This window comes from Carcharodon carcharias, assembly GCF_017639515.1.
Source record: "Carcharodon carcharias isolate sCarCar2 chromosome 35 unlocalized genomic scaffold, sCarCar2.pri SUPER_35_unloc_5, whole genome shotgun sequence".
Classification (NCBI taxonomy): Eukaryota; Metazoa; Chordata; class Chondrichthyes; order Lamniformes; family Lamnidae; genus Carcharodon; species Carcharodon carcharias.
In genome coordinates this window covers 235,208-357,707 of record NW_024470721.1, presented here as the reverse complement: position 1 = coordinate 357,707, position 122,500 = coordinate 235,208, and the positions used below count along the sequence as shown (strand labels likewise).

Sequence of the window (122,500 nt, the reverse complement as noted above, 5' to 3'; positions counted from 1 at the left end):
AGAGAGAGAGAGACCGGATAGAGAGAGAGAGAGAGAGAGAGACCGGATAGAGAGGGAGAGAGAGAGAGAGACCGGGATAGAGAGAGAGAGAGACCGGATAGAGAGAGAGAGAGAGACCGGGATAGAGAGAGAGAGAGAGAGACCGGATAGAGAGAGAGAGAGAGAGACCGGGATAGAGAGAGAGAGAGAGAGACCGGGATAGAGAGAGAGAGAGAGAGACCGGGATAGAGAGAGAGAGAGAGAGACCGGGATAGAGAGAGAGAGAGAGAGACCGGATAGAGAGAGAGAGAGAGACCGGGATAGAGAGAGAGAGAGAGACCGGGATAGAGAGAGAGAGAGAGAGACCGGGATAAGAGAGAGAGAGAGACCGGATAGAGAGAGAGAGAGAGACCGGGATAGAGAGAGAGAGAGAGAGACCGGGATAGAGAGAGAGAGACCGGGATAGAGAGAGAGAGAGAGACCGGGATAGAGAGAGAGAGAGAGAGAGAGACCGGGATAGAGAGAGAGAGACCGGGATAGAGAGAGAGAGAGAGAGACCGGGATAGAGAGAGAGAGAGAGAGAGACCGGGATAGAGAGAGAGAGAGAGAGACCGGGATAGAGAGAGAGAGAGAGAGACGGGATAGAGAGAGAGAGAGAGACCGGGATAGAGAGAGAGAGAGAGAGACCGGGATAGAGAGAGAGAGAGAGAGGACCGGGATAGAGAGAGAGAGAGAGAGACCGGGATAGAGAGAGAGAGAGAGACCGGGATAGAGAGAGAGAGAGAGGACCGGGATAGAGAGAGAGAGAGAGACCGGGATAGAGAGAGAGAGAGAGAGACCGGTATAGAGAGAGAGAGAGAGACCGGGATAGAGAGAGAGAGAGAGACCGGGATAGAGAGAGAGAGAGAGACCGGGATAGAGAGAGAGAGAGACCGGGATAGAGAGAGAGAGAGAGAGAGACCGGGATAGAGAGAGAGAGAGAGAGACCGGGATAGAGAGAGAGAGAGAGAGACCGGGAGAGAGAGAGAGAGACCGGGAGAGAGAGAGAGAGAGAGAGACCGGGATAGAGAGAGAGAGAGAGAGAGACCGGGATAGAGAGAGAGAGAGACCGGGATAGAGAGAGAGAGAGAGAGAGACCGGGATAGAGAGAGAGAGAGACCGGGATAGAGAGAGAGAGAGACCGGATAGAGAGAGAGAGAGAGAGACCGGGATAGAGAGAGAGAGAGAGAGACCGGGATAGAGAGAGAGAGAGAGAGACCGGGATAGAGAGAGAGAGAGAGAGACCGGGATAGAGAGAGAGAGAGAGAGACCGGGATAGAGAGAGAGAGAGAGAGACCGGGATAGAGAGAGAGAGAGAGAGACCGGGATAGAGAGAGAGAGAGAGAGCGGGATAGAGAGAGAGAGAGAGAGCGGGATAGAGAGAGAGAGATAGAAAGCGGGATAGAGAGAGAGAGAGAGACCGGGATAGAGAGAGAGAGAGAGACCGGGATAGAGAGAGAGAGAGAGAGACCGGGATAGAGAGAGAGAGAGAGACCGGGATAGAGAGAGAGAGAGAGAGATAGACCGGGATAGAGAGAGAGAGACCGGGATAGAGAGAGAGAGAGAGAGACCGGGATAGAGAGAGAGAGAGAGAGCGGGATAGAGAGAGAGAGAGAGAGCGGGATAGAGAGAGAGAGATAGAAAGCGGGATAGAGAGAGAGAGAGAGACCGGGATAGAGAGAGAGAGAGAGAGACCGGGATAGAGAGAGAGAGAGAGAGACCGGGATAGAGAGAGAGAGAGAGACCGGGATAGAGAGAGAGAGAGAGACCGGGATAGAGAGAGAGAGAGAGACCGGGATAGAGAGAGAGAGAGAGACCGGGATAGAGAGAGAGAGAGAGACCGGGATAGAGAGAGAGAGAGAGAGATAGACCGGGATAGAGAGAGAGAGACCGGGATAGAGAGAGAGAGAGAGAGACCGGGATAGAGAGAGAGAGAGAGAGACCGGGATAGAGAGAGAGAGAGAGACCGGGATAGAGAGAGAGAGAGAGACCGGGATAGAGAGAGAGAGAGAGACCGGGATAGAGAGAGAGAGAGAGACCGGGATAGAGAGAGAGAGAGAGACCGGGATAGAGAGAGAGAGAGAGACCGGGATAGAGAGAGAGAGAGAGACCGGGATAGAGAGAGAGAGAGAGACCGGGATAGAGAGAGAGAGAGAGACCGGGATAGAGAGAGAGAGAGAGACCGGGATAGAGAGAGAGAGAGAGACCGGGATAGAGAGAGAGAGAGAGACCGGGATAGAGAGAGAGAGAGAGACCGGGATAGAGAGAGAGAGAGAGACCGGGATAGAGAGAGAGAGAGAGACCGGGATAGAGAGAGAGAGAGAGACCGGGATAGAGAGAGAGAGAGAGACCGGGATAGAGAGAGAGAGAGAGACCGGGATAGAGAGAGAGAGAGAGACCGGGATAGAGAGAGAGAGAGAGACCGGGATAGAGAGAGAGAGAGAGAGACCGGGATAGAGAGAGAGAGAGAGACCGGGATAGAGAGAGAGAGAGAGGACCGGGATAGAGAGAGAGAGAGAGACCGGGATAGAGAGAGAGAGAGAGACCGGGATAGAGAGAGAGAGAGAGAGAGACCGGGATAGAGAGAGAGAGAGAGAGACCGGGATAGAGAGAGAGAGAGAGAGACCGGGAGAGAGAGAGAGAGACCGGGAGAGAGAGAGAGAGAGAGAGAGACCGGGATAGAGAGAGAGAGACCGGGATAGAGAGAGAGAGAGAGAGACCGGGAGAGAGAGAGAGACCGGGATTGAGAGAGAGAGAGAGACCGGGATAGAGAGAGAGAGAGAGAGACCGGGATAGAGAGAGAGAGAGAGAGACCGGGATAGAGAGAGAGAGAGAGAGACCGGGATAGAGAGAGAGAGAGAGAGACCGGGAGAGAGAGAGAGAGACCGGGAGAGAGAGAGAGAGAGAGAGAGACCGGGATAGAGACCGGGATGGAGAGAGAGAGAGAGAGAGAGACCGGGATAGAGAGAGAGAGAGAGACCGGGATAGAGAGAGAGAGAGAGAGACCGGGATAGAGAGAGAGAGAGAGACCGGGATAGAGAGAGAGAGAGAGACCGGGATAGAGAAAGAGAGAGAGAGACCGGGATAGAGAGAGAGAGAGAGAGCGGGATAGAGAGAGAGAGAGAGAGAGCGGGATAGAGAGAGAGAGAGAGAGCGGGATAGAGAGAGAGAGAGAGAGCGGGATAGAGAGAGAGAGAGAGAGCGGGATAGAGAGAGAGAGAGAGACCGGGATAGAGAGAGAGAGAGAGAGACCGGGATAGAGAGAGAGAGAGTCCGGGATAGAGAGAGAGAGAGTCCGGGATAGAGAGAGAGAGGGACCGGGATAGAGAGAGAGAGACCGGGATAGAGAGAGAGAGACCGGGATAGAGAGAGAGAGACCGGGATAGAGAGAGAGAGACCGGGATAGAGAGAGAGAGACCGGGATAGAGAGAGAGAGACCGGGATAGAGAGAGAGAGACCGGGATAGAGAGAGAGAGACCGGGAGACCGGGATAGAGAGAGAGAGAGAGAGAGACCGGGATAGAGAGAGAGAGAGACCGGGATAGAGAGAGAGAGACCGGGATAGAGAGAGAGAGACCAGGATAGCGAGAGAGAGAGAGAGAGCGGGATAGAGAGAGAGAGATAGAAAGCGGGATAGAGAGAGAGAGAGAGAGAGAGACCGGGATAGAGAGAGAGAGAGAGACCGGGATAGAGAGAGAGAGAGAGACCGGGATAGAGAGAGAGAGAGAGACCGGGATAGAGGGAGAGAGAGAGAGAGAGACCGGGATAGAGAGAGAGAGACCGGGATAGAGAGAGAGAGACCGGGATAGAGAGAGAGAGACCGGGATAGAGAGAGAGAGAGAGAGAGACCAGGATAGAGAGAGAGAGAGAGACCGGGATAGAGAGAGAGATAGAGACCGGGATAGAGAGAGAGAGAGAGAGAGACCGGGATAGAGAGAGAGAGAGAGAGACCGGGATAGAGAGTGAGAGAGAGAGAGACCGGGATAGGGAGAAAGAGAGAGAGAGACCGGGATAGAGAGAGAGAGAGAGATAGACCGGGATAGAGAGAGAGAGAGAGAGACCGGGATAGAGAGAGAGAGAGACCGGGATAGAGAGAGAGAGAGAGAGACCGGGATAGAGAGAGAGAGAGAGAGACCGGGATAGAGAGAGAGAGAGAGAGACCGGGATAGAGAGAGAGAGAGACCGGGATAGAGAGAGAGAGAGACCGGGATAGAGAGAGAGAGACCGGGATAGAGAGAGAGAGAGAGACCGGGATAGAGAGCGAGATAGAGACCGGGATAGAGAGCGAGATAGAGACCGGGATAGAGAGAGAGAGAGAGAGACCGGGATAGAGAGAGAGAGAGAGAGACCGGGATAGAGAGAGAGAGAGAGAGACCGGGATAGAGAGAGAGAGAGAGACCGGGATAGAGAGAGAGAGAGAGAGAGACCGGGATAGAGAGAGAGAGAGAGAGAGACCGGGATAGAGAGAGAGAGAGAGAGACCGGGATAGAGAGAGAGAGAGAGAGACCGGGATAGAGAGAGAGAGAGAGAGAGACCGGGATAGAGAGAGAGAGAGAGAGAGAGAGACCGGGATAGAGAGAGAGAGAGAGAGAGACCGGGATAGAGAGAGAGAGAGAGAGAGACCGGGATAGAGAGAGAGAGAGAGAGCGACCGGGATAGAGAGAGAGAGAGAGCGACCGGGATAGAGAGAGAGAGTGAGAGACCGGGATAGAGAGAGAGAGACCGGGATAGAGAGAGAGAGACCGGGATAGAGAGAGATAGACCGGGATAGAGAGAGAGAGACCGGGATAGAGAGAGAGAGAGAGAGAAACCGGGATAGAGAGAGAGAGAGAGAGACCGGGATAGAGAGAGAGAGAGAGAGAGAGACCGGGATAGAGAGAGAGATAGAGAGACCGGGATAGAGAGAGAGAGAGACAGACCGGGATAGAGAGAGAGAGAGAGAGACCGGGATAGAGAGAGAGAGAGAGAGAGAGACCGGGATAGAGAGAGAGAGAGAGAGAGACCGGGATAGAGAGAGAGAGTGAGAGACCGGGATAGAGAGAAAGAGAGAGACCGGGACAGAGAGATAGAGAGAGAGAGACCGGAATAGAGAGAGAGAGAGAGAGACCGGAATAGAGAGAGAGAGAGAGACCGGAATAGAGAGAGAGACAGAGACCGGGATAGAGAGAGAGAGAGAGACCGGGATAGAGAGAGAGAGAGAGAGAGACCGGGATAGAGAGAGAGAGAGAGACCGGCATAGAGAGAGAGAGAGAGAGACCGGGATAGAGAGAGAGAGAGAGACCGGGATAGAGAGAGAGAGAGAGACCGGGATAGAGAGAGAGAGAGACAGACCGGGATAGAGAGAGAGAGAGAGAGACCGGGATAGAGAGAGAGAGAGAGAGAGAGAGACCGGGATAGAGAGAGAGAGAGACAGACCGGGATAGAGAGAGAGAGAGAGAGACCGGGATAGAGAGAGAGAGAGCGAGAGAGAGACCGGGATAGAGAGCGAGAGAGAGACCGGGATAGAGAGCGAGAGAGAGACCGGGATAGAGAGCGAGAGAGAGACCGGGATAGAGAGCGAGAGAGAGACCGGGATAGAGAGCGAGAGAGAGACCGGGATAGAGAGCGAGAGAGAGACCGGGATAGAGAGAGAGAGAGACCGGGATAGAGAGAGAGAGAGACCGGGATAGAGAGAGAGAGACCGGGATAGAGAGAGAGAGACCGGGATAGAGAGAGAGAGACCGGGATAGAGAGAGAGAGAGAGACCGGGATAGAGAGCGAGATAGAGACCGGGATAGAGAGCGAGATAGAGACCGGGATAGAGAGAGAGAGAGAGAGACCGGGATAGAGAGAGAGAGAGAGAGACCGGGATAGAGAGAGAGAGAGAGAGACCGGGATAGAGAGAGAGAGAGAGACCGGGATAGAGAGAGAGAGAGAGAGAGCCCGGGATAGAGAGAGAGAGAGAGAGAGACCGGGATAGAGAGAGAGAGAGAGAGACCGGGATAGAGAGAGAGAGAGAGAGACCGGGATAGAGAGAGAGAGAGAGAGAGACCGGGATAGAGAGAGAGAGAGAGAGAGACCGGGATAGAGAGAGAGAGAGAGAGAGAGACCGGGATAGAGAGAGAGAGAGAGAGAGACCGGGATAGAGAGAGAGAGAGAGAGACCGGGATAGAGAGAGAGAGAGAGAGAGACCGGGATAGAGAGAGAGAGAGAGAGCGACCGGGATAGAGAGAGAGAGAGAGAGACCGGGATAGAGAGAGAGAGACCGGGATAGAGAGAGATAGACCGGGATAGAGAGAGAGAGACCGGGATAGAGAGAGAGAGAGAGAGAAACCGGGATAGAGAGAGAGAGAGAGAGACCGGGATAGAGAGAGAGAGAGAGAGAGAGACCGGGATAGAGAGAGAGATAGAGAGACCGGGATAGAGAGAGAGAGAGAGACCGGGATAGAGAGAGAGAGAGAGACCGGGATAGAGAGAGAGAGAGAGAGACCGGGATAGAGAGAGAGAGAGAGAGACCGGGATAGAGAGAGAGAGAGAGAGACCGGGATAGAGAGAGAGAGAGAGAGACCGGGATAGAGAGAGAGAGAGAGACCGGGATAGAGAGAGAGAGAGAGAGAGACCGGGATAGAGAGAGAGAGAGAGAGAGACCGGGATAGAGAGAGAGAGAGAGAGACCGGGATAGAGAGAGAGAGAGTGAGACCGGGATAGAGAGAGAGAGAGAGAGACCGGGATAGAGAGAGAGAGAGAGAGACCGGGATAGAGAGAGAGAGAGAGAGAGAGAGAGGCCGGGATAGAGAGAGAGAGAGAGAGGCCGGGATAGAGAGAGAGAGAGAGAGACCGGGATAGAGAGAGAGAGAGAGACCGGGATAGAGAGAGAGAGAGTGAGACCGGGATAGAGAGAGAGAGAGAGACCGGGATAGAGAGAGAGAGAGAGAGAGACCGGGATAGAGAGAGAGAGAGAGAGAGACCGGGATAGAGAGAGAGAGAGAGAGAGACCGGGATAGAGAGAGAGAGAGAGAGACCGGGATAGAGAGAGAGAGAGAGAGACCGGGATAGAGAGAGAGAGAGAGAGACCGGGATAGAGAGAGAGAGAGAGAGAGTCGGGATAGAGAGAGAGAGAGAGAGAGACCGGGATAGAGAGAGAGAGAGAGAGACCGGGATAGAGAGAGAGAGAGAGAGACCGGGATAGAGAGAGAGAGAGAGAGACCGGGATAGAGAGAGAGAGAGACAGACCGGGATAGAGAGAGAGAGAGAGAGACCGGGATAGAGAGAGAGAGAGAGAGAGAGACCGGGATAGAGAGAGAGAGAGAGAGAGACCGGGATAGAGAGAGAGAGTGAGAGACCGGGATAGAGAGAAAGAGAGAGACCGGGATAGAGAGAGAGAGAGAGACCGGGACAGAGAGAGAGAGAGAGACCGGGATAGAGAGAGAGAGAGAGACCGGGATAGAGAGAGAGAGAGAGACCGGGATAGAGAGAGAGAGAGAGACCGGGATAGAGAGAGAGAGAGAGACCGGGATAGAGAGAGAGAGAGAGACCGGGATAGAGAGAGAGAGAGAGACCGGGATAGAGAGAGAGAGAGAGACCGGGATAGAGAGAGAGAGAGAGACCGGGATAGAGAGAGAGAGAGAGACCGGGATAGAGAGAGAGAGAGAGACCGGGATAGAGAGAGAGAGAGAGACCGGGATAGAGAGAGAGAGAGAGACCGAGAGAGAGCGAGAGACCGAGAGAGAGAGAGAGAGAGAGAGAGAGACCGGGATAGAGAGAGAGAGAGAGAGACCGGGATGGGGAGAGAGAGAGAGAGACCGGGATAGGGAGAGAGAGAGAGACCGGGATAGGGAGAGAGAGAGAGAGACCGGGATAGGGAGAGAGAGAGAGACCGGGACAGAGAGAGAGAGAGAGACCGGGACAGAGAGATAGAGAGAGAGAGACCGGAATAGAGAGAGAGAGAGAGAGACCGGAATAGAGAGAGAGAGAGAGACCGGAATAGAGAGAGAGACAGAGACCGGGATAGAGAGAGAGACAGAGACCGGGATAGAGAGAGAGAGAGAGAGAGACCGGGATAGAGAGAGAGAGAGAGACCGGCATAGAGAGAGAGAGAGAGACCGGGATAGAGAGAGAGAGAGAGACCGGGATAGAGAGAGAGAGAGAGACCGGGATAGAGAGAGAGAGAGAGACCGGGATAGAGAGAGAGAGAGACAGACCGGGATAGAGAGAGAGAGAGACAGACCGGGATAGAGAGAGAGAGAGAGAGACCGGGATAGAGAGAGAGAGAGAGAGAGAGAGAGACCGGGATAGAGAGAGAGAGAGACAGACCGGGATAGAGAGAGAGAGAGACAGACCGGGATAGAGAGAGAGAGAGAGAGACCGGGATAGAGAGAGAGAGAGCGAGAGAGAGACCGGGATAGAGAGCGAGAGAGAGACCGGGATAGAGAGCGAGAGAGAGACTGGGATAGAGAGCGAGAGAGAGACCGGGATAGAGAGCGAGAGAGAGACCGGGATAGAGAGCGAGAGAGAGACCGGGATAGAGAGCGAGAGAGAGACCGGTATAGAGAGAGAGAGAGAGACCGGGATAGAGAGAGAAAACCCCCTGCTCCGACTCTTTCTCACCCTGACCCCTCTGCTCTGACTCTCCCTCGCACTGAACCTGCTGTTCTGATTCTCTCTCACCCTGAACCCCCTGCTCCGACTCTCTCAAACTGAACCCCTGCTCCGACTCTCTCACCCTGACCCCCTCCTCCGACTCTTTCAACCTGAACCCCCTGCTCCGACACTCTCTCACCCTGAACCCCCTGCTCCGACTCTCTCACCCTGAACCCCCTGCTCCGACTCTCTCTCACCCTGAACCCCCTGCTCCGACTCTCTCTCACCCTGAACCCCCTGCTCCGACTCTCTCTCACCCTGAACCCCCTGCTCCGACTCTCTCTCACCCTGAACCCCTGCTCCGACTGTCTCACCTTGAACCCCCTGCTCCGACTCTCCCTGAACCCCCTGCTCCGACTCTCTCTCACCCTGAACCCCCTGCTCCGACACTCTCTCACCCTGAACCCCCTGCTGCGACTCTCTCTCACCCTGAACCCTCTGCTCCGACTCTCTCTCACCCTGAACCCCCTGCTCCGACTCTCTCACCCTGAACCCCCTGCTCCGACTCTCTCACCCTGAACCCCCTGCTCCGACTCTCTCTCACCCTGAACCCCCTGCTCCGACTGTCTCACCCTGAACCCCCTGCTCCGACTCTCTCACCCTGAACCCCCTGCTCCGACTCTCTCTCACCCTGAACCCCCTGCTCCGACTCTCTCACCCTGAACCCCCTGCTCCGACTCTCTCTCACCCTGAACCCCCTGCTCCGACTCTCTCTCACCCTGAACCCCCTGCTCCGACTCTCTCTCACCCTGAACCCCCTGCTCCGACTGTCTCACCCTGAACCCCCTGCTCCGACTCTCTCTCACCCTGAACCCCCTGCTCCGACTCTCTCTCACCCTGAACCCCCTGCTCCGACTGTCTCACCCTGAACCCCCTGCTCCGACACTCTCTCACCCTGAACCCCCCTGCTCCGACTCTCCCTGAACCCCCTGCTCCGACTCTCTCTCACCCTGAACCCCCTGCTCCGACTCTCCCTGAACCCCCTGCTCCGACTCTCTCTCACCCTGAACCCCCTGCTCCGACTCTCCCTGAACCCCCTGCTCCGACTCTCTCTCACCCTGAACCCCCTGCTCCGACTCTCTCTCACCCTGAACCCCCTGCTCCGACTCTCTCTCACCCTGAACCCCCTGCTCCGACTCTCTCTCACCTTGAACCCCCTGCTCCGACTCTCTCTCACCCTGAACCCCTGCTCCGACTCTCTCTCACCCTGAACCCTCTGCTCCGACTCTTCCTCACCCTGAACCCCCTGCTCCGACTCTCCCTCACCCTGAACCCCCTGCTCCGACTCTCTCTCACCCTGAACCCCCTGCTCCGACTCTCTCTCACCCTGAACCCTCTGCTCCGACTCTCTCTCACCCTGAACCCCCTGCTCCGACTCTCTCTCACCCTGAACCCCTGCTCCGACTCTCTCTCACCCTGAACCCCCTGCTCCGACTCTCTCTCACCCTGAACCCCCTGCTCCGACTCTCTCTCACCCTGAACCCCCTGCTCCGACTCTCTCTCACCCTGAACCCCCTGCTCCGACTCTCTCACCCTGAACCCCTCTGCTCCGACTCTCTCTCACCCTGAACCCCCTGCTCCGACTCTCTCTCCCTGAACCCCCTGCTCCGACTCTCTCCCACCCTGAACCCCCTGCTCCGACTGTCTCACCCTGAACCCCCTGCTCCGACTCTCTCTCACCCTGAGCCCCTGCTCCGACTCTCTCACCCTGAACCCCCTGCTCCGACTCTCCCTGAACCCCCTGCTCCGAATCTCTCTCACCCTGAACCCCTGCTCCGACTGTCTCACCCTGAACCCCCTGCTCCGACTCTCTCTCACCCTGAACCCCTGCTCCGACTCTCTCACCCTGAACCCCCTGCTCCGACTCTCTCACCCTGAACCCTCTGCTCCGACTCTCTCTCACCCTGAACCCTCTGCTCCGACTCTCTCTCACTCTGAACCCCCTGCTCCGACACTCTCTCACCCTGAACCCCCTGCTCCGACTCTCTCTCACCCTGAACCCCCTGCTCCGACTCTCTCTCACCCTGAACCCCCTGCTCCGACTCTCCCTGAACCCCCTGCTCCGACTCTCTCTCACCCTGAACCCCCTGCTCCGACTCTCCCTGAACCCCCTGCTCCGACTCTCTCTCACCCTGAACCCCCTGCTCCGACTCTCTCTCACCCTGAACCCCCCTGCTCCGATCTCTCCCTGAACCCCCTGCTCCGACTATCTCACCCTGAACCCCCTGCTCCGACACTCTCTCACCCTGAACCCCCTGCTCCGACTCTCTCTCACCCTGAACCCCCTGCTCCGACTCTCCCTGAACCCCCTGCTCCGACTCTCTCTCACCCTGAACCCTCTGCTCCGACTCTCTCTCACTCTGAACCCCCTGCTCCGACACTCTCTCACCCTGAACCCCTGCTCCGACTGTCTCACCCTGAACCCCCTGCTCCGACACTCTCTCACCATGAACCCCCTGCTCCGACTCTCTCTCACCCTGAACCCCCTGCTCCGACTCTCTCACCCTGAACCCCCTGCTCCGACTCTCTCTCACCCTGAACCCTCTGCTCCGACTCTCTCTCACCCTGAACCCTCTGCTCCGACTCTCTCTCACCCTGAACCCCCTGCTCCGACTGTCTCACCCTGAACCCCTGCTCCGACTCTCTCTCTCCCTGAACCCCTGCTCCGACTCTCTCTCACCCTGAACCCCCTGCTCCGACTCTCTCTCACCCTGAACCCCCTGCTCCGACTCTCCCTCACCCTGAACCCCCTGCTCCGACTCTCTCTCACCCTGAACCCCTGCTCCGACTCTCTCTCACCCTGAACCCCCTGCTCCGACTCTCCCTGAACCCCCTGCTCCGACTCTCTCTCACCCTGAACCCTCTGCTCCGACTCTCTCACCCTGAACCCCCTGCTCCGACTCTCTCTCACCCTGAACCCCCTGCTCCGACTCTCTCTCACCCTGAACCCCCTGCTCCGACTCTCTCTCACCCTGAACCCCCTGCTCCGACTCTCTCTCACCCTGAACCCTCTGCTCCGACTCTCTCTCACCCTGAACTCCCTGCTCCGACTCTCTCTCACCCTGAACCCCCTGCTCCGACTCTCTCTCACCCTGAACCCCTGCTCCGACTCTCTCTCACCCTGAACCCCTGCTCCGACTCTCCCTCACCCTGAACCCTGCTCCGACTGTCTCACCCTGAGCCCCCTGCTCCGACTCTCTCTCACCCTGAACCCCCTGCTCCGACTCTCTCTCACCCTGAACCCCTGCTCCGACTCTCTCTCACCCTGAACCCCCTGCTCCGACTCTCCCTCACCCTGAACCCCCTGCTCCGACTGTCTCACCCTGAACCCCCTGCTCCGACTCTCTCTCACCCTGAACCCCCTGCTCCGACTCTCTCTCACCCTGAACCCCCTGCTGCGACTCTCTCTCACCCTGAACCCCCTGCTCCGACACTCTCTCACCCTGAACCCCCTGCTCCGACTCTCTCTCACCCTGAACCCCCTGCTCCGACTCTCTCTCACCCACTGAACCCCTGCTCCGACTCTCACCCTGAACCCCCTGCTCCGACTCTCCTCTCCCTGAACCCCCCTGCTCCGACTCTCTCTCACCCTGAACCCCCTGCTCCGACTCTCCCTCACCCTGAACCCCTGCTCCGACTCTCTCACCCTGAACCCCCTGCTCCGACTCTCTCTCACCCTGAACCCCCTGCTCCGACTCTCTCTCACTCTGAACCCCCTGCTCCGACTCTCCCTGAACCCCCTGCTCCGACTCTCTCTCACCCTGAACCCCTGCTCCGACTGTCTCACCCTGAACCCCCTGCTCCGACTCTCTCTCACCCTGAATCCCCTGCTCCGACTCTCCCTGAACCCCCTGCTCCGACTCTCTCACCCTGAATCCCCTGCTCCGACTCTCTCTCACTCTGAACCCCCTGCTCCGACTCTCTCTCACCCTGAACCCCCTGCTCCGACTCTCTCTCACCCTGAACCCCCTGCTCCGACTCTCTCTCACCCTGAACCCCTTGCTCCGACTCTCTCTCACCCTGAACCCCCTGCTCCGACTCTCTCTCACCCTGAACCCCCTGCTCCGACTCTCTCTCTCCCTGAACCCCCTGCTCCGACTCTCTCTCACCCTGAACCCCCTGCTCCGACTCTCCCTCACCCTGAACCCCCTGCTCCGACACTCTCTCACCCTGAACCCCCTGCTCCGACTCTCTCTCACCCTGAACCCCCTGCTCCGACTGTCTCACCCTGAACCCCTGCTCCGACTCTCTCACCCTGAACCCCCTGCTCCGACTCTCTCTCACCCTGAACCCCCTGCTCCGACTCTCCCTGAACCCCCTGCTCCGACTCTCCCTGAACCCCCTGCTCCGACTCTCTCTCACTCTGAACCCCCTGCTCCGACTCTCTCACCCTGAACCCCCTGCTCCGACTCTCTCTCACCCTGAACCCCCTGCTCCGACTCTCTCTCACCCTGAACCCCTTGCTCCGACTCTCTCACCCTGAACCCCCTGCTCCGACTCTCCCTGAACCCCTGCTCCGACTCTCCCTGAACCCCCTGCTCCGACTCTCTCTCACCCTGAACCCCCTGCTCCGACTCTCTCTCACCCTGAACCCTCTGCTCCGACTCTCTCTCACCCTGAACCCCTGCTCCGACTCTCTCTCACCCTGAATCCCCTGCTCCGACTCTCTCACCCTGAACCCCCTGCTCCGACTCTCTCACCCTGAACCCCCTGCTCCGACTCTCTCTCACCCTGAACCCCCTGCTCCGACTCTCTCTCACTCTGAACCCCCTGCTCCGACTCTCTCTCACCCTGAACCCCCTGCTCCGACTCTCTCTCCCTGAACCCCTGCTCCGACTCTCTCTCACCCTGAACCCCCTGCTCCGACTCTCTCTCACCCTGAACCCCCTGCTCCGACTCTCTCTCACCCTGAACCCCCTGCTCCGACTCTCTCTCACCCTGAACCCCTGCTCCGACTGTCTCACCCTGAACCCCCTGCTCCGACTCTCTCTCACCCTGAACCCCTGCTCCGACTCTCTCTCACCCTGAACCCCCTGCTCCGACTCTCACTCACCCTGAAACCCCCTGCTTCCGACTCGCTCTTCACCCTGAACCCCTGCTCCGACTCTCTCTCACCCTGAAACCCCTGCTCCGACTCTCACCCTGAACCCCCTGCTCCGACTCTCCCTCACCCTGAACCCCCTGCTCCGACTGTCTCACCCTGAATCCCTGCTCCGACTCTCCCTCACCCTGAACCCTCTGCTCCGACTCTCTCTCACCCTGAACCCCTGCTCCGACTCTCCCTGAACCCCCTGCTCCGACTCTCTCTCACCCTGAACCCCCTGCTCCGACTCTCTCTCACCCTGAACCCCCTGCTCCGACTCTCTCTCACCCTGAACCCCCTGCTCCGACTCTCCCTGAACCCGCCTGCTCCGACTCTCTCTCACCCTGAACCCTCTGCTCCGACTCTCTCACCCTGAACCCCCTGCTCCGACTCTCTCTCACCCTGAACCCCCTGCTCCGACTCTCTCTCCCTGAACCCCTGCTCCGACTCTCTCACCCTGAACCCCCTGCTCCGACTCTCTCTCACCCTGAACCCCCTGCTCCGACTCTCTCTCACCCTGAACCCCCTGCTCCGACTCTCTCTCACCCTGAACCCCCTGCTCCGACTCTCTCTCACCCTGAACCCCTGCTCCGACTCTCTCTCACCTGAACCCCCTGCTCCGACTCTCCTCACCCTGAACCCCCTGCTCCGACTCTCTCTCACCTGAACCCCTGCTCCCGACTCTCTCACCCTGAACCCCCTGCTCCGACTCTCTCTCACCCTGAACCCCCTGCTCCGACTCTCACCCTGAACCCCCTGCTCCGACTCTCTCTCACCCTGAACCCCCCTGCTCCGACTCTCTCTCACCCTGAACCCCCTGCTCCGACTCTCTCTCACCCTGAACCCCCTGCTCCGACTCTCTCTCACGCTGAACCCCTGCTCCGACTCTCTCTCACCCTGAACCCCCTGCTCCGACTCTCTCACCCTGAACCCCCTGCTCCGACTCTCTCTCACCCTGAACCCCCTGCTCCGACTCTCTCTCACGCTGAACCCCTGCTCCGACTCTCCCTCACCCTGAACCCCCTGCTCCGACTCTCTCACCCTGAACCCCCTGCTCCGACTCTCTCTCACGCTGAACCCCTGCTCCGACTCTCCCTCACCCTGAACCCCCTGCTCCGACTCTCTCTCACCCTGAACCCCCTGCTCCGACTGTCTCACCCTGAACCCCCTGCTCCGACTCTCTCACCCTGAACCCCTGCTCCGACTGTCTCACCCTGAACCCCTGCTCCGACTGTCTCACCCTGAACCCCTGCTCCGACTCTCTCTCACCCTGAACCCCCTGCTCCGACTCTCCCTCACCCTGAACCCCTGCTCCGACTGTCTCACCCTGAGCCCCCTGCTCCGACTCTCTCTCACCCTGAACCCCCTGCTCCGACTGTCTCACCCTGAACCCCCTGCTCCGACTCTCTCTCACCCTGAACCCCCTGCTCCGACTCTCTCTCACCCTGAACCCCCTGCTGCGACTCTCTCTCACCCTGAACCCCCTGCTCCGACACTCTCTCACCCTGAACCCCCTGCTCCGACTCTCTCTCACCCTGAACCCCCTGCTCCGACTCTCTCTCCCTGAACCCCCTGCTCCGACTCTCTCTCACCCTGAACCCCCTGCTCCGACTCTCCCTCACCCTGAACCCCCTGCTCCGACTCTCTCTCACCCTGAACCCCCTGCTCCGACTCTCTCTCACCCTGAACCCCCTGCTCCGACTGTCTCACCCTGAACCCCTGCTCCGACTCTCTCACCCTGAACCCCCTGCTCCGACTCTCTCTCACCCTGAACCCCTGCTCCGACACTCTCTCACCCTGAACCCCCTGCTCCGACTCTCTCACCCTGAACCCCCTGCTCCGACACTCTCTCACCCTGAACCCCCTGCTCCGACTCTCTCTCACCCTGAACCCCCTGCTCCGACTCTCACCCTGAACCCCCTGCTCCGACTCTCTCTCACCCTGAACCCCCTGCTCCGACTCTCTCTCACCCTGAACCCCCTGCTCCGACTCTCTCTCACTCTGAACCCCCTGCTCCGACTCTCTCACCCTGAACCCCCTGCTCCGACTCTCTCTCACCCTGAACCCCCTGCTCCGACTCTCTCTCACCCTGAACCCCCTGCTCCGACTCTCTCTCACCCTGAACCCCCTGCTCCGACTCTCTCTCACCCTGAACCCCTGCTCCGACTCTCTCTCACCCTGAACCCCTGCTCCGACTCTCTCACCCTGAACCCCCTGCTCCGACTCTCTCTCACCCTGAACCCCCTGCTCCGACTCTCTCACCCTGAACCCCCTGCTCCGACTCTCTCACCCTGAACCCCCTGCTCCGACTCTCTCTCACCCTGAACCCCCTGCTCCGACTCTCTCTCACCTGAACCCCCTGCTCCGACTCTCTCTCACCCTGAACCCCTCTGCTCCGACTCTCTCACCCTGAACCCCCTGCTCCGACTCTCTCTCACCCTGAACCCCCTGCTCCGACTCTCTCTCCCTGAACCCCTGCTCCGACTCTCTCACCCTGAACCCCCTGCTCCGACTGTCTCACCCTGAACCCCCTGCTCCGACTCTCTCACCCTGAACCCCCTGCTCCGACTGTCTCACCCTGAACCCCCTGCTCCGACTCTCTCTCACCCTGAACCCCCTGCTCCGACTCTCTCTCACCCTGAACCCCTGCTCCGACTCTCTCTCCCTGAACCCCCTGCTCCGACTCTCTCTCACCCTGAACCCCTGCTCCGACACTCTCTCACCCTGAACCCCCTGCTCCGACCTCTCTCACCCTGAACCCCCTGCTCCGACTCTCTCTCACCCTGAACCCCTGCTCCGACTCTCTCTCACCCTGAACCCCCTGCTCCGACTCTCTCTCACCCTGAACCCCCTGCTCCGACTCTCTCTCACCCTGAACCCCCTGCTCCGACTCTCTCTCACCCTGAACCCCCTGCTCCGACTCTCTCTCACCCTGAACCCCCTGCTCCGACTCTCTCACCCTGAACCCCCAGTCTGCTCCGACCCCTCTCACCCTGAACCCCCTGCTCCGACTCTCTCTCACCCTGAACCCCTGCTCCGACTCTCTCCCCTGAACCCCTGCTCCGACTCTCTCTCACCCTGAACCCCTGCTCCGACTCTCTCTCACCCTGAACACCCTGCTCCGACTCTCTCACCCTGAACCCCCTGCTCCGACTCTCTCTCACCCTGAACCCCCTGCTCCGACTCTCTCTCACCCTGAACCCCCTGCTCCGACTCTCTCTCACCCTGAACCCTCTGCTCCGACTCTCTCTCACCCTGAACCCCTGCTCCGACTCTCTCTCACCCTGAACCCCCTGCTCCGACTCTCTCTCACCCTGAACCCTCTGCTCCGACTCTCTCTCACCCTGAACCCCCTGCTCCGACTCTCTCTCACCCTGAACCCCCTGCTCCGACTCTCTCTCACCCTGAACCCCCTGCTCCGACTCTCTCTCACCCTGAACCCCCTGCTCCGACTGTCTCACCCTGAACCCCCTGCTCCGACTCTCACCCTGAACCCCCTGCTCCGACTCTCTCTCACCCTGAACCCCCTGCTCCGACTCTCTCTCACCCTGAACCCCCTGCTCCGACTCTCTCACCCTGAACCCCTGCTCCGACTCTCTCTCACCCTGAACCCCTGCTCCGACTCTCTCTCACCCTGAACCCCCTGCTCCGACTCTCTCACCCTGAACCCCCTGCTCCGACTCTCTCTCACCCTGAACCCCTGCTCCGACTCTCTCACCCTGAACCCCCTGCTCCGACTCTCTCTCACCCTGAACCCCCTGCTCCGACTCTCTCACCCTGAACCCCCTGCTCCGACTCTCTCTCACCCTGAACCCCCTGCTCCGACTCTCTCACCCTGAACCCCCTGCTCCGACTCTCTCTCACCCTGAACCCCTGCTCCGACTGTCTCTCACCCTGAACCCCCTGCTCGACTCTCTCTCACCCTGAACCCCCTGCTCCGACTCTCTCACCCTGAACCCCCTGCTCCGACTCTCTCTCACCCTGACCCCCTGCTCCGACTCTCTCACCCTGAACCCCCTGCTCCGACTCTCTCTCACCTGAACCCCCTGCTCCGACTCTCTCTCACCCTGAACCCCCTGCTCCGACTCTCTCTCACCCTGAACCCCCTGCTCCGACTCTCTCTCACCCTGAACCCCCTGCTCCGACTCTCCTCACCCTGAACCCCTGCTCCGACTCTCTCTCACCCTGAACCCCTGCGCCGACTCTCTCTCCCTGAACCCCCTGCTCCGACTCTCTCTCACCTGAACCCCCAGCTCCGACTCTCCTCACCCTGAACCCCCTGCTCCGACTCTCTCTCACCCTGAACCCCTGCCTCCGACTCTCTCTCACCCTGAACCCCCTGCTCCGACTCTCTCACCCTGAACCCCCTGCTCCGACACTCTCACCCTGAACCCCTGCTCCGACTCTCTCTCACCCTGAACCCCCTGCTCCGACTCTCTCACCCTGAACCCCTGCCTCCGACTCTCTCTCACCCTGAACCCCTGCTCCGACTCTCTCACCCTGAACCCCCTGCTCCGACTCTCTCTCACCCTGAACCCCTGCTCCGACTCTCTCTCACCCTGAACCCCCTGCTCCGACTCTCTCTCACCCTGAACCCCCTGCTCCGACTCTCTCTCACCCTGAACCCCCTGCTCCGACTCTCTCACCCTGAACCCCTGCTCCGACTCTCTCTCACCCTGAACCCCCTGCTCCGACTCTCTCTCCCTGAACCCCTGCTCCGACTCTCTCTCACCCTGAACCCCCTGCTCCGACTCTCTCTCACCCTGAACCCCCTGCTCCGACTCTCTCTCACCCTGAACCCCCTGCTCCGACTCTCTCTCACCCTGAACCCCCTGCTCCGACTCTCTCTCACCCTGAACCCCTGCTCCGACTCTCTCTCACCCTGAACCCCCTGCTCCGACTCTCTCTCACCCTGAACCCCCTGCTCCGACTCTCTCTCACCCTGAACCCCTGCTCCGACTCTCTCTCACCCTGAACCCCCTGCTCCGACTCTCTCTCACCCTGAACCCCCTGCTCCGACTCTCTCACCCTGAACCCCCTGCTCCGACTCTCTCTCACCCTGAACCCCCTGCTCCGACTCTCTCTCCCTGAACCCCCTGCTTCCGACTCTCTCTCACCCTGAACCCCCTGCTCCGACTCCTCTCTCACTCCTGAACCCCCTGCTCCGACCTCTCTCACCCTGAACCCCCCTGCTCCGACTCTCTCCCTGAACCCCCCTGCTCCGACTCTCTCATCACCTGAACCCCCTGCTCCGACTCTCTCTCACCCTGAACCCCCTGCTCCGACTCTCTCTCACCCTGAACCCCCTGCTCCGACTCTCTCTCACCCTGAACCCCCTGCTCCGACTCTCTCACCCTGAACCCCCTGCTCCGACTCTCTCTCACCCTGAACCCCCTGCTCCGACTCTCTCTCACCCTGAACCCCCTGCTCCGACTCTCTCTCACCCTGAACCCCCTGCTCCGACTCTCTCTCACCCTGAACCCCCTGCTCCGACTCTCTCTCTCCCTGAACCCCTGCTCCGACTCTCACCCTGAACACCCTGCTCCGACTCTCTCACCCTGAACCCCCTGCTCCGACTCTCTCACCCTGAACCCCCTGCTCCGACTCTCTCACCCTGAACCCCCTGCTCCGACACTCTCTCACCCTGAACCCCTGCTCCGACTCTCTCTCACCCTGAACCCCCTGCTCCGACTCTCTCTCACCCTGAACCCCCTGCTCCGACTCTCTCTCACCCTGAACCCCCTGCTCCGACTCTCTCACCCTGAACCCCCTGCTCCGACTCTCTCTCACCCTGAACCCCCTGCTCCGACTCTCTCTCACCCTGAACCCTCCTGCTCCGACTCTCTCTCCCTGAACCCCCTGCTCCGACTCTCTCTCACCCTGAACCCCTGCTCCGACTCTCTCTCACCCTGAACCCCCTGCTCCGACTCTCTCTCACCCTGAACCCCCTGCTCCGACTTCTCTCACCCTGAACCCCCTGCTCCGACTCTCTCTCCACCCTGAACCCCCTGCTCCGACTCTCTCTCACCCTGAACCCCTGCTCCGACCTCTCTCACCCTGAACCCCCTGCTCCGACTCCTCTCACCCTGAACCCCCTGCTCCGACTCTCTCTCACCCTGAACCCCCTGCTCCGACTCTCTCTCACCCTGAACCCCCTGCTCCGACTCTCTCACCCTGACCCCCCTGCTCCGACTTCTCACCTGAACCCCCTGCTCCGACTCTCTCTCACCCTGAACCCCCTGCTCCGACTCTCTCACCTGAACCCCCTGCTCCGACTCTCTCCCCTGAACCCCCTGCTCCGACTCTCTCTCACCCTGAACCCCTGCTCCGACTCTCCTCTCCCTGAACCCCCTGCTCCGACACTCCCTTAACCCCCTGCTCCGACCTCTCTCACTCTGAACCCCCCTGCTCCGACTCTCTCTCACCCTGAACCCCCTGCTCCGACTCTCTCCACCCTGAACCCCTGCTCCGACTCCTCACCCTGAACCCCCTGCTCCGACTCTCTCACCCTGAACCCCTGCTCCGACTCTCTCTCACCCTAACCCCTGCTCCGACTCTCTCTCACCCTGAAACCCCCTGCTCCGACTCTCTTCTCACCCTGAACCCCTGCTCCGACTCTCTCTCACCCTGAACCCCCTGCTCCGACTCTCTCTCACCCTGAACCCCCTGCTCCGACTCTCTCTCACCCTGAACCCCCCTGACTCTCTCTCACCCTCTCTGCTCCGACTCTCCCTGAACCCCCTGCTCCGACTCTCTCTCACCCTGAACCCCCTGCTCCGACTCTCTCTCACCCTGAACCCCCTGCTCCGACTCTCTCTCACCCTGAACCCCCTGCTCCGACTCTCTCTCACCCTGAACCCCCTGCTCCGACTCTCTCTCACCCTGAACCCCTGCTCCGACTCTCTCTCACCCTGAACCCCCTGCCCGACTCTCTCACCCTGAACCCCCTGCTCCGACTCTCTCTCACCCTGAACCCCCTGCTCCGACTCTCTCTCACCCTGAACCCCCTGCTCCGACTCTCTCTCACCCTGAACCCCCTGCTCCCGACTCTCTCTCACCCTGAACCCCCTGCTCCGACTCTCTCTCACCCTGAACCCCCTGCTCGACTCTCTCCCTGAACCCCCTGCTTCCGACTGTCTCTCTCACCCTGAACCCCCTGCTCCGACTCATCTCACCCTGAACCCCCTGCTCCGACTCTCTCTCACCCTGAACCCCCTGCTCCGACTCTCTCTCACCCTGAACCCCTGCTCCGACTCTCTCTCACTCCTGAACCCCCGGCGCCGACTCTCATCTCACCTGAACCCCCCTGCTCCGACTCTTCTCACACTGAACCCCCTGCTCCGACTCTCTTCACTCCTGAACCCCCTGCTCCGACGCTCTCTCTCCTGAACCCCTGCTTCGGACTCCTCACTCACCCTGAACCCCCTCTTCCGACTCTCTCACCCTGAACACCCCTGCTCCGACTCTCCCTGACCCCCGGCTTCCGACTCTCTTCAACCTGACTCCCCTGCTACCGACCTCTCTCTCGACCTGAACCTCTGCTCCGACTGACTCTCACCCCTGAACCCCCTGCCCGACTCTCTCTCACCCGAACCCCCTGCTCCGACTCTCTCTCACTCTGAACCCCCTGCTCCGACTCTCTCACCCTGAACCCCCTGCTCCGACTGTCTCACCCTGAACCCCCTGCTCCGACTGTCTCTCACCCTGAACCCCCTGCTCCGACTCTCTCTCACCCTGAACCCCCTGCTCCGACTCTCTCTCACCCTGAAACCCCTGCTCCGACTCTCTCTCACCCTGAACCCCCTGCTCCGACTCTCCCTGAACCCCCTGCTCCGACTCTCTCTCACCCTGAACCCCCTGCTCCGACTCTCTCACCCTGAACCCCCTGCTCCGACTCTCTCTCACCCTGAACCCCCTGCTCCGACTCTCTCTCACCCTGAACCCCCTGCTCCGACTCTCTCTCACCCTGAACCCCCTGCTCCGACTCTCTCTCGCCCTGAACCCCCTGCTCCGACTCTCTCTCACCCTGAACCCCCTGCTCCGACTCTCTCACCCTGAACCCCCTGCTCCGACTCTCTCTCACCCTGAACCCCCTGCTCCGACTCTCTCTCACCCTGAACCCCCTGCTCCGACTCTCCCTCACCCTGAACCCCCTGCTCCGACTCTCTCTCGCCCTGAACCCCCTGCTCCGACTCTCTCTCACCCTGAACCCCCTGCTCCGACTCTCTCTCACCCTGAACCCCCTGCTCCGACTCTCTCTCACGCTGAACCCCTGCTCCGACTCCCTCTCACCCTGAACCCCCTGCTCTGACTCTCTCTCACCCTGAAACCCCTGCTCCGACTCTCTCTCACCCTGAACCCCCTGCTCCGACACTCTCTCACCCTGAACCCCCTGCTCCGACTCTCTCACCCTGAACCCCCTGCTCCGACACTCTCTCACCCTGAACCCCCTGCTCCGACTCTCTCACCCTGAACCCCTGCTCCGACTCTCTCACCCTGAACCCCTGCTCCGACTCTCTCACCCTGAACCCCTGCTCCGACTCTCTCACCCTGAACCCCTGCTCCGACTCTCTCTCACCCTGAACCCCCTGCTCCGACTCTCTCACCCTGAACCCCTTGCTCCGACTCTCTCTCACCCTGAGCCCCCTGCTCCGACTCTCTCTCACCCTGAACCCCCTGCTCCGACTCTCTCTCACCCTGAACCCCCTGCTCCGACTCTCTCTCACCCTGAACCCCTGCTCCGACACTCTCACCCTGAACCCCCTGCTCCGACTCTCTCTCACCCTGAACCCCCTGCTCCGACTCTCTCTCACCCTGAACCCCCTGCTCCGACTCTCCCTCACCCTGAACCCCCTGCTCCGACTCTCTCTCACCCTGAACCCCCTGCTCCGACTCTCTCTCACCCTGAACCCTCTGCTCCGACTCTCTCTCACCCTGAACCCCTGCTCTGACTCTCTCTCACCCTGAACCCCCTGCTCCGACTCTCTCTCACCCTGAACCCCCTGCTCCGACTCTCACCCTGAACCCCCTGCTCCGACTCTCTCTCACCCTGAACCCCTGCTCTGACTCTCTCTCACCCTGAACACCCTGCTCCGACTCTCTCTCACCCTGAACCCCCTGCTCCGACTCTCTCTCTCCCTGAACCCCCTGCTCCGACTCTCTCTCACCCTGAACCCCCTGCTCCGACTCTCTCACCCTGAAACCCCTGCTCCGACTCTCTCTCACCCTGAACCCTCTGCTCCGACTCTCCCTGAACCCCCTGCTCCGACTCTCTCTCACCCTGAATCCCTGCTCCGACTCTCTCACCCTGAACCCTCTGCTCCGACTCTCTCTCACCCTGAACCCCCTGCTCCGACTCTCTCTCACCCTGAACCCCTGCTCCGACTCTCTCACCCTGAACCCCCTGCTCCGACTCTCTCTCACCCTGAACCCCCTGCTCCGACTCTCTCTCACCCTGAACCCCCTGCTCCGACTCTCCCTGAACCCCCTGCTCCGACTCTCTCTCACCCTGAACCCCCTGCTCCGACTCTCTCTCACCCTGAACCCTCTGCTCCGACACTCTCTCACCCTGAACCCCCTGCTCCGACTCTCTCTCACCCTGAACCCCCTGCTCCGACTCTCTCTCACCCTGAACCCCCTGCTCCGACTCTCTCTCACCCTGAACCCCCTGCTCCGACTCTCTCTCACCCTGAACCCCCTGCTCCGACTCTCTCACCCTGAACCCCCTGCTCCGACTCTCTCTCACCCTGAACCCCCTGCTCCGACTCTCCCTGAAACCCCTGCTCCGACTCTCTCTCACCCTGAACCCTCTGCTCCGACTCTCCCTGAACCCCCTGCTCCGACTCCCTCTCACCCTGAACCCCCTGCTCCGACTCTCTCTCACCCTGAACCCCCTGCTCCGACTCTCACCCTGAACCCCCTGCTCCGACTCTCTCTCACCCTGAACCCCCTGCTCCGACTCTCTCTCACCCTGAACCCCCTGCTCCGACTCTCTCTCACCCTGAACCCCCTGCTCCGACTCTCTCTCACCCTGAACCCCCTGCTCCGACTCTCTCTCACCCTGAACCCCCTGCTCCGACTGTCTCACCCTGAACCCCCTGCTCCGACACTCTCTCACCCTGAACCCCCTGCTCCGACTCTCTCTCTCCCTGAACCCCCTGCTCCGACTCTCTCTCACCCTGAACCCCCTGCTCCGACTCTCTCTCACCCTGAACCCCCTGCTCCGACTCTCTCTCACCCTGAACCCCCTGCTCCGACTGTCTCTCACCCTGAACCCCCTGCTCCGACACTCTCTCACCCTGAACCCCTGCTCCGACTCTCTCTCACCCTGAACCCCCTGCTCCGACTCTCACCCTGAACCCCTGCTCCGACTCTCTCTCACCCTGAACCCCCTGCTCCGACTCTCACCCTGAACCCCCTGCTCCGACTCTCTCACCCTGAACCCTCTGCTCCGACTCTCTCTCACCCTGAACCCCCTGCTCCGACTCTCTCTCACCCTGAACCCCCTGCTCCGACTCTCTCTCACGCTGAACCCCTGCTCCGACTCTCTCACCCTGAACCCCCTGCTCCGACTCTCTCACCCTGAACCCCCTGCTCCAACTCTCTCTCACCCTGAACCCCCTGCTCCGACTCTCCCTGAACCCCCTGCTCCGACTCTCTCACCCTGAACCCCCTGCTCCGACTCTCTCTCACCCTGAACCCCCTGCTCCGACTCTCCCTGAACCCCCTGCTCCGACTCTCTCTCACCCTGAACCCCCTGCTCCGACTCTCTCTCACCCTGAACCCCCTGCTCCGACTCTCTCTCACCCTGAACCCCCTGCTCCGACTCTCCCTGAACCCCCTGCTCCGACTCTCTCTCACCCTGAACCCCCTGCTCCGACTCTCTCTCACCCTGAACCCCCTGCTCCGACTCTCCCTGAACCCCCTGCTCCGACTCTCTCTCACCCTGAACCCCCTGCTCCGACTCTCTCTCACCCTGAACCCTCTGCTCCGACTCTTTCAACCTGAACCCCCTGCTCCGACTCTCTCTCACCCTGAACCCTCTGCTCCGACTCTTTCAACCTGAACCCCCTGCTCCGACTCTCTCTCACCCTGAACCCCCTGCTCCGACTCTCTCACCCTGAACCCTCTGCTCCGACTCTCTCTCACCCTGAACCCCCTGCTCCGACTCTCTCTCACCCTGAACCCCCTGCTCCGACTCTCCCTGAACCCCCTGCTCCGACTCTCTCACCCTGAACCCCCTGCTCCGACTCTCCCTCACCCTGAACCCCCTGCTCCGACTCTCTCTCACCCTGAACCCCCTGCTCCGACACTCTCTCACCCTGAACCCCCTGCTCCGACTCTCACCCTGAACCCCCTGCTCCGACTCTCTCTCACCCTGAACCCCCTGCTCCGACTCTCACCCTGAACCCCCTGCTCCGACTCTCTCTCACTCTGAACCCCCTGCTCCGACTCTCTCTCACCCTGAACCCCCTGCTCCGACTCTCTCTCACTCTGAACCCCCTGCTCCGACTCTCTCTCACCCTGAACCCCTTGCTCCGACTCTCTCTCACCCTGAACCCCCTGCTCCGACTCTCTCTCACCCTGAATCCCCTGCTCCGACTCTCTCTCACCCTGAACCCCCTGCTCCGACACTCTCACCCTGAACCCCCTGCTCCGACTCTCTCTCACCCTGAACCCCCTGCTGCGACTCTCTCTCACCCTGAACCCCCTGCTCCGACTCTCTCTCACCCTGAACCCCCTGCTCCGACTCTCTCTCACCCTGAACCCCTGCTCCGACTCTCTCTCACCCTGAACCCCCTGCTCCGACTCTCTCACCCTGAACCCCCTGCTCCGACACTCTCTCACCCTGAACCCCCTGCTCCGACTCTCTCTCACCCTGAACACCCTGCTCCGACACTCTCTCAGCCTGAACCCCCTGCTCCGACCCTGAACCCCCTGCTCCGACTCTCTCTCACCCTGAACCACCTGCTGCGACTCTCTCTCACCCTGAATCCCCTGCTCCGACTCTCTCTCACCGTGAGCTTAAATCTGCCCCTCCTGCATCCTTATAACTGGCTTTCTCCTTCCATGTAGGTAGGCTGACCGTTGGTGCCATTGACAGCGTGCCGTGGTCATCATGAGGTTGGCAGGTAGGATAATACTGTTAATTTAGGGGATAATCAATTTATTTATTGGCACCATCAAGACGTGGCACCGCGAGTATAAAGGGCGCTCACTGTATAACACTGGGGTACAGTACTAGTGTGGACGGGTCTGTCACTGTATAACACTGGGGTACAGTACTAGTGTGGACGGGTCTGCCACTGTATAACACTGGGGTACAGTACTAGTGGGGACGGGTCTGTCACTGTATAACACTGGGGTACAGTACTGGTGGGGACGGGTCTGTCACTGTATAACGGTGGGGTACAGTACTGGTGGGGATGGCGCTGTCACTGTATAACACTGGGGTACAGTACTGGTGGGGACGGGTCTGTCACTGTATAACACTGGGGTACAGTACTGGTGGGGACAGGGGTGTCACTGTATAACACTGGGGTACAGTACTGGTGGGGACAGGGGTGTCACTGTATAACACTGGGGTACAGTGGTGGGGACAGGTCTGTCACTGTATAACACTGGGGTACAGTACTGGTGGGGGCGGATCTGTCACTGAATAACACTGGGGTACAGTACTGGTGGGGACAGGGGTGTCACTGTATAACACTGGGGTACAGTACTAGTGTGGACGGGTCTGTCACTGTATAACACTGTGGTACAGTACTGGTGGAGACGGGTCTGTCACTGTATAACACTGTGGTACAGTACTGGTGGGGATGGGTCTGTCATTGTATAACACTGGGGTACAGTACTGGTGGGGACGGGTCTGTCAGTGTATAGCACTGGGGTACAGTACAGTGGGGACGGGTCTGTCACTATAACACTGGGGTACAGTACTAGTGTGGACGGGTCTGTCACTGTATAACACTGGGGTACAGTACTGGTGGTGACGGATCTGTCACTGTATAACACTGGGGTACAGTACTGGTGGTGACGGATCTGTCACTGTATAACACTGGGGTACACTACTAATGTGGATGGGTTTGTCACTGTATAACACTGGGGTACAGTACTGGTGGGGATGGGTCTGTCACTGTATAACACTGGGGTACAGTACTGGTGGGGTTGGGTCTGTCACTGAATAACACTGGGGTACAGTAATGGTGGGGATGGATCTGTCACTGTATAACACTGGGGTACAGTACTGGTGGGGACAGGGGTGTCACTGTATAACACTGGGGTACAGTACTGGTGGGGACAGGGGTGTCACTGTATAACACTGGGGTACAGTACTGGTGGGGACAGGTCTGTCACTGTATAACACTGGGGCACAGTACTGGTGGGGACTGGTCTGTCACTGTATAACACTGGGGTATAGTACTGGTGGGGACGGGTCTGTCAGTGTATAACACTGGGGTACAGTACTGGTGGGGACGGGTCTGTCACTGTGTAACACTGGGGTACAGTACTGGTGGGGACAGGGGTGTCATTGTATAACACTGGGGTACAGTACTGGTGGGGACGGGTCTGTCACTGTATAACACTGGGGTACAGTACTGGTGGGGACAGGTCTGTCACTGTATAACACTAGGGTACAGTACTGGTGTGGATGGGTCTGTCACTGTATAACACTGGGGTACAGTACTGGTGGGGACAGGGGTGGCACTGTATAACACTGGGCTACAGTACTGGTGGGGACGGATCTGTCACTGTATAACACTGGGGTACAGTACTGGTGGGGACAGGGGTGTCACTGTATAACACTGGGGTACAGTACTGGTGGGGACAGGTCTGTCACTGTATAACACTGGGGTACAGTACTGGTGCGGACAGGGGTGTCACTGTATAACACTGGGGCACAGTACTGGTGGGGACGGGTCTGTCACTGTATAACACTGGGGTATAGTACTGGTGGGGACGGGTCTGTCAGTGTATAACACTGGGCTACAGTACTGGTGTGGACGGATCTGTCACTGTATAACACTGGGGTACAGTACTGGTGGGGACAGGGGTGTCACTGTATAACACTGGGCTACAGTACTGGTGGGGACGGATCTGTCACTGTATAACACTGGGGTACAGTACTGGTGGGGACGGGTCTGTCACTGTATAACACTGGGGTACAGTACTGGTGGGGACAGGTCTGTCACTATAACACTGGGGTACAGTACTGGTGTGGATGGGTCTGTCACTGTATAACACTGGGGTACAGTACTGGTGGGGACAGGGGTGTCACTGTATAACGCTGGGGTACAGTACTGGTGTGGTCTGGTCTGTCACTGTATAACACTGGGGTACAGGAATGGTGGGGATGGATCTGTCAATGTATAACACTGGGGTACAGTACTGGTGGGGACAGGGGTGTCAGTGTATAACACTGGGGTACAGTACTGGTGGGGACAGGTCTGTCACTGTATAACACTGGGGTACAGTACTGGTGGGGACAGGGGGGTCACTGTATAACACTGGGGTACAGTACTGGTGGGGACGGGTCTGTCACTGTATAACACTGGGGCACAGTACTGGTGGGGACGGGTCTGTCACGGTATAACAGTGGGATACAGTACTGGTGGGGACGGTTCTGTCACTGTATAACACTGGGGTACAGTACTGGTGGGTACGGGTCTGTCACTGTATAACACTGGGGTACAGTACTGGTGGGGACAGGTCTGTCACTGTATAACACTGGGATACAGTACTGGTGTGGATGGGTCTGTCACTATAGCACTGGGGTACAGTACTGGTGGGGACAGGGGTGTCACTGTATAACGCGGGGGTACAGTACTGGTGTGGTCTGGTCTGTCACTGTATAACACTGGGCTACAGTACTAGTGGGGACGGATCTGTCACTGTATAACACTGGGGTACAGTACTGGTGGGGACAGGGGTGTCACTGTATAACACTGGGGTACAGTACTGGTGGGGACAGGGGTGTCACTGTATAACACTGGGGTACAGTACTGGTGGGGACAGGTCTGTCACTGTATAACACTGGGGTACAGTATTGGTGGGGACAGGGGTGTCACTGTATAACACTGGGGCACAGTACTGGTGGGGACTGGTCTGTCACTGTATAACACTGGGGTACAGTACTGGTGGGGACGGGTCTGTCACTGTATAACACTGGGGAACAGTACTGGTGGGGATGGGTCTGTCACTGTATAACACTGGGATACAGTACTGGTGGGGACGGGTCTGTCACGGTGTAACACGTGTACAGTACTGGTGGGGACGGGTCTGTCACTGTATAACACTGGGGTACAGTACTGGTGGGGACAGGTCTGTCACTATAACACTGGGGTACAGTACTGGTGTGGATGGGTCTGTCACTGTATAACACTGGGTTACAGTACTGGAGGGGACGGGTCTGTCACTGTATAACACTGGGTTACAGTACTGGAGGGGACGGGTCTGTCACTGTATAACACTGTGTTACAGTACTAGTGGGGACTGGTCTGTCACCGTATAACACTGGGGTACAGTACAGGTGGGGCAGGGGTGTCACTGTATAACACTGGGGTACAGTACTGGTGGGGACGGGTCTGTCACTTTATAACACTGGGGTACAGTACTGGTGGGGACGGGTCTGTCACTGTATAACACTGGGGTACAGTACTGGTGGGGACAGGGCTGTCACTGTATAACACTGGGGTACAGTACTGGTGGGGACGGGTCTGTCACTGTCTAACACTGGGGTACAGTACTGGTGGGGACGGGTCTGTCACTGTATAACACTGGGGTACAGTACTGGTGGGGACAGGGGTGTCAGTGTATAACACTGGGGTACAGTACTGGTGGGGACGGGTCTGTCACTGTATAACACCGGGTTACAGTACTGGTGGGGACAGGGGTGTCACTGTATAACACTGGGCTACAGTACTGGTGGGGACCGATCTGTCACTGTATAACACTGGGGTACAGTACTGGTGGGGACAGGTCTGTCACTGTATAACACTGGGGTACAGTACTGGTGTGGATGGGTCTGTCAGTGTATAACACTGGGGTACAGTACTGGTGTTGCCAGGTCTGTCACTGTATAACACTGGGGCACAGTACTGATGGGGACGGGTCAGTCACTGTATAACACTGGGGTACAGTACTGGTGGGGACGGGTCTGTCACTGTATAACACTGGGGTACAGTACTGATGGGGACGGGTCTGTCACTGTAGAACACTGGGGTACAGTACTGGTGGGGACGGGTCTGTCACTGTATAACTCTGGGGTACAGTACTGGTGTTGCCAGGTCTGTCACTGTATAACTCTGGGGTACAGTACTGGTGTTGCCAGGTCTGTCACTGTATAACACTGGGGCGCAGTACTGGTGGAGACGGGTCTGTCACTGTATAACACTGGGGTACAGTATTGGTGGGGACGGGCCTGTCACTGTATAACACTGGGGTACAGTACTGGTGGGGACAGGGGTGTCACTGTATAACACTGGGCTACAGTACTGGTGGGTACGGATCTGTCACTGTATAACACTGGGGTACAGTACTGGTGTGGACAGGTCTGTCACTGTAGAACACTGGGGTACAGTACTGGTGGGGACGGGTCTGTCACTGTATAACACTGGGGTACAGTACTGGTGGGGACGGGCCGGTCACTGTATAACACTGTGGTACAGTATTGGTGGGGACGGGTCTGTCACTGTGTAACACTGGGGAACAGTACTGGTGGGTACAGGTCTGTCACTGTGTAACACTGGGGTACAGCACTGGTGGGGACAGGTCTGTCACTGTTTAACACTGGGGTACAGTACTGGTGGGGACAGATCTGTCACTCTAGAACACTGGGGTACAGTACTGGTGGGGACGGGTCTGTCAGTGTATAACACTGGGGTAGAGTACTGGTGTTGCCAGGTCTGTCACTGTATAACACTGGGGCACAGTACAGGTGCGGACGGGTCTGTCACTGTATAACACTGGGGTACAGTACTGCTGGGGATGGGTCTATCACTGTATAACACTGGGTTACAGTACTGGTGGGGACAGGGGTGTCACTGTATAACGCTGGGGTACAGTACTGGTGAGGTCTGGTCTGTCACTGTATTACACTGGGCTACAGTACTGGTGTGGACTGATCTGTCACTGTATAACACTGGGGTACATTACTGGTGGGAAAAGGGGAGTCACTGTATCACACTGGGGTACAGTACTGGTGGGGACGGGTCTGTCACTGTTTAACACTGGGGTACAGTACTGGTGGGGATAGGGGTGTCACTGTATAACACTGGGGTACAGTACTGGTGGGGACGGGTCTGTCACTGTATAACACTGGGGCACAGTACTGGTGTGGAAGGGTCTGTCACTGTATAACACTGGGGTACAGTACTGGTGGGGACAGGGGTGTCACTGCATAACACTGGGGTACAGTACTGGTGGGGACAGGGGTGTTACTGTATAACACTGGGGTACAGTACTGGTGGGGACGGGTCTGTCACTGTGTAACACTGGGTTACAGTACTGGTGGGGACGGGTCTGTCACTGTATAACACTGGGGTACAGTACTGTTGGGGACGGGTCTGTCAGTGTATAACACTGGGTGCCAGTACTGGTGGGGATGGTTCTGTCACTGTATAACACTGGGGTACAGTACTGTTGGGGACGGGTCTGTCACTGTATAACACTGGGTTACAGTACTGGTGGGGACGGGTCTGTCACTGTATAACACTGGGGTACAGTACTGTTGGGGACGGGTCTGTCAGTGTATAACACTGGGGTACAGTACTGTTGGGGACGGGTCTGTCACTGTCTAACACTGGGGTACAGTACTGGTGGGGACGGGTCTGTCACTGTATAACACTGGGGTACAGTACTGGTGGGGACAGGGGTGTCAGTGTATAACACTGGGGTACAGTACTGGTGGGGACGGGTCTGTCACTGTATAACACTGGGTTACAGTACTGGTGGGGACAGGGGTGTCACTGTATAACACTGGGCTACAGTACTGGTGGGGACGGATCTGTCACTGTATAACACTGGGGTACAGTACTGGTGGGGACAGGTCTGTCACTGTAGATCACTGGGGTACAGTACTGGTGGGGACGGGTCTGTCACTGTATAACTCTGGGGTACAGTACTGGTGTTGCCAGGTCTGTCACTGTATAACACTGGGGCACACTACTGGTGGAGACGGGTCTGTCACTGTATAACACTGGGGTACAGTACTGGTGGGGACGGGTCTGTCACTGTATAACACTGGGGTACAGTACTGGTGGGGACAGATCTGTCACTCTAGAACACTGGGGTACAGTACTGGTGGGGACGGGTCTGTCAGTGTATAACACTGGGGTAGAGTACTGGTGTTGCCAGGTCTGTCACTGTATAACACTGGGGCACAATACAGGTGCGGACGGGTCTGTCACTGTATAACACTGGGGTACAGTACTGCTGGGGACGGGTCTATCACTGTATAACACTGGGTTACAGTACTGGTGGGGACAGGGGTGTCACTGTATAACGCTGGGGTACAGTACTGGTGAGGTCTGGTCTGTCACTGTATTACACTGGGCTACAGTACTGGTGTGGACGGATCTGTCACTGTATAACACTGGGGTACATTACTGGTGGGAAAAGGGGAGTCACTGTATCACACTGGGGTACAGTACTGGTGGGGACGGGTCTGTCACTGTTTAACACTGGGGTACAGTACTGGTGGGGATAGGGGTGTCACTGTATAACACTGGGGTACAGTACTGGTGGGGACGGGTCTGTCACTGTATAACACTGGGGCACAGTACTGGTGTGGAAGGGTCTGTCACTGTATAACACTGGGGTACAGTACTGGTGGGGACAGGGGTGTCACTGCATAACACTGGGGTACAGTACTGGTGGGGACAGGGGTGTTACTGTATAACACTGGGGTACAGTACTGGTGGGGACGAGTCTGTCACTGTGTAACACTGGGTTACAGTACTGGTGGGGACGGGTCTGTCACTGTATAACACTGGGGTACAGTACTGTTGGGGACGGGTCTGTCAGTGTATAACACTGGGTGCCAGTACTGGTGGGGATGGTTCTGTCACTGTATAACACTGGGGTACAGTACTGTTGGGGACGGGTCTGTCACTGTATAACACTGGGTACAGTACTGGTGGGGACGGGTCTGTCACTGTATAACACTGGGGTACAGTACTGTTGGGGACGGGTCTGTCAGTGTATAACACTGGGGTACAGTACTGGTGGGGACGGGTCTGTCACTGTCTAACACTGGGGTACAGTACTGGTGGGGACGGGTCTGTCACTGTATAACACTGGGGTACAGTACTGGTGGGGACAGGGGTGTCAGTGTATAACACTGGGGTACAGTACTGGTGGGGACGGGTCTGTCACTGTATAACACTGGGTTACAGTACTGGTGGGGACAGGGGTGTCACTGTATAACACTGGGCTACAGTACTGGTGGGGACGGATCTGTCACTGTATAACACTGGGGTACAGTACTGGTGGGGACAGGTCTGTCACTGTAGAACACTGGGGTACAGTACTGGTGGGGACGGGTCTGTCACTGTATAACTCTGGGGTACAGTACTGGTGTTGCCAGGTCTGTCACTGTATAACACTGGGGCACACTACTGGTGGAGACGGGTCTGTCACTGTATAACACTGGGGTACAGTACTGGTGGGGACGGGTCTGTCACTGTATAACACTGGGGTACAGTACTGGTGGGGACAGGGGTGTCACTGTATAACACTGGGCTACAGTACTGGTGGGTACGGATCTGTCACTGTATAACACTGGGGTACAGTACTGGTGTGGACAGGTCTGTCACTGTAGAACACTGGGGTACAGTACTGGTGGGGACGGGTCTGTCACTGTATAACACTGGGGTACAGTACTGGTGGGGACGGGCCGGTCACTGTATAACACTGGGGTACAGTACTGGTGGGGACGGGTCTGTCACTGTGTAACACTGGGGAACAGTACTGGTGGGTACAGGTCTGTCACTGTGTAACACTGGGGTACAGCACTGGTGGGGACAGGTCTGTCACTGTTTAACACTGGGGTATAGTACTGGTGGGGACGGGTCTGTCAGTGTATAACACTGGGGTACAATACTGGTGGGGACGGGTCTGTCACTGTATAACATTGGGGTACAGTACTGGTGGGGACAGGGGTGTCATTGTATGACACGGGTACAGTACTGGTGGGGACGAGTCTGTCACTGTATAACACTTGTGTATCGTACTGTTGGGGACGTGTCTGTCAGTGTATAACACTGGGTTACAGTACTGGTGGGGACGGGTCTGTCTCTGTATAACACTGGGGTACAGTACTGGTGGGGACAGGGGTGTCACTGTATAACGCTGGGGTACAGTACTGGTGTGGTCTGGTCTGTCACTGTATAACACTGGGCTACAGTACTGGTGGGGACAGATCTGTCACTGTATAACACTCGTGTACAGTACTTGTGGGGACAGGGGTGTCACTGTATAATACTGGGGTACAGTACTGGTGGGGACGGGTCTGTCACTGTATAACACTGGGGTACAGTACTGGTGGGGACGGGTCTGTCACTGTATAACACTGGGGTACAGTACTGGTGGGGACAGGTCTGTCACTGTAGAACACTGGGGTACAGTACTGGTGTGGATGAGTCAGTCACTATAACACTTGGGTACAGTACTGGTGGAGACAGGGGTGTCACTGTATAACGCTGGGGTACAGTACTGGTGTGGTCTGGTCTGTCACTGTATAACACTGTGCTACAGTACTGGTGGGGACGGAACTGTCACTGTATAACACTGGGCTACAGTACTGGTGGGTACGGATCTGTCACTGTATAACACTGGGGTACAGTACTGGTGTGGACAGGTCTGTCACTGTAGAACACTGGGGTACAGTACTGGTGGGGACGGGTCTGTCACTGTATAACACTGGGGTACAGTACTGGTGGGGACGGGCCGGTCACTGTATAACACTGTGGTACAGTATTGGTGGGGACGGGTCTGTCACTGTGTAACACTGGGGAACAGTACTGGTGGGTACAGGTCTGTCACTGTGTAACACTGGGGTACAGCACTGGTGGGGACAGGTCTGTCACTGTATAACACTGGGGTGCAGTACTGGTGGGGACAGGGGTGTCACTGTATAACACTGGGGCACAGTACTGGTGGGGACGGGTCTGTCACTGTATAACACTGGGGTATAGTACTGGTGGGGACGGGTCTATCACTGTATAACACTGGGGTACATTACTGGTGGGAAAAGGGGTGTCACTGTATAACACTGGGGTACAGTACTGGTGGGGACGGATCTGTCACTGTATAACACTGGGGTACAGTACTGGTGGGGAGAGGGGTGTCACTGTATTACACTGGGGTACAGTACTGGTGGGGAGGGGTCTGTCACTGTATAACACTGGGGTACAGTACTGTTGGGGAAGGGTCTGTCACTGTATAAAACTGTGTTACAGTGCTGGTGGGGAGGGATCTGTCACTGTATAACTCTGGGGTACAGTACTGGTGGGGACAGGGGTGTCACTGTATAACACTGGGGTACAGTACTGGTGGGGACGGGTCTGTCACTGTATAACACTGGGTTACAGTACTGGTGGGGACGGGTCTGTCACTGTATAACACTGGGGTACAGTACTGTTGGGGACGGGTCTGTCAGTGTATAACACTGGGTGACAGTACTGGTGGGGACGGTTCTGTCACTGTATAACACTGGGGTACAGTACTGGTGGGGACAGGGGTGTCACTGTATAACACTGGGGTACAGTACTGGTGGGGACGGGTCTGTCACTGTATAACACTGGGTTACAGTACTGGTGGGGACGGGTCTGTCACTGTATAACACTGGGGTACAGTACTGTTGGCGACGGGTCTGTCAGTGTCTAAAACTGGGTGACAGTACTGGTGGGGACGGTTCTGTCACTGTATAACACTGGGGTACAGTACTGGTGGGGTAGGGTCTGTCACTGTCTAACACTGGGGTACAGTACTGGTGGGGACTGGTCTGTCACTGTATAACACTGGGGTACAGTACTGGTGGGGACAGGGGTGTCAGTGTATAACACTGGGGTACAGTACTGGTGAGGACGGGTCTGTCACTGTATAACACTGGGTTACAGTACTGGTGGGGACAGGGGTGTCACTGTATAACACTGGGCTACAGTACAGGTGGGGACGGATCTGTCACTGTATAACACTTGGGTACAGTACTGGTGGGGACAGGTCTGTCACTGTATAACACTGGGGTACAGTACTGGTGGGGACAGGGGTGTCACTGTATAACACTGGGCTACAGTACTGGTGGGGACGGATCTGTCACTGTATAACACTGGGTACAGTACTGGTGGGGACAGGTCTGTCACTGTATAACACTGGGGTACAGTACTGGTGGGGACGGGTCTGTCACTGTATAACACTGGGGTACAGTACTGGTAGGGACTGGTCTGTCACTGTATAACACTCGGGTACAGTACTGGTGGGGACGGGCCGGTCACTGTATAACACTGGGTACAGTACTGGTGGGGACGGGTCTGTCACTGTATAACACTGGGTTACAGTACTGGTGGGGACGGGTCTGTCACTGTATAACACTGGGGTACAGTATTGTTGGGGACGGGTCTGTCAGTGTATAACACTGGGTGACAGTACTGGTGGGGACGGTTCTGTCACTGTATAACACTGGGGTACAGTACTGGTGGGGACAGGGGTGTCACTGTATAACACTGAGGTACAGTACTGGTGGGGACGGGTCTGTCACTGTATAACACTGGGTTACAGTACTGGTGGGGACGGGTCTGTCACTGTATAACACTGGGGTACAGTACTGTTGGGGACGGGTCTGTCTGTGTCTAAAACTGGGTGACAGTACTGGTGGGGACAGGTCTGTCACTGTATAACACTGGGGTACAGTACTGGTGGGGACGGGTCTGTCACTGTATAACTCTGGGGTACAGTACTGGTGTTGCCAGGTCTGTCACTGTATAACACTGGGGCACACTACTGGTGGAGACGGGTCTGTCACTGTATAACACTGGGGTACAGTACTGGTGGGGACGGGTCTGTCACTGTATAACACTGGGGTACAGTACTGGTGGGGACAGGGGTGTCACTGTATAACACTGGGCTACAGTACTGGTGGGTACGGATCTGTCACTGTATAACACTGGGGTACAGTACTGGTGTGGACAGGTCTGTCACTGTAGAACACTGGGGTACAGTACTGGTGGGGACGGGTCTGTCACTGTATAACACTGGGGTAGAGTACTGGTGGGGACGGGCCGGTCACTGTATAACACTGTGGTACAGTATTGGTGGGGACGGGTCTGTCACTGTGTAACACTGGGGAACAGTACTGGTGGGTACAGGTCTGTCACTGTGTAACACTGGGGTACAGCACTGGTGGGGACAGGTCTGTCACTGTTTAACACTGGGGTATAGTACTGGTGGGGACGGGTCTGTCAGTGTATAACACTGGGGTACAATACTGGTGGGGACAGGTCTGTCACTGTATAACATTGGGGTACAGTACTGGTGGGGACAGGGGTGTCATTGTATGACACGGGTACAGTACTGGTGGGGACGAGTCTGTCACTGTATAACACTTGTGTATCGTACTGTTGGGGACGTGTCTGTCAGTGTATAACACTGGGTTACAGTACTGGTGGGGACGGGTCTGTCTCTGTATAACACTGGGGTACAGTACTGGTGGGGACAGGGGTGTCACTGTATAACGCTGGGGTACAGTACTGGTGTGGTCTGGTCTGTCACTGTATAACACTGGGCTACAGTACTGGTGGGGACAGATCTGTCACTGTATAACACTCGTGTACAGTACTTGTGGGGACAGGGGTGTCACTGTATAATACTGGGGTACAGTTCTGGTGGGGGCAGATCTGTCACTGTATAACACTGGGGTACAGTACTGGTGGGGACGGGTCTGTCACTGTATAACACTGGGGTACAGTACTGGTGGGGACAGGTCTGTCACTGTATAACACTGGGGTACAGTACTGGTGTGGATGGGTCTGTCACTATAACACTTGGGTACAGTACTGGTGGGGACAGGGGTGTCACTGTATATCGATGGGGTACAGTACTGGTATGGTCTGGTCTGTCACTGTATAACACTGGGGTACAGTACTGGTGGGGACAGGGGTGTCACTGTATAACACTGGGCTACAGTACTGGTGGGTGCGGATCTGTCACTGTATAACACTGGGGTACAGTACTGGTGTGGACAGGTCTGTCACTGTAGAACACTGGGGTACAGTACTGGTGGGGACGGGTCTGTCACTGTATAACACTGGGGTACAGTACTGGTGGGGACGGGCCGGTCACTGTATAACACTGTGGTACAGTATTGGTGGGGACGGGTCTGTCACTGTGTAACACTGGGGAACAGTACTGGTGGGTACAGGTCTGTCACTGTGTAACACTGGGGTACAGTACTGGTGGGGACAGGTCTGTCACTGTATAACACTGGGGTGCAGTACTGGTGGGGACAGGGGTGTCACTGTATAACACTGGGGCACAGTACTGGTGGGGACGGGTCTGTCACTGTATAACACTGGGGTATAGTACTGGTGGGGACGGGTCTATCACTGTATAACACTGGGGTACATTACTGGTGGGAAAAGGGGTGTCACTGTATAACACTGGGGTACAGTACTGGTGGGGACGGATCTGTCACTGTTTAACACTGGGGTACAGTACTGGTGGGGATAGGGGTGTCACTGTATTACACTGGGGTACAGTACTGGTGGGGAGGGGTCTGTCACTGTATAACACTGGGGTACAGTACTGTTGGGGAAGGGTCTGTCACTGTATAACACTGGGTTACAGTACTGGTGGGGAGGGATCTGTCACTGTATAACACTGGGGTACAGTACTGGTGGGGACAGGGGTGTCACTGTATAACACTGGGGTACAGTACTGGTGGGGACGGGTCTGTCACTGTATAACACTGGGTTACAGTACTGGTGGGGACGGGTCTGTCACTGTATAACACTGGGGTACAGTACTGTTGGGGACGGGTCTGTCAGTGTATAACACTGGGTGACAGTACTGGTGGGGACGGTTCTGTCACTGTATAACACTGGGGTACAGTACTGGTGGGGACAGGGGTGTCACTGTATAACACTGGGGTACAGTACTGGTGGGGACGGGTCTGTCACTGTATAACACTGGGGTACAGTACTGGTGGGGACGGGTCTGTCACTGTATAACACTGGGGTACAGTACTGTTGGCGACGGGTCTGTCAGTGTCTAAAACTGGGTGACAGTACTGGTGGGGACGGTTCTGTCACTGTATAACACTGGGGTACAGTACTGGTGGGGTAGGGTCTGTCACTGTCTAACACTGGGGTACAGTACTGGTGGGGACTGGTCTGTCACTGTATAACACTGGGGTACAGTACTGGTGGGGACAGGGGTGTCAGTGTATAACACTGGGGTACAGTACTGGTGAGGACGGGTCTGTCACTGTATAACACTGGGTTACAGTACTGGTGGGGACAGGGGTGTCACTGTATAACACTGGGCTACAGTACAGGTGGGGACGGATCTGTCACTGTATAACACTTGGGTACAGTACTGGTGGGGACAGGTCTGTCACTGTATAACACTGGGGTACAGTACTGGTGGGGACAGGGGTGTCACTGTATAACACTGGGCTACAGTACAGGTGGGGACGGATCTGTCACTGTATAACACTTGGGTACAGTACTGGTGGGGACAGGTCTGTCACTGTATAACACTGGGGTACTGTACTGGTGGGGACGGGTCTGTCACTGTATAAAACTGGGGTACAGTACTGGTAGGGACTGGTCTGTCACTGTATAACACTCGGGTACAGTACTGGTGGGGACGGGCCGGTCACTGTATAACACGGGTACAGTACTGGTGGGGACGGGTCTGTCACTGTATAAACACTGGGTTACAGTACTGGTGGGGACGGGTCTGTCACTGTATAACACTGGGGTACAGTATTGTTGGGGACGGGTCTGTCAGTGTATAACACTGGGTGACAGTACTGGTGGGGACGGTTCTGTCACTGTATAACACTGGGGTACAGTACTGGTGGGGACAGGGGTGTCACTGTATAACACTGAGGTACAGTACTGGTGGGGACGGGTCTGTCACTGTATAACACTGGGTTACAGTACTGGTGGGGACGGGTCTGTCACTGTATAACACTGGGGTACAGTACTGTTGGGGACGGGTCTGTCTGTGTCTAAAACTGGGTGACAGTACTGGTGGGGACAGGTCTGTCACTGTAGAACACTGGGGTACAGTACTGGTGGGGACGGGTCTGTCACTGTATAACTCTGGGGTACAGTACTGGTGTTGCCAGGTCTGTCACTGTATAACACTGGGGCACACTACTGGTGGAGACGGGTCTGTCACTGTATAACACTGGGGTACAGTACTGGTGGGGACGGGTCTGTCACTGTATAACACTGGGGTACAGTACTGTTGGGGACGGGTCTGTCAGTGTATAACACTGGGTGACAGTACTGGTGGGGACGGTTCTGTCACTGTATAACACTGGGGTACAGTACTGGTGGGGACAGGGGTGTCACTGTATAACACTGGGGTACAGTACTGGTGGGGACGGGTCTGTCACTGTATAACACTGGGTTACAGTACTGGTGGGGACGGGTCTGTCACTGTATAACACTGGGGTACAGTACTGTTGGCGACGGGTCTGTCAGTGTCTAAAACTGGGTGACAGTACTGGTGGGGACGGTTCTGTCACTGTATAACACTGGGGTACAGTACTGGTGGGGTCGGGTCTGTCACTGTCTAACACTGGGGTACAGTACTGGTGGGGACTGGTCTGTCACTGTATAACACTGGGGTACAGTACTGGTGGGGACAGGGGTGTCAGTGTATAACACTGGGGTACAGTACTGGTGAGGACGGGTCTGTCACTGTATAACACTGGGTTACAGTACTGGTGGGGACAGGGGTGTCACTGTATAACACTGGGCTACAGTACAGGTGGGGACGGATCTGTCACTGTATAACACTTGGGTACAGTACTGGTGGGGACAGGTCTGTCACTGTATAACACTGGGGTACAGTACTGGTGGGGACAGGGGTGTCACTGTATAACACTGGGCTACAGTACAGGTGGGGACAGGTCTGTCACTGTATAACACTGGGGTACAGTACTGGTGGGGACAGGTCTGTCACTGTATAACACTGGGGTACAGTACTGGTGGGGACGGGTCTGTCACTGTATAACACTGGGGTACAGTACTGGTAGGGACTGGTCTGTCACTGTATAACACTGGGGTACAGTACTGGTGGGGACGGGTCGGTCACTGTATAACACTGGGGTACAGTACTGGTGGGGACGGGTCTGTCACTGTATAAACACTGGGTTACAGTACTGGTGGGGACGGGTCTGTCACTGTATAACACTGGGGTACAGTACTGTTGGGGACGGGTCTGTCAGTGTATAACACTGGGTGACAGTACTGGTGGGGACGGTTCTGTCACTGTATAACACTGGGGTACAGTACTGGTGGGGACAGGGGTGTCACTGTATAACACTGGGGTACAGTACTGGTGGGGACGGGTCTGTCACTGTATAACACTGGGTTACAGTACTGGTGGGGACGGGTCTGTCACTGTATAACACTGGGGTACAGTACTGGTGGGGACGGGTCTGTCAGTGTCTAAAACTGGGTGACAGTACTGGTGGGGACAGGTCTGTCACTGTATAACACTGGGTTACAGTACTGGTGGGGACGGGTCTGTCACTGTATAACTCTGGGGTACAGTACTGGTGTTGCCAGGTCTGTCACTGTATAACACTGGGTTACAGTACTGGTGTGGACGGGTCTGTCACTGTATAACACTGGGGTACTGTACTGGTGGGGACGGATCTGTCACTGTATAACACTGGGGTACAGTACTGGTGGGGACAGGGGTGTCACTGTATAACACTGGGCTACAGTACTGGTGGGGACGGATCTGTCACTGTATAACACTGGGGTACAGTACTGGTGGCGACAGGTCTGTCACTGTATAACACTGGGGTACAGTACTGGTGGGGACGGGTCTGTCACTGTATAACACTGGGGTAGAGTACTGGTGGGGACGGGCCTGTCACTTTATAACTCTGTGGTACAGTACTGGTGGGGACGGGTCTGTCACTGTATAACACTGGGGTACAGTACTGGTGGGGACAGGTCTGTCACTGTATAACACTGGGGTACAGTACTGGTGGGGACAGGTCTGTCACTGTATAACACTGGGGTACAGTACTGGTGGGGACGGGTCTGTCACTGTATAACACTGGGGTACAGTACTGGTGGGGACGGGTCTGTCACTGTATAACACTGGGGTACAGTACTGGTGGGGACAGGGTCTGTCACTGTATAACACTGGGGTACAGTACTGGTGGGGACGGGTCTGTCACTGTATAACACTGGGGTACAGTACTGGTGGGGACGGGTCTCTCACTGTATAACACTGGGTACAGTACTGGTGGGGACGGGTCTGTCTCTGTATATCACTGGGGTACCGTACTGGTGGGGACAGGTCTGTCACTGTATAACACTGGGGTACAGTACTGGTGTGGTCTGGTCTGTCACTGTATAACACTGGGCTACAGTACTGGTGGGGATAGATCTGTCACTGTATAACACTCGGGTACAGTACTTGTGGGGACAGGGGTGTCACTGTATAACACTGGGGTACAGTACTGGTGGGGACGGATCTGTCACTGTATAACACTGGGGTACAGTACTGGTGGGGACGGGTCTGTCACTGTATAACACTGGGGTACAGTACTGGTGGGGACAGGTCTGTCACTGTATAACACTGGGGTACAGTACTGGTGTGGACTGGGTCTGTCACTTATAACACTTGGGTACAGTACTGGTGGGGACAGGGGTGTCACTGTATAACGACTGGGGTACAGTACTGGTAGGGACTGGTCTGTCACTGTATAACACTGGGGTACAGTACTGGTGGGGACAGGGGTGTCACTGTATAACACTGGGCTACAGTACTGGTGGGTGCGGATCTGTCACTGTATAACACTGGGGTACAGTACTGGTGTGGACAGGTCTGTCACTGTAGAACACTGGGGTACAGTACTGGTGGGGACGGGTCTGTCACTGTATAACACTGGGGTAGAGTACTGGTGGGGACGGGCCGGTCACTGTATAACACTGTGGTACAGTATTGGTGGGGACGGGTCTGTCACTGTGTAACACTGGGGAACAGTACTGGTGGGTACAGGTCTGTCACTGTGTAACACTGGGGTACAGCACTGGTGGGGACAGGTCTGTCACTGTATAACACTGGGGTGCAGTACTGGTGGGGACAGGGGTGTCACTGTATAACACTGGGGCACAGTACTGGTGGGGACGGGTCTGTCAGTGTATAACACTGGGGTACAGTACTGGTGGGGACCGGTCTATCACTGTATAACACTGGGGTACCTTACTGGTGGGAAAAGGGGTGTCACTGTATCACACTGGGGTACAGTACTGGTGGGGACGGATCTGTCACTGTTTAACACTGGGGTACAGTACTGGTGGGGATAGGGGTGTCACTGTATTACACTGGGGTACAGTACTGGTGGGGAGGGGTCTGTCACTGTATAACACTGGGGTACAGTACTGTTGGGGACGGGTCTGTCACTGTATAACACTGGGGTACAGTACTGGTGGGGACGGGTCTGTCACTGTATAACACTGGGGTACAGTACTGGTGGGGACAGGGGTGTCACTGTATAACACTGGGGTACAGTACTGGTGGGGACGGGTCTGTCACTGTATAACACTGGGTTACAGTACTGGTGGGGACAGGTCTGTCACTGTATAACACTGGGGTACAGTACTGGTGGGGACGGGTCTGTCACTGTATAACACTGGGTGACAGTACTGGTGGGGCCGCGTCAGTCACTGTATAACACTGGGGTACAGTACTGGTGGGGACGGGACTGTCACTGTATAACACTGGGGTACAGTACTGGTGGGGACGGGTCTGTCACTGTATAACACTGGGTACAGTACTGGTGGGGACGGGTCTGTCACTGTATAACACTGGGGTACAGTACTGGTGGGGACGGGTCTGTCAGTGTATAACACTGGGGTACAGTACTGGTGGGGACGGGTCTGTCACTGTATAACACTGGGGTACAGTACTGGTGGGGTAGGGTCTGTCACTGTATAACACTGGGGTACAGTACTGGTGGGGACGGGTCTGTCACTGTATAACACTGGGGTACAGTACTGGTGGGGACAGGGGTGTCAGTGTATAACACTGGGGTACAGTACTGGTGAGGACGGGTCTGTCACTGTATAACACTGGGTTACAGTACTGGTGGGGACAGGGCTGTCACTGTATAACACTGGGATACAGTACTGGTGGGGACGGATCTGTCACTGTATAACACTTGGGTACAGTACTGGTGGGGACAGGTCTGTCACTGTATAACACTGGGGTACAGTACTGGTGGGGACAGAGGTGTCACTGTATAACACTGGGCTACAGTACAGGTGGGGACGGATCTGTCACTGTATAACACTTGGGTACAGTACTGGTGGGGACAGGTCTGTCACTGTATAACACTGGGGTACAGTACTGGTGGGGACGGGTCTGTCACTGTATAACACTGGGGTACAGTACTGGTGGGGACTGGTCTGTCACTGTATAACACTCGGGTACAGTACTGGTGGGGACGGGTCTGTCACTGTATAACGCTGGGTACAGTACTGGTGGGGACGGGTCTGTCAGTGTATAACACTGGGTTACAGTACTGGTGGGGACGGGTCTGTCACTGTATAACACTGGGGTACAGTACTGTTGGGGACGGGTCTGTCACTGTATAACACTGGGTGACAGTACTGGTGGGGACGGTTCTGTCACTGTATAACACTGGGGTACAGTACTGGTGGGGACAGGGGTGTCACTGTATAACACTGGGGTACAGTACTGGTGGGGACGGGTCTGTCACTGTATAACACTGGGTTACAGTACTGGTGGGGACGGGTCTGTCACTGTATAACACTGGGGTACAGTACTGTTGGGGACGGGTCTGTCTGTGTCTAAAACTGGGTGACAGTACTGGTGGGGACTGGTCTGTCACTCTATAACACTGGGGTACAGTACTGGTGGGGACGTGCCTGTCACTGTATAACACTGGGGTACAGTACTGGTGTGGACAGGTCTGTCACTGTATAACACTGGGGCACAGTACTGGTGGGACGGGTCTGTCACTGTATAACACTGGGGTACAGTACTGGTGGGGACGGGTCTGTCACTGTATAACACTGGGGTACAGTACTGGTGGGGACAGGGGTGTCACTGTATAACACTGGGCTACAGTACTGGTGGGTACGGATCTGTCACTGTATAACACTGGGGTACAGTACTGGTGTGGACAGGTCTGTCACTGTATAACACTGGGGTACAGTACTGGTGGGGACGGGTCTGTCACTGTATAACACTCGGGTACAGTACTGGTGGGGACGGGCCTGTCACTGTATAACACGGGTACAGTACTGGTGGGGACGGGTCTGTCACTGTATAACACTGGGTTACAGTACTGGTGGGGACGGGTCTGTCACTGTATAACACTGGGGTACAGTACTGTTGGGGACGGGTCTGTCAGTGTATAACACTGGGTGACAGTACTGGTGGGGACGGTTCTGTCACTGTATAACACTGGGGTACAGTACTGGTGGGGACAGGGGTGTCACTGTATAACACTGAGGTACAGTACTGGTGGGGACGGGTCTGTCACTGTATAACACTGGGTTACAGTACTGGTGGGGACGGGTCTGTCACTGTATAACACTGGGGTACAGTACTGTTGGGGACGGGTCTGTCTGTGTCTAAAACTGGGTGACAGTACTGGTGGGGACAGTTCTGTCACTGTATAACACTGGGGTACAGTACTGGTGTGGACAGGGGTGTCACTGTATTACACTGGGGTACAGTACTGGTGGGGACGGGTCTGTCACTGTATAACACTTGGGTACAGTACTGGTTGGGACGGGTCTGTCTCTGTATAACACTGCGGTACAGTACTGGTGGGGACGGGTCTGTCAGTGTATAACACTGGGGCACAGTACTGGTGGGGACGGGTCTGTCACTGTATAACACTGGGGTACAGTACTGGTGGGGTCGGGTCTGTCACTGTCTAACACTGGGGTACAGTACTGATGGGGACTGGTCTGTCACTGTATAACACTGGGGTACAGTACTGGTGGGGACAGGGGTGTCAGAATATAACACTGGGGTACAGTACTGGTGAGGACGGGTCTGTCACTGTATAACACTGGGTTATTGTACTGGTGGGGACAGGGGTGTCACTGTATAACACTGGTCTACAGTACAGGTGGGGACGGATCTGTCACTGTATAACACTTGGGTACAGTACTGGTGGGGACAGGTCTGTCACTGTATAACACTGGGGCACAGTACTGGTGGGGACGGGTCTGTCACTGTGTAACACTGGGGTACAGCACTGATGGGGACAGGTCTGTCACTGTATAACACTGGGGTACAGTACTGGTGGGGACGGGTCTGTCACTGTACAACACTGGGGCACAGTACTGGTGGGGACGGGTCTGTCACTGTATAACACTGGGATACAGTACTGGTGGGGACTTGTCTGTCACTGTATAACAATGGGGTACAGTACTGGTGGGGACGGGTCTGTCACTGTATAACACTGGGGTACAGTACTGGTGGGGACGGGTCTGTCACTGTATAACACTGGGGTACAGTACTGGTGGGGACGGGTCTGTCACTGTATAACACTGGGGTACAGTACTGGTGGGGACAGGTCTGTCACTGTATAACACTGGGGTACAGTACTGGTGGGGACGGGTCTGTCACTGTATAACACTGGGGTACAGTACTGGTGGGGACAGGGTCTGTCACTGTATAACACTGGGGTACAGTACTGGTGGGGACAGGGTCTGTCACTGTATAACACTGGGGTACAGTACTGGTGGGGACGGTCTGTCACTGTATAACACTGGGGTACAGTACTGGTGGGGACGGGTCTGTCACTGTATAACACTGGGGTACAGTACTGGTGGGGACGGGTCTGTCACTGTATAACACTGGGGTACAGTACTGGTGGGGAAGGGTCTGTCACTGTATAACACTGGGTACAGTACTGGTGGGGAAGGTTCTGTCACTGTATAACACTGGGGTACAGTACTGGTGGGGACGGGTCTGTCACTGTATAACACTGGGGTACAGTACTGGTGGGGACGGGTCTGTCACTGTATAACACTGGGGTACAGTACTGGTGGGGACGGGTCTGTCACTGTATAACACTGGGGTACAGTACTGGTGGGGACGGGTCTGTCACTGTATAACACTGGGGTACAGTACTGGTGGGGACGGTTCTGTCACTGTATAACACTGGGGTACAGTACTGGTGGGGACAGGGGTGTCACTGTATAACACTGGGGTACAGTACTGGTGGGGACGGGTCTGTCACTGTATAACACTGGGGTACACTACAGTTGGGGACGGGTCTGTCACTGTATAACACTGGGTACAATACTGGTGGGGACGGGTCTGTCACTGTCTAACACTGGGGTACAGAAATGGTGGGGACGGGTCTGTCACTGTATAACACTGGGGTACAGTACTGGTGGGGACGGGTCTGTCACTGTATAACACTGGGGTACAGTACTGGTGGGGACGGGTCTGTCACTGTATAACACTGGGGTACAGTACTGGTGGGGACAGGTCTGTCACTGTATAACTCTGGGGTACAGTACTGGTGGGGACAGGTCTGTCACTGTATAACACTGGGGTACAGTACTGGTGGGGACGGGTCTGTCACTGTATAACACTGGGGTACAGTACTGGTGGGGACGGGTCTGTCACTGTATAACACTGGGGTACAGTACTGGTGGGGACGGGTCTGTCACTGTATAACACTGGGGTACAGTACTGGTGGGGACGGGTCTGTCACTGTATAACACTGGGGTACAGTACTGGTGGGGACGGGTCTGTCACTGTATAACACTGGGGTACAGTACTGGTGGGGAAGGGTCTGTCACTGTATAACACTGGGGTACAGTACTGGTGGGGACAAGGTCTTTCACTGTATAACACTGGGGTACAGTACTGGTGGGGACAGGGTCTGTCACTGTATAACACTGGGGTACAGTACTGGTGGGGACGGGTCTGTCACTGTATAACACTGGGGTACAGTACTGTGGGGACGGGTCTGTCACTGTATAACACTGGGGTACAGTACTGGTGGGGACGGGTCTGTCACTGTATAACACTGGGGTACAGTACTGGTGGGGACAGGTCTGTCTCTGTATAACACTGGTGTACAGTACTTATGGGGAGTGGTCTGTCACAGTATAACACTGGGGTTACAGTACTTGTGGGAGTGGTCTGTCACAGTATAACACTGGGGTACAGTACTGGTGGGGATGGGTCTGTCACTGTATAACACTGGGGTACAGTACTGGTGGGGACGGGTCTGTCACTGTATAACACTGGGTTACAGTACTGGTGGGGACGGGTCTGTCACTGTATAACACTGGGGTACAGTACTGGTGGGGACGGGTCTGTCACTGTATAACACTGGGTACAGTACTGGTGGGGGACAGTCTTCTGTATACATGGGTACATGGTGGGGACGGGTTGTCACTGTAAAACTGGGGTACAGTACTGGTGGGGACGGGTCTGTCACTGTATAACACTGGGTACAGTACTGGTGGGGACGGGGTCTGTCACTGTATAACACTGGGGTACAGTACTGGTGGGGACGGGTCTGTCACTGTATAACACTGGGGTACAGTACTGGTGGGGACGGGTCTGTCACTGTATAACACTGGGGTACAGTACTGCTGGGGACGGGGCTGTCACTGTATAACACTGGGGTACAGTACTGGTGGGGACGGGTCTGTCACTGTATAACACTGGGGTACAGTACTGGTGGGGACGGGTCTGTCACTGTATAACACTGGGGTACAGTACTGGTGGGGACGGGTCTGTCACTGTATAACACTGGGGTACAGTACTGGTGGGGACGGGTCTGTCACTGTATAACACTGGGGTACAGTACTGGTGGGGACGGTCTGTCACTGTATAACACTGGGGTACAGTACTGGTGGGGACGGGTCTGTCACTGTATAACACTGGGGTACAGTACTGGTGGGGACGGGTCTGTCACTGTATAACACTGGGGTACAGTACTGGTGGGGACGGGTCTGTCACTGTATAACACTGGGGTACAGTACTGGTGGGGACGGGTCTGTCACTGTATAACACTGGGGTACAGTACTGGTGGGGACTGGTCTGTCACTGTATAACACTGTGGTACAGTACTGGTGGGGACAGGGTCTGTCACTGTATAACACTGGGGTACAGTACTGGTGGGGACGGGTCTGTCACTGTATAACACTGGGGTACAGTACTGGTGGGGACGGGTCTGTCACTGTATAACACTGGGGTACAGTACTGGTGGGGACAGGGTCTGTCACTGTATAACACTGGGGTACAGTACTGGTGGGGACGGGTCTGTCACTGTATAACACTGGGGTACAGTACTGGTGGGACAGGGTCTGTCACTGTATAACACTGGGGTACTGTACTGGTGGGGATGGGTATATCACTGTATAACACTGGGGTACAGTACTGGCGGGGAGGGGTCTGTCACTGTATAACACCGGGGTACAGTACTGGTGGGGACTGGTCTGTCACTGTATAACACTGGGGTAAAGTGCTGGTGGGACAGGTCTGTCACTGTATAACACTGGGGTATAGTACAGGTGGGGACGGGTCTGTCACTGTAAAACACTGGGGTACAGTACTGGTGGGGACGGGTCTGTCACTGTATAACACTGGGGTACAGTACTGGTGGGGACAGGTCTGTCACTGTATAACACTGGGGTACAGTACTGGTGGGGCCTGGTCTGTCACTGTATAACACTGGGGTACAGTACTGGTGGGGACGGGTCTGTCACTGTATAACACTGGGGTACAGTACTGGTGGGGACGGGTCTGTCACTGTATAACACTGGGGTACAGTACTGGTGGGGACGGGTCTGTCACTGTATAACACTGGGGTACAGTACTGGTGGGGACGGGTCTGTCACTGTATAACACTGGGGTACAGTACTGGTGGGGACGGGTCTGTCACTGTATAACACTGGGGTACAGTACTGGTGGGGACGGGTCTGTCACTGTATAACACTGGGGTACAGTACTGGTGGGGACGGGTCTGTCACTGTATAACACTGGGGTACAGTACTGGTGGGGACGGGTCTGTCACTGTATAACACTGGGGTACAGTACTGGTGGGGACGGGTCTGTCACTGTATAACACTGGGGTACAGTACTGGTGGGGACGGGTCTGTCACTGTATAACACTGGGGTACAGTACTGGTGGGGACAGGGTCTGTCACTGTATAACACTGGGGTACAGTACTGGTGGGGACGGGTCTGTCACTGTATAACACTGGGGTACAGTACTGGTGGGGACGGGTCTGTCACTGTATAACACTGGGGTACAGTACTGGTGGGGACGGGTCTGTCACTGTATAACACTGGGGTACAGTACTGGTGGGGACGGGTCTGTCACTGTATAACACTGGGTACAGTACTGGTGGGGACGGGTCTGTCACTGTATAACACTGGGGTACAGTACTGGTGGGGACGGGTCTGTCACTGTATAACACTGGGGTACAGTACTGGTGGGGACGGGTCTGTCACTGTATAACACTGGGGTACAGTACTGGTGGGGACGGGTCTGTCACTGTATAACACTGGGGTACAGTACTGGTGGGGACGGGTCTGTCACTGTATAACACTGGGGTACAGTACTGGTGGGGACGGGTCTGTCACTGTATAACACTGGGGTACAGTACTGGTGGGGACGGGTCTGTCACTGTATAACACTGGGGTACAGTACTGGTGGGGACGGGTCTGTCACTGTATAACACTGGGGTACAGTACTGGTGGGGACGGGTCTGTCACTGTATAACACTGGGGTACAGTACTGGTGGGGACGGGTCTGTCACTGTATAACACTGGGTTACAGTACTGGTGGGGACGGGTCTGTCACTGTATAACACTGGGTTACAGTACTGGTGGGGACGGGTCTGTCACTGTATAACACTGGGGTACAGTACTGGTGGGGACGGGTCTGTCACTGTAACACTGGGGTACAGTACTGGTGGGGACGGGTCTGTCACTGTATAACACTGGGGTACAGTACTGGTGGGGACAGGGGTGTCACTGTATAACACTGGGGTACAGTACTGGTGTGGACTGGTCTGTCACTGTATAACACTGGGCTACAGTACTGGTGGGGACGGGTCTGTCACTGTATAACACTGGGTTACAGTACTGGTGGGGACGGGTCTGTCACTGTATAACACTGGGGTACAGTACTGGTGGGGACGGGTCTGTCACTGTATAACACTGGGGTACAGTACTGCTGGGGACGGGTCTGTCACTGTGTAACACTGGGGTACAGTACTGGTGGGGACAGGTCTGTCACTGTGTAACACTGGGGTACAGCACTGGTGGGGACGGGTCTGTCACTGTATAACACTGGGGTACAGTACTGGTGGGGACGTTTCTGTCACTGTATAACACTGGGGTACAGTACTGGTGGGGACAGGGGTGTCAGTGTATAACACTTGGGTTCAGTACTGGTGGGGACGGGTCTGTCACTGTATAACACTCGGGCACAGTGCTGGTGGGGACGGGTCTGTCAGTGTATAACACTGGGGCACAGTACTGGTGGGGATGGGTCTGTCACTGTATAACACTGGGGTACAGTACTGGTGGGGACGGGTCTGTCACTGTATAACACTGGGGTACAGTACTGGTGGGGACAGGGGTGTCAGTGTATAACACTGGGGTACAGTACTGGTGGGGACGGGTCTGTCACTTTATAACACTGGGTTACAGTACTGGTGGGGACAGGGGTGTCACTGTGTAACACTGGGGTACAGTACTGGTGGGGACGGGTCTGTCAGTGTATAACACTGGGGTACAGTACTGGTGTTACCAGGTCTGTCACTGTATAACACTGGGGCACAGTACTGGTTGGGACGGGTCTGTCACTGTATAACACTGGGGTACAGTACTGGTGGGGACGGGTCTGTCACTGTATAACACTGGGGTACAGTTCTGGTGGGGACTGGTCTGTCACTGTATAACACTGGGGTACAGTACTGGTAGGGACGGGTCTGTCACTGTTTAACACTGGGGTATAGTACTGGTGGGGACGGGTCTGTCAGTGTATAACACTGGGGTACAATACTGGTGGGGAAGTGTCTGTCACTGTATAACATTGGGGTACAGTACTGGTGGGGACAGGGGTGTCATTGTATAACATTGGGGTACAGTACTGGTGGGGACGGGTCTGTCACTGTGTAACACTGGGGCAAAGTACTGGTGGGGACGGGTCTGTCACTGTATAACACTGGGATACAGTACTGGTGGGGACGGGTCTGTCACTGTATAACACTGGGCTACAGTACCGGTGGGGACAGATCTGTCACTGTGTAACACTCGGGTACAGTATTTGTGGGGACAGGGGTGTCACTGTATAACACTGGGGTACAGTACTGGTGGGGACAGATCTGTCACTGTATAACACTGGGGTACAGTACTGGTGGGGACAGGTGTGTCACTGTATAACATTGGGGTACAGTACTGGTGGGGACGGGTCTGTCACTGTATAACACTGGGGCAAAGTACTGGTGGGGACGTGTCTGTCACTGTATAACACTGGGATACAGTACTGGTGGGGACGGGTCTGTCACTGTATAACATTGGGGTACAGTACTGGTGGGGACGGGTCTGTCACTGTATAACACTGGGGTACAGTACTGGTGGGGACAGGTCTGTCAGTGTATAACACTGGGGTACAGTACTGGTGTTGCCAGGTCTGTCACTTTATAACACTGGGGCACAGTACTGGTGGGGACGGGTCTGTCACTGTATAACACTGGGGTTCAGTACTGGTGGGGACGGGTCTGTCACTGTATAACACTGGGGTACAGTACTGATGGGGACGGATCTGTCACTGTATAACACTGGGCTACAGTACTGGTGGGGACTGGTCTGTCACTGTATAACACTGGGGTACAGTACTGGTGGGGACGGGTCTGTCACTGTATAACACTGGGGTACAGTACTGGTGGGGACAGGTCTGTCACTGTATAACACTGGGGTACAGTACTGGTGGGGACGGGTCTGTCACTGTATAACACTGGGGTACAGTACTGGTGGGGACTGGTCTGTCACTGTATAACACTGTGGTACAGTACTGGTGGGGACGGGTCTGTCACTGTATAACACTGGGGTACAGTACTGGTGGGGACGGGTCTGTCACTGTATAACACTGGGGTACAGTACTGGTGGGGACGGGTCTGTCACTGTATAACACTGGGTACAGTACTGGTGGGGACGGGTCTGTCACTGTATAACACTGGGGTACAGTACTGGTGGGGACGGTCTGTCACTGTATAACACTGGGGTACAGTACTGGTGGGGACGGGTCTGTCACTGTATAACACTGGGGTACAGTACTGGTGGGGACAGGGTCTGTCACTGTATAACACTGGGGTACAGTACTGGTGGGGACGGGTCTGTCACTGTATAACACTGGGGTACAGTACTGGTGGGGACAGGGTCTGTCACTGTATAACACTGGGGTACAGTACTGGTGGGGACGGGTCTGTCACTGTATAACACTGGGGTACAGTACTGGTGGGGACGGGTCTGTCACTGTATAACACTGGGTACAGTACTGGTGGGGACAGGGTCTGTCACTGTATAACACTGGGTACAGTACTGGTGGGGACGGGTCTGTCACTGTATAACACTGGGGTACAGTACTGGTGGGGACGGGTCTGTCACTGTATAACACTGGGGTACAGTACTGGTGGGGACGGGTCTGTCACTGTATAACACTGGGGTACAGTACTGGTGGGGACGGGTCTGTCACTGTATAACACTGGGGTACAGTACTGGTGGGGACGGGTCTGTCACTGTATAACACTGGGGTACAGTACTGGTGGGGACGGGTCTGTCACTGTATAACACTGGGGTACAGTACTGGTGGGGACGGGTCTGTCACTGTATAACACTGGGGTACAGTACTGGTGGGGACGGGTCTGTCACTGTATAACACTGGGGTACAGTACTGGTGGGGACGGGTCTGTCACTGTATAACACTGGGGTACAGTACTGGTGGGGACTGGTCTGTCACTGTATAACACTGGGGTACAGTACTGGTGGGGACAGGGTCTGTCACTGTATAACACTGGGGTACAGTACTGGTGGGGACGGGTCTGTCACTGTATAACACTGGGGTACAGTACTGGTGGGGACGGGTCTGTCACTGTATAACACTGGGGTACAGTACTGGTGGGGACGGGTCTGTCACTGTATAACACTGGGGTACAGTACTGGTGGGGACGGGTCTGTCACTGTATAACACTGGGGTACAGTACTGGTGGGGACGGGTCTGTCACTGTATAACACTGGGGTACAGTACTGGTGGGGACGGGTCTGTCACTGTATAACACTGGGGTACAGTACTGGTGGGGACGGGTCTGTCACTGTATAACACTGGGGTACAGTACTGGTGGGGACGGGTCTGTCACTGTATAACACTGGGGTACAGTACTGGTGGGGACGGGTCTGTCACTGTATAACACTGGGGTACAGTACTGGTGGGGACGGTCTGTCACTGTATAACACTGGGGTACAGTACTGGTGGGGACGGGTCTGTCACTGTATAACACTGGGGTACAGTACTGGTGGGGACGGGTCTGTCACTGTATAACACTGGGGTACAGTACTGGTGGGGACGGGTCTGTCACTGTATAACACTGGGGTACAGTACTGGTGGGGACGGGTCTGTCACTGTATAACACTGGGGTACAGTACTGGTGGGGACGGGTCTGTCACTGTATAACACTGGGGTACAGTACTGGTGGGGACAGGGTCTGTCACTGTATAACACTGGGGTACAGTACTGGTGGGGACGGGTCTGTCACTGTATAACACTGGGGTACAGTACTGGTGGGGACGGGTCTGTCACTGTATAACACTGGGGTACAGTACTGGTGGGGACAGGTCTGTCACTGTATAACACTGGGGTACAGTACTGGTGGGGACAGGTTGTCACTGTATAACATTTGGTTACAGTACTGGTGGGAAAGTGTCGGTCACTGTATAACACTGGGGTACAGTACTGGTGGGGACGGGTCTGTCACTGTATAACACTGGGTTACAGTACTGGTGGGGACGGGTCTGTCACTGTATAACACTGGGGTACAGTACTGGTGGGGAAGGGTCTGTCACTGTATAACACTGGGGTACAGTACTGGTGGGGACGGATCTGTCACTGTATAACACTGGGGTACAGTACTGGTGGGGACAGGGGTGTCACTGTATAACACTGGGGTACAGTACTGGTGGGGACGGGTCTGTCACTGTATAACACTGGGTTACAGTACTGGTGGGGACGGATCTGTCACTGTATAACACTGGGGTACAGTACTGGTGGGGACGGGTCTGTCACTGTATAACACTGGGGTACAGTACTGGTGGGGACGGGTCTGTCACTGTATAACACTGGGGTACAGTACTGGTGGGGACAGGGGTGTCACTGTATAACACTGGGGTACAGTACTGGTGGGGACGGGTCTGTCACTGTATAACACTGGGGTACAGTACTGGTGGGGACGGGTCTGTCACTGTATAACACTGGGGTACAGTACTGGTGGGGACGGGTCTGTCACTGTATAACACTGGGGTACAGTACTGGTGGGGACAGGGGTGTCATTGTATAACACTGGGGTACAGTACTGGTGGGGACAGGGTCTGTCACTGTATAACACTGGGGTACAGTACTGGTGGGGACTGGTCTGTCACTGTATAACACTGGGTTACAGTACTGGTGGGGACGGGTCTGTCACTGTATAACACTGGGGCACAGTACTGGTGGGGACGGGTCTGTCACTGTATAACACTGGGTACAGTACTGGTGGGGACGGGTCTGTCACTGTATAACACTGGGGTACAGTACTGGTGGGGACAGATCTGTCACTGTATAACACTGGGGCACAGTACTGGTGGGGACGGGTCTGTCACTGTATAACACTGGGATACAGTACTGGTGGGGACGGGTCTGTCACTGTATAACACTGGGGTACAGTACTGGTGAGGACGGGTCTGTCACTGTATAACACGGGGGTACAGTACTGGTGGGGACGGGTCTGTCACTGTATAACACTGGGGTACAGTACTGGTGGGGATGCGTCTGTCACTGTATAACACTGGGGTACAGTACAGGTGGGGACGGGTCTGTCAGTGTATAACACAGGGTACAGTACTGGTGGGGACGGATCTGTCACTGTATAACACTGGGGTACAGTACTGGTGGGGACGGGTCTGTCACTGTATAACACTGAGGAACAGTACTGGTGGGGACGGGTCTGTCACTGTATAACACTGTGATACAGTACTGGTGGGGACGGGTCTGTCACTGTATAACACTGGGGTACAGTACTGGTGGGGACGGGTCTGTCACTGTATAACACTGGGGTACAGTACTGGTGGGGACGGGTCTGTCACTGTATAACACTGGGGTACAGTACTGGTGGGGACGGGTCTGTCACTGTATAACACTGGGGTACAGTACTGGTGGGGACAGGGTCTGTCACTGTATAACACTGGGGTACAGTACTGGTGGGGACGGGTCTGTCACTGTATAACACTGGGGTACAGTACTGGTGGGGACAGGGTCTGTCACTGTATAACACTGGGGTACAGTACTGGTGGGGACGGGTCTGTCACTGTATAACACTGGGGTACAGTACTGGTGGGGACGGTCTGTCACTGTATAACACTGGGGTACAGTACTGGTGGGACGGGTCTGTCACTGTATAACACTGGGGTACAGTACTGGTGGGGACGTGTCTGTCACTGTATAACACTGGGGTACAGTACTGGTGGGGACGGGTCTGTCACTGTATAACACTGGGGTACAGTACTGGTGGGGACGGGTCTGTCACTGTATAACACTGGGGTACAGTACTGGTGGGGACAGGGTCTGTCACTGTATAACACTGGGGTACAGTACTGGTGGGGACGGGTCTGTCACTGTATAACACTGGGGTACAGTACTGGTGGGGACGGGTCTGTCACTGTATAACACTGGGGTACAGTACTGGTGGGGACGGGTCTGTCACTGTATAACACTGGGGTACAGTACTGGTGGGGACGGGTCTGTCACTGTATAACACTGGGGTACAGTACTGGTGGGGACGGGTCTGTCACTGTATAACACTGGGGTACAGTACTGGTGGGGACGGGTCTGTCACTGTATAACACTGGGTACAGTACTGGTGGGGACGGGTCTGTCACTGTATAACACTGGGGTACAGTACTGGTGGGGACGGGTCTGTCACTGTATAACACTGGGGTACAGTACTGGTGGGGACGGGTCTGTCACTGTATAACACTGGGGTACAGTACTGGTGGGGACGGGGATGTCACTGTATAACACTGGGGTACAGTACTGGTGGGGACGGGTCTGTCACTGTATAACACTGGGGTACAGTACTGGTGGGGACAGGTCTGTCACTGTATAACACTGGGGTACAGTACTGGTGGGGACGGGTCTGTCACTGTATAACACTGGGGTACAGTACTGGTGGGGACGGGTCTGTCACTGTATAACACTGGGGTACAGTACTGGTGGGGACGGGTCTGTCACTGTATAACACTGGGGTACAGTACTGGTGGGGATGGGTCTGTCACTGTATAACACTGGGGTACAGTACTGGTGGGGACTGGGTTGTCACTGTATAACACTGGGGTACAGTACTGGTGGGGACAGATCTGTCACTGTATAACACTGGGGTACAGTACTGGTGGGGACGGGTCTGTCACTGTATAACACTGGGGTACAGTACTGGTGGGGACGGGTCTGTCACTGTATAACACTGGGGTACAGTACTGGTGGGGACGGGTCTGTCACTGTATAACACTGGGGTACAGTACTGGTGGGGACAGGGTCTGTCACTGTATAACACTGGGGTACAGTACTGGTGGGGACGGGTCTGTCACTGTATAACACTGGGGTACAGTACTGGTGGGGACAGGGTCTGTCACTGTATAACACTGGGGTACAGTACTGGTGGGGACGGGTCTGTCACTGTATAACACTGGGGTACAGTACTGGTGGGGACGGGTCTGTCACTGTATAACACTGGGTACAGTACTGGTGGGGACGGTCTGTCACTGTATAACACTGGGGTACAGTACTGGTGGGGACGGGTCTGTCACTGTATAACACTGGGGTACAGTACTGGTGGGGACGGGTCTGTCACTGTATAACACTGGGGTACAGTACTGGTGGGGACGGGTCTGTCACTGTATAACACTGGGGTACAGTACTGGTGGGGACGGGTCTGTCACTGTATAACACTGGGGTACAGTACTGGTGGGGACGGGTCTGTCACTGTATAACACTGGGGTACAGTACTGGTGGGGACGGGTCTGTCACTGTATAACACTGGGGTACAGTACTGGTGGGGACGGGTCTGTCACTGTATAACACTGGGGTACAGTACTGGTGGGGACAGGTCTGTCACTGTATAACACTGGGGTACAGTACTGGTGGGGACAGGTCTGTCACTGTATAACACTGGGGTACAGTACTGGTGGGGACGGGTCTGTCACTGTATAACACTGGGGTACAGTACTGGTGGGGACGGGTCTGTCACTGTATAACACTGGGGTACAGTACTGGTGGGGACGGGTCTGTCACTGTATAACACTGGGGTACAGTACTGGTGGGGACGGGTCTGTCACTGTATAACACTGGGGTACAGTACTGGTGGGGACGGGTCTGTCACTGTATAACACTGGGGTACAGTACTGGTGGGGACGGGTCTGTCACTGTATAACACTGGGGTACAGTACTGGTGGGGACGGGTCTGTCACTGTATAACACTGGGGTACAGTACTGGTGGGGACGGGTCTGTCACTGTATAACACTGGGGTACAGTACTGGTGGGGACGGGTCTGTCACTGTATAACACTGGGGTACAGTACTGGTGGGGACGGGTCTGTCACTGTATAACACTGGGGTACAGTACTGGTGGGGACGGGTCTGTCACTGTATAACACTGGGGTACAGTACTGGTGGGGACGGGTCTGTCACTGTATAACACTGGGGTACAGTACTGGTGGGGACGGGTCTGTCACTGTATAACACTGGGGTACAGTACTGGTGGGGACGGGTCTGTCACTGTATAACACTGGGGTACAGTACTGGTGGGGACGGGTCTGTCACTGTATAACACTGGGGTACAGTACTGGTGGGGACAGGGTCTGTCACTGTATAACACTGGGGTACAGTACTGGTGGGGACAGGGTCTGTCACTGTATAACACTGGGGTACAGTACTGGTGGGGACGGGTCTGTCACTGTATAACACTGGGGTACAGTACTGGTGGGGACGGGTCTGTCACTGTATAACACTGGGGTACAGTACTGGTGGGGACGGGTCTGTCACTGTATAACACTGGGGTACAGTACTGGTGGGGACGGGTCTGTCACTGTATAACACTGGGGTACAGTACTGGTGGGGACGGGTCTGTCACTGTATAACACTGGGGTACAGTACTGGTGGGGACGGGTCTGTCACTGTATAACACTGGGGTACAGTACTGGTGGGGACGGGTCTGTCACTGTATAACACTGGGGTACAGTACTGGTGGGGACAGGGTCTGTCACTGTATAACACTGGGGTACAGTACTGGTGGGGACGGGTCTGTCACTGTATAACACTGGGGTACAGTACTGGTGGGGACGGGTCTGTCACTGTATAACACTGGGGTACAGTACTGGTGGGGACGGGTCTGTCACTGTATAACACTGGGGTACAGTACTGGTGGGGACGGGTCTGTCACTGTATAACACTGGGGTACAGTACTGGTGGGGACGGGTCTGTCACTGTATAACACTGGGGTACAGTACTGGTGGGGACGGGTCTGTCACTGTATAACACTGGGGTACAGTACTGGTGGGGACGGGTCTGTCACTGTATAACACTGGGGTACAGTACTGGTGGGGACGGTCTGTCACTGTATAACACTGGGGTACAGTACTGGTGGGGACGGGTCTGTCACTGTATAACACTGGGGTACAGTACTGGTGGGGACGGGTCTGTCACTGTATAACACTGGGGTACAGTACTGGTGGGGACAGGGTTGTCACTGTATAACACTGGGGTACAGTACTGGTGGGGACGGGTCTGTCACTGTATAACACTGGGGTACAGTACTGGTGGGGACGGGTCTGTCACTGTATAACACTGGGGTACAGTACTGGTGGGGACGGGTCTGTCACTGTATAACACTGGGGTACAGTACTGGTGGGGACGGGTCTGTCACTGTATAACACTGGGGTACAGTACTGGTGGGGACAGGGTCTGTCACTGTATAACACTGGGGTACAGTACTGGTGGGGACGGGTCTGTCACTGTATAACACTGGGGTACAGTACTGGTGGGGACGGGTCTGTCACTGTATAACACTGGGGTACAGTACTGGTGGGGACGGGTCTGTCACTGTATAACACTGGGGTACAGTACTGGTGGGGACAGGGTCTGTCACTGTATAACACTGGGGTACAGTACTGGTGGGGACGGGTCTGTCACTGTATAACACTGGGGTACAGTACTGGTGGGGACGGTCTGTCACTGTATAACACTGGGGTACAGTACTGGTGGGGACAGGGTCTGTCACTGTATAACACTGGGGTACAGTACTGGTGGGGACGGGTCTGTCACTGTATAACACTGGGGTACAGTACTGGTGGGGACGGGTCTGTCACTGTATAACACTGGGGTACAGTACTGGTGGGACGGGTCTGTCAGTGTATAACACTGGGGCACAGTACTGGTGGGGACGGGTCTGTCACTGTATAACACTGGGGTACAGTACTGGTGGGGACGGGTCTGTCACTGTATAACACTGGGGTACAGTACTGGTGGGGACGGGTCTGTCACTGTATAACACTGGGGTACAGTACTGGTGGGGACGGGTCTGTCACTGTATAACACTGGGGTACAGTACTGGTGGGGACAGGGTCTGTCACTGTATAACACTGGGGTACAGTACTGGTGGGGACGGGTCTGTCACTGTATAACACTGGGGTACAGTACTGGTGGGGACAGGGTCTGTCACTGTATAACACTGGGGTACAGTACTGGTGGGGACGGGTCTGTCACTGTATAACACTGGGGTACAGTACTGGTGGGGACGGGTCTGTCACTGTATAACACTGGGGTACAGTACTGGTGGGGACGGGTCTGTCACTGTATAACACTGGGGTACAGTACTGGTGGGGACGGGTCTGTCACTGTATAACACTGGGGTACAGTACTGGTGGGGACGGTCTGTCACTGTATAACACTGGGGTACAGTACTGGTGGGGACGGGTCTGTCACTGTATAACACTGGGGTACAGTACTGGTGGGGACGGGTCTGTCACTGTATAACACTGGGGTACAGTACTGGTGGGGACGGGTCTGTCACTGTATAACACTGGGTACAGTACTGGTGGGGACGGGTCTGTCACTGTATAACACTGGGGTACAGTACTGGTGGGGACGGGTCTGTCACTGTATAACACTGGGGTACAGTACTGGTGGGGACGGGTCTGTCACTGTATAACACTGGGGTACAGTACTGGTGGGGACGGGTCTGTCACTGTATAACACTGGGGTACAGTACTGGTGGGGACGGGTCTGTCACTGTCTAACACTGGGGGACAGTACTGATGGGGACGGGTCTGTCACTGCATAACGCTGGTGTACAGTACTGGTGGGAAGTGTCTGTCACTGTATAAAACTGGGTACAGTACTGGTGGGGACGGGTTTGTTACTGTATAACACTGGGGTACAGTACTGGTGGGGACGGGTCTGTCACTGTATAACACTGGGGTACAGTACTGGTGGGGACGGGTCTGTCACTGTATAACACTGGGGTACAGTACTGGTGGGGACGGGTCTGTCACTGTATAACACTGGGTACAGTACTGGTGGGGACGGGTCTGTCACTGTATAACACTGGGGTACAGTACTGGTGGGGACGGGTCTGTCACTGTATAACACTGGGGTACAGTACTGGTGGGGACGGGTCTGTCACTGTATAACACTGGGGTACAGTACTGGTGGGGACAGGGGTGTCACTGTATAACACTGGGTACAGTACTGGTGGGGACGGGTCTGTCACTGTATAACACTGGGGTACAGTACTGGTGGGGACGGGTCTGTCACTGTATAACACTGGGGTACAGTACTGGTGGGGACGGGTCTGTCACTGTATAACACTGGGGTACAGTACTGGTGGGGACGGGTCTGTAACTGTATAACACTGGGGTACAGTACTGGTGGGGACAGGGGTGTCACTGTATAACACTGGGGTACAGTACTGGTGGGGACGGGTCTGTCACTGTATAACACTGGGGTACAGTACTGGTGGGGACAGGGGTGTCACTGTATAACACTGGGGTACAGTACTGGTGGGGACGGGTCTGTCACTGTATAACACTGGGGTACAGTACTGGTGGGGACGGGTCTGTCACTGTATAACACTGGGGTACAGTACTGGTGGGGACGGGTCTGTCACTGTATAACACTGGGGTACAGTACTGGTGGGGACGGGTGTGTCACTGTATAACACTGGGTTACAGTACTGGTGGGGACGGGTCTGTCACTGTATAACACTGGGGTACAGTACTGGTGGGGACGGGTCTGTCACTGTATAACACTGGGGTACAGTACTGGTGGGGACGGGTCTGTCACTGTATAACACTGGGGTACAGTACTGGTGGGGACGGGTCTGTCACTGTTTATCTCTGGTGTACAGTACTGGTGGGGACGGGTCTGTCACTGTATAACACTGGGGTACAGTGCTTGTTGGGACGGGTCGATCTGTGTATAACACTGGCGTATAGTACTGGTGGGAACAGGTCTGTCACTGTATAACACTGGGGTACAGTACTGGTGGGGATGGGTCTGTCACTGTATAACACTGGGGTACAGTACTGGTGGGGACGGGTCTGTCACTGTATAACACTGGGGTACAGTACTGGTGGGGCAGGTCTGTCACTGTATAACACTGGGGTACAGTACTGGTGGGGACGGGTCTGTCACAGAAAACACTGGGGTACAGTACTGGTGGGGACGAGTCTGTCACTGTATAACACTGGGGTACAGTACTGGTGGGGACATGTCTGTCACTGTATAACACTGGGGTACAGTACTGGTGGGGACTGGTCTGTCACTGTATAACACTGGGGTACAGTACTAGTGGGGACGGGTCTGTCACTGTATAACACTGGGGTACAGTACTGGTGGGGACGGGTCTGTCACTGTATAACATGGGTACAGTACTGCTGGGGACGGTTCATTCACTGTATAACACTGGTGCACAGTACTGGTGGGGACGGGTCTGTCACTGTGTAACACTGGGGTACAGTACTGGTGGGGACAGGTCTGTCACTGTGTAACACTGGGGTACAGTACTGGTGGGGACGGGTCTGTCACTGTATAACACTGGGGTACAGTACTGGTGGGGACGGGTCTGTCACTGTATAACACTGGGGTACAGTACTGGTGGGGACAGGGGTGTCACTGTATAACACTGGGGTACAGTACTGGTGGGGACGGGTCTGTCACTGTATAACACTGGGGTACAGTACTGGTGGGGACAGGGTCTGTCACTGTATAACACTGGGGTACAGTACTGGTGGGGACGGGTCTGTCACTGTATAACACTGGGTACAGTACTGGTGGGGACGGGTCTGTCACTGTATAACACTGGGGTACAGTACTGGTGGGGACGGGTCTGTCACTGTATAACACTGGGGTACAGTACTGGTGGGGACGGGTCTGTCACTGTATAACACTGGGGTACAGTACTGGTGGGGACGGGTCTGTCACTGTGTAACACTGGGGTACAGTACTGGTGGGGACGGGTCTGTCACTGTATAACACTGGGGTACAGTACTGGTGGGGACAGGTCTGTCACTGTATAACACTGGGGTATAGTACTGGTGGGGACGGGTCTGTCACTGTATAACACTGGGGTACAGTACTGCTGGGGACTGGGGTGTCACTGTATAACACTGGGGTACAGTACTGGTGGGGACGGGTCTGTCACTGTATAACACTGGGGTACAGTACTGCTGGGGACGGGTCTGTCACTGTGTAACACTGGGGAATAGTACTGGTGGGGACAGGTCTGTCACTGTGTAACACTGGGGTACAGCACTGGTGGGGACGGGTCTGTCACTGTATAACACTGGGGTACAGTACTGGTGGGGACGTTTCTGTCACTGTATAACACTGGGGTACAGTACTGGTGGGGACAGGGGTGTCACTGTATAACACTGGGGTACAGTACTGGTGGGGACGGGTCTGTCACTGTATAACACTCGGGCACAGTACTGGTGGGGACGGGTCTGTCAGTGTATAACACTGGGGCACAGTACTGGTGGGGATGGGTCTGTCACTGTATAACACTGGGGTACAGTACTGGTGGGGACGGGTCTGTCACTGTATAACACTGGGGTACAGTACTGGTGGGGACAGGGGTGTCAGTGTATAACACTGGGGTACAGTACTGGTGGGGACGGGTCTGTCACTGTATAACACTGGGTTACAGTACTGGTGGGGACAGGGGTGTCACTGTATAACACTGGGGTACAGTACTGGTGGGGACGGGTCTGTCAGTGTATAACACTGGGGTACAGTACTGGTGTTACCAGGTCTGTCACTGTATAACACTGGGGCACAGTACTGGTGGGGACGGGTCTGTCACTGTATAACCCTGGGGTACAGTACTGGTGGGGACGGGTCTGTCACTGTATAACACTGGGGTACAGTTCTGGTGGGGACTGGTCTGTCACTGTATAACACTGGGGTACAGTACTGGTGGGGACGGGTCTGTCACTGTATAACACTGGGGTATAGTACTGGTGGGGACGGGTCTGTCACTGTATAACACTGGGGTACAGTACTGGTGGGGAAGTGTCTGTCACTGTATAACATTGGGGTACAGTACTGGTGGGGACAGGGGTGTCATTGTATAACACTGGGGTACAGTACTGTTGGGGACGGGTCTGTCACTGTGTAACGCTGGGGTACAGTACTGGTGTGGTCTGGTCTGTCACTGTATAACACTGGGCTACAGTACCGGTGGGGACAGATCTGTCACTGTATAACACTCGGGTACAGTATTTGTGGGGACAGGGGTGTCACTGTATAACACTGGGGTACAGTACTGGTGGGGACAGATCTGTCACTGTATAACACTGGGGTACAGTACTGGTGGGGACAGGTGTGTCACTGTATAACATTGGGGTACAGTACTGGTGGGGACGGGTCTGTCACTGTATAACACTGGGGCAAAGTACTGGTGGGGACGGGTCTGTCACTGTATAACACTGGGATACAGTACTGGTGGGGACGGGTCTGTCACTGTATAACATTGGGGTACAGTACTGGTGGGGACGGGTCTGTCACTGTATAACACTGGGGTACAGTACTGGTGGGGACAGGTCTGTCAGTGTATAACACTGGGGTACAGTACTGGTGTTGCCAGGTCTGTCACTTTATAACACTGGGGCACAGTACTGGTGGGGACGGGTCTGTCACTGTATAACACTGGGGTTCAGTACTGATGGGGACGGATCTGTCACTGTATAACACTGGGCTACAGTACTGGTGGGGACGGGTCTGTCACTGTATAACACTGGGGTACAGTACTGGTCGGGACTGGTCTGTCACTGTATAACACTGGGGTACAGTACTGGTGGGGACGGGTCTGTCACTGTATAACACTGGGGTACAGTACTGGTGGGGACGGGTCTGTCACTGTATAACACTGGGGTACAGTACTGGTGGGGACGGGCCTGTCACTGTGTCACACTGGGGTATAGTACTGGTGGGGACGGGTCTGTCACTGTGTAACACTGGGGTACGGTACTGGTGGGTCGGGTCTGTCACTGTGTAACACTGGGGTACAGCACTGGTGGGGACTGGTCTGTCACTGTATAACACTTGGGTATAGTACTGGTGGGGACGGGTCTGTCACTGTCTAACACTGGGGCACAGTACTGGTGGGGACGGGTCTGTCACTGTATAACACTGGGATACAGTACTGGTGGGGACGGGTCTGTCACTGTATAACACGGGTACAGTACTGGTGGGTACGGGTCTGTCACTGTATAACACTGGGGTACAGTACTGGTGGGGACGGGTCTGTCACTGTACCACTGGGGTACAGTACTGGCGTGGATGGGTCTGTCACTGTATAACACTGGGGTACAGTACTGGTGGGGACAGGGTTGTCACTGTATAACGCTGGGGTACAGTACTGGTGTGTTCTGGTCTGTCACTGTATTACACTGGGCTACAGTACTGGTGGGGACGGATCTGTCACTGTATAACACTGGGGTACAGTACTGGTGGGGACGGGTCTGTCACTGTATAACACTGGGGTACAGTACTGGTGGGGACGGGTCTGTCACTGTATAACACTGGGGTACAGTACTGGTGGGGACAGGGGTGTCACTGTATAACACTGGGGTACAGTACTGGTGGGGACGGGTCTGTCACTGTATAACACTGGGGTACAGTACTGGTGGGGACGGGTCTGTCACTGTATAACACTGGGGTACAGTACTGGTGGGGACGGGTCTGTCACTGTATAACACTGGGGTACAGTACTGGTGGGGACGGGTCTGTCACTGTATAACACTGGGGTACAGTACTGGTGTGGATGGGTCTGTCACTGTATAACACTGGGGCACAGTACTGGTGTGGTCTGGTCTGTCACTGTATAACACTGGGTTACAGTACTGGTGGGGACGGGTCTGTCACTGTATAACACTGGGGTACAGTACTGGTGGGGACGGGTCTGTCACTGTATAACACTGGGGTACAGTACTGGTGGGGACGGGTCTGTCACTGTATAACACTGGGGTACAGTACTGGTGGGGACGGGTCTGTCACTGTGTAACACTGGGGTACAGTACTGGTGGGGATATCTGTCACTGTATAACACTGGGGTACAGTACTGGTGGGGACGGGTCTGTCACTGTATAACACTGGGGTACAGTACTGGTGGGGACGGGTCTGTCACTGTATAACACTGGGGTACAGTACTGGTGGGGACAGGGGTGTCACTGTATAACACTGGGGTACAGTACTGGTGGGGACGGGTCTGTCACTGTATAACACTGGGGTACAGTACTGGTGGGGACGGGTCTGTCACTGTATAACACTGGGGCACAGTACTGGTGGGGACGGGTCTGTCACTGTATAACACTGGGGTACAGTACTGGTGGGGACGGGTCTGTCACTGTATAACACTGGGGTACAGTACTGGTGGGGACAGGGTCTGTCAGTGTATAACACTGGGGTACAGTACTGGTGGGGACGGGTCTGTCACTGTATAACACTGGGTACAGTACTGGTGGGGAATGGTCTGTCACTGTATAACACTGGGGTACAGTATTGGGGGGGACGGGTCTGTCACTGTATAACACTGGGTACAGTACTGGTGGGGACCGGGTCTGTCACTGTATAACACTGGGGTACAGTACTGGTGGGGACGGGTCTGTCACTGTATAACACTGGGGTACAGTACTGGTGGGGACGGGTCTGTCACTGTATAACACTGGGGTACAGTACTGGTGGGGACTGGTCTGTCACTGTATAACACTGGGGTACAGTACTGGTGGGGACGGGTCTGTCACTGTATAACACTGGGGTACAGTACTGGTGGGGACGGGTCTGTCACTGTATAACACTGGGGTACAGTACTGGTGGGGACGGGTCTGTCACTGTATAACACTGGGGTACAGTACTGGTGGGGACAGGGTCTGTCACTGTATAACACTGGGGTACAGTACTGGTGGGGACGGGTCTGTCACTGTATAACACTGGGGTACAGTACTGGTGGGGACTGGTCTGTCACTGTATAACACTGGGGTACAGTACTGGTGGGGACAGGGCTGTCACTGTATAAGACTGGGGTACAGTACTGGTGTGGAAAGGGTCTGTCACAGTATAACACTGGGGTACAGTACTGGTGCGGACGGGTGTGTCACTGTATAACACTGGGGTACAGTACTGGTGGGGACTGGTCTGTCACTGTATAACACTGGGGTACAGTACTGGTGGGGACGGGTCTGTCACTGTATAACACTGGGGTACAGTACTGGTGGGGACGGGTCTGTCACTGTATAACACTGGGGTACAGTACTGGTGGGGACGGGTCTGTCACTGTATAACACTGGGGTACAGTACTGGTGGGGACGGGTCTGTCACTGTATAACACTGGGGTACAGTACTGGTGGGGACGGGTCTGTCAGTGTATAACACTGGGGTACAGTACTGGTGGTGACAGGTCTGTCACTGTATAACACTGGGGCACAGTACTGGTGGGGACGGGTCTGTCACTGTATAACACTGGGGTACAGTACTGGTGGGGACGGGTCTGTCACTGTATAACACTGGGGTACAGTACTGGTGGGGACTGGTCTGTCACTGTATAACACTGGGGTACAGTACTGGTGGGGACTGGTCTGTCACTGTATAACACTGGGGTACAGTACTGGTGGGGACGGGTCTGTCACTGTATAACACTGGGGTACAGTACTGGTGGGGACGGGTCTGTCACTGTATAACACTGGGGTACAGTACTGGTGGGGACGGGTCTGTCACTGTATAACACTGGGGTAAAGTACTGGTGGGGACGGGTCTGTCACTGTATAACACTGGGGTACAGTACTGGTGGTGATGGGTCTGTCACTGTATAACACTGGGGTACAGTACTGGTGGGGACGGGTCTGTCACTGTATAACACTGGGGTACAGTACTGGTGGGGAAGGTTCTGTCACTGTATAACACTGGGGTACAGTACTGAGGGGACAGGTCTGTCACTGTATAACACTGGGGTACAGTACTGGTGGGGACGGGTCTGTCACTGTATAACACTGGGGTACAGTACTGGTGGGGACGGGTCTGTCACTGTATAACACTGGGTACAGTACTGGTGGGGACGGGTCTGTCACTGTATAACACTGGGGTACAGTACTGGTGGGGACGGGTCTGTCACTGTATAACACTGGGGTACAGTACTGGTGGGGACAGGGTCTGTCACTGTATAACACTGGGGTACAGTACTGGTGGGGACGGGTCTGTCACTGTATAACACTGGGGCTACAGTACTGGTGGGGACGGGTCTGTCACTGTATAACACTGGGGTACAGTACTGGTGGGGACGGGTCTGTCACTGTATAACACTGGGGTACAGTACTGGTGGGGACGGGTCTGTCACTGTATAACACTGGGGTACAGTACTGGTGGGGACTGGTCTGTCACTGTATAACACTGGGTACAGTACTGGTGGGGACGGGTCTGTCACTGTATAACACTGGGGTACAGTACTGGTGGGGACGGGTCTGTCACTGTATAACACTGGGGTACAGTACTGGTGGGGACGGGTCTGTCACTGTATAACTCTGGGGTACAGTACTGGTGTGGACGGGTCTGTCACTGTAGAACACTGGTGTATAGTACAGGTGGGGACTGGTCTGTCAGTGTATAACATTGTGGTACAGTACTGGTGGGCACTTGTTTCTCGCTGTATAACACTGGGGTACAGTACTGGTGGGGACAGGGCTGTCACTGTATAACACTGGGGTACAGTACTGGTGGGGACGGGTCTGTCACTGTATAACACTGGGGTACAGTACTGGTGGGGACGGGTCTGTCACTGTATAACACTGGGGTACAGTACTGGTGGGGACGGGTCTGTCACTGTATAACACTGGGGTACAGTACTGGTGGGGACGGGTCTGTCACTGTATAACACTGGGGTACAGTACTGGTGGGGACGGGTCTGTCACTGTATAACACTGGGGTACAGTACTGGTGGGGACTGGTCTGTCACTGTATAACACTGGGGTACAGTACTGGTGGGGACTGGTCTGTCACTGTATAACACTGGGGTACAGTACTGGTGGGGACGGATCTGTCACTGTATAACACTGGGGTACAGTACTGGTGGGGACGGGTCTGTCACTGTATAACATTGGGTTACAGTACTGGTGGGGACGGGTCTGTCACTGTATAACACTGGGGTACAGTACTGGTGGGGACAGGTCTGTGACTGTATAACACTGGGTTACAGTACTGGTGGGGACGGGTCTGTCACTGTATAACACTGGGGTACAGTACTGCTGGGGACAGGTGTGTCACTGTATAACACTGGAGTACAGTACTGGTGGGGACGGGTCTGTCACTGTATAACACTGGGGTACATTACTGGTGGGGATGGGTCTGTCACTGTATAGCACGGGTACAGTACTGGTGGGGACGCGTGTCACTGTAAAACACTGGGGTACAGTTCTGGTGGGTACGGGTCTGTCATTGTATAACACTGGGGTACAGTACTGGTGGGGACGGGTCTGTCTCTGTATAACACTGGGGTACAGTACTGGTGGGGACGGGTCTGTCAGTGTATAACACTGGGGCACAGTACTGGTGGGGACGGGTCTGTCACTGTATAACACTGGGGTACAGTATTGGTGGGGACGGGTCTGTCACTGTTTAACACTGGGGTACAGTACTGGTGGGGACGGGTCTGTCACTGTATAACACTGGGTTGCAGTAATGGTGGGGACAGGGGTGTCACTGTATAACACTGGGCTACAGTACTGGTGGGGACCGATCTGTCACTGTATAACACTGGGGTACAGTACTGGTGGGGACAGGTCTGTCACTGTATAACACTGGGGTACAGTACTGGTGGGGACGGGTCTGTCAGTGTATAACACTGGGGTACAGTACTGGTGTTGCCAGGTCTGTCACTGTATAACACTGGGGCACAGTACTGGTGGGGACGGGTATGTCACTGTACAACACTGGGGTACAATACTGGTGGGGACGAGTTTGTCACTGTATAACCCTGGGGTACAGTACTGGTGGGGAGGGCTCTGTCACTTAGAACACTGGGGTCAGTACTGATGTGGACGGATCTGTCACTGTATAACACTGGGGTACAGTACTAGTGGGGACGGGTCTGCCACTGTATAACACTGGGGTACAGTAGTGGTCGGGACGGGTCTGTCACTGTATAACACTGGGGTACAGTACTGGTGGGGACGGGTCTGACACTGTTATACACTGGGGTACAGTACTGGTGGGGACGGGTCTGTCACTGTGTAACACTGGGGTACAGTACTGGTGGGGACGGGTTTGTCACTGTGTAACACTGGGGTCCTGTACTGGTGGGGGCGGGTCTGTCACTGTATAACACTGGGGTACAGTACTGGTGGGGACGTGTCTGTCACTCTGTAACACTGGGGTACAGCTCTGGTGGGGACAGGGGTGTCACTGTATAACACTGGGGTACTGTACTGGTGGGGACAGGTCTGTCACTGTGTAACACTGGGGTACAGCACTTGTGGGGACAGGGGTGTCACTGTGTTACACTGGGGTACAGTACTGGTGGGGACGGGTCTGTCACTGTGTAACACTGGGGCACAGTACTGGTGGGGACGGGTCTGTCACTGTATAACACTGGGGTACAGTACTGGTGGGGACGGGTCTGTCACTGTATAACACTGGGGTACAGTACTGGTGGGGACGGGTCTGTCACTGTGTAACACTGGGGTACAGTACTGGTGGGGACGGGTCTGTCACTGTGTAACACTGGGGTACAGTACTGGTGGGGACGGGTCTGTCACTGTGTAACACTGGGGTACAGCACTGGTGGGGACTGGTCTGTCACTGTATAACACTGGGGTATAGTATTGGTGGGGACGGGTCTGTCACTGTATAACACTGGGGCACAGTACTGGTGGGGACGGGTCTGTCACTGTATAACACTGGGATACAGCACTGGTGGGGACGGGTCTGTCACTGTATAACACGGGTACAGTACTTGTGGGTACGGGTCTGTCACTGTATAACACTGGGGTACAGTACTGGTGGGGACAGGTCTGTCACTGTACCACTGGGGTTCCGTTTCTGTTGTGGATGGGTCTGTCACTGTATAACACTGGGGTACAGTACTGGTGGGGACAGGGGTGTCACTGTATAATTCTGGGGTACAGTACTGGTGTGGTCTGGTCTGTCACTGTATAACACTGGGCTACAGTACTGGTGGGGACGGGTCTGTCACTGTATAACACTGGGGTACAGTACTGGTGGGGACGGGTCTGTCACTATAACACTGCGGTACAGTACTGGTGGGGACGGGTGTCACTGTATAACACTGGGGTACAGTACTGGTGGGGACGGGTCTGTCACTGTATAACACTGGGGTACAGTACTGGTGCGGACGGGTCTCTCTCTGTATAACACTGGGGTACAGTACTGGTGGGGACGGGTCGGTCAGTGTATAACACTGGGGCACAGTACTGGTGGGACGGGTCTGTCACTGTATAACACTGGGGTACAGTACTGGTGGGGACGGGTCTGTCACTGTATAACACTGGGTTACAGTACTGGTGGGGACATGGGTGTCACTGTATAACACTGGGCTACATTACTGGTGGGGACGGATCTGTCACTGTATAACACTGGGGTACAGTACTGGTGGGGACAGGTCTGTCACTGTATAACACTGGGGTACAGTACTGGTGGGGACGGGTCTGTCAGTGTATAACACTGTGGTACAGTACTGGTGTTGCCAGGTCTGTCACTGTATAACACTGGGGCACTGTACTGGTGGGGACGGGTCTGTCATTGTATAACACTGGGGTACAGTACTGGTGGGGACGGGTTTGTCACTGTATAACCCTGGGGTACAGTACTGGTGGGGAGGGGTCTGTCACTGTAGAACACTGGGGTCAGTACTGATGTGGACGGATCTGTCACTGTATAACACTGGGGTACAGTACTGGTGGGGACGGGTCTGTCACTGTATAACACTGGGGTACAGTACTGGTGTTGCCAGGTCTGTCACTGTATAACACTGGGGTACAGTACTGGTGGGGACGCGTCTGTCACTGTGTAACACTGGGGTACAGTACTGGTGGGGACGGGTCTGTCACTGTGTAACACTGGGGTCCTGTACTGGTGGGGGCGGGTCTGTCACTGTATAACACTGGGGTACAGTACTGGTGGGGACGGGTCTGTCACTGTGTAACACTGGGGTACAGCACTGCTGGGGACAGGGGTGTCACTGTATAACACTGGGGTACAGTACTGGTGGGGACGGGTCTGTCACTGTGTAGCACTGGTGTACAGCACTGGTGGGGACAGGGGTGTCACTGTATAACACTGGGGTACAGTACTGGTGGGGACGGGTCTGTCACTGTATAACACTGGGGTACAGTACCGGTGGGGACGGGTCTGTCACTGTGTAACACTGGGGCACAGTACTGGTGGGGACGGGTCTGTCAGTGTATAACACTGGGGTACAGTACTGGTGGGGACGGGTCTGTCACTGTGTAACACTGGGGTACAGCACTGGTGGGGACAGGTCTGTCACTGTGTAACACTGGGGTGCAGTACTGGTGGGGACAGGTCTGTCACTGTGTAACACTGGGGTACAGCACTGGTGGGGACAGGTCTGTCACTGTGTAACACTGGGGTACAGTAGTGGTGGGGACAGGTCTGTCACTGTGTAACACTGGGGTACAGCACTGGTGGGGACAGGTCTGTCACTGTGTAACACTGGGGTACAGTACTGGTGGGGACAGGGGTGTCACTGTGTAACACGGGGATACTGTACAGGTCTGATCGCGTGGTGCTACCGATCTCAGTGTTGTCTCTCTCTCTCTTCACAGGGCCGCTCAGGATTCTGGCCGTTGTTCTGACTGTGGCAGTGACCTGGATTTTGGGAAGCGTGCTGCTGGGGCACGGCACTGCACTTCACCGACTGCAGCAGCTGCTGATTGGTGAGTCCGGCCGGGCTCCGTCAGAAGGGTGGAATTGGGGCATGCTCATTGGCACTGCTCATTGCCCCGCAGGACTGGCACCAGGCAGCTGGGGGGTAATTGCAGCTTCGACTCAAGTGTATACCATGAGTGGATCAAGAGAGCTCAACACTACCGGACCACACCTCCTGATCAGATCTGACTCAGCCTCAGCCGGTCAGGACTATTCGACTGTGGGAGTGAGGATTGGGGTGATCCAACGCTGCGCAGGGATTGGAGAATGGGCAGAGGGCTGGGACCGGTGTGTAGACGGGTCTGTCTGTGTCGGAGGCTGGGACCGGTGTGTAGACGGGTCTGTCTGTGTCGGAGGCTGGGACCGGTGCGGAGACGGGTCTGTCTGTGTCGGAGGCTGGGACCGGTGTGTAGACGGGTCTGTCTGTGTCGGAGGCTGGGACCGGTGCGGAGACGGGTCTGTCTGTGTCGGAGGCTGGGTCCGTTGTGTAGACGGGTCTCTCTGTGTCGGAGGCTGGGACCGGTGTGTAGACGGGCCTGTCTGTGTCGGAGGCTGGGACCGGTGTGTAGACGGGTCTGTCTGTGTCGGAGGCTGGGGCCGGTGTGTAGACGGGTCTGTCTGTGTCGGAGGCTGGGACCGGTGTGTAGACGGATCTGTCTGTGTCGGAGGCTGGGACCAGTGTGTAGACGGGTCTGTCTGTGTCGGAGGCTGGGACCAGTGTGTAGACGGGTCTGTCTGTGTCGGAGACTGGGACTGGTGCGCAGACAGGTCTGTCTGTGTCGGAGGCTGGGACCAGTGTGTAGACGGGTCTGTCTGTGTCGGAGGCTGGGACTGGTGCGGACACGGGTCTGTCTGTGTCGGAGGCTGGGTCCGTTGTGTAGACGGGTCTGTCTGTGTCGGAGGCTGGGACCGGTGTGTAGACAGGTCTGTCTGTGTCGGAGGCTGGGACCGGTGCGGAGACGGGTCTGTCTCTGTCGGAGGCTGTGTCCGTTGTGTAGACGGATCTGTCTGTGTCGGAGGCTGGGACCGGTGTGTAGACGGGTCTGTCTGTGTCGGAGGCTGGGACCGGTGCAGAGACGGGTCTGTCTGTGTGGGAGGCTGGGACCGGTGTGTAGACGGGTCTGTCTGTGTCGGAGGCTGGGACCGGTGCGTAGACGGGACTGTCTGTGTCGGAGGCTGGGACCGGTGCGGAGACGGGTCTGTCTGGGTCGGAGGCTGGGACCGGTGCGGAGATGGGTCTGTCTGTGCCGGAGGCTGGGACCGGTGCGGAGACGGGTCTGTCTGTGTCGGAGGCTGGGACCGGTGCAGAGACGGGTCTGTCTGTGTTGGAGGCTGGGACCGGTGCGGAGACGGGTCTGTCTGTGTCGGAGGATGGGACCGGTGCGGAGACGGGTCTGTCTGTCGGAGGCTGGGACCGGTGCGGAGACGAGTCTGTCTGTGTCGGAGGCTGGGACCGGTGTGTAGACGGGTCGGTCTGTGTCGGAGGCTGGGACTGGTGTGTAGACGGGTCTGTCTGTGTCGGAGGCTGGGACCGGTGTGTAGACGGGTCTCTCTGTGTCGGAGGCCGGGACCGGTGTGCAGACGGCTCTGTCTGTGTCGGAGGCTGGGACCGGTGTGCAGACGGGTCTCTCTGTGTCGGAGGCTGGGCCCGGTGTGCAGACGGGTCTGTCTGTGTCGGAGGCTGGGACCGGTGTGTAGACGGGTCTGTCTGTGTCGGAGGGTGGGACCGGTGTGTAGACGGGTCTGTCTGTGTCGGAGGCTGGGACCGGTGTGTAGACGGGTCTGTCTGTGTCGGAGGCTGGGACCGGTGCGGAGACGGGTCTGTCTGTGTCGGAGGCTGGGACAGGTGTGTAGACGGGTCTGTCTGTGTCAGAGGCTGGGACCGGTGCGGAGACGGGTCTGTCTGTGTCGGAGGCTGGGTCCGTTGTGTAGACGGGTCTCTCTGTGTCGGAGGCTGGGACCGGTGTGTAGACGGGTCTGTCTGTGTCGGAGGCTGGGACCGGTGTGTAGACGGGTCTGTCTGTGTCGGAGGCTGGGACCGGTGTGTGGACGGGTCTGTCTGTGTCGGAGGTTGGGGCCGGTGTGCAGACGGATCTGTCTGTGTCGGAGGCTGGGACCGGTGTGTAGACGGGTCTGTCTGTGTCGGAGGCTGGGACCGGTGCGGAGACGGGTCTGTCTGTGTCGGAGGCTGGGACCGGTGCGGAGACGGGTCTGTCTGTGTCGGAAGCTGGGACCGGTGTGTAGACGGGTCTGTCTGTGTCGGAGGCTGGGACCGGTGTGTAGACGGGACTGTCTGTGTCGGAGGCTGGGACCGGTGTGTAGACGGGTCTCTCTGTGTCGGAGGCTGGGACCGGTGTGCAGACGGGTCTGTCTGTGTCGGAGGCTGGGCCCGGTGTGCGGACGGGTCTGTCTGTGTCGGAGGCTGGGACCGGTGTGTAGACCAGTCTGTCTGTGTCGGAGGCTGGGACCGGTGCGGAGACGGGTCTGTCTCTGTCGGAGGCTGGGACCGGTGCGGAGACGGGTCTGTCTCTGTCGGAGGCTGTGTCCGTTGTGTAGACGGATCTGTCTGTGTCGGAGGCTGGGACCGGTGTGTAGACGGGTCTGTCTGTGTCGGAGGCTGGGACCGGTGTGTAGACGGGTCTGTCTGTGTCGGAGGCTGGGACCGGTGTGTAGACGGGTCTGTCTGTGTCGGAGGCTGGGACCGGTGTGTAGACGGGTCTGTCTGTGTCGGAGGCTGGGACCGGTGTGTAGACGGGTCTGTCTGTGTCGGAGGCTGGGACCGGTGTGTAGACGGGTCTGTCTGTGTCGGAGGCTGGGACCGGTGCAGAGACGGGTCTGTGTGGGAGGCTGGGACCGGTGTGTAGACGGGTCTGTCTGTTTCGGAGGCTGGGAGCGGTGCGTAGACGGGACTGTCTGTGTCAGAGGCTGGGACCGGTGCGGAGACGGGTCTGTCTGGGTCGGAGGCTGGGACCGGTGCGGAGATGGGTCTGTCTGTGCCGGAGGCTGGGACCGGTGCGGAGACGGGTCTGTCTGTGTCGGAGGCTGGGACCGGTGCGGAGACGGGTCTGTCTGTGTCGGAGGCTGGGACCGGTGTGTAGACGGGACTGTCTGTGTCGGAGGCTGGGACCGGTGTGTAGACGGGTCTCTCTGTGTCGGAGGCTGGGACCGGTGTGCAGACGGGTCTGTCTGTTTCGGAGGCTGGGCCCGGTGTGCAGACGGGTCTGTCTGTGTCGGAGGCTGGGACCAGTGTGTAGACCAGTCTGTCTGTGTCGGAGGCTGGGACCGCTGTGTAGACGGGTCTGTCTGTGTCGGAGGCTGGGACCGGTGCGGAGACGGGTCTGTCTCTGTCGGAGGCTGTGTCCGTTGTGTAGACGGATCTGTCTGTGTCGGAGGCTGGGACCGGTGTGTAGACGGGTCTGTCTGTGTCGGAGGCTGGGACCGGTGCAGAGACGGGTCTGTCTGTGTGGGAGGCTGGGACCGGTGTGTAGACGGGTCTGTCTGTGTCGGAGGCTGGGACCGGTGCGTAGACGGGACTGTCTGTGTCGGAGGCTGGGACCGGTGCGGAGACGGGTCTGTCTGGGTCGGAGGCTGGGACCGGTGCGGAGACGGGTCTGTCTGTGCCGGAGGCTGGGACCGGTGCGGAGACGGGTCTGTCTGTGTCGGAGGCTGGGACCGGTGCGGAGACGGGTCTGTCTGTGTTGGAGGCTGGGACCGGTGCGGAGACGGGTCTGTCTGTGTCGGAGGATGGGACCGGTGCGGAGACGGGTCTGTCTGTCGGAGGCTGGGACCGGTGCGGAGACGAGTCTGTCTGTGTTGGAGGCTGGGACCGGTGCGGAGACGGGTCTGTCTGTGTTGGAGGCTGGGACCGGTGCGGAGACGGGTCTGTCTGTGTCGGAGGATGGGACCGGTGCGGAGACGGGTCTGTCTGTCGGAGGCTGGGACCGGTGCGGAGACGGGTCTGTCTGTGTCGGAGGATGGGACCGGTGCGGAGACGGGTCTGTCTGTCGGAGGCTGGGACCGGTGTGTAGACGGGTCTGTCTGTGTCGGAGGCTGGGACCGGTGTGTAGATGGGTCGGTCTGTGTCGGAGGCTGGGACTGGTGTGTAGACGGGTCTCTCTGTGTCGGAGGCCGGGACCGGTGTGCAGACGTCTCTGTCTGTGTCGGAGGCTGGGACCGGTGTGCAGACGGGTCTCTCTGTGTCGGAGGCTGGGCCCGGTGTGCAGACGGGTCTGTCTGTGTCGGAGGCTGGGACCGGTGTGTAGACGGGTCTGTCTGTGTCGGAGGCTGGGTCCGTTGTGTAGACGGGTCTGTCTGTGTCGGAGGCTGGGACCGGTGTGTAGACGGGTCTGTCTGTGTCGGAGGCTGGGACCGGTGTGTAGACGGGTCTGTCTGTGTCGGAGGCTGGGACCGGTGTGTAGACGGGTCTGTCTGTGTCGGAGGTTGGGGCCGGTGTGCAGACGGATCTGTCTGTGTCGGAGGCTGGGACCGGTGTGTAGACGGGTCTGTCTGTGTCGGAGGCTGGGACCGGTGTGTAGACGGGTCTGTCTGTGTCGGAGGCTGGGACCGGTGTGTAGACGGGTCTGTCTGTGTCGGAGGCTGGGACCGGTGCGGAGACGGGTCTGTCTGTGTTGGAGGCTGGGACCGGTGCGGAGACGGGTCTGTCTGTGTCGGAAGCTGGGACCGGTGTGTAGACGGGTCTGTCTGTGTCGGAGGCTGGGACCGGTGTGTAGACGGGACTGTCTGTGTCGGAGGCTGGGACCGGTGTGTAGACGGGTCTCTCTGTGTCGGAGGCTGGGACCGGTGTGCAGACGGGTCTGTCTGTGTCGGAGGCTGGGCCCGGTGTGCAGACGGGTCTGTCTGTGTCGGAGGCTGGGACCGGTGTGTAGACGGGTCTGTCTGTGTCGGAGGCTGGGACCGGTGTGTAGACGGGTCTGTCTGTGTCGGAGGCTGGGACCGGTGTGTAGACGGGTCTGTCTGTGTCGGAGGCTGGGACCGGTGCGGAGACGGGTCTGTCTGTGTCGGAGGCTGGGACCGGTGTGTAGACGGGTCTGTCTGTGTCGGAGGCTGGGACCGGTGCGGAGACGGGTCTGTCTGTGTCGGAGGCTGGGTCCGTTGCGTAGACGGGTCTGTCTGTGTCGGAGGCTGGGACCGGTGTGTAGACGGGTCTGTCTCTGTCGGAGGCTGGGACCGGTGCGTAGACGGGACTGTCTGTGTCGGAGGCTGGGACCGGTGCGGAGACGGGTCTGTCTGTGTCGGAGGCTGGGACCGGTGCGTAGACGGGACTGTCTGTGTCGGAGGCTGGGACCGGTGCGGAGACGGGTCTGTCTGGGTCGGAGGCTGGGACCGGTGCGGAGATGGGTCTGTCTGTGTCGGAGGCTGGGACCGGTGCGGAGACGGGTCTGTCTGTGTCGGAGGCTGGGACCGGTGCGGAGACGGGTCTGTCTGTGTCGGAGGCTGGGACCGGTGCAGAGACGGGTCTGTCTGTGTCGGAGGATGGGACCGGTGCGGAGACGGGTCTGTCTGTGTCGGAGGCTGGGACCGGTGCGGAGACGGGTCTGTCTGTGTCGGAGGCTGGGACCGGTATGCATACGGGTCTGTCTGTGTCGGAGGCTGGGTCCGTTGTGTAGACGGGTCTGTCTGTGTCGGAGGCTGGGACCGGTGCGGAGACGGGTCTGTCTGTGTCGGAGGCTGGGTCCGTTGTGTAGACGGGTCTGTCTGTGTCGGAGGCTGGGACCAGTGTGTAGACGGGTCTGTCTGTGTCGGAGGCTGGGACCGGTGCGTAGACGGGTCTGTCTGTGTCGGAGGCTGGGACCGGTGTGGAGATGGGTCTGTCTGTGTCGGATGCTGGGACCGGTGCGGAGATGGGTCTGTCTGTGTCGGAGGCTGGGACCGGTGTGTAGACGGGTCTGTCTGTGTCGGAGGCTGGGACCGGTGTGTAGACGGGTCTGTCTGTGTCGGAGGCTGGGACCGGTGTGTAGACGGGTCTGTCTGTGTCGGAGGCTGGGACCGGTGCGTAGACGGGACTGTCTGTGTCGGAGGCTGGGACCGGTGCGGAGACGGGTCTGTCTGTGTCGGAGGCTGTGTCCGTTGTGTAGACGGGTCTGTCTGTGTCGGAGGCTGGGACCGGTGTGTAGACGGGTCTGTCTGTGTCGGAGGCTGGGACCGGTGTGTAGACGGGTCTGTCTGTGTCGGAGGCTGGGACCGGTGCGTAGACGGGACTGTCTGTGTCGGAGGCTGGGACCGGTGCGGAGACGGGTCTATCTGTGTCGGCGGCTGGGACCGGTGGGTATACTGGTCTGTCTGTGTCAGAGGCTGGGACCGGTGTGTAGACGGGTCTGTCTGTGTCGGAGGCTGGGACCGGTGTGTGACGGGTCTGTCTGTGTCAAATGCTGGGACCGGTGCGGAGATGGGTCTGTCTGTGTCGGAGGCTGGGACCGGTGCAGAGACGGGTCTGTCTGTGTCGGAGGCTGGGACCGGTGTGTAGACTGGTCTGTCTGTGTCGGAGGCTGGGACCGGTGCGGAGATGGATCTGTCTGTGTCGGAGGCTGGGTCCGTTGTGTAGACGGGTCTGTCTGTGTCGGAGGATGGGGCCGGTGTGCAGACGGATCTGTCTGTGTCGGAGGCTGGGACCGGTGTGTAGACGGGTCTGTCTGTGTCGGAGGCTGGGACCGGTGCGTAGACGGGACTGTCTGTGTCGGAGGCTGGGACCGGTGTGTAGACGGGTCTGTCTGTGTCGGAGGCTGGGGCCGGTGTACAGACGGATCTGTCTGTGTCGGAGGCTGGGACCGGTGTGTAGACGGGTCTGTCTGTGTCGGAGGCTGGGACTGGTGCGTAGACGGGACTGTCTGTGTCGGAGGCTGGGACCGGTGCGGAGACGGGTCTATCTGTGTCGGCGGCTGGGACCGGTGCGGAGACGGGTCTGTCTGTGTCGGAGGCTGGGTCCGTTGTGTAGACGGGTCTGTCTGTGTCGGAGGCTGGGACCAGTGCGGAGACGGGTCTGTCTGTGTCGGAGGCTGGGTCCGTTGTGTGGACGGGTCTGTCTGTGTCGGAGGTTGGGACCGGTGTGTAGACGGGTCTGTCTGTGTCGGAGGCTGGGACCGGTGTGTAGACGGGTCTGTCTGTGTCGGAGGCTGGGACCGGTGCGTAGACCGGACTGTCTGTGTCGGAGGCTGGGACCAGCGTGGAGATGGGTCTGTCTGTGTCGGAGGCTGGGACCGGTGCGGAGACGGGTCTGTCTGTGTCGGAGGCTTGGACCGGTGCAGAGACGGGTCTGTCTGTGTCGGAGGCTGGGACCGGTGTGTAGAGGGGTCTGTCTGTGTCGGAGGCTGGGACCGGTGCGGAGACGGATCTGTCTGTGTCGGAGGCTGGGTCCGTTGTGTAGACGGATCTGTCTGTGTCGGAGGCTGGGTCCGTTGTGTAGACGGGTCTGTCTGTGTCGGAGGCTGGGACCGGTGTTTAGATGGGTCTGTCTGTGTCGGAGGCTGGGACCGGTGCGTAGACGGGACTGTCTGTGTCGGAGGCTGGGACCGGTGCGGAGATGGGTCTGTCTGTGTCGGAGGCTGGGACCGGTGTGTAGACGGGTCTGTCTGTGTCGGAGGCTGGGTCCGTTGTGTAGACGGGTCTGTCTGTGTCGGAGGCTGGGACCGGTGTGTAGACGGGTCTGTCTGTGTCGGAGGCTGGGACCGGTGTGTAGACGGGTCTGTCTGTGTCGGAGGCTGGGACCGGTGTGTAGACGGGTCTGTCTGTGTCGGAGGTTGGGGCCGGTGTGCAGACGGATCTGTCTGTGTCGGAGGCTGGGACCGGTGTGTAGACGGGTCTGTCTGTGTCGGAGGCTGGGACCGGTGTGTAGACGGGTCTGTCTGTGTCGGAGGCTGGGACCGGTGCGGAGACGGGTCTGTCTGTGTTGGAGGCTGGGACCGGTGCGGAGACGGGTCTGTCTGTGTCGGAAGCTGGGACCGGTGTGTAGACGGGTCTGTCTGTGTCGGAGGCTGGGACCGGTGTGTAGACGGGACTGTCTGTGTCGGAGGCTGGGACCGGTGTGTAGACGGGTCTCTCTGTGTCGGAGGCTGGGACCGGTGTGCAGACGGGTCTGTCTGTGTCGGAGGCTGGGCCCGGTGTGCAGACGGGTCTGTCTGTGTCGGAGGCTGGGACCGGTGTGTAGACGGGTCTGTCTGTGTCGGAGGCTGGGACCGGTGTGTAGACGGGTCTGTCTGTGTCGGAGGCTGGGACCGGTGTGTAGACGGGTCTGTCTGTGTCGGAGGCTGGGACCGGTGCGGAGACGGGTCTGTCTGTGTCGGAGGCTGGGACCGGTGTGTAGACGGGTCTGTCTGTGTCGGAGGCTGGGACCGGTGCGGAGACGGGTCTGTCTGTGTCGGAGGCTGGGTCCGTTGCGTAGACGGGTCTGTCTGTGTCGGAGGCTGGGACCGGTGTGTAGACGGGTCTGTCTCTGTCGGAGGCTGGGACCGGTGCGTAGACGGGACTGTCTGTGTCGGAGGCTGGGACCGGTGCGGAGACGGGTCTGTCTGTGTCGGAGGCTGGGACCGGTGCGTAGACGGGACTGTCTGTGTCGGAGGCTGGGACCGGTGCGGAGACGGGTCTGTCTGGGTCGGAGGCTGGGACCGGTGCGGAGATGGGTCTGTCTGTGTCGGAGGCTGGGACCGGTGCGGAGACGGGTCTGTCTGTGTCGGAGGCTGGGACCGGTGCGGAGACGGGTCTGTCTGTGTCGGAGGCTGGGACCGGTGCAGAGACGGGTCTGTCTGTGTCGGAGGATGGGACCGGTGCGGAGACGGGTCTGTCTGTGTCGGAGGCTGGGACCGGTGCGGAGACGGGTCTGTCTGTGTCGGAGGCTGGGACCGGTATGCATACGGGTCTGTCTGTGTCGGAGGCTGGGCCCGGTGTGCAGACGGGTCTCTCTGTGTCGGAGGCTGGGACCGGTGCGGAGACGGGTCTGTCTGTGTCGGAGGCTGGGTCCGTTGTGTAGACGGGTCTGTCTGTGTCGGAGGCTGGGACCGGTGCGGAGACGGGTCTGTCTGTGTCGGAGGCTGGGTCCGTTGTGTAGACGGGTCTGTCTGTGTCGGAGGCTGGGACCAGTGTGTAGACGGGTCTGTCTGTGTCGGAGGCTGGGACCGGTGCGTAGACGGGTCTGTCTGTGTCGGAGGCTGGGACCGGTGTGGAGATGGGTCTGTCTGTGTCGGATGCTGGGACCGGTGCGGAGATGGGTCTGTCTGTGTCGGAGGCTGGGACCGGTGTGTAGACGGGTCTGTCTGTGTCGGAGGCTGGGACCGGTGTGTAGACGGGTCTGTCTGTGTCGGAGGCTGGGACCGGTGTGTAGACGGGTCTGTCTGTGTCGGAGGCTGGGACCGGTGCGTAGACGGGACTGTCTGTGTCGGAGGCTGGGACCGGTGCGGAGACGGGTCTGTCTGTGTCGGAGGCTGTGTCCGTTGTGTAGACGGGTCTGTCTGTGTCGGAGGCTGGGACCGGTGTGTAGACGGGTCTGTCTGTGTCGGAGGCTGGGACCGGTGTGTAGACGGGTCTGTCTGTGTCGGAGGCTGGGACCGGTGCGTAGACGGGACTGTCTGTGTCGGAGGCTGGGACCGGTGCGGAGACGGGTCTATCTGTGTCGGCGGCTGGGACCGGTGGGTATACTGGTCTGTCTGTGTCAGAGGCTGGGACCGGTGTGTAGACGGGTCTGTCTGTGTCGGAGGCTGGGACCGGTGTGTGACGGGTCTGTCTGTGTCAAATGCTGGGACCGGTGCGGAGATGGGTCTGTCTGTGTCGGAGGCTGGGACCGGTGCAGAGACGGGTCTGTCTGTGTCGGAGGCTGGGACCGGTGTGTAGACTGGTCTGTCTGTGTCGGAGGCTGGGACCGGTGCGGAGATGGATCTGTCTGTGTCGGAGGCTGGGTCCGTTGTGTAGACGGGTCTGTCTGTGTCGGAGGCTGGGGCCGGTGTGCAGACGGATCTGTCTGTGTCGGAGGCTGGGACCGGTGTGTAGACGGGTCTGTCTGTGTCGGAGACTGGGACCGGTGCGTAGACGGGACTGTCTGTGTCGGAGGCTGGGACCGGTGTGTAGACGGGTCTGTCTGTGTCGGAGGCTGGGGCCGGTGTACAGACGGATCTGTCTGTGTCGGAGGCTGGGACCGGTGTGTAGACGGGTCTGTCTGTGTCGGAGGCTGGGACTGGTGCGTAGACGGGACTGTCTGTGTCGGAGGCTGGGACCGGTGCGGAGACGGGTCTATCTGTGTCGGCGGCTGGGACCGGTGCGGAGACGGGTCTGTCTGTGTCGGAGGCTGGGTCCGTTGTGTAGACGGGTCTGTCTGTGTCGGAGGCTGGGACCAGTGCGGAGACGGGTCTGTCTGTGTCGGAGGCTGGGTCCGTTGTGTGGACGGGTCTGTCTGTGTCGGAGGTTGGGACCGGTGTGTAGACGGGTCTGTCTGTGTCGGAGGCTGGGACCGGTGTGTAGACGGGTCTGTCTGTGTCGGAGGCTGGGACCGGTGCGTAGACCGGACTGTCTGTGTCGGAGGCTGGGACCAGCGTGGAGATGGGTCTGTCTGTGTCGGAGGCTGGGACCGGTGCGGAGACGGGTCTGTCTGTGTCGGAGGCTTGGACCGGTGCAGAGACGGGTCTGTCTGTGTCGGAGGCTGGGACCGGTGTGTAGAGGGGTCTGTCTGTGTCGGAGGCTGGGACCGGTGCGGAGACGGATCTGTCTGTGTCGGAGGCTGGGTCCGTTGTGTAGACGGATCTGTCTGTGTCGGAGGCTGGGTCCGTTGTGTAGACGGGTCTGTCTGTGTCGGAGGCTGGGACCGGTGTGTAGACGGGTCTGTCTGTGTCGGAGGCTGGGACCGGTGTTTAGATGGGTCTGTCTGTGTCGGAGGCTGGGACCGGTGCGTAGACGGGACTGTCTGTGTCGGAGGCTGGGACCGGTGCGGAGACGGGTCTGTCTGTGTCGGAGGCTGGGACCGGTGCGGAGACGGGTCTGTCTGTGTCGGAGGCTGGGACCGGTGCGTAGACGGGTCTGTCTGTGTCGGAGGCTGGGACCGGTGCAGAGACGGGTCTGTCTGTGTCGGAGGCTCGGTCCGGTGTGCAGACGGGTCTGTCTGTGTCGGAGGCTGGGACCGGTGCGGAGACGGGTCTATCTGTGTCGGCGGCTGGGACCGGTGGGTAGACTGGTCTGTCTGTGTCAGAGGCTGGGACCGGTGTGTAGACGGGTCTGTCTGTGTCGGAGGCTGGGACCGGTGTGTAGACGGGTCTGTCTGTGTCGGAGGCTGGAACCGGTGCGGAGACGGGTCTGTCTGTGTCGGAGGCTGGGACCGGTGTGTAGACGGGTCTGTCTGTGTTGGAGGCTGGGACTGGTGCGGAAACGGGTCTGTCTGTGTCGGAGGCTGGGACCGGTGTGTAGACGGGTCTGTCTGTGTCGGAGGCTGGGCCCGGTGAGGAGACGGGTCTGTCTGTGTCGGAGCCTGGGTCCGTTGTGTAGACGGGTCTGTCTGTGTCGGAGGCTGGGTCCGTTGTGTGGACGGGTCTGTCTGTGTCGGAGGCTGGGACCGGTGCGGAGACGGGTCTGTCTGTGTCGGAGCCTGGGTCCGTTGTGTAGAAGGGTCTGTCTGTGTCGGAGGCTGGGCCCGGTGCGGAGACGGGTCTGTCTGTGTCGGAGGCTGGGACCGGTGCGGAGACGGGTCTGTCTGTGTCGGAGGCTGGGACCGTTGTGTAGACGGGTCTGTCTGTGTCGGAGGCTGGGACCGGTGCGGAGACGGGTCTGTCTGTGTCGGAGCCTGGGTCCGTTGTGTAGACGGGTCTGTCTGTGTCGGAGGCTGGGACCGGTGTGTAGAAGGGTCTGTCTGTGTCGGAGCCTGGGACCGGTGTGTCGACGGGTCTGTCTGTGTCGGAGGCTGGGAGCGGTGTGTAGACGGGTCTGTCTGTGTCGGAGGCTGGGACCGGTGCGTAGACGGGACTGTCTGTGTCGGAGGCTGGGACCGGTGCGGAGACGGGTCTGTCTGTGTCGGAGGCTGTGTCCGTTGTGTAGACGGGTCTGTCTGTGTCGGAGGCTGGGACCGGTGTGTAGACGGGTCTGTCTGTGTCGGAGGCTGGGACCGGTGTGCAGACGGGTCTGTCTGTGTCAGAGGCTGGGACCGGTGCGTAGACGGGACTGTCTGTGTCGGAGGCTGGGACCGGTGCTGAGACGGGTCTATCTGTGTCGGCGGCTGGGACCGGTGTGTGACGGGTCTGTCTGTGTCAAATGCTGGGACCGGTGCGTAGACGGGACTGTCTGTGTCGGAGGCTGGGACCAGTGCGGAGACGGGTCTGTCTGTGTCGGAGGCTGGGTCCGGTGCGTAGACGGGACTGTCTGTGTCGGAGGCTGGGACCAGTGCGGAGACGGATCTGTCTGTGTCGGAGGCTGGGACCGGTGCGTAGACGGGACTGTCTGTATCGGAGGCTGGGACCGGTGCGGAGACGGGTCTGTCTGGGTCGGAGGCTGGGACCGGTGCGGAGATGGGTCTGTCTGTGTCGGAGGCTGGGACCGGTGCGGAGACGGGTCTGTCTGTGTCGGAGGCTGGGACCGGTGCGGAGATGGGTCTGTCTGTGTCGGAGGCTGGGACCGGTGCGGAGACGGGTCTGTCTGTGTCGGAGGCTGGGACCGGTGTGTAGACGGGTCTGTCTGTGTCGGAGGCTGGGACCGGTGCGGAGACGTGTCTGTCTGTGTCGGAGGCTGGGACCGGTGTGTAGACGGGTCTGTCTGTGTCGGAGGCTGGGCCCGGTGCGGAGACGGGTCTCTCTGTGTCGGAGGCTGGGACCGGTGTGTAGACGGGTCTCTCTGTGTCGGAGGCTGGGACCGGTGCGGAGACGTGTCTGTCTGTGTCGGAGGCTGGGACCGGTGTGTAGACGGGTCTGTCTGTGTCGGAGGCTGGGCCCGGTGCGGAGACGGGTCTGTCTGTGTCGGAGGCTGGGCCCGGTGCGGAGACGGGTCTGTCTGTGTCGGAGGCTGGGACCGGTGTGTAGACGGGTCTCTCTGTGTCGGAGGCTGGGACCGGTGTGTTGACGGGTCTCTCTGTGTCGGAGGCTGGGACCGGTGTGTAGACGGGTCTCTCTGTGTCGGAGGCTGGGACCGGTGCGGAGACGTGTCTGTCTGTGTCGGAGGCTGGGACCGGTGTGTAGACGGGTCTGTCTGTGTCGGAGGCTGGGCCCGGTGCGGAGACGGGTCTGTCTGTGTCGGAGGCTGGGACCGGTGTGTAGACGGGTCTCTCTGTGTCGGAGGCTGGGACCGGTGTGTTGACGGGTCTCTCTGTGTCGGAGGCTGGGACCGGTGTGTAGACGGGTCTGTCTGTGTCGGAGGCTGGGCCCGGTGCGGAGACGGGTCTGTCTGTGTCGGAGGCTGGGACCGGTGTGTAGACGGGTCTCTCTGTGTGGGAGGCTGGGATCGGTGTGTAGACGGGTCTGTCTGTGTCGGAGGCTGGGACCGGTGTGTAGACGGGTCTGTCTGTGTCGGAGGCTGGGACCGGTGTGTAGACGGGTCTGTCTGTGTCGGAGGCTGGGCCCGGTGTGTAGACGGGTCTCTCTGTGTCGGAGGCTGGGACCGGTGTGTAGACGGGTCTGTCTGTGTCGGAGGCTGGGACCGGTGTGTAGACGGGTCTGTCTGTGTCGGAGGCTGGGACCGGTGTGTAGACGGGTCTGTCTGTGTCGGAGGCTGGGACCGGTGTGTAGACGGGTCTGTCTGTGTCGGAGGCTGTTATTGTGATCTGGCTGCACCGGGTCAGCAAACGAACATTAACAACTTTCTCTTTCCCCCCTCACTCCCCCCCCTCCGCTCACCCTCCCCTCACATCCCTCACCTCACTCCCCCTCACCTCACTCCCCCCTCACCTCACTCCCCCTCACTCCCCCTCACCTCACTCCCCCTTTTCACCTCACTTCCCCCTCATCTCACTCCCCACCTCACTCCCCCCTCACCTCACTCCCCCTCACCTCACTCCCCCCTCACCTCACTTCCCCCTCACCTCACTCCCCCTCACTCCCCCTCACCTCACTCCCCCTTTTCACCTCACTTCCCCCTCACCTCACTCCCCACCTCACTCCCCCTCACCTCACACCCCCCTCACCTCACTTCCCCCTCACCTCACTCCCCCTCACTCCCCCTCACCTCACTCCCCCTTCTCACCTCACTCCCCCTCACCTCACTTCCCCCTCACCTCACTCCCCACCTCACTCCCCCTCGCCTCACTCCCCCTCTCACCTCACTCCCCCTCTCACCTCACTCCCCCCTCACCTCACTCCCCCTCACCTCACTCCCCCTCTCACCTCACTCCCCCCTCACCTCACTCCCCCCTCACCTCACTCCCCCCTCACCTTACTCCCCCCTCACCTCACTCCCCCCTCACCTCACTCCCCCCTCACCTCACTCCCCCCTCACCTCACTCGGCCCTCACCTCACTTGGCCCTCACCTCACTCGGCCCTCACCTTACTCGGCCCTCACCTCACTCCCCCCTCACCTCACTCCCCCTCTCACCTCACTCCCCCTCTCACCTCACTCCCCCTCTCACCTCACTCCCCCTCTCACCTCACTCCCCCCTCACCTCACTCCCCCCTCACCTCACTCCCCCCTCACCTCACTCGGCCCTCACCTCACTCGGCCCTCACCTCACTCCCCCCTCACCTTACTCCCCCCCACCTTACTCCCCCCTCACCTCACTCCCCCCTCACCTCACTCCCCCCTCACCTCACTCCCCCCTACACCTTACTCCCCCCTCACCTCACTCCCCCCTCACCTCACTCCCCCCTCACCTTACTCCCCCTCACCTTACTCCCCCTCACCTCACTCCCCCTCACCTCACTCCCCTCTCACCTCACTCCCCCTCTCACCTCACTCCCCCCTCACCTCACTCTCCCCTCACCTCACTTCCCCCTCACCTCACTCCCCCCTCACCTTACTCCCCCCTCACCTTACTCCCCCCTCACCTCACTCCCCCCTCACCTCACTCCCCCCTCACCTCACTCCCCCCTCACCTTACTCCCCCCTCACCTTACTCCCCCCTCACCTTACTCCCCGCCTCACCTTACTCCCCCCTCACCTCACTCCCCCCTCACCTCTCCCCCCCACCTCTCCCCCCTCACCTCACTCCCCCTCTCACCTCACTCCCCCTCTCACCTCACTCCCCCTCTCACCTCACTCGCCCCTCACCTCACTCGCCCCTCACCTCACTCGCCCCTCACCTCTCTCCCCCCTCACTTCACTCCCCCTCACCTTACTCCCCCCTCACCTTACTCCCCCCTCACCTCACTCCCCCCTCACCTCACTCCCCCCTCACCTCACTCGGCCCTCACCTCACTCGGCCATCACCTCACTTGGCCCTCACCTCACTCGGCCCTCACCTCACTCGGCCCTCACCTTACTCGGCCCTCACCTCACTCCCCCTCTCACCTCACTCCCCCTCTCACCTCACTCCCCCTCTCACCTCACTCCCCCTCTCACCTCACTCGGCCCTCACCTCACTCGGCCCTCACCTTACTCCCCCCTCACCTCACTCCCCCCTCACCTCACTCCCCCCTCACCTCACTCCCCCTCACCTTACTCCCCCTCACCTCACTCCCCCTCACCTCACTCCCCCTCACATCACTTCCCCCTCACATCACTTCCCCCTCACCTCACTCCCCCCTCACCTCACTCCCCCCTCACCTCACTCCCCCCTCACCTCACTCCCCCCTCACCTTACTCCCCGCCTCACCTTACTCCCCCCCACCTTACTCCCCCCCACCTTACTCCCCCCTCACCTCACTCCCCCCTCACCTCACTCCCCCCTCACCTTACTCCCCCCTCACCTCACTCCCCCCTCACCTCACTCCCCCTCACCTTACTCCCCCTCACCTTACTCCCCCTCACCTTACTCCCCCTCACCTCACTCCCCCTCACCTCACTCCCCCTCACCTCACTCCCCCTCTCACCTCACTCCCCCTCTCACCTCACTCCCCCCTCACCTCACTCTCCCCTCACCTCACTTCCCCCTCACCTCACTCCCCCCTCACCTTACTCCCCCCTCACCTTACTCCCCCCTCACCTCACTCCCCCCTCACCTTACTCGCCCCTCACCTTACTCCCCGCCTCACCTTACTCCCCCCTCACCTTACTCCCCCCTCACCTCACTCCCCCATCACCTCACTCCCCTTCACCTTACTCCCCCCCTCACCTCACTCCCCCCTCACCTCACTCCCCCCTCACCTTACTCCCCCCTCACCTCACTGCCCCCTCACCTCACTCCCCCCTCACCTCACTCCCCTCTCACCTCACTCCCCCCTCACCTCACTCCCCCCTCACCTCACTCCCCCTCACCTCACTCCCCCCTCACCTCACTCCCCCCTCACATCACTTCCCCCTCACCTTACTCCCCCTCACCTCACTCCCCTCACACCTCACTCCCCCTCACCTCACTCCCCCCTCTCCTCACTCCCCCCTCACCTCACTCTCCCCTCACATCACTTCCCCCTCTCACCTCACTCCCCCCTCACCTCACTCTCCCCTCACCTCACTTCCCCCTCACCTCACTCCCCCCTCACCTCACTCCCCCTCTCACCTCACTCCCCCTCACCTCACTCCCCCTCACCTCACTCCCCCTCACCTCACTCCCCCTCTCACCTCACTCCCCCTCACCTTACTCCCCCTCACCTCACTCCCCCTCACCTCACTCCCCCTCACTCCCCCTCACCTCACTCCCCCTTTTCACCTCACTTCCCCCTCACCTCACTCCCCACCTCACTCCCCCTCACCTCACTCCCCCCTCACCTCACTTCCCCCTCACCTCACTCCCCCTCATCCCCCTCACCTCACTCCCCCTTCTCACCTCACTCCCCCTCACCTCACTTCCCCCTCACCTCACTCCCCACCTCACTCCCCCTCGCCTCACTCCCCCCTCTCACCTCACTCCCCCTCTCACCTCACTCCCCCCTCACCTCACTCCCCCTCACCTCACTCCCCCTCTCACCTCACTCCCCCCTCACCTTACTCCCCCCTCACCTCACTCCCCCCTCACCTCACTCCCCCCTCACCTCACTCCCCCCTCACCTCACTCGGCCCTCACCTCACTTGGCCCTCACCTCACTCGGCCCTCACCTCACTCGGCCCTCACCTCACTCGGCCCTCACCTCACTCCCCCCTCACCTCACTCCCCCTCTCACCTCACTCCCCCTCTCACCTCACTCCCCCTCTCACCTCACTCCCCCCTCACCTCACTCCCCCCTCACCTCACTCCCCCTCACCTCACTCCCCTCTCACCTCACTCCCCCTCTCACCTCACTCCCGCCTCACCTCACTCTCCCCTCACCTCACTTCCCCCTCACCTCACTCCCCCCTCACCTTACTCCCCCCTCACCTTACTCCCCCCTCACCTTACTCCCCCCTCACCTCACTCCCCCCTCACCTTACTCCCCCTCACCTTACTCCCCGCCTCACCTTACTCCCCCCTCACCTCACTCCCCCCTCACCTCTCCCCCCCACCTCTCCCCCCTCACCTCACTCCCCCTCTCACCTCACTCCCCCTCTCACCTCACTCGCCCCTCACCTCACTCGCCCCTCACCTCACTCGCCCCTCACCTCTCTCCCCCCTCACCTCACTCCCCCCTCACCTTACTCCCCCCTCACCTTACTCCCCCCTCACCTCACTCCCCCCTCACCTCACTCGCCCCTCACCTCACTCCCCCCTCACCTCACTCGGCCCTCACCTCACTCGGCCCTCACCTCACTTGGCCCTCACCTCACTCGGCCCTCACCTCACTCGGCCCTCACCTTACTCGGCCCTCACCTCACTCCCCCTCTCACCTCACTCCCCCCTCTCACCTCACTCCCCCTCTCACCTCACTCGGCCCTCACCTCACTCGGCCCTCACCTCACTCGGCCCTCACCTTACTCCCCCCTCACCTTACTCCCCCTCACCTCACTCCCCCTCACATCACTTCCCCCTCACCTCACTCCCCCCTCACCTCACTCCCCCCTCACCTCACTCCCCCCTCACCTTACTCCCCCCTCACCTTACTCCCCGCCTCACCTTACTCCCCCCACCTTACTCTCCCCCCCACCTTACTCCCCCCTCACCTCACTCCCCCCTCACCTCACTCCCCCTCACCTTACTTCCCCCCTCACCTTACTCCCCCTCACCTTACTCCCCCTCACCTTACTCCCCCTCACCTTACTCCCCCTCACCTCACTCCCCCTCACCTCACTCCCCCTCTCACCTCACTCCCCCCCCTCACCTCACTTCCCCCTCACCTCACTCCCCCCCTCACCTTACTCCCCCCTCACCTCACTCCCCCCCTCACCTCACTCCCCCCTCACCTTACTCGCCCCTCACCTTACTCCCCGCCTCACCTTACTCCCCCCTCACCTTACTCCCCCCTCACCTCACTCCCCCATCACCTCACTCCCCCTCACCTTACTCCCCCCTCACCTCACTCCCCCCTCACCTCACTCCCCCCTCACCTTACTCCCCCCTCACCTCACTGCCCCCTCACCTCACTCCCCTCTCACCTCACTCCCCCCTCACCTCACTCCCCCCTCACCTCACTCCCCCCTCACCTCACTCCCCCCTCACCTCACTCCCCCCTCACCTCACTCCCCCCTCACATCACTTCCCCCTCACCTTACTCCCCCTCACCTCACTCCCTCTCACACCTCACTCCCCCTCACCTCACTCCCCCCTCACCTCACTCCCCCCTCACCTCACTCTCCCCTCACATCACTTCCCCCTCTCACCTCACTCTCCCCTCACCTCACTCTCCCCTCACCTCACTTCCCCCTCACCTCACTCCCCCCTCACCTCACTCCCCCTCTCACCTCACTCCCCCCTCCTCACTCCCCCTCACCTCACTCCCCCTCACCTCACTCCCCCTCTCACCTCACTCCCCCTCACCTCACTCCCCCTCACCTCACTCCCCCTCACCTCACTCCCCCTCACCTCACTCCCCCACTCACCTCACTCCCCCTCACCTCACTCCCCCTCTCACCTCACTCCCCCTCTCACCTCACTCCCCTCTCACCTCACTCCCCCTCTCACCTCACTCCCCCTCACCTCACTCCCCCTCACCTCACTCCCCCCTCGCCTAATTACCCCCTCACCTCTCACTCCACCCTCACCTCACTCCCCCCTCACCTCACTCCCCCCTCACCTCACTCGGCCCTCACCTCACTCCCCCTCACCTCACTCCCCCTCACCTCACTCCCCCTCACCTCACTCCCCCTCACCTCACTCCCCCTCACCTCACTCCCCCCTCACCTAATTACCCCCTCACCTCAAATCCCCCTCACCTCTCACTCCCCCTCACCTCTCACTCCCCCCTCACCTCTCACTCCCCCCTCACCTCTCACTCCCCCCTCACCTCACTTCCCCCTCACCTCACTTCCCCCTCACCTCACTCCCCCCTCACCTCACTCCCCTCACACCTCGCTCCCCTCACACCTCACTCCCCCCTCACCTCTCACTCCCCCCTCACCTCTCACTCCCCCTCACCTCTCACTCCCCCCTCACCTCTCACTCCCCCCTCACCTCACTCCCCCCTCACCTCACTCCCCCCTCACCTCACTCTCCCCTCACATCACTTCCCCCTCACCTTACTCCCCCTCACCTCACTCCCCTCACACCTCACTCCCCCCTCACCTCACTCCCCCCTCACCTCACTCCCCCCTCACCTCACTCTCCCCTCACATCACTTCCCCCTCTCACCTCACTCCCCCCTCACCTCACTCCCCCTCTCACCTCACTCCCCCTCCTCACTCCCCCTCACCTCACTCCCCCTCACCTCACTCCCCCTCACCTCACTCCCCCTCACCTCACTCCCCCACTCACCTCACTCCCCCTCACCTCACTCCCCCTCTCACCTCACTCCCCCTCACATCACTCCCCCTCACCTCACTCCCCCTCACCTCACTCCCCTCACACCTCACTCCCCCTCACCTCACTCCCCCCTCACCTCACTCCCCCCTCACCTCACTCTCCCCTCACATCACTTCCCCCTCTCACCTCACTTCCCCCTCACCTCACTCCCCCCTCACCTCACTCCCCCTCTCACCTCACTCCCCCTCCTCACTCCCCCTCACCTCACTCCCCCTCACCTCACTCCCCCTCACCTCACTCCCCCTCACCTCACTCCCCCTCACCTCACTCCCCCACTCACCTCACTCCCCCTCTCACCTCACTCCCCCTCTTACCTCACTCCCCCTCTCACCTCACTCCCCCTCTCACCTCACTCCCCCTCCTCACTCCCCCTCACCTCACTCCCCCTCACCTCACTCCCCCTCACCTCACTCCCCTCACTCACTCCCCACTCACCTCACTCCCCCCCACCTCACTCCCCCTCACCTCACTCCCCCTCACCTCACTCCTCCCCTCACCTAATTACCCCCTCACCTCAAATCCCCCTCACCTCACTCCCCCCTCACCTCACTCCCCCTCACCTCTCACTCCCCCGTCACCTCTCACTCCCCCCTCACCTCACTTCCCCCCTCACCTCACTCCCCCCCTCACCTCACTCCCCCCTCACCCTCACTCCCCCTCTCACCTCACTCCCCCTCTCACCTCACTCCCCCTCTCACCTCACTCCCCCTCCTCACTCCCCCTCACCACACTCCCCCTCACCTCACTCCCCCTCACCTCACTCCCCCCTCACCTCACTCCCCCCCACTCACCTCACTCCCCCCACCCTCACTCCCCCTCACCTCACTCCCCCTCACCTCACTCCCCCCCCTCACCTAATTACCCCCTCACCTCAAATCCCCCTCACCTCACTCCCCCCTCACCTCTCACTCCCCCTCACCTCTCACTCCCCGTCACCTCTCACTCCCCCCTCACCTCACTTCCCCCTCACCTCACTCCCCCCTCACCTCACTCCCCCCTCACCTCACTCCCCCTCTCACCTCACTCCCCCTCTCACCTCACTCCCCCTCTCACCTCACTCCCCCTCTCACCTCACTCCCCCCTCACCTCACTCCCCCTCTCACCTCACTTCCCCCTCACCTCACTCCTCACCTCACTCCCCCCTCACCTCACTCCCCCCTCACCTCACTCCCCCCTCACCTCTCACTCCCCCCCCTCACCTCTCACTCCCCCCCCTCACCTCTCACTCCCCCCCCTCACCTCTCACTCCCCCCCCCTCACCTCTCACTCCCCCCCCCTCACCTCTCACTCCCCCCCCCTCACCTCTCGCCCCGCCCCCCCCCCCCCTCACTTCTCGCTCCTCTCCTCTCTCGCCCATCCTCCCTCCCTCTCTCTCTCCCTCCTGCAGGTCATCAGGAGCTCCCGACTCCCGGTAAGTCCCTGACTCCAGGATGCATGGTGTCCAGTCCCAAGTGATAACACCGCCGGAGAGGTGGGTCAGTAACTCAGAGAGCGACAAATTAACCAGTGCCTAGGGAATAGTGTGGAGTGAGACTGCCTGCTGTGCTTCCCCACCCCCACCGGCCCCCAGACTCCTCCTGGGCCCCCTTCACCTATCCTTCCCCCTCCCCCTCCCCGCTTTGCTCCATCTCCCCGATAGGTGGAGATTGTTGTGTCGATCCAGCAGGGAAGGGTCAGATGCCACTGGTAACCTCTGCCCTTTGCCCTCTGCAGAGAGTAAACCCAGGAAATATAAGTGCGGTTTGCCAATGCCTTGTCCAGACAAACACTTTGCTTTTCGTATTGTCAGTGGGGCAGCGAACGTCATCGGCCCAAAGTTCTGCATGGACGATCAAGTGTGAGTAACGGAGTATCTGTGTGTTACACACGCTCTCTGCCTGTCTGCTCCCCCCTGTGTTACACACGGTCTCTGCCTGTCTGCTCCCCCTGTGTGTTACACACGCTCCCTGCCTGTCTGCTCCCCCTGTGTGTTACACAGGCTCCCTGCCTGTCTGCTCCCCCTGTGTGTTACACAGGCTCCCTGCCTGTCTGCTCCCCCTGTGTGTTACACAGGCTCCCTGCCTGTCTGCTCCCCCTGTGTGTTACACACTCTCCCTGCCTGTCTGCTCCCCCTGTGTGTTACACACGCTCCCTGCCTATCTGCTCCCCCTGTGTGTTACACACACTCCCTGCCTGTCTGCTCCCCCTGTGTGTTACACACGCTCCCTGCCTGTCTGCTCCCCCTGTGTGTTACACACGCCCTCTGCCTGTCTACTCCCCCTGTGTGTTACACAGGCTCCCTGCTTGTCTGCTCCCCCTGTGTGTTACACACGCTCCCTGCTTGTCTGCTCCCCCTGTGTGTTACACAGGCTCCCTGCTTGTCTGCTCCCCCGTGTGTTACTCACGCTCCCTGCCTGTCTGCTCCCCCTGTGTGTTACACACGCCCTCTGCCTTTCTACTCCCACTGTGTGTTACACATGCCCTCTGCCTGTCTGCTCCGCCTGTGTGTTACACATGCCCTCTGCCTGTCTGCTCCCCCTGTGTGTTACACACGCTCTCTGCCTGTCTGCTCCCCCTGTGTGTTACATACGCTCTCTGCCTGTCTGCTCCCCCTGTGTGTTACACATGCACCCTGCCTGACTGCTCGCCCTGTGTGTTACACACGCTCCCTGCCTGTCTGCTTCCCCCTGTGTGTTACACACGCTCCCTGCCGGTCTGCTCGCCCTGTGTGTTACTCACGCTCCCTGCCTGTCTGCTCGCCCTGTGTGTTACTCACGCTCCCTGCCTAACTGCTCCCCCTGTGTGTTACACACGCTCCCTGCCTGACTGCTCGCCCTGTGTGTTACACACGCTCCCTGCCTGTCTGCTTCCTCCTGTGTTACACACGCTCTCTGCCTGTCTGCTCCCCGTGTGTTACACACGCTCCCTGCCTGTCTGCTCCCCCTGTGTGTTACACACGCACTCTGACTGTCTGCTCCCCCTGTGTCTTACACACGCACTCTGCCTGTCTGCTCCCCCTGTGTGTTACACACGCACTCTGCCTGTCTGCTCCCCCTGTGTTACACATGCACTCTGTCTGTCTGCTCCCTGTGTGTTACACACACACTCTGTCTGTCTGCTCCCCGTGTGTTACACACACACTCTGCCTGTCTGCTCCCCGTGTGTTACTCACGCTCCCTGCCTGTCTGCTTCCCCTGTGTGTTAGACACGCACTCTGCCTGTCTGCTCCCCCTGTGTGTTACATACGCACTCTGCCTGTCTGCTCCCCCTGTGTGTTACATACGCACTCTGCCTGTCTGCTCCCCCTGTGTGTTACATACGCACTCTGCCTGTCTGCTCCCCCTGTGTGTTACTCACGCACTCTGCCTGTCTGCTCCCCCTGTGTGTTACACACGCACTCTGCCTGTCTGCTCCCCCTGTGTGTTACACACGCACTCTGCCTGTCTGCTCCCCCTGTGTGTTACGCACGCACTCTGCCTGTCTGCTCCCCCTGTGTGTTACGCACACACCCTGCCTGTCTGCTCCCCGTGTGTTACACACGCACTCTGCCTGTCTGCTCCCCCTGTGTGTTACACACGCTCCCTGCCTTTCTGCTTCCCCTGTGTGTTACACACGCACTCTGCCTGTCTGCTCCCCCTGTGTGTTACGCAGGCACTCTGCCTGTCTGCTCCCCCTGTGTGTTACACACGCACTCTGCCTGTCTGCTCCCCCTGTGTGTTACGCACGCCCTCTGCCTGTCTGCTCCCCCTGTGTGTTACATACGCTCTCTGCCTGTCTGCTCCCCCTGTGTGTTACACATGCACCCTGCCTGACTGCTCGCCCTGTGTGTTACACACGCTCCCTGCCTGTCTGCTTCCCCCTGTGTGTTACACACGCTCCCTGCCGGTCTGCTCGCCCTGTGTGTTACTCACGCTCCCTGCCTGTCTGCTCGCCCTGTGTGTTACTCACGCTCCCTGCCTAACTGCTCCCCCTGTGTGTTACACACGCTCCCTGCCTGACTGCTCGCCCTGTGTGTTACACACGCTCCCTGCCTGTCTGCTTCCTCCTGTGTTACACACGCTCTCTGCCTGTCTGCTCCCCGTGTGTTACACACGCTCCCTGCCTGTCTGCTCCCCCTGTGTGTTACACACGCACTCTGACTGTCTGCTCCCCCTGTGTCTTACACACGCCCTCTGCCTGTCTGCTCCCCCTGTGTGTTACACACGCACTCTGCCTGTCTGCTCCCCCTGTGTTACACATGCACTCTGTCTGTCTGCTCCCTGTGTGTTACACACACACTCTGTCTGTCTGCTCCCCGTGTGTTACACACACACTCTGCCTGTCTGCTCCCCGTGTGTTACTCACGCTCCCTGCCTGTCTGCTTCCCCTGTGTGTTAGACACGCACTCTGCCTGTCTGCTCCCCCTGTGTGTTACATACGCACTCTGCCTGTCTGCTCCCCCTGTGTGTTACATACGCACTCTGCCTGTCTGCTCCCCCTGTGTGTTACATACGCACTCTGCCTGTCTGCTCCCCCTGTGTGTTACTCACGCACTCTGCCTGTCTGCTCCCCCTGTGTGTTACACACGCACTCTGCCTGTCTGCTCCCCCTGTGTGTTACACACGCACTCTGCCTGTCTGCTCCCCCTGTGTGTTACGCACGCACTCTGCCTGTCTGCTCCCCCTGTGTGTTACGCACACACCCTGCCTGTCTGCTCCCCGTGTGTTACACACGCACTCTGCCTGTCTGCTCCCCCTGTGTGTTACACACGCTCCCTGCCTTTCTGCTTCCCCTGTGTGTTACACACGCACTCTGCCTGTCTGCTCCCCCTGTGTGTTACGCAGGCACTCTGCCTGTCTGCTCCCCCTGTGTGTTACACACGCACTCTGCCTGTCTGCTCCCCCTGTGTGTTACGCACGCCCTCTGCCTGTCTGCTCCCCCTGTGTGTTACGCACACACTCTGCCTGTCTGCTCCCCGTGTGTTACACACGCACTCTGCCTGTCTGCTCCCCCTGTGTGTTACACACGCACTCTGACTGTCTGCTCCCCCTGTGTGTTACACACGCACTCTGACTGTCTGCTCCCCCTGTGTCTTACACAAGCCCTCTGCCTGTCTGCTCCCCCTGTGTGTTACACACGCCCTCTGCCTGTCTGCTCCCCTGTGTGTTACACACGCACTCTGCCTGTCTGCTCCCCCTGTGTTACACACGCACTCTGACTGTCTGCTCCCCCTGTGTGTTACACACACACTCTGTCTGTCTGCTCCCCGTGTGTTACACACACACTCTGCCTGTCTGCTCCCCGTGTGTTACACACGCTCCCTGCCTGTCTGCTTCCCCTGTGTGTTAGACACGCACTCTGCCTGTCTGCTCCCCCTGTGTGCTACATACGCACTCTGCCTGTCTGCTCCCCCTGTGTGTTACACACGCACTCTGCCTGTCTGCTCCCCCTGTGTGTTACGCACGCACTCTGCCTGTCTGCTCCCCGTGTGTTACACACGCACTCTGCCTGTCTGCTCCCCCTGTGTGTTACGCAGGCACTCTGCCTGTCTGCTCCCCCTGTGTGTTACACACGCACTCTGCCTGTCTGCTCCCCCTGTGTGTTACACACGCACTCTGCCTGTCTGCTCCCCCCGTGTGTTGCCCACACTCCCTGCCTGTCTGCTCCCTCTGTGTGTTACACACGCACTCTGCCTGTCTGCTCCCCCTGTGTGTTACGCACGCACTCTGCCTGTCTGCTCCCCCTGTGTGTTACGCACACACTCTGCCTGTCTGCTCCCCGTGTGTTACACACGCACTCTGCCTGTCTGCTCCCCCTGTGTGTTACGCAGGCACTCTGCCTGTCTGCTCCCCCTGTGTGTTACACACGCACTCTGCCTGTCTGCTCCCCCTGTGTGTTACACACGCACTCTGCCTGTCTGCTCCCCCCGTGTGTTGCCCACACTCCCTGCCTGTCTGCTCCCTCTGTGTGTTACACTCGCCCTGGTGCTTTACATGTGCTCTTTACTTTCTAATGCCCTCCACCCCCGGCCCCCCACCACCCTCCCTCACACCACCTCCCCCCTCCCACTGCTCCTCTCTGCGCCCACCCCGCCCCTTAACCCCCCCCCCCCCCCCCACCCACAACCACCCCCGTCTCTCCAGCCCTCGGCCCTCTCTATCTGCTCCCCCACACTGCTCTATCCACCCCCCAATCACCCCCCTGGCCCCCTCCCCTCCGGCCCCCTCCCTCCCCTCCGACCCCCACCCTCCCTCCTTCTGTCCCCTCCAGCGCCCTCCCTCTGTCCCTCCCTCCCCTCCAGGACCCTCCCTCCATCTCTCTCCTCCAGGCCCCTCCCTCCTTCCCTCTCTCCCCTCTGGGACCCTCCCTCTCTTTCCCACCTGCTGGCCCTTTCTCTCCCTGTGTTTTAAGCACCCTTTCCCCCCCCCCGCAATACCCAGATCTCCCCCAGATGTGACTCAGCCTCGATGTTAACCCTTCAGTTCTCTGCTTTCAGGTTAATGAGCAGCGTGAAGAACAACGTGGGACGAGGACTGAACATTGCTCTGGTCAACGGTAGGAGCAGAATTCCCAGCATCGGAGCGAGGGGCTGGGGGAGGGGGAGGGAGGGTCACTCCCTGTCTCTGTGTGAGTGAGACCCTCAGTATCACAGGCCCGCCCCTGGGGGGAGGGTCACTCCCTGTCTCTGTGTGAGTGAGACCCTCAGTATCACAGGCCCGCCCCTGGGGGGAGGGTCACTCCCTGTCTCTGTGTGAGTGAGACCCTCAGTATCACAGGCCCGCCCCTGGGGGGAGGGTCACTCCCTGTCTCTGTGTGAGTGAGACCCTCAGTATCACAGGCCCGCCCCTGGGGGGAGGGTCACTCCCTGTCTCTGTGTGAGTGAGACCCTCAGTGTCACAGCCCCCCCCCGGGGAGGGGGACACACTCACTGCTGGAATGTGATTGTTGGAGAATCCCCGAACTCCTATCTATTTGCATTACTTTGCTGCGAATTGAATCTTCTCTGAGCTCCAGTGTTTCTCACTAACCATTCCCTTTATCCATAAATTTCTTCAGGGGTCACCGGTGAATTAATGGATGCAAAATTCTTTGACATGTGGGCTGGAGGTAAGTCCCGGAAAGAAAGGGAATGGGAAGGGGTTTGGGTCCATTGGGATTGTGTACGGTGGGAGTGAACGGGAAGGGGTTTGGGTCCAGGAGGATAGTGTACAGTGGGAGTGAACAGTGGGGTTTCCAGTGGAATGGTGGACAGTGGGGTTTGGGTCCAGTGGACAGTGGGGTTTGGGGCCAGTGGAATAGTGGACAGTGGGGATTGGGGACAGTGGACAGTGGGATTTGGGTCCAGTGGGACAGGGGACAATGGGGTTTGGGTACAGTGGGACAGGGGACTATGGGGTTGGGTCCAGTGGGACAGTGGGGTTTGGGTCCAGTGGACAGTGGGGTTTGAGTCCAGTGGGATAGTGAACAATGGGTTTTGGGTCCAATGGGACAGTGGGTTTTGTCTCGTGGGATGGTGGACAGTGGGTTTGGGTCCAGTGGGACGGTGGACAGTGGGGTTTGGGTCCAGTGGACAGTGGGGTTTGGGTCCCATTGGACGGTGGACAGTGGGGTTTGGGTCCAGTGGGACAGTGGGGTTTGGGTCCAGTGGGACAGTGGGGTTTGGGTCCAGTGGGGTTTGGGTCCAGTGGGACAGTGGGGTTTGGGTCCAGTGGGACAGTGGGGTTTGGGTCCAGTGGGACAGTGGGGTTTGGGTCCAGTGGGACAGTGGGGTTTGGGGACAGTGGGGTTTGGGTCCAGTGGGGTTTGGGTCCAGTGGGACGGTGGGGTTTGGGTCCAGTGGGACGGTGGGGTTTGGGTCCAGTGGGACGGTGGGGTTTGGGTCCAGTGGGACGGTGGGGTTTGGGTCCAGTGGGACGGTGGGGTTTGGGTCCAGTGGGACGGTGGGGTTTGGGTCCAGTGGGACGGTGTGGTTTGGGTCCAGTGGGACGGTGGGGTTTGGGTCCAGTGGGACGGTGTGGTTTGGGTCCAGTGGGACGGTGGGGTTTGGGTCCAGTGGGACGGTGGGGTTTGGGTCCAGTGGGACAGTGGGGTTTGGGTCCAGTGGGACAGTGGGGTTTGGGTCCAGTGGGACAGTGGGGTTTGGGTCCAGTGGGACAGTGGGGTTTGGGTCCAGTGGGACAGTGGGGTTTGGGTCCAGTGGGACAGTGGGGTTTGGGTCCAGTGGGACAGTGGGGTTTGGGTCCAGTGGGACAGTGGGGTTTGGGTCCAGTGGGACAGTGGGTTTGTGTCCAGTGGGACAGTGGGTTTGTGTCCAGTGGGACAGTGGGGTTTGGGTCCAGTGGGACAGTGGGGTTTGGGTCCAGTGGGTCAGTGGGGTTTGGGTCCAGTGGGACAGTGGGGTTTGGGGACAGTGGGGTTTGGGTCCAGTGGGACAGTGGGGTTTGGGTCCAGTGGGACAGTGGGGTTCGGGTCCAGTGGGACAGTGGGTTTGTGTCCAGTGGGACAGTGGGGTTTGGGTCCAGTGGGACAGTGGGGTTCGGGTCCAGTGGGACAGTGGGTTTGGGTCCAGTGGGACAGTGGGGTTTGGGTCCAGTGGACAGTGGGGTTTGGGTCCAGTGGGACAGTGGGGTTTGGGTCCAGTGGGACAGTGGGGTTTGGGTCCAGTGGGACAGTGGGGTTTGGGTCCAGTGGGACAGTGGGGTTTGGGTCCAGTGGGACAGTGGGGTTTGGGTCCAGTGGGACAGTGGGGTTTGGGTCCAGTGGGACAGTGGGGTTCGGGTCCAGTGGGACAGTGGGGTTCGGGTCCAGTGGGACAGTGGGGTTTGGGTCCAGTGGGACAGTGGGGTTTGGGTCCAGTGGGACAGTGGGGTTTGGGTCCAGTGGGACAGTGGGGTTTGGGTCCAGTGGGACAGTGGGTTTGGGTCCAGTGGACAGTGTGTCGTGTGATATGCTGTGTTTCTGTGAACACTGACAGTCACTGGGGATGCTTTAACTGTGATTGATTGTGTGCCATTCTGCTCTGAATGTGTTCACAGACACCGGGATTAATGAAATGTTGAAGTTCCTGCGACCAGTTTATGACGGGACGCTGGTGTTTGTGGCATCGTTCGATGACCCAGCAACAAAGTAGGTGAAAGTTCATCTGGCTACAGCTCCCGCTCCGGCTGGCACTCTGAACTTCCTGTCTGTTGTATCTTTCAGGATGAATGAGGAAGGCCGGAAGATATTTAATGAGCTAGGCAGCAAGGCAATTAACGTGCTCGGCTTCCGAGACAGCTGGGTATTTGTGGGAGCCAAAGGAATCGAGAATAAAAGTCCGTTCGAGCAGGTACAAAAACATTTTGCATTTCACTCCTACTGTATTCATCTCGATCCACACACACTGACTCTCACTGGGGTACAGGTCCCACACACACACACTGACTCTCACTGGGGTTCGGGTCCCACACACACACACTGACTCTCACTGGGGTACGGGTCCCACACACACACACTGACTCTCACTGGGGTACAGGTCCCACACACACTGACTCTCACTGGGGTACGGGTCCCACACATACTGACTCTCACTGGGGTACGGGTCCCACACACACTGACTCTCACTGGGGTACGGGTCTCACACACACACTGACTCTCACTGGAGTACTGGTCCCACACACGCACACTGACTCTCACTGGGGTACGGGTCCCACACACACACTGACTCTCACTGGGGTACGGGTCCCACACACACTGACTCTCACTGGGGTACGGGTCCCACACACACTGACTCTCACTGGGGTTCGGGTCCCACACACACACTGACTCTCACTGGGGTACAGGTCCCACACACACACTGACTCTCACTGGGGTACGGGTTGCACACACACACTGACTCTCACTGGGGTTCGGGTCCCACACACACTGACTCTCACTGGGGTTCGGGTCCCACACACACTGACTCTCACTGGGGTACAGGTCCCACACACACACACTGACTCTCGCTGGGGTACGGGTCCCACACACACTGACTCTCACTGGGGCACGGGTCCCACACACACACACTGACTCTCGCTGGGGTACGGGTCCCACACACACTGACTCTCACTGGGGCACGGGTCCCACACACACACACTGACTCTCACTGGGGTACGGGTCCCACACACACTGACTCTCACTGGGGTACGGGTCCAACACACACACTGACTCTCACTGGGGTACGGGTCCCACACACACTGACTCTCACTGGGGTACGGGTCCAACACACACACTGACTCTCACTGGGTTCAGGTCCCACACACACTGACTCTCACTGGGGTACGGGTCCCACACACACACTGACTCTCACTGGGGTACAGGTCTCCCACACACACTGACTCTCACTGGGGTACGGGTCCCACACACAATGACTCTCACTGGGGTTCAGGTCCCACAAACACACTGACTCTCACTGGGGTACGGGTCCCACACACACTGACTCTCACTGGGGTACGGGTCCCACACACACTGACTCTCACTGGGGTACGGGTCCCACACACACTGACTCTCACTGGGGCACGGGTCCCACACTCACTGACTCTCACTGAAGGATGGGAGTTATGTGAAACGCCGGGATCACTAAAAGCTGGTTAACAGGTACAAAATTAACCCAAAGGCGAATGGAGTGTTGGCCTTTATGGCGACAGGGTCAGCGATATAAAGGACTGGTAGTTATTGCCCCAGCTGGACAGAGCTCTGCTCACACCCCCATCGGGGCGGGGGGGGTAACTGGGTTCAGTTCTGGGCCCCGCTCCTCAGGAGGGATGTATCGGCCTCGGAGAGATGGCGGGGGGCCAGTGCCGATTCACCGGAACGATCCCGGGGGGTGCAGAAAGGGTTAAATTCGGGGGGACGGGTCTCACACAGACCGGGGCTTGTGTTGCCTCGAGTGTCGAAGGGGTGGTCATCTCACCGAGGGGTTTAAGGTGGTGAAAGGACTCGACAGGGTCAATAGAGAGAGGGGCTGGTGGGGCCCAGAACAAGGGGGCAGAACCTTAAACTGAGGGCCAGGCTGTTCAGGGTGGGGGGGGGGTTGCGGATGTTAGGAAGCTCATCTTCACACAAAGGGGAGCAGGAATCTGCAACTCTCTCCCCCTACACCCACCACCCCTCCAGAAAATCTGTCGAGTCTGCGGGAGTGTGTGGGGTGGGGGTGTCAGTTGGAAATTTCAAAGCTGGGATTGATAGGTTTTTGTTGGGTAAGGGGATTAAGGGTTATGGAACTGGGACAGGTAGATGGAGTTAAGGTACAGATCAGCCATGATCTAACTGAATAGAGGGACAGACTCAAGAGGGGCTGAATGGCCTCCTCCTGTTCCTGTGTAACAGGCTCAAGAGGGGCTGAATGGCCTCCTCCTGTTCCTGTGTAACAGACTCGAGAGGGGCTGAATGGCCTCCTCCTGTTCCTGTGTAACAGGCTGGAGAGGGGCTGAATGGCCTCCTCCTGTTCCTGTGTAACAGGCTTGAGAGGGGCTGAATGGGCTCCTCCTGTTCCTGTGTATCAGGCTGGAGAGGGACTGAATGGCCTCCTCCTGTTCCTGTGTAACAGGCTGGAGAGGGGCTGAATGGCCTCCTCCTGTTCCTGTGTAACAGGCTCCAGAGGGGCTGAATGGGCTCCTCCTGTTCATGTGTAACAGGCTTGAGAGGGGCTGAATGGGCTCCTCCTGTTCCTGTGTATCAGGCTGGAGAGGGGCTGAATGGCCTCCTCCTGTTCCTGTGTAACAGGCTGGAGAGGGGCTGAATGGCCTCCTCCTGTTCCTGTGTAACAGGCTCCAGAGGGGCTGAATGGGCTCCTCCTGTTCATGTGTAACAGGCTGGAGAGGGGCTGAATGGCCTCCTCCTGTTCCTGTGTGACAGGCTCAAGAGGGGCTGAATGGCCTCCTCCTGTTCCTGTGTGACAGGCTGGAGAGGGGCTGAATGGCCTCCTCTGGTTCCTGTGTAACAGACTCGAGAGGGGCTGAATGGCCTCCTCCTGTTCCTGTGTAACAGGCTCGAGAGGGGCTGAATGGTCTCCTCCTGTTCCTGTGTAACAGGCTGGAGAGGGGCTGAATGGCCTCCTCCTGTTCCTGTATAACAGGCTCCAGAGGGGCTGAATGGGCTCCTCCTGTTCATGTGTAACAGGCTGGAGAGGGGCTGAATGGCCTCCTCCTGTTCCTGTGTGACCGGCTGGAGAGGGGCTGAATGGCCTCCTCCTGTTCCTGTGTGACAGGCTGGAGAGGGGCTGAATGGCCTCCTCCGGTTCCTGTGTAACAGACTCGAGAGGGGCTGAATGGCCTCCTCCTGTTCCTGTGTAACAGGCTCGAGAGGGGCTGAATGGTCTCCTCCTGTTCCTGTGTAACAGGCTGGAGAGGGGCTGAATGGCCTCCTCCTGTTCCTGTGTAACAGGCTGGAGAGGGGCTGAATGGCCTGTTTCTAATCCCAGTCTGTTCTGATTGTGTGTGTGGTGGTTTCTAACTTCCTGCTCCTGTTCTCCCTGCAGCACATCAGAAATGACAAGAACTCCAATAAATACGAGGGCTGGCCAGAGGCTGTTCAGATCGAGGGTTGCATCCCCCACAAACAGGCATGAGGCAAACCTCAGGCACCTCCTCACGCAGCAGAGAGGGGGGGCACCGGGGACCCCTGATTCTGGGCCAGCAGCTGTTGGAGGGGTTTGTATCGAGCCCAGCGAACCGGCTGGTGGACAGCGAGTCCCGGTGGTCATCAGTAACCTTTCACCTCTTGGACAGTCCTCGCTCTGGGAGACGTTATTCTCAGGACAGCGACAGCTTTCCCACCCTCTGCATTGTGGGAGGACTCACCCTTCACCCGCACTCACCCTACCAGCCTACCCTCTGTCCCTCTGGTTTATACTCCTCCTCCTCTCACTCTCCGTCCCTCCCCCCCACCTCCCTCCTCTGCTCACTCACTCACTCCCTCCCTCCCTCCCTCCCTCCCTCACTCACTCACTCACTCACTCCCTCACACTCACTCACTCACTTACTCCCTCCCTCCCTCACTCCCTCACTCACTCACTCACTCACTCACTCCCTCACTCCCTCACTCCCTCACTCCCTCCCTCACTCCCTCCCTCCCTCCCTCCCTCCCTCCCTCACTCCCTCACTCCCTCACTCCCTCACTCACTCCCTCACTCACTCCCTCACTCACTCCCTCACACTCACTCACTCCCTCCCTCCTTCGCTCACTCACTCACTCACTCCCTCCCTCCTTCGCTCACTCACTCACTCCCTCCCTCCCTTCCTCACCCCCTCACTCCCTCCCTCACCCCCTCCTTCCCTCTTTCGCTCACTCCCTCACTCACTCCTTCCCTCTCTCCTTCGCTCGCTCACTCACTCCCTCGCTCACTCCCTCGCTCCCTCCCTCCCTCACTCTCCCTGCCTCCCTCCCACCCGCCTGCACTTTCTCTGAGACCCCTCACTATGGAGTTGGGAACTCGGGTTGTGTGAGGGGGACGAACAAAGAGGATCCATCCACTGAGGATTGATCCCAGTGAAGGGCAGCGGGGGTGGGGGTGGGTTGGGGGGGGAGGTGGGGGGTCCTGGGGCATGTGACTGAGATCAGAGCGATGGTGCCAGAGACCTGTAACCCTTCAGCTGTGAACTCCCTGCAGCCTGTTCCTTCCATCACCACCTCTCACCTCAGCCAAAAGGAACAAACCCACCTGGGGTGGGACTCTTCCCATCGAATGGACTTCCTCCCAGCGATGACCTACCCAAACCCAAGTTCCAAGGACAGGAACGTGGGCAATTCAACCCTGAAATTCTTCACCCTTTCTGAACAGATGTCCCCAAAAATATTGCTCACAAGAAGGAATTCCAGAGTGAAATGTTTCCCAACACTTGTCTCAGTCAGGGTTTGTTTCACTGACAGGAGACAGAAGAATATTGTGAAATGTATTCGGACTGTCAGCTCTGCTCTGTAATGCTTTGCAAACTGAATTTCATATTCATTGGTTTCTATCAATAGATAATAAAAGTTTTTTTTTAATGAAACTCTCAGATTCTTCATTCAAATTCTTCCCTCTCCCCACACCCAGATATCCCAGCCAACTCTCGCCGGGGTACGGGTCTCACACACACACTGACTCTCACTGGGGTACGGGTCACAGACACACTGACTCTCACTGGGGTACGGGTCCCACACACACACTGACTCTCACTGGGGTACGGGTCCCACACACACACTGACTCTCACTGGGGTACGGGTCCCACACACACTGACTCTCACTGGGGTATGGGTCCCACACACACTGACTCTCACTGGGGTACGGCTCACAGACACACTGACTCTCACTGGGGTACGGGTCCCACACACACTGACTCTCACTGGGGTACGTGTCCCACACACACTGACTCTCACTGGGGTACGGGTCCCACACACACACTGACTCTCACTGGGGTACGGTTCACACACACATTGACTCTCACTGGGGTACGGGTCCCACACACACTGACTCTCACTGGGGTACGGGTCCCACACACACTGACTCTCACTGGGGTACGGGTCCCACACACACTGACTCTCACTGGGGTACGGGTCCCACACACACTGACTCTCACTGGGGTACGGGTCCCACACACACTGACTCTCACTGGGGTACGGGTCCCACACACACTGACTCTCACTGGGGTACGGGTCCCACACACACACTGACCCTCACTGCGGTACGGGTCCCACACACACTGACTCTCACTGGGGTACGTGTCCCACACACACTGACTCTCACTGGGGTACGGGTCCCACACACACTGACTCTCACTGGGGTACGGCTCACACACACACTGACTCTCACTGGGGTACGGGTCCCACACACACACTGACTCTCACTGGGGTATGGGTCCCACACACACACTGACTCTCACTGGGGTACGTGTCCCACACACACTGACTCTCACTGGGGTACGGGTCCCACACACACTGACTCTCACTGGGGTACGGGTCCCACACACACACTGACTCTCACTGGGGTACGGGTCCCACACACACACTGACTCTCACTGGGGTACGGGTCCCACACACACTGACTCTCACTGGGGTACGTGTCCCACACACACTGACTCTCACTGGGGTACGGGTCCCACACACACTGACTCTCACTGGGGTACGGCTCACACACACACTGACTCTCACTGGGGTACGTGTCCCACACACACTGACTCTCACTGGGGTACGGGTCCCACACACACACTGACTCTCACTGGGGTACGGGTCCCACACACACTGACTCTCACTGGGGTACGGGTCCCACACACTCTGACTCTCACTGGGGTACGGGTCCCACACACACTGACTCTCACTGGGGTACGGGTCCCACACACACTGACTCTCACTGGGGTACGGGTCCCACACACACTGACTCTCACTGGGGTACGGGTCTCACACACACACTGACTCTCACTGGGGTACGGGTCCCACACACACACTGACTCTCACTGGGGTACGGGTCCCACACACACACTGACTCTCACTGGGGTACGGGTCCCACACACACTGACTCTCACTGGGGTACGGGTCCCACACACACTGACTCTCACTGGGGTACGGGTCCCACACACACAGACTCTCACTGGGGTACGGGTCCCACACACACTGACTCTCACTGGGGTACGGGTCCCACACACACACTGACTCTCACTGGGGTACGGGTCCCACACACACACTGACTCTCACTGGGGTACGGGTCCCACACACACTGACTCTCACTGGGGTACGGGTCCCACACACACTGACTCTCACTGGGTTCAGGTCCCACACACACACTGACTCTCACTGGGGTACGGGTCCCACACACACTGACTCTCACTGGGGTACGGGTCCCACACACACTGACTCTCACTGGGGTACGGGTCCCACACACACACTGACTCTCACTGGGGTACGGGTCCCACACACACTGACTCTCACTGGGGTACGGGTCCCACACACACACTGACTCTCACTGCGGTACGGGTCCCACACACACTGACTCTCACTGGGGTACAGGTCTCACACACACACTGACTCTCACTGGGGTACGGGTCCACACACACACTGACTCTCACTGGGGTACGGGTCCCACACACACTGACTCTCACTGGGGTACGGGTCCCACACACACACTGACTCTCACTGGGGTACGGGTCCCACACACACTGACTCTCACTGGGGTACAGGTCCCAAACACACTGACTCTCACTGGGGTACGGGTCCCACACACACTGACTCTCACTGGGGTACGGGTCCCACACACACTGACTCTCACTGGGGTACGGGTCCCACACACACTGACTCTCACTGGGGTACGGGTCCCACACACACTGACTCTCACTGGGGTACGGGTCCCACACACACACATTGACTCTCACTGGGGTACAGGTCCCACACACACTGACTCTCACTGGGGTACGGGTCCCACACACACTGACTCTCACTGGGGTACAGGTCCCACACACACACTGACTCTCACTGGGGTACGTGTCCCACACACACTGACTCTCACTGGGGTACGGGTCCCACACACACTGACTCTCACTGGGGTACGGCTCACACACACACTGACCTCTCACTGGGGTACGGGTCCCACACACACTGACTCTCACTGGGGTACAGGTCCCACACACACTGACTCTCACTGGGGTACGGGTCCCACACACACTGACTCTCACTGGGGTACAGGTCCCACACACACTGACTCTCACTGGGGTACGGGTGCCACACTCACTGACTCTCACTGGGGTACGGGTCCCACACACACTGACTCAACTTGGGGTACGGTTCCCACACACACTGACTCTCACTGGGGTACGGGTCCCACACACACACTGACTCTCACTGGGGTACGGGTCCCACACACACTGACTCTCACTGGGGTACGGGTCCCACACACACACTGACTCTCACTGGGGTACGGGTCCCACACACACTGACTCTCACTGGGGTACGGCTCACAGACACACTGACTCTCACTGGGGTACGGGTCCCACACACACACTGACTCTCACTGGGGTACGGGTCCCACACACACTGACTCTCACTGGGGTACGGGTCCCACACACACACTGACTCTCACTGGGGTACGGGTCCCACACACACTGACTCTCACTGGGGTACGGGTCCCACACACACACTGACTCTCACTGGGGTACGGGTCCCACACACACTGACTCTCACTGGGGTACGGGTCCCACACACACACTGACTCTCACTGGGGTACGGGTCCCACACACACTGACTCTCACTGGGGTACGGGTCCCACACACACACTGACTCTCACTGGGGTACGGGTCACACACACACTGACTCTCACTGGGGTACGGGTCCCACACACACTGACTCTCACTGGGGTACGGGTCCCACACACACACTGACTCTCACTGGGGTACGGGTCCCACACACACTGACTCTCACTGGGGTACGGGTCCCACACACACTGACTCTCACTGGGGTACGGGTCCCACACACACTGACTCTCACTGGGGTACGGGTCCCACACACACTGACTCTCACTGGGGTACGGGTCCCACACACACTGACTCTCACTGGGGTACGGGTCCCACACACACTGACTCTCACTGGGGTACGGGTCCCACACACACTGACTCTCACTGGGGTACGGGTCCCACACACACTGACTCTCACTGGGGTACGGGTCCCACACACACTGACTCTCACTGGGGTACGGGTCCCACACACACTGACTCTCACTGGGGTACGGGTCCCACACACACTGACTCTCACTGGGGTACGGGTCCCACACACACACTGACTCTCACTGGGGTACGGGTCCCACACACACTGACTCTCACTGGGGTACGGGTCCCACACACACTGACTCTCACTGGGGTACGGGTCCCACACACACACTGACTCTCACTGGGGTACGGGTCCCACACACACACTGACTCTCACTGGGGTACGGGTCCCACACACACTGACTCTCACTGGGGTACGGGTCCCACACACACTGACTCTCACTGGGGTACGGGTCCCACACACACTGACTCTCACTGGGGTACGGGTCCCACACACACACTGACTCTCACTGGGGTACGGGTCCCACACACACTGACTCTCACTGGGTACGGGTCCCACACACACACTGACTCTCACTGGGGTACGGGTCCCACACACACTGACTCTCACTGGGGTACGGGTCCCACACACACTGACTCTCACTGGGGTACGGGTCCCACACACACACTGACTCTCACTGGGGTACGGGTCCCACACACACACTGACTCTCACTGGGGTACGGGTCCCACACACACTGACTCTCACTGGGGTACGGGTCCCACACACTCTGACTCTCACTGGGGTACGGGTCCCACACACACTGACTCTCACTGGGGTACGGGTCCCACACACACTGACTCTCACTGGGGTACGGGTCCCACACACACTGACTCTCACTGGGGTACGGCTCACACACACACTGACTCTCACTGGGGTACGGGTCCCACACACACTGACTCTCACTGGGGTACGGGTCCCACACACACACTGACTCTCACTGGGGTACGGGTCCCACACACACTGACTCTCACTGGGGTACGGGTCCCACACACACTGACTCTCACTGGGGTACGGGTCCCACACACACAGACTCTCACTGGGGTACGGGTCCCACACACACTGACTCTCACTGGGGTACGGGTCCCCACACACTGACTCTCACTGGGGTACAGTCCCACACACACACTGACTCTCACTGGGGTACGGGTCCCACACACACACTGACTCTCACTGGGGTACGGTTCACACACACATTGACTCTCACTGGGGTACGGGTCCCACACACACTGACTCTCACTGGGGTACGGGTCCCACACACACTGACTCTCACTGGGGTACGGGTCCCACACACACTGACTCTCACTGGGTTCAGGTCCCACACACACACTGACTCTCACTGGGTTCAGGTCCCACACACACTGACTCTCACTGGGGTACGGGTCCCACACCCACTGACTCTCACTGGGGTACGGGTCCCACACACACTGACTCTCACTGGGGTACGGGTCCCACACACACTGACTCTCACTGGGGTACGGGTCCCACACACACTGACTCTCACTGGGGTACGGGTCCCACACACACTGACTCTCACTGGGGTACGGGTCCCACACACACTGACTCTCACTGGGGTACGGGACCCACACACACACTGACTCTCACTGGGGTACGGGTCCCCACACACACTGACTCTCACTGGGGTACGGGTCCCACACACACTGACTCTCACTGGGGTAATGTGTGGGGGTAATTTTGGAGTGAGGTGGCTGTGTGAGTGCTGTTGAGGGTTGGAAAGGATCCTGAAGTGTCTGTTGGTGGGTGCGAGGTTACAGGTGGTTTATAAATAGCTGGGCTGTTGCTTCTCTGTCTCTCTCCCTCTGTCTCTTGGAGCTAGGCTGATCAATTATAGATGGTGGGAGCTGGAAAGTGAAACCTTCACCAGGAGCCTGTACCGAGGAGAGGGACAGGAGGTTTTCAGCCCCAGTTGATGAGTGGATTGGAGAAGCTGTCAGGGTATCGACAGACTGAGGGTAATATTCATTGTTGCGCGTCGCTTGTGTTCATACCCTCAATGTCGGTGTTGAGTTTTGCACTGTTTTTGAGAGGAGAGGGAGTTTGCATCGGAGGAGGATTATCAGTTGCATCTCTCCATACTCTTCACCTATCCCTCCTCCTCTCTCCCCCACCATCTCATCTCCTCTTCCCCTCTCTTGACCCCCGCTCTTTGTTCTCCTTTCTCTCTCCCTCTGCCTCCCTCTTTCCATCCCCCTCCCACACTCCCTCTTCCCCTCTGCTCTGTCTCCCTCTTGCTCTCCCTCTGCCTCCCTCTCTCCATCCGCCTCCCTCGCTCCCTCTTCCCCTCTGCTCTGTCTCCCTCTCGCTCTCCCTCTGCCCTACCCCACTCTCTCCCTCTGCCTCCCTCTCTCCATCCCCTCCCTCGCTCCCTCTTCCGCTCTGCTCTGTCTCCCTCTCGCTCTCCCTCTGCCCTACCCCACTCTCTCCCTCTGCCTCCCTCTCTCCATCCCCTCCCTCGCTCCCTCTTCCCCTCTGCTCTGTCTCCCTCTTGCTCTCCCTCTGCCTCCCTCTCTCCATCCGCCTCCCTCGCTCCCTCTTCCCCTCTGCTCTGTCTCCCTCTCGCTCTCCCTCTGCCCTACCCCACTCTCTCCCTCTGCCTCCCTCTCTCCATCCCCTCCCTCGCTCCCTCTTCCGCTCTGCTCTGTCTCCCTCTCGCTCTCCCTCTGTCCTACCTCACTCTCTCTCTCTGCCTCCCTCTTTACGTCCCTCACCCGCTGCCTTCCCTCCTATCCTCCCCCCTCTGCCCTACCCCGCTATCTCCCTCCACTCTCCCTTGACCCTCCCCTCTCCTGCCTCCCCCCCACCCACCCTCTCTTTGCATTACACCCTCTCTGTCCCGCTGCCCACTTCCCCTCCCCCTCTGCCTCCCCCTCCACCTCTGCCACCCATTATCCCCACCTCCCCAACTCCCTCCCTCAGCTCCTCCCCTCCCCTGCCGTGACCTGTGGGGTGCAGGGGTCAGGGAGCTGTGACCTGTGGGGTGCAGGGGTCAGGGCGCCGTGACCCATGGGGCGAAGGGGTCAGGGAGCCGTGACCTGTGGGGTGCAGAGGTCAGGGAGCCGTGACCCGAGGGGTGCAGGGGTCAGGGAGCCGTGACCCATGGGGTGAAGGGGTCAGGGAGCCGTGACCTGTGGGGTGAAGGGGTCAGGGCGCCGTGACCTGTGGGGTGAAGGGGTCAGGGTGCCGTGACCTGTGGGGTGCAGAGGTCAGGGAGCCGTGACCCGAGGGGTGCAGGGGTCAGGGAGCCGTGACCCGTGGGGTGAAGGGGTCAGGGAGCCGTGACCCGTGGGGTGAAGGGGTCAGGGAGCCGTGACCTGTGGGGTGAAGGGGTCAGGGCGCTGTGACCCGTGGGGTGAAGGGGTTAGGATGCTGTGACCCGTGGGGTGAAGGGGTCAGGGCGCCGTGACCCATGGGGCGAAGGGGTCAGGGAGCCGTGACCTGTGGGGTGCAGAGGTCAGGGAACCGTGACCCGAGGGGTGCAGGGGTCAGGGAGCCGTGACCCATGGGGTGAAGGGGTCAGGGAGCCGTGACCTGTGGGGTGAAGGGGTCAGGGAGCCGTGACCCGTGGGGTGAAGGGGTCAGGGAGCCGTGACCCGTGGGGTGAAGGGGTCAGGGAGCCGTGACCTGTGGGGTGAAGGGGTCAGGGCGCTGTGACCCGTGGGGTGAAGGGGTTAGGATGCTGTGACCCGTGGGGTGAAGGGGTCAGGGCGCTGTGACCTGTGGGGTGAAGGGGTCAGGGCGCTGTGACCTGTGAGGCGAAGGGGTCAGGGCGCTGTGACCTGTGAGGTGAAGGGGTCAGGGCGCAGTCACCCATGGGGTGAAGGGGTCAGGATGCTGTGACCTGTGGGGTAAAGGGGTCAGGGCGCAGTCACCCATGGGCTGAAGGAGTGTGTGTGGATCATCCCAGGGTTGAAGGGGTTTCCTGTCTTCCAGATGGTTTCCCAAGAGCTGTGGAACTGGGCAAGGTCACAGGTGCTGCCGTCATGGAGAGTGGGTGGTGGGCCGCTGGGCATTCATAGGCCCGATTACCCCCGACTGAGGCAGGTAAGCTCTGGCTGGGCAACAGGGGCCCGGAGAGGGGAAGGAGCAAGACAGCTCACGCCAGAGCAGAAGGTCGGGAGCTTCCAAGGCCCCAGGGTGCAGGGGACACCAGGGGGAGGGGCAGTGACACCGGGGGGAGGGGCAGGGACACCGGGGGGAGGGGCAGGGACACCAGGGGGAGGGGCAGGGACACCAGGGGGAGGGGCAGGGGCACCAGGGGGGAGGGGCAGGGACACCAGGGGGAGGGGCAGGGACACCGGGGGGAGGGGCAGGGACACCAGGGGGAGGGGCAGTGACACCAGGGGGAGGGGCAGGGACACCGGGGGGAGGGGCAGTGACACCAGGGGGAGGGGCAGTGACACCGGGGGGAGGGGCAGTGACACCGGGGGGAGGGGCAGTGACACCAGGGGCAGGGGCAGGGACACCAGGGGGAGGGGCAGGGACACCAGGGGGAGGGGCAGGGACACGAGGGGAGGGGCAGGGACACCAGGGGGAGGGGCAGGGACACCGGGGGGAGGGGCAGTGACACCGGGGGGAGGGGCAGTGACACCAGGGGGAGGGGCAGGGACACCGGGGGGAGGGGCAGTGACACCGGGGGGAGGGGCAGGGACACCGGGGGGAGGGGCAGGGACACTGGGGGGAGGGGCAGTGACACCGGGGGGGAGGTGCAGGGGACACCAGGGGGAGGGGCAGTGACACCGGGGGGAGGGGCAGTGACACCGGGGGGAGGGGCAGTGACACAGGGGGGAGGGGCAGTGACACAGAGGGGAGGGGCAGGGACCCAGGGGGAGGGGCAGGGGACACCAGGGGGAGGGGCAGTGACACCCGGGGGGAGGGGCAGGGACACCGGGGGGAGGGGCAGGGACACCAGGGGGAGGGGCAGGGACACCAGGGGGAGGGGCAGGGGCACCAGGGGGAGGGGCAGGGACACCAGGGGGAGGGGCAGGGACACCAGGGGGAGGGGCAGGGACACGAGGGGAGGGGCAGGGACACCGGGGGGAGGGGCAGGGACACCAGGGGGAGGGGCAGTGACACCAGGGGGAGGGGCAGGGACACCGGGGGGAGGGGCAGTGACACCGGGGGGAGGGGCAGGTGACACCGGGGGGGAGGGGCAGTGACACCGGGGGGAGGGGCAGTGACACCAGGGGCAGGGGCAGGGACACCAGGGGGAGGGGCAGGGACACCAGGGGGAGGGGCAGGGACACGAGGGGAGGGGCAGGGACACCAGGGGGAGGGGCAGGGACACCGGGGGGGAGGGGCAGTGACACCGGGGGGGAGGGGCAGTGGACACCGGGGGGAGGGGCAGGGACACCGGGGGGAGGGGCAGTGACACCGGGGGGAGGGGCAGGGACACCGGGGGGAGGGGCAGGGACACTGGGGGGAGGGGCAGTGACACCGGGGGGAGGTGCAGGGGACACCAGGGGGAGGGGCAGTGACACCGGGGGGAGGGGCAGTGACACCGGGGGGAGGGGCAGTGACACCAGGGGGAGGGGCAGGGACACCAAGGGGAGGGGCAGTGACACCGGGGGGAGGGGCAGCGGGGGCAGGGGCAGTGACACCGGGGGGAGGGGCAGGGACACCAGGGGGAGGGGCAGGGACACCGGGGGGAGGGGCAGGGACACCGGGGGCAGGGGCAGTGACACCGGGGGGAGGGGCAGGGACACCGGGGGGAGGGGCAGGGACACCGGGGGGAGGGGCAGGGACACCGGGGGGAGGGGCAGGGTCACCAGGGGGGAGGGGCAGGGACACCGGGGGGAGGTGGCAGGGACACCGGGGGGAGGGGCAGCGGGGGCAGGGGCAGTGACACCGGGGGGAGGGGCAGGGACACCAGGGGGAGGGGCAGGGACACCGGGGGGAGGGGCAGGGACACCAGGGGGAGGGGCAGGGACACCAGGGGGAGGGGCAGCGGGGGGAGGGTCAGGGGCAGTGACACCAGGGGGAGGGGCAGGGACACCGGGGGGAGGGGCAGGGACACCGGGGGGAGGGGCAGGGGCAGTGACACCAGGGGGAGGGGCAGGGACACCGGGGGGAGGGGCAGGGGCAGTGACACGGGGGGAGGGGCAGGGACACCAGGGGGAGGGGCAGGGACACCGGGGGGAGGGGCAGGGACACTGGGGGGAGGGGCAGGGACACCGGGGGGAGGGGCAGCGGGGGCAGGGGGCAGTGACACCGGGGGGAGGGGCAGGGACACCAGGGGGAGGGGCAGGGACACCGGGGGGAGGGGCAGGGACACCAGGGGGAGGGGCAGGGACACCAGGGGGAGGGGCAGTGACACCGGGGGGAGGGGCAGCGGGGGGAGGGTCAGGGGCAGTGACACCAGGGGGAGGGGCAGGGACACCGGGGGGAGGGGCAGGGGCAGTGACACCGGGGGGAGGGGCAGGGACACCAGGGGGAGGGGCAGGGACACCGGGGGGAGGGGCAGCGGGGGGAGGGGCAGGGACACTGGGGGGAGGGGCAGGGACACAGGGGGTGGGGCAGGGGCAGTGACACCGGGGGGAGGGGCAGGGACACCAGGGGGCGGAGGCAGGGACACCAGGGGGAGGGGCAGGGACACCGGGGGGAGGGGCAGGGACACCGGGGGGAGGGGCAAGTGACACCGGGGGGAGGGGCCACGGGGCAGTGACACCGGGGGGAGGGGCAGGGACAGGGGGAGGGGCCACGGGGCAGTGACACCGGGGGGAGGGGCAGTGACAGGGGGAGGGGCAGTGAAAGGGGAAGGGACAGGGGGAGGGGCAGTGACAGGGGGAGGGGCAGGGACAGGGGGAGGGGCAGGGGGAGGGGCAGGGACAGGGGGAGGGGCAGGGGGAGGGGCAGGGGGAGGGGCAGGGACAGGGGGAAGGGCAGTGACAGGGGGAGGGGCAGTGACAGGGGGAGGGGCAGTGAAAGGGGGAGGGGCACGGGGAGGGACAGTGAAAGGGGGAGGGGCAGGGGGAGGGGCAGTGAAAGGGGGAGGGGCAGGGGGAGTGGCAGGGACAGGGGGAGGGGCAGGGGGAGGGGCAGGGACAGGGGGAGGGGCAGGGGGAGGGGCCACGGGGCAGTGAAAGGGGGAGGGACAGGGGGAGGGGCAGTGAAAGGGGGAGGGGCAGGGGGAGGGGCAGGGACAGGGGGAGGGGCAGGGACAGGGGGAGGGGCCACGGGGCAGTGAAAGGGGGAGGGACAGGGGGAGGGGCAGTGACAGGGGGAGGGGCAGTGACAGGGGGAGGGGCAGGGGGAGGGGCAGGGGGAGGGGCAGGGACAGGGGGAGGGGCCACGGGGCAGTGAAAGGGGGAGGGACAGGGGGAGGGGCAGTGACAGGGGGAGGGGCAGTGAAAGGGGGAGGGACAGGGGGAGGGGCAGTGACAGGGGGAGGGGCAGTGACAGGGGGAGGGGCAGGGGGAGGGGCAGGGACAGGGGGAGGGGCAGGGGGAGGGGCAGGGGGAGGGGGAGGGGCAGGGGGAGGGGCAGGGACAGGGGGAGGGGCAGGGACAGGGGGAGGGGCAGTGACAGGGGGAGGGGCAGTGAAAGGGGGAGGGGCAGGGGGAGGGACAGTGAAAGGGGGAGGGGCAGGGGGAGGGGCAGGGGGAGGGACAGTGACAGGGGGAGGGGCCAGGGGGAGGGGCAGGGGGAGGGGCAGTGACAGGGGGAGGGGCAGTGAAAGGGGGAGGGACAGGGGGAGGGGCAGTGACAGGGGGAGGGACAGGGGGAGGGGCAGGGACAGGGGGAGGGGCAGGGGGAGGGGCAGGGACAGGGGGAGGGGCAGGGGGAGGGGCAGGGGGAGGGGCCACGGGGCAGGGATTGGGGTTGATGCTGTGAACTGAGGTTGGTGATTTTCTGCTGCAGGACCGGAGTCGTCGGGCCCGGTTTCCGGAATGATCTCTGCCTCGAGTCCGGTGAGGGTGTCTCGTCGACCTCAGGACCTTCACCGTGAGCTGCTCCTCACCCACAGAAAGTAAGACCGGAGTGGGGGGGGGGGTGGAGGGGCTGAGCGGCCCTGAAGGGGGGGGCGGCTGCTGAGGGACTCGGGGGCGGCTGTCGGACCCCAACACTCGCTAACCTCCTGCTCCTTTCAGGGGCCTGATGGGCAAGTCGGAGCTACAGAAGGTTCTGGAAGAGCGGAAGCTGCGGCAGGGAATGGAGGAGCCACAGGAGAGAACGCCCCTCGCCAGGGAATTTCTCAAGAGGCAGCAGAGGAAGGAGGAGGTGAGGCGGAGGGGGAGGGGGATAGGGAGGGGAGGGGGATAGGGAGGGTGAGGGGGAGAGTGAGGGGCAGGGGGATGGGGAGGGGAGGGGGATAGGGAGGGTGAGGGGGAGGGGGGATAGGAGGGGAGGGGGATAGGGAGGGTGAGGGGGAGAGTGAGGGAGGGGGATAGGGAGGGTGAGGGGAGGGGGATAGGGAGGGGAGGGGGATAGGGAGGGTGAGGGGAGAGAGTGAGGGGCAGGGGGATGGGGAGGGGAGGGGGATAGGGAGGGTGAGGGGGAGGGGGATAGGGAGGGGAGGGGGATAGGGAGGGTGAGGGGGATAGGGAGGGGAGGGGGATAGGGAGGGTGAGGGGGGAGAGTGAGGGGCAGGGGGATGGGGGAGGGGAGGGGGATAGGGAGGGTGAGGGGGAGGGGGATAGGGAGGGGAGGGGGATAGGGAGGGTGAGGGGAGGGGGATAGGGAGGGGAGGGGGATAGGGAGGGTGAGGGGAGGGGGATAGGGAGGGTGAGTGGGAGGGGGAGGGGATAGGGAGGGTGAGGGGGGGGGGATAGGGAGGGGAGGGGATAGGGAGGGTGAGTGGGAGGGGGAGGGGATAGGGAGGGTGAGGGGGAGGGGATAGGGAGGGTGCGGGGGAGGGGGATAGGGAGGGTGAGTGGGAGGGGATAGGGAGGGTGAGGGGGATGGGAGGGTGAGGGGGAGAGTGAGGGGCAGGGGGCTGGGGAGGGGAGGGGGATAGGGAGGGTGAGGGGGAGGGGGATAGGGAGGGGAGGGGGATAGGGAGGGTGAGGGGGAGGGGGATAGGGAGGGGAGGGGGATAGGGAGGGTGAGGGGCAGGGGGATAGGGAGGGTGAGTGGGAGGGGGAGGGGATAGGGAGGGTGAGGGGAGGGGGATAGGGAGGGGAGGGGATAGGGAGGGTGAGTGGGAGGGGGAGGGGATAGGGAGGGTGAGGGGGAGGGATAGGAGGGTGAGGGGAGGGGGATAGGGAGGGTGAGGGGGAGGGGGATAGGGAGGGGAGGGGGATAGGGAGGGTGAGTGGGAGGGGGAGGGGATAGGGAGGGTGAGGGGAGGGGGATAGGGAGGGGAGGGGATAGGGAGGGTGAGTGGGAGGGGGAGGGGATAGGGAGGGTGAGGGGATAGGGAGGGTGAGGGGAGGGGGATAGGGAGGGGAGGGGGATAGGGAGGGTGAGGGGGAGAGTGAGGGGCAGGGGGATAGGGAGGGTGAGTGGGAGGGGGAGGGGATAGGGAGGGTGAGGGGAGGGGGATAGGGAGGGGAGGGGGATAGGGAGGGTGAGTGGGCGGGGGAGGGGATAGGGAGGGTGAGGGGGAGGGGATAGGGAGGGTGAGGGGAGGGGGATAGGGAGGGTGAGTGGGAGGGGATAGGGAGGGTGAGGGGGATGGGAGGGTGAGGGGGAGAGTGAGGGGCAGGGGGATGGGGAGGGGAGGGGGATAGGGAGGGTGAGGGGGAGGGGGATAGGGAGGGGAGGGGGATAGGGAGGGTGAGTGGGAGGGGGAGGGGATAGGGAGGGTGAGGGGAGGGGGATAGGGAGGGGAGGGGGATAGGGAGGGTGAGTGGGAGGGGGAGGGGATAGGGAGGGTGAGGGGGAGGGGATAGGGAGGGTGAGGGGAGGGGGATAGGGAGGGTGAGTGGGAGGGGATAGGGAGGGTGAGGGGGATGGGAGGGTGAGGGGGAGAGTGAGGGGCAGGGGGATGGGGAGGGGAGGGGGATAGGGAGGGTGAGGGGAGGGGGATAGGGAGGGGAGGGGGATAGGGAGGGTGAGGGGGAGGGGGATAGGGAGGGGAGGGGGATAGGGAGGGTGAGGGGCAGGGGGATAGGGAGGGTGAGTGGGAGGGGGAGGGGATAGGGAGGGTGAGGGGAGGGGGATAGGGAGGGGAGGGGGATAGGGAGGGTGAGTGGGAGGGGGAGGGGATAGGGAGGGTGAGGGGGAGGGGATAGGGAGGGTGAGGGGAGGGGGATAGGGAGGGGAGGGGGATAGGGAGGGTGAGGGGGAGAGTGAGGGGCAGGGGGATAGGGAGGGTGAGTGGGAGGGGGAGGGGATAGGGAGGGTGAGGGGAGGGGGATAGGGAGGGGAGGGGGATAGGGAGGGTGAGTGGGAGGGGGAGGGGATAGGGAGGGTGAGGGGGATGGGATAGGGAGGGTGAGGGGAGGGGGATAGGGAGGGTGAGTGGGAGGGGATAGGGAGGGTGAGGGGGATGGGAGGGTGAGGGGGAGAGAGTGAGGGGCAGGGGGATGGGGAGGGGAGGGGGATAGGGAGGGTGAGGGGGAGGGGGATAGGGAGGGGAGGGGGATAGGAGGGTGAGTGGGAGGGGGAGGGGATAGGGAGGGTGAGGGGAGGGGGATAGGGAGGGGAGGGGGATAGGGAGGGTGAGTGGGAGGGGGAGGGGATAGGGAGGGTGAGGGGAGGGGATAGGGAGGGTGAGGGGAGGGGGATAGGGAGGGTGAGTGGGAGGGGATAGGGAGGGTGAGGGGGATGGGAGGGTGAGGGGGAGAGTGAGGGGCAGGGGGATGGGGAGGGGAGGGGGATAGGGAGGGTGAGGGGGAGGGGGATAGGGAGGGGAGGGGGATAGGGAGGGTGAGGGGGAGGGGGATAGGGAGGGGAGGGGGATAGGGAGGGTGAGGGGCAGGGGGATAGGGAGGGTGAGGGGAGGGGGATAGGGAGGGTGAGGGGGAGGGGGATAGGGAGGGGAGGGGGATAGGGAGGGTGAGGGGAGGGGGATAGGGAGGGTGAGGGGAGGGGGATAGGGAGGGTGAGGGGGAGGGGGATAGGGAGGGGAGGGGGATAGGGAGGGTGAGGGGGAGAGTGAGGGGCAGGGGGATGGGGAGGGGAGGGGGATAGGGAGGGTGAGGGGAGGGGGATAGGGAGGGGGATAGGGAGGGTGAGGGGGAGGGGATACGGAGGGTGAGGGAGATAGGGAGGGTGAGGGGAGGGGGATAGGGAGGGTGAGTGGGAGGGGATAGGGAGGGTGAGGGGGAGAGTGAGGGGCAGGGGGATGGGGAGGGGAGGGGGATAGGGAGGGTGAGGGGAGGGGGATAGGGAGAGTGAGGGGCAGGGGGATGGGGAGGGGAGGGGGATAGGGAGGGTGAGGGGGAGGGGGATAGGGAGGGGAGGGGGATAGGGAGGGTGAGGGGAGGGGGATAGGGAGGGGAGGGGGAT

The 122,500-nt window shown here is 59.0% G+C and overlaps 1 protein-coding gene across 2 annotated transcripts; it reads left to right on the top strand.

Annotated features, from left to right (window-relative positions):
* Positions 1-25,773: 25,773 nt before the first annotated feature.
* On the top strand, positions 25,774-106,457 carry fam3a (FAM3 metabolism regulating signaling molecule A). Of its 2 annotated transcripts, XM_041181460.1 has the most exons (9): positions 25,774-25,850; positions 73,594-73,704; positions 94,952-94,975; positions 95,278-95,401; positions 100,019-100,077; positions 100,579-100,629; positions 102,558-102,648; positions 102,724-102,850; positions 106,019-106,457. In XM_041181460.1, the coding sequence occupies exons 1-9, from the start codon at positions 25,838-25,840 to the stop codon at positions 106,106-106,108; spliced, it is 690 nt and encodes a 229-aa protein (XP_041037394.1). In that variant the 5' UTR covers positions 25,774-25,837; the 3' UTR covers positions 106,109-106,457. The 2 variants fall into 2 exon arrangements, with proteins under 2 accessions (XP_041037394.1, XP_041037395.1); XM_041181461.1 differs by lacking the exon at positions 95,278-95,401 and having other exon boundaries at positions 94,960-94,975.
* The last annotated feature ends 16,043 nt before the right edge of the window (positions 106,458-122,500 follow it).

Coding starts and splice junctions, on each gene's coding strand:
- fam3a (XM_041181460.1), top strand. Junction 95,402..100,018: donor TTCTGCATGGACGATCAAGT/GTGAGTAACGGA, acceptor CTCTGCTTTCAG/GTTAATGAGCAGCGTGAAGA. Junction 102,649..102,723: donor TTCGATGACCCAGCAACAAA/GTAGGTGAAAGT, acceptor TGTATCTTTCAG/GATGAATGAGGAAGGCCGGA.